Below are 120842 nucleotides of genomic sequence, written 5' to 3' on the forward strand. Positions count from 1 at the left end.
AAGCCATTCAAACCATTACTCATTTATATACATACACCAAAATTGAGATATTGAGAATCAAGATATTCTTAAATGACTTTTAAGGTTAGTTTCTAGTGCCCCCATAAAATAAATTAAGAATAAAAAATATTCAGGAAAGTTCAAATAATCTCTTTCGACGGAGCATTTAAAAGGTAGGAGTAGGACCTTCACTATTCACTACACTGGATAGCAATTCTGATATTTTGTTGAATCCAATTATATTGATGATCGAAGAAACGTGTTAGGAATGTCATAACGCTGGTTCATTTATTTTTATCCATTCCTATCTTACTTATACTACTATTATGTATCCTAGAGAATGTATAGAATACCAGTGTGAGTTAAGTGTTGCGGATTAGAATGAAAAAGTTGCAAAAATCCAGATTGTGTCCTAAGTTGAAGCATGATCAAGAATATCACGGCTAATATTAAAATAGACAGGCGGATATGATTCTATCAATAATATTGAAAGGAGGTAAGAGAAACATAACCTGTATTGTTAACAAATTTAAAGCTCTTCTGATGCGTGGAAGTTATATAAGCAAGAAAAGCAATTCCTGGTTATCCCCAAAAAATCATATTATAACACTCTATTTCATCATTTGCTTTGAATGTACTCTATGACTCTTGTGTCTTTCATATTATTTTTTTAAGGGGACATTGTTTATAGAGACCCTTGAAAATGGCAATTATATGATGTTCTCGTGGTGACACCTTTAATTTCATTTTCATATGTGATGTATTCAAAACTTTCAAATGAACCTGAATTTGATGAAATTTTAAAGACATTCGACATTTCCCCCATACTAAACTCAACAAATCGAAAGTTTCCAACGGAAATGACTGCAAATTAAAAATGTCTGCAGATCAGATTTGATTGAAATGAACAGGTTTTCAAGATTTTCAATCGATGACAATCTCGATATCGGGAGACCATATTTAGAAAATTTCGCCGAATAATAACCACTCGAATTTATAAATACAGAAGACTCGATGATCCTTCGCTCACGTCCATCAATTCCTATTCGGTTTATATCAAAATCATATCCCATTTGCGTTGGTCTACGTAGAAAATGTGGTCACACACTGGAGATTAATTCAGCGATGATGTAATCCTTAATGATTATTGTTCATTCCGAAGGTACCTTGAACGAACATATACTTCAATCTGAATTTATATAGAATACTGCTTTTCAAATCTCAGACCCTTTATATTTATTGGATCTTTTCGACAAAAACTATCACATCTGCCCTGAAATATTTCTAATTATTTAACGACCTTGTACTGGATGATAGCTATGAGTTATGAGCATTAGTATAAGCCATTACACATAAAAAAGTATCCTGCTTTTTTCTGTTAATATACCGACTTATATTATATTTTTCTTAATTATAAAAAATATTTCTCCTTGTTCGCAGTTCAAAATATTCATATTGCAAATTTAATATTGTTGATCCATTTTCTAGTGATATTTAGTTGCATTATGCAACTGCAACTCTCGACAACCTGTGAATTAGTAATTTTCACTTCTTCAATCCAATTCAGGCTATCAAGTGTGGAAATTGTCCATAATGACATTTCGTGGCACTCCAAACAAAATTTGTTGTCGATATTTGTTGTCGAACTTAAAGTCGAGATATTGAATTCGAGAACAAAATATCGGCAACCTTCACCATATTGAATGAAATACGAGAATCACTTTATCAATGTAAACACGTAAAGGATTGAACATATTACCTTGAGTTCTAATGAATTTTAACAATTTCACCACATCTTTTTACACCTACTTGAATGAGAAAGAACTTCAAAGTAAAGAATAACTGACGAAATGTATATGTTTTAAAAAAAAAATAAGACAGAATTTCAAAAATATTATAAATAAAAAACGTATATTCCACCTGAATGCGAGTCATTTTCTGTTTTTTGTTCTTGTATTGTTAAATTTTAAATAAAATATAAATATATCAGAATATATTGCTTTATACATTGTTCATTCGTCCAAAATTTAAAATGAATCCTTTTATAGTCCTGAAACCCCAAAAATCCCAAAAAATATCGACAATTCAAAAAGAGTGTATAATTCATCACTTTGGTTCTGAAGCCAATAAAGCTTTCCCCAATATTATTGATTAATCGCAAGAATACATTCAAGAATTCATTTATCATTTCATCATATTCGTCTAGATGATCAGAAAAATTTGAGCATAGTTCACAATCATGACATATCGAACAACTTAATTCGTTTTCGAATAACACTGAATAACAGGAATGATTTTTGCTTCAACAATTTGTTATATTTAAATGAGATGACCTCTCGGTAACGTTGAATCTCTTCAGTTAATCTAATTTCAAATATTACAAATATTATTTTTTATACGAAATCAATTCAGATAGGTGAATAACAACGCCATATATAAAAGATTGTAAGAAAGCACATTGAAAACGGGAAAACGAACTATATGTAAAATTGAAATTCGATGTTCAATATATTACATATAAGGTGAATCTGGTGAATACTTTTCTAGGATTTAATTATATTATATATATGCATCAATACAGTATAATTTTTCTCGATTGATCATTAGGATAGATAGAATTTGACTCCATTCATTTGTCTTTGTTTTTTGACATTGAAATTATAATGAATGTCTATCCGTTTTTCCAAATCATATTCAGCTCATTTTCACATTAAGACAATTGATATTTTCATAATAACGATCGCTTCCAATGTTTTTTTCGATAATTTCTGACTGCATTGTATTAGTGTTCCTTCATTTATGTGTTTTTTGTAGTTAATTGAAAATTAATCGTTGCTGAGTATGGATAGGATGAATAATAGCAGATAATCGTGAGAAAAACTTGTCTGGTTTTGTTTTCTACTGATATACAGCGTTAGTATATGGTACGAAGTGAAGATAACAGTGCTTCCTAACAATGAAGAAATCGTGAAATTTTTATATTACCATAAATGAGCTTCAAAGTATGTTCTTGTATCGAGATCATTATATCTTTCACGGTATGATTCAATATATTTCATCCTTCACAATATTGAGATCCAAAGGTAGTTTATTTTAATTTTCTGCAGAAGTGAGAAAATATCTTCAACGGGCAGAATTTATTGCCTAAAAAATGATACGACAAATGACATTCTCACATCCAGATGGAGCAAAACCAAATTTTTTAATTTAACATGTTCAGCTCCAAGTACAGGGTTGGATTTTCGAAATTTTCGAAATTTTTTTCCTTCGTAGGTACTACATCGTTCATCAAATGGAATTTAAAAAGTGAGTGTTTGATTTCACGATTTTCTAATATAGTAGCTCATTTCAAAGATTGAAATGGTATATGTATTTAATACTTGAAAAAACTTCAGTGTTGCATTACTCATTATGAAAACTATATCAAATTAGAAAAAATAATAAAGGAAAAACGTGTTCAATTTGACCTCAAGTATGTATCGGTTTAACCTATTTAAAAGGATATATAAATTTCATATTAATCTGAATTATCCGTTTGATTTTTATTCTACTTCATCTATTTACCTAAAATATTTTCCACTTTAAGAACCACTTTGATTCATTCCGATTTCAAAAAGTTTGATAATATTTCGGTTCTCTTCTCTAAATATTCCTATTTCGCTTATCATCAAAATTCGCAGATAAATATGATTCATGAAAAAAATGTGTTGAACTTTCTCAACAAAAGAACTGTATGACTTTCCTGTTTATGTTTCTGTCCTTTGAACCTGCCTTAAATTTCTGGGTGCAAAAGGAATTAGTTCTTTAGTCCTAACAATGAACTTTAAAAATCAGCACCGAAAGAAGTTATAATAGTTCTGAAGTTCATGCAGTTGCATCCCCTCCATATCCTACCAAATGTATAAGAAAATTATTTATAGTTATTTAAACTCCCGTTTAGGTATGTTATTCAAGAACCCAAAACTGAGTGATAATATTTACTTTTTATTACAGTTGAGACCTAATTCATGGACCACTGACTTGCATCGTTGTAAGCAGGTTAGCAGGTGAGTTGAACAAGTAGATTTTAATATGATGAAGGTAAACTCCCATATGCTCGTTACGGTTCTTATAATGATATTTCATTTTAAAGATGAAATTCAGAAGGAAGATATATTATTATATTTTATTCAATGAGCACTTATGCGAACTACCTCCAAGACCGGTAAATAAATCCCGCTTTCTCCAGAGAATTAAATTCTTCAGGTTCTGATGAGGTGAGAGCTATACATTATCTACTCTAAAAATAATAGCTTGAACGTTTCTCAACCTATAATTCAAATACAGTGCTTTCGAAAAGTAAAGAATGTGCCTACATTTATTATTGCTGAAACTTATTTTGTTTTAAAAAAACGCACCATTATTTAGCTCATAGTAATCAACACTTTTTATTCGAAACTTTTTTTCAAACTTATGAAATCTTTCCACTCAGTACTATATCTTTCAAACTCAAAACCTTCATTATCTCCCCTCGTTAAAAATTAAGTTCAACAGCCTGTATCTCCGAAGGAATTCGAGGGAGGAAAAATTTCACTTGAAAAAACTTCTTATTTTAACTAGAACTATTACCTACTTCCCAAAGTAATGACCTGGACTTTTGAATTAACCTGTATATATGACTAAATGAAACTTAGATCCTACTTTTTTCTACAGATCATCGAAATCGAAGTTGTGCAAGGAAGGGAAGAACGCCGAATCCATAACAAAGTCCAGTGACTGGATTGAAGCTACCCTCGAAGTGCCAGAAAAAGACTTTTCAATGAGTTTCGAGAACGCGAAGCTTCAACCAATCTTCAACGAGAGTGAAGCTGGAACTCCCGTTCCCCCTCCCAGAAAGCAGAAGAAAGGAATAAAAGAAAAAATCGAAGCTGCTGCCAAGAGTGGCCTACTTGCCCTGCAACCCAAGAAATCTATAGAAGAACCCTTATGTATCAAGAAAAAAATCGACTACAGTTGCCCGTGCCACGATCCAAGACATAAACATAATATAGAAAATCAAAATAAAGTTGAAGAAAAAAATATGACGAACAGAAAAGAACAGAAGTTAGGAAACACTAAAAGAAGTGATCGGGAGAAAGAATCTAAACGGCGGAAAAATCTGTCTGTAGTATCCCTTCCAAATTATAGCGATCTCAAATTTACTGTAGCTAATTTCACCGATATTGATGGAAATGCTGCTGATGATAAGCAGATAAAATCGTCCAATGTTTCTCTTCCACAAGAAACCAAAGTTGGCGGAACAAAGAGCTACATGGTTCGGTGTAGAAGTTTTGGTTCTCTTCTACCTCAGCAGCTCCTGGAAAAGCTGAAACCAACACCAAATATTGTACCAAGTGCAGAGAGTGACGATAGTTTTGGTGCCTTAGAGGACTGGGACTTGGATTTGATCGAACATTATAATCCTCGTGACGCTAGTTTGCCCAGACCTAGAAGGCCTGTTTCTAAACCGGAGAAACATATTTTGTCTGACATCGAAAAACAAATTATGAAAGAAGATATGGAAATTCTTCCAGATCTCACTACAAAAGTCACTAATTCAACCGAAACATTATTATTGAGTGATGATTCACCAACTTTTAGAGTGCTGAATACTGTAACTTCTAGTGCAGAACCGCATAGTTTGAATTCTATAGATATATATGATAGTATAGAGAATTACGAAAATGTCAACTTGAAAACATTCGAGAAAGAATCTTCTGAAATCTTAACGAATGTTGAGAGCTCCTCATCACAACCAATTTTATCACGAGAATCTGAAATGGGAAAAACCACCATTCAAAATGTTATCGAAGAATTCATTGAATCAGAGAAAAAGAATGTAAATACAGGCTAATTCTTATACGCTCGTATGAATTTTTTTAATATTGTTTAATTTAAATTAACTTAAGGAACGTTTGTACATTTCGTTAACAGTTTCGGTTTTGATTTTGTCTTCCAGAATGACAGAGTTGAAATCGTAGTTTGTCCAATTTTTTTTTATATCTTATCCTATATTCGAAAATATATGACTGAGAGATGATTTCTTTTTTTACTGAAGAAAACGATCGATAACATCTAAGTGAAAGTTATTGATGCCAATTGCTTTCCTAACAGCGTTTCAGAGAACGCTGTCGACATTAACATTTCATGTTTTATCTACTATTTTCCATGAACCATCTCCGGAATGAATCTGACTTGCATACGAAGAATAAGTCCTAATTTTTTTCACACTGCTTGCACTGGAAAGTTCTCGCATCCTTGGTTGTCATGACTTCCAGTTCCTTCTATATGTCAGAGTCGTTTCTGTAGATATGACATGTTCTGCGAGTTTTCTTTCGAATGAATGTCTATTAAAATCTGGGCAACAACATCCTTATTTCACTTCATTTATTTTTCTACCTTTATACACAATTTCGTTCATCTGAGAAATGTGGAATAAAATTTCAGTATCATTATTGGTTCACTCCAAGCATCTTTTTGAGATCTAGGATTTTATGACATTTGTGTGATTTTCATAATTTTTCATTTTTGGTGAATGTAGGGTATGATCTGACGAACATGGCTATATTTCATGTGCCAGTAGGCCAGGAGATCCAGTTTTATGGACGATTAGCCTGAAATGACAATATTAAAATGAATTTCATAAATACCGGGAGCAAAAACACCACTTCGCTATCGATGTATTGAATCGGTACTACCCACCCCTTTTCGTAATCCATGCTAACCTCACTTCAGTATTGTTCTATATTTTCTTGGTTCATCTCAAGAGCTCAACTGACGTAGTTTGGATTACTTTTACATTTTGTGAACGTCCAAAATCCCAAATTATTATTCTATTTTCAGGCTTTCCTGATCTTACTCAGAGGTCGCTCTGATTATTCGTCTTTCTTTAAGCATTTTTCGCGGACCCCCAAATGCAGCGGTTCGCTCACATTTGCGAGTTGAAATCGCTATCTTACGATTTCCCAACCCTCTAAATCAGTTGATTTTTTTTCTCTTACCTTTCCCACTCGGTGCTAACTTAATGAGTCTTGCTTGCTTGTACATACATATTATATTTTAAAAATTGATTCTTGAGTTCAAAATAATAACAATAACAAAATAATTATAAATTGACACGTAATTTATACGTTCTTTTATAAACTACTACCCTACTTCGAAATCATCAGTCACTTCTGAAGTGTATGTCATTGACCTCAAAATACATAAAAATTTAAAAATCTAGGATAGCTATTCCATACCTATAATAATAAAAAAGGGGTTGATAAAAACGAAACTGTTGTCTTTTCAACTGTTTGCTCCCCTCAAGAGGAAGTCCTCAATTTCACATGAAAATTTGTGTAATTAAAAATCAAACTCACTTATCTCTCAGTGTTTCTAGCACAAATTTTAAGTCTGAATAAAACATATGATGTTCGGATTTCATTGTGTTATTTTAAAGCCAACAGTGGAATAACTACATGTTTTTTTCTGCATTTAGGTACTCATAAAGCTTGAAGTGGGCGATAAAGCCGATAAATATCCGCAAAAACGTTAGCAAGGAGGTGGGTGATTTCTTTATGTTCCTTTGATGACAAAATCTACTGGATATCATGTTTTCTATGGTGTGCTGAACTGATCAGTCCGACGTAATCGCCCTGCTAATAATAAATAATATGTATAAATTTTTTATCCAACTATCATTCTACCAATGACGTATAGGAGTAGAAAAATCTCCTGTTAGAATGAGTTCTATGAGGTGTATATGACAATTGCAACTTTCTTAAATTCCAAAGAACTAGATTGGAATGTCACAATAGCGAAGACGAAATGTACAAAAAATATTTTTGAACCGTCAGAGGTGAAGTATAATAAAAATGCGGTACCTATACGGTATACCCTTATTTACAATATTGACACGTAATATTTGAAGTTTTGTAATAATAAATTTCAGAGATTGTTTGTGTGCCGAAATGCCCTTTTGGTTGAAAAATATCATCGATAGGCTTTGTAGCCAGAGACACTGCCCTTAAAATATAACCTGTTAGAATGAGTTCTATGAGGATGAAAATTCAACATAATATATCGTTATTGTTTTATTGGAAGTGTATGTCTAATAGTTTTTTACCACAAAAAAACATATTACAGGCAAACTGGTTGAATGCATCAACAAAATTGATTCCACAAGTTCCCGCTTTCTAAAGCGACATATTCATCTACCTATATTGATAAGAGTAAAATCAATTTCAGTCCAGGTAAATCCAATCAAGTCCTATATAATACATAATCATTCGTAACTGCACACAGCTTATCTCGTTTATTCCACACTAAATCGCCCTTCTTTCATTTGAATCGAATGAATCAGACCCTAAAATTGTCAGATGGATAGACATCTACTCTTACAACAAAGAGCTCTATTGTTTTCGACCCACATTCCAATATTCGAAAGTTAGATTTTATTTACACTTGGAATACCTATCACGAAATGAGATTGCGACCTGAATCAGGGAAATTGCGAGAGCCCAGGACATACCAATTTGAATTAATTGAATGAAAGGGAGCCACCAGATCGGCTCCCTTTAAGAACCCGTATTTATAACGTCTCATTCGGATATTTTGTGGATTGGCGAGTTTACTGCGAGGCTTATGGCCGATGAAGCTTCCTGATTTTCGTTCATTCATAATAATGAATTTTCTTAATCTTTCGTTAAACTTTCCAATGTATAGGATGTAATGAAAGGAATTTGTAACACACACCTCGATTTTCCGACTTTAAAACGGAAATGTGGAAAATTGCTCAGACTCGTCAATTTCTGATTCGAAGGGGAACAACTTTTCCGCTTCTTTCATCGACGTAACTTCAACCCCCAAACGGGGGTGAACACAACAATTCGATTTTGATTAGGGCTGTGGGGTGTTGCGATAACTAATTTTCAAAATCGTATCGAGTACTATCTGAAACTAAAATTTCGGTTCAAATATCTATCGATAATGAAATAACAGCGAAAATAATGGAAGAGGCAACGTGGACTTTATCTCGAGAATATTATTCGTATCCGAGACATTTCAAAGGTATTTTGGTAGTTATGTTGTTAATCTTTTGTCCAAAAAAGTAGACGGACCATGTTTTTGATTTAGCTTAGTGTATAACAACTGTGCGCGAACAACATCGGCTTTATTCAACGAACGACATCTTGGAAAAAATGTATCCATGTGCAACTGGTTGCCAAATTGGACGCTACTTGTTCAGTCGAAAACAAAAAGAGGGTGCATGAAAGAGACGAAGCGAGGGACTTGGCTGTCTTAGTTCATGTAGCAATGGATCCGAACTTCAGTACTAGGAAAACTGTCCGATGTATCTGGTGTCTCAGTATTGGAGAAAGCTATTTATCCAGCTCTCGTGAGAGTCTACGTGAACGTTTTCAGCAAAACAGCATGGAATTTAATGGTGCCCATTTCCAGTATTTCACAAAAGTAAGTACCTACTCTTCCACTATTTACCTGTCCTTTCGTTATCGATGGAAATTTTGAAGCGAAATTTCAGGACCAGATATTACTTGATAAGATCTTCAACTTGTTTACCTTCACCCACGTGAAGATGCAGTTCTGACAGCGAAACCCGTGTCATGGTGTAAAAACTCATATTGTGAAAATCGTATAATCTGTTTTAAGTTCTTCAACATGAGGTATCGCAGCACCCCTCATCCTTATTCGAAATCAGAGGGTTGTGCCTCTTAAGGAAAATTATTTACTCGCAGAAAGTACAATATATTAACCTCAGAATGAGCTATGTTTTCGTATATCTGGATCTTTTTTACTTTTTCAACTGGGGAACTACTCTGAAGAAAACTAATCGAATGAAATACATGCAAAACAGACGATTACTTTATTTTGTACCGAAACAAATTACTTCACAAATATATTCCAATTTATTTTCCCCTACAAAAAATGTAATGACGAAACGAAAGAGGAGCGACGGAATTTGTTTCTAGCCACAACTCAGACAAGATCCCTAATGTAGCAGCAATATGCAAATGCTTTCATTCATAATACGACCCTAAACGACAAAGCTTCTCAGGATCTAAAGGAGCATCTTCATTTGCATATGATTTGCAGAATAATGTAAGGATACTCAGATCTTGAAACGCGCCAGAGGTGGAAGCTACGGCAAAGTCTCATCAACGAACACTGAATTGCTGGAAAATATCAGCAAATTGAATTGTTCCTCATTTTTGTGGAAAATATTATTTTCTTGGGTTGTGTCAAGTGAAGCATGAATATTTCAAATGTTACTGTGATCATTGAAAATATTCTCAGTGACGTATAGAAACCCAACACTAAACAAGGAAAGGATATTTTGATCACTATACAGGGTGTCCCACGTTGGGTGGCTAATTAAATGTTTACGGAGAACGGATAATAGGATTGTTCTGAAAATTTGGATACTAGAGTAAACGCTTCTGATCTATCTCACTAAAATATCTTCAATATTGCGACGCTGTCGCTTGTACGAAAAAATACTACAAACTTTGTCATTTCAAATATGACACCCTATTTATTATAAACCTTTTCGCTCCTCTACCCCATATGAGTATTTTTGTCTAGTAGTTCTCTATCCCTATTCCTGATACTTTCGGAGATATCAACGATTATCCACAAGAATTGCCAACAACCTGGATCTAAGGAAATTGGCATAGAAAAGACATTCCTATTTAGGGAAGCTGAAATTTTGGAAATTGATCACTGAGATGAATTTCGTGTGGAGATTAATTGGTTTGTGATCTACAATATGTTACAAAATTCTTCGTCCTGTCACTGGATACAAAAACGGCAAAAAGTTTATTTTCGAATGAAACACCCATTTTTCATCTGATATTTTCAGAACAATCCTATGACCAGTTTCCTGTAAATGTCCTATTGGCCACCCACCGAGGGACAATCTGTATATTTGTCTGCTGAACAGTAGAGGAATTCAATTGTTTTTGTTTCATAAATAGATGTATAATAAGATCGACTTGTAGTGGATAAAATACATAGGTCAGATTGTTGATATCTTAACTTGTAACTTCTAAAATCGTTGACGAAATTTGGCGAATGCCATCAAATTTCTCATGCTGATCACATTGATTTTTCAAGACCAATGAAAAGCAGCGGCGAAGGGTATAAATATAAAAAGTAATAATAATAATAATACCTATGTATTTGATATATATCTTCGTTAGAATATAATTAACATTGAATCAAGACTATACCATACCATATTTTCAAAGAGAATTGATAACATGTGCTGATTGGAAAAAACCTCTGCAATTTTCCAATTCAATTCATAATTCCATTTTTATCAATTCTTGAAATTGACAAAAAAGTTCGAAAGAGTATAGGATCCTTTTAGGTACTGAAAAATTATTCATCAGAAAATTTATTATCCTCGATTTTTTCCCAACTCACATAGGTTAAAAATTGTGCATTGAAGTCGAACAATGGCTCGCCTTTGTAACGGAGAGGAACCTGTATCTGTGCAAGAAGTATCCTATAGTTTCTTTTCATTTCTGGTGACATTTCATACCAAGGTAAGTCCAATACAGTTTTGACAAGAGACTCGTACTGAAAAAATAGGGTTAATTCATTTCCAACATTTGAATATTAGCAAGAATTTCTAGGAATGTATTTGTTCAAATCAAGATAAGAAACAGTTTTTAACTTTATCTAAAGGTTTGTATTACCGTCTGTTCCCACAAAAAAAGTAAGCGGTAATTCTAGCTACAATTCATCGTCATACAATGCATTGTGAAGAGCTGCATCATTTTGTTTATTATGCCTTATGCCTATAATGAGACGACCCCGTTCAAGATCGCCTTATATTAGGCTTGTAGCTCCACAGGAATTATTCACATCCACAATATCAATTGCGATAGTTAACAGAGAATGGCTGGCCTGCAATGCGAACTGCTCATCACAAAATTTTTTGGGCAAATGGCAAAATGAAGTCATTTAGGAAGAACATTGGATAAAAAAGTAAATATAAATAAATACATAGAGAAAACAGGAAGAGAAGCGGGGAGAATCAGAGCATATATCTATCATTTCATAAATCTAAAGAACAAAGCGAAGATAGAACTGATAGTGAGACTTCACAAAGCGATAATTATAGACCGACTGTGATATATGGAAGTGAAATTTCAATAATGAATCAACTCAGAAAATTGAAAACCATTCAAAACATAACTTTTGGAGAATCCCTAGACGCAGAATGGTGCACAAGAAACGAAGTGCTCAGACAGATGACAGAAACCACAACATTCAGAGAACACAAACAGAACTTGCAGAAAGAGCTTACGAAAGAATGGAAAGCCATGAAAAGAGTGTTATAAGAGAAAGTGTAAACTATGAGGAGAACTAAAAAAAAAAAGAATTATTAGACCGATGACTAAACTGATAGAAAACCTGCAGGAAAAACAGAGGGAAAACATTGACTGAGCATAATCTTAAATCGAAGAGAAATAACCACAGGAAAATGAAGTAGAAGACAGCAGCAACAGAACCAAGACCTAGAATGCAGGATGTAGGAGCAAATATTTCAGTTTTCCTTCACCAACATGAAGATGCTATTGTAATAGCAATTCACTGTGTCGTGGTTTGAAAACTCAGTTTTTCTGAGTGCATAAGACATCGTGGAGGTCAACATATCATTAATTTTTCCCCCTTTTTCGTACGGTTGGGTTTTTATTCAATTTCGATTGATTATAATAACATAACCCTAAGACATTCTGTTGTTCTGTTTTTATGTCACTTATTATTACAAGTGCGCAGAAATGAGAGAGGATTCAATTTCATTACTTACCGTATTCTCGAAAGATTGTCCCGATAAACATAGGAAAATATTACTTCCGATCACAGGAATCAGGAATATGAGGTGAAAAATTTGTCCAGTCTGAAAAATGAATAAACTTTTAGCATATTGCCTTCAAAAATACGAATTGAGAATATTCGAGAACTCTGTAATTACTCGTATCCAAGTATACTCCATTATCGCCACTAGCACCGCGCTGAAGGGATACACAATTATTCCACAATATCCAAGAGAATTGTTCAACATTCCCAAACACCTGCAAACGAAATTTTTTTTAGAATTTAATGATATTTTTCAGCATTTGATCTAATCAGTGCGATATCATAGAGGTTTTTCATATAATTATGATTCAGGTGAAAAACTTTTCAGATGCCAGGAAAATTTATAGTTCTGATAAGTAATGGTTGCGGAATGTGAATGGTTTGATAATCATAACGTTCTAAATTCAATAGTATTATTTTTGATAATATGTCAAAATCGATTTCTCTTGAGTACGAATGAAATTTTTGTAGATATTCTCAAATTTGTGAAGCATTTCAAAAAACTCTGAAGATCAAAATGATAATATGCATGTTATGCATATTATACCTATATTTTTATTGAGTGATAAATAAAATTTATATTCGATTAAGTACACTTGGAATTAGTTATTCTCTTTTAAAGTTGTTTTATAACTCCGTATAAAATTTTGAACTCTTAGATACTACATAGGTATGAGGGTTTTTCGTCATCTCTATATCTTTCACTAAAAAGTTTCCAATCTTATCCGGGACACCTTCTTTTCTTTGCTTCTTTTTCTTTCTTGGGGCGATTTTTCACTGGACTTACACAGTTCAGTGAAACAGTGGCGGCTCGTGGTCATGAGAGCTGAGGAGGCTAATAGTTTTCGAGGAGTGTTGGAACAAACTCTTATCAGTCAATAAAGTATACTTCTTCAACATAATGAAAAGTTGTCAGTTCTAAGATTAATTTTGAATGCAAGAGGATGCTATATGCTCCTTTTACTTGTTATGCCTTTCGATAGATCGCGGTAAATTTTTCAAATCTGAACACCCCGTTTTGAACCATGAAGTATATTCTGTTTGATGAGCAAATAGTAAATATGGCCAGCAAAATAATTTTTCCCGTTTGATAGATCCAGTTAACCAATCACATTTATCGTACCAAACAACACTGAAACTTTTATTCTGACGCTTTCGGTAGACTTTAGTGTAATTAAATTTGGTGGAGGTCTTGTAAAGGTTTTAACAACGTGTACAGTTAATTCTCAATATTCAATTCCATTTTATTTTTTGATCCGTATCAGTACTTACCCCTAACGCCCTAACAAAACAAGAATATATCACAAATTTCCAGTTCTCCACGAAGTCGTTACATTCAAATTGAAAACATAACAACTACCGCCGGACAACGCCCCTACCGTCGGAGATCAAGCGAATATAGTCGAAGACGGCACGAAAGAATCAATGGAGAACAGGGGAGCTGAGCCTCCTCTGGTACATTTTACGGGCGAATATGGTACAGTAAGTCAGCTGAATTCTTGTTCGGCTAGTATGCGAGTCCAGAGAACGTATGCGTGAGTTACACTATCAACGGAGGCAGCCGGCCCAACAGCCTCCGTCCGATCCGATTGATCCGAATAGGCAGTACTAGGAAATATTCATATTCGACGCGGCGGACGCGCACGCAGCCGGTGGATTGTATGATTGTTATGCTGGATTTTTATGAGCGGAGGACCGAAAAATGAACTAATTTTTATCTGAATATCTAGTTCAGGTGTTCGGAAAATTTATATAGAAATTACTTTCTGAAAATGAGGACATGTCCGAAGTGAGTGTATTTTAGCTCTAAGCTTTATGAGGAGGCTTAGCCTCCCTTGCCTCCTCTGACGAGCCGCCCTTGCAGTGAAAGAAATACGTTTTATGTGTTGAATCACCATCCAGGTGATTCAAGCATTTTGGTTTCATATTTCGAATTTATTATGCTTTGTATCACTTTATAATATATGAATGCAACTATAAGCGCTCATATACTGACATATTTCAGACTATTGAAGACCATTTGCTGAATTCTCGCAACTACCTTCTACTCAAGTATAATAATGAGTTACGGTGCTTTGCTTCTGAGAATATGTGCCAAAGAATGCTTGGTTATTTGAACAGGAACCCTTATATGTTGAAGGTACTTACTCGGCGATGTCATTGTAATAATCGACAAAGTATTCTAATTTCTCTTTGAAAACATCAGTTCTTTCTTGACAGCCTTCAATCTGAGTCTTCAAATCCAAAATCCGACTTGATATGAATCTTATAACCACAGTGCAGCAGATAGCAGTTGCCATACATTTTGGAATTATTAACACAATAACAAAAGTCATATACAGAGATGCCAATACTTGCACCCCTGGAACATTGTTTCCATAGGGAATCCAAGCAGGCATCCAAAGCCCGCAAACATATCTGGTATCTAACGTTGTTCTTCTGGCCGAGCAATGACTATTAGTTGCAAAGGTATATAAGCCATAGAAAATCAATAAAATGCAATCTAATGTAAAAACTATTATGACCATCACATTGGTTAGAATAACTTCTTTGTGAAGTATTTTTGGAATACCAAATTCAGCAGAATGAAGTCTTTTCATTAAAGCAACAACTTTATCTCCTTTGATCAAAAATATCAATTCTACGGCCATAACAGTCATAAAGCAGTAAACAGTAACGAATTGTTCGAAAAACTCATCTACAATATTGTCTGCAACAAATAAAATCAATATTATTCTCATTATCAAGTTGATGGGGTACATGGGGTACATGGGGGTACATGGGTCGGCAGTGAGTCCGTCTACACGCTATTTGCGATAACTGATTTGTGCAAGAAGACGCAGAAATGAAGTCCTTCAGTCACTCATTCGAACACACCTTGGAGCCGATTTTCTGCCCGCGACAGACATACTATTACATAATAAATTCGGGCTGCCCCCCTCCGAAGACCGCTACTGATTCTAATACCTCGCATCCTCATGATTCGGATCGACACGCCAGGACAGTTCATGAGTGTTGATCTCGAAAATCCAAGTTTTTCGCACGGTCAATTTTGTATGTAGACGAGTACCAAAAAAATTTTCTTAAAAAAAAGAGGCAGTAGGGAAGTCGATGTTTTATTTACCTAAATGAAAAATGTTCCTTATACAGGGTGTGGCGTAATGAATGGATAATATTGAGCCTGGGGGTAGAGGACTCTATGGCGGTTCAGAAAAATATATTTTACGTTTAGTAAAAGTGCCTTGGTTTTCGAGATATTGGAGATTTTCGAAAATTCAAGAGAATTACACTCTTCGCCACTCGTTTTGCAGGCAAGACTCCAAATGAAGTAATTTTTTCAAACTGTTTTTTGGATAGTATTCCTGAATAGATGATTTATCGAATGTAATTCATTATTTTTGAGGCGCATGAATAGTTCTTCATGAAAAGAAGATCTAACTAAACTTTTCCGTTTTGCAATTTTTTTTTTCATAAGTTCAAACTAGCGCGGTGTAAAAAATAATATGGTTACCTGAGAGCCAATGCAAGAAAAAACATACCAGTTTCATTGAGATTCCGAAATGGTATAACTCTCTGTATTCTCACAATTTAATACAAAATAAATTCCTATTGCAATCAGTTGAGGCCTAGTTTAATGTAAACAGTGTTTTTTAAATTTTTATCAGCAAAAATGAGAAATGCAAGCAGAATGAAGCAATCGTCTATAAGAAGGTATAGAGCATTTACTGAAGCTCATGGTGGCCTCTTAGAAAATCTTTTGTGATATTCAATTCAATGAAAAGATACTCATTTTAAAATTGTTGATATCCATGCAATACAGCTATGATTTATTAGAAAGTGTAGACTATAGAGCATGTATCAGAACTCATGGTGAGCAAATTAAGCATCATTTGTGATTTGTGAAACTTTATTCAATGAAAAGATATTTTAAAATTGTTATTTTTTCTCGTTTTCTTTTATCATTGAACCCCAACGTTGTGAAATAAATATTTTCAAGTTAATTTCAAATTATGCATTAAATTTCAGCATTTTTGTAACAAGGGTCTTGACTCAATGTAATAAAAATTACCAAATTTTCAGCTTTTTTTCTTAATTACAAAAGTGCTGGAATTCACTTCGTTACTTGAAATTCGCTTAACAACTATTAACTTTATAACTATAGGGCTTAATAATGAAAGAATACGAGGGAAAAAAACAAATTTCAAAATATTGAATCGAGTTTTACAAAAAGTGTTCAAAGTGTGTATCAGGAGCTGTAATAGATGCTCTACAACTTCTTATGAATAATTGCTTTATTCTGCTTGCAAGTCTCATTTCAGTTGCTAAAAATTAAAGAAAAAGGCTTACGTCAAACTCTGCCTTGACTCATTGTAATAGAAATTTATTTTGTATTAATTGCTGATAATAGAGTGAGTTATACCATTTCAGAATCTCAGTAAAACACGCATGTTTTCCCTTGCTTTGGCACTCAGGTAACCATATTATTTTTCACACCACGCTGGGTTGAACTTAGGAAAAAAAATAAGCAAGACGGAAAATTTGAGTTAATTCTTTTATTTATGAAAAACTATTTATACGCCTCAAAAATAATAATTTACATTCGATAGCGCATCTATCCAGGAATACTATCCAAAAAACAGTTTGAAAAAATTCCTTCATTTGGAGTCTTGCCTGCAAAAATAGTGGCGAAGGGTGTGATTTTCTTGAATTTTCGAAAATCTCAAATATCTCTAAAACCAAGGCACTTTTACTGAACGTAAAATATATTTTTCTGAACCGCCATAGAGTCCTCTAACTGCAGGCTCCATATTATCCATTCATTACGCCACACCCTGTATGTATTTATACATAAATATGTACTTAATTAATTTTTCTGGTGAAAAATTTGAAATGATTTTTTGAAAAGTAGAAACTTTTCCTACTATTCTTACTTAATTTTTCAATCTCTCAATTTACTTCCAATTACTAAATATTTCATCACTAAGCAGGACCGCCTCTGCCAGGTCATCTAGTATGATACGTAAATTGGGTATTCTCATTTGAAGAAGCAGGGTGTTATCGGGTTTCACCACTTACGGAACAGCCTATAGAGCAAAAATAATTTTAACTCATGCACTAAAACGAGTCTGTTTCGCCAAAGTTTGATTGATGATATATGACCTATATTGATTGGTTTGGAAAATTTTCGGGGAAACCTTTGACTTTCTCAGTATTTTGTACATTCATACCTGATAAGCAATGCCACATATGTCCAACAGACGATAAAAGCAATGGAGTCATAGTGACGATGATTCTGAGGAAAATTCTAGTCCGTATCTTTTTAGTGAAGAATTCTTCATTCTTATCAGATAATAAAAGCATTGTCTGGATTTTCCTCAAACTGGCGAATGGTTCAGAGGCCTCCATGTAATTGATGAATGATTTGGGCATGAAGTTTTTCATTTTGATCAAGTGTAGATTCATTCTGCTTTCTGAAGAAATTTTTTCAATTATAACGACTCTGTTCTTCATTAAAATTTATTGGTGATATACTCTTTCGCGATGTCAGTGAATCTAGATTCGTGTTTACTAATTGTGAACACACAATTTTGCATTCGTGCTTACCAGGTTCATGAATATGGATGAAATTAATAAAAACGAATAAATTCATTATATCGATTCATTGATAAAAAATTTTATAGTTTTTCCGGCTAATTCATAAATATGTAATTTATAGTTTTTCCGGCTAATTCATAAATATGTAATTGTTTTACGCTCTAGAAACTTCTGTAATATAGGGCAATTCAAAAAGAACCAACATGCTTTGGAAGTGATTTCGATAATTGCGACAAATAGAGGTAAGAGCGAACGATGAGAACCCACTAGTGTAGTGACTAGAATGTTGGGACAGGCCAGACGTAGCCAAAACAGTAGGTAGGTACTGGGCATCAAATAATTTCTGAAAACTTCATGAACGTCCTTCAAATTCTCATAACAGCTATTCAGAGAGATTGCAGCACATTGAAGAAGGCTTACTAGAACACCTGTAGAGCAGCTTTGTTAGCTTACTTGAATATTGCAGTCTAGAAAATTGGGAGTATCTGAAGGATGGTATTTTCGCCACAAAATTTTCCGTAAGAAATTCAAATAAATAATTGCCATATATATGGAAACAGTGAACATAAGGTTCACTTTTCGAAGCAGCAAACGTATGCTGAAATGTCCGAAGGCGTCTCTTGAAAAGGGCTCAATATTCCTCTCCACCAGGACCAACTGGCACTGTCGAAAACGTGATAAATCAACATTATCCGAAGAGTGCAATAAGAATTCCTCATGTCTCACTTTCATCTCGACTGAAGGGCGAATGTACGCACTATTTCCTTTATATTTTATCAGGACGAACAGCAGAGCGGACACATTATGTGGAGGATACGATAACATATGAAACTATATTCGCCGATGTTGCGGATACTCCGATATGGATAGAACGAAATTTGCATAACACCGGCAAAGGTCAACTACATAGATTTTGTTATGGTATCAGCGTTCTGTGTAGTCTATTCATGCAGAGCGGTCATAACATGGCTATGCTATTTTTCGTTTTGTATGTTGAAAGTGTAATATGTTATGTAGCAGCCGAGTCATGGACACAACTTACTATTTTCTTACGTAACCAAGACCGTTTTTTGATGATAATATTGCCAGATATTGGCTATTGAATGCCAAAACTAAGAACGAATCGCAGTTGTAATGTAAACATAATTTTATATCATAATTCGAATCTCTCAAAATGCATAAAGAACATTTATATATTTTGACGAAGTGTTAAAATGAAATGTCGGAGAAAGGCAAATAGAAAAGTGAACATAAACTTATTTTCTCCGAACTTATCATAAGTATAAAAGAATGGCAGTAAAAATTCAGCACTAATAGGTTGATTAATTTGCCTTCGTGTAATACTTTTGAGCCATAAAGATATTTACTACTACAAGTTTATACAAGAAATTTTAACTAAAACGAATTTATTAGGCAAAATTTCAGCTTAGAAGCTATTTTTTCACTATAATTCCTTTGGAATGTGGAAACAGATTTCCTACTAAAACTTTTCATCCAATAAAAATAATATTAAAACGACTCAATTAGGCGAAAGTTCATCTTAAAGTTATTCTTGCCTAACCCAATTCAGTAAGTTTGCAACGGAATATTTGGTAAACGATTACGCACAGGCTGTATAAAGGAGGATGAATAAAAACAATCATTTCGACACCCTGCACAAATTAGAAACCGTTAGTAACAGGCCAACCAATAGATAATTTTTTCAGTTGTATGCAGATTTAAATAACCTATATCACCTTATAAATTATAGTTCAGATATAAAACTCTCTCTTGAATTTTTCAACAAGAAATATCGTCAAAATGAGTCCATTTTTTCAAAAATATTGTTATTGAACTTGTGAAATATTTGAAAACACTGAGAAAGGTTTTTTGCGGGATCACATCGACCATTTTTTACTGAGAAAATCCGAAAAAACCATTAAAATTTATAATTTGTATTACTGAAACTTACCAAGTAGTCTTGTTCAAAAGTAGATCCTTATAGATTCATCAACGAAAAATCCTTTCGAATTCAGAGGAAGATTATACTAAACGTAAAACAATAGTTGATAACACAAATTTTTCGTAGATAATTCTTCTGCGTTAGAAATTACGCACTGTTTGTCAGAAGCATTTCTTCAACTTGAGACAATTTTGAATTATTTGTTAGGTAAAATTATTTTTAAAATACTGCTCCTGACAAATAACCTTCGTATAGCTTCTTGCGTGAGTATTTTCTACAAACAATTATTTATTACTATAACTCTTGCTTGAGATGTTGGGAGAAAAACCCATAACAAGTTTGGATAAAATGCAAGAACCTCTCAAAATATTTTTCAATATTCCCAAATAGTCACACATACAATGGGAAAACTGTCTTCGGCTATAGGAAATTTGTTCATTTCGACAAATATTCAAAAAATTCCAAAGATGATAAATCCGCATAACGTTTCTAGGTAGATCGCTTCCTTAAAAGCATTTTTTTTTATCTAACCTTATAATAGTTTAAGATTCGAGAAGGAACCGGTATCTTTTATAATACCCCCGGAGAATGGATGGGATCTCAGACGAATTCAGAAAAATAAATAGGTACTATATTTTGCAGTCGTCATACAGAAAATGTAACATTTAAATGCATTGATCGTTCGACACCAAGAGGATATTCCGGGTAAACGCCTGCCTGGGCTCCTCACAAATTAAAATGCCAATCACAAAATATCTTAATCTTCTCCTGTCCGCAACATTCCTCGAGATCTTGACGACTTGAAGGGATTCGTCACTGGCGCGGTAGGAACCTTTCTCCTTGCATTCAAGCTGTTATACGTCCACCTGGTTTTCGAGAAATATTTACGAGGAACGTGGGAAATCTCATCAGTTAAATTAAACGAAGATTGTTTATGTGAAATTGTCGATTGCTTTTGTAAATTCTTTTATTTCGAGGAAATTCAGCTTTTGTGATGTGAACCATTCTTCACCCCTTTGCAAGTCAATTCTGAAACGTTTCAAGAAGAAAAATTCTGAATGTTCGAAGAAAACTAAACTACTCTTAAATAATTATTCAAATATATTGCTCTATAGGTATAGTTAGTCAAACTTTTTCAAGAAGTATGAAGAAATCTGATACGAACAAACAAATTTCATATTCCTATTCCCATTTGGTCTTATATTGAATCAATTTAACCTAATGTGTTCTGTGAAAGGAAGGGGAGGTATTAATTCCATTATTTCTTTGTCATGTACAGGGTATCCCAAATTGCTTGATTTTGGCTGTTTCTGGTACTTCTAGACTAGATAGGTAAAAACTTTGAAAGGAGTCCTGGGCTTGATTTTCGTGAAAAGTCCATAACTGAAAACCGTTTCACGATATCTTGAAGATTTGACAAAATTTTAATATTTTGTTGATTTCGAGAATATCTTAAAAATTGATTTTCGTCTGATGAAGGAGTCTGATATAGACTCCGAAAAGTTTGTAATTATAATTTCAAAGATCTTTTTTCAGTTCATTGCCAGGCAACAATTTTTTCTACTTGATTTGCTCCTGACAAATGAGTGCAAAAATTTACGCAGGAGCAAATCATTTATTTCAATTTTTTTAATTGATTTTGTTCCAGAGATTGAGTTTGAAAAAAGTTCCAGGAAATCACTCTTAGTCCTCAATAGAACGAACAGAGCTGCCACGACACCTTGGAGGTCGGGGAATTGTGGATTTGTCAAACCGAATGAAAATTTAAGGAATATTTTCTAAGCAAGGCAGCTTTATCAGAACTTCTACTAGTAGTTTGTGATGCTGATAATTACACTCCGTTAAAGCTGTAACAGGCGCACTGAGGAATTGTTGAACATTCTGCAGATAGCAAAATGCAGAAACTATTATAATTGGCAAACGTTTACATGGGACTATGGGAGACATCAGAACGAGATCAACCATGATTACGTCGACATATCTGCGTCAAACTACTGGTTAACTTCCGGAAGGTTATTTCCACATGAAACCATCCAGAACACAACCGGGGGATACCAGAACATCGCCGGCAAGGAGTACAAGAATAGACAGGATGCTGTTGTCAAGATTTTACATTACAATTTACATTTACAAGATTCTGTATTGCAAAATAACTATCCCGAGCTCTACTAGTATAATTAATTATAATTCTCTTTCATCAACGGTTGCATATTTCTCAAATTTTGATCGATTACCTACCTATCCTAAAGTCATACATATTATGTATAGAAAATATTGTAATGAATAAATTCATCCATACTCTATTCACTTAGCATATTAAGGCGCTACAGAACAAGATTATTGTGCATTTATGGTATTACATCATTGAAATATTTATCTGGATGATATCAAACTGCTCATTCACAAAACTAATTCATTTCGCCAAGACCTAATTCATGTACAAAACCACAAATGCATCTTGAATGATAACTCTTCGTTACACGACACTGTTACATTTGCGCCGAGCTGGTTTTCATTTCAAACCGAAACCTAATTCATAAATCCTTGTGATATGTAGTAACGTCATACGGAAGTTGAAATTAGATTGAAACTATGCGAATCCCACATACGCGATCTCAACGAATTGTAATTGAGAGAAAATAATCGAAAGAGAATACGATGCGCTAGTGCTAGACTAATCGGGATGCATAGCAATTTACGGCCGGAAGTTAAAGTTCTGGACAGGGAGTCGGCGGGATAGGGATGATATAATAAACACTACTGGGTTCAATTAAAATGAGTCCAGAAGCTGGCGCTCTAAGAGTGAGCGTCGGAATGGTGTTCCATTTGAAAACATCGGCTACAAATCTCGACGAAACCTTCCAGCGGGATTACGTTATTGGTCTTACTGGTGAAACTAGAAGCCAGTGAAATCTGATGGTTCTCAGTCTGACTCCCGGATAAAACCGTTTCCGTTGTACTTTGCTTATCACCGTCGCTTTATAACTGGCGGAGGATGTAACAATCATCGTGTATTTCTTGCTCGGTTCGAAGTTCTGCATGTCTGGTCACTGGAGGCTTCGATATCCAGCTCAGGCTCAGAGTGTTTTATCATTTGCATTGAAATCTTTGAATACAGTAGCAGTCGGGGAGACTTGAATACCTTGAGGACTACGCGGCACAAGAATTCAAATGTGTGTTTTCAACTCATAATCATTTTGAAGTTCACAAATTCAATAGATAATAATGATTAGCCATTATTTCAAGAAAGTGGGCATCAATCCTATAATGGATGCTTTTGACGGCATGCAGACAAGAATTGAATTCTGAAAAAAGTACCTCCCAGAGCAGGAATCGAACATACGACCTCTTGATTCTTGGTCAGGTGCTCTACCACTGCAATGTCTGGAAAACAATCTTCAGAATTCATATGTCAGTATATTATCACTTCCGAACTGTGGCGTGGTTTCCAGACATTGCAGATGAATCCTCATATCTCCATAGGTAGCTCAGTGGTAGAGAACCTGACCGGCAGGTGACGACAGGGGTCGAATGTTCGAGTCCTGCTCTGGGAGGTACTTTTTTCAGAATTCAATTCTTGTCTGTATGCCGCCAAAAACATTCATTATATTTAATTTTCAGACAGTAAACTATCATCGTAATCCTATAATGGTTATACTACGCTTGTTTGGGTTGGGAGTTATTTAGTTGTACGACTGTGTATTTGTTTGAATAGGCCTGTCTATATCCTCAGATGGATTTTCGTACACCTAGTATACCACACAGTTTTATACGACGGTCGTTCAAACTTATTTTTCTCATCTATATCTACGACGTAATCGAAATCTGTTAGTCAGTTGGATCTGCATGTTTCAAGAAAAATAATTTTGAAATTCAATACATTCAATTTAGTAGGATCCAGGGATTCTGAAGTCTGAAGATCGGATCGGAAATTAGAATACGGACAAAGGAGTCATATTCCCCAGACCCAAGAATGCCTAGGTGTCATATCGAGTATCGAAGTATTGTATCAGTAGAGAAGAGATAATTTCTATTTCATTATATCATCGAGCGATACAACGATCCCACACTAAAACTTGGAAAAGAAGTAGGAAAAATAGAATCAGGACTTCGCCAAGAAATTTGAGAAGATTACTTCTTCATTGATTCGTAGAATTAGTACGGGTGATAACCTTGTAATATTGTATATCAGGTTACGTCAATTCGTTTTCTTGTATGCCTCTCTATTATCATCAGATGTAGCTGATAATATAACGAGAGCTCTTCAGACAGAAAATACAAAATGGATGAGGTTTCAAGAAGGTGATTATTAGGATTCTAGTTGAAAATTGTTATTCGGTAATGTTTGGGGTTCTGAATTGATGAATGTTCCATGAAAATACATAAAATCAAAATGGTTATGTGTAGTTTACGAACATGATTTAAAAATGGTCTAAGACTACTACTACAGACTTGATTGAAAATCGTTACGGGGGTGTCCATGAAATAGGCACAGAAAAGGGCATTTCAGAAAAAGTTTTAATAAATAGATTGTCCCATTTTAAACAACGAAGTTATTTCAACCTCGCAGCATTGAAAATCATAAGCGTAAACATTAGCACCCAATTTTTCAGAACAATCCGTTCTCCATGAACGTCTAAGATGCCATACCCAACATGGGGAACCCTGGATAGAACTACGATTAATTGTTTTGCTAACTATAATGAGGGCTATGTTTAAGAAAGCACAAAAAACTTAACCTGGTAGATCAATATTTCATTAGTTCGGCGAATCTCTACCAATAAGAAAATAATGTATTCCGCTGCTATCCTAAATTATTTGAGTAAATTTCTACAGTTCTCTTCGTGAGTTCAGTTGCATCTTTTGGTTATAGATATATTCTCTTTTTATGTCACACGATAACCAAATTGTTCATGAAAAAAGCTGTTCCTTGTTATTACTCCTCTGATGAAGAACCCCATAAAGATAAGCTGATAATGATGAAACATAAGAAACAAAGCACCGTGAAGGATGAGAATGTAATTAGTGAGTCGAATTTGATGTGGTATTCGATATACTTGAGTTATCACGGAACGTCATCTCCTAGCGCAACATTACAGGATAAGATAAAAAAGGGTGGGCAAAAGGCTTTTTGAGTATTTCATTCTTTCTACCATATCATGTGAATCCAAACATTTAATATTTCTTGGGAGATGTAATTTGATGCCATTCAAACTCAGGAGTTTTTCAAAAAAAAATTTAGTAATTAATTAATTCCTTAGTGGGTGTCGGAATATTCTTAGTTTGAAAATTCCAATTATTTTTCATTTTGTGAAACAAAAAGCTCGCGAGATTCCAATAAGAATTGAGTTATACATTATCTATTCTATCGCTATGATATTTGTTTGAGAGCGCCCAGATTTACTCAAACCACACTGCAATGATACAGTCTTCACTATATTTTTGAACTGAAATAACCATCAACATAATTACTTGGATTCACTCGAATAAAATCCATGTAATCAATGTAAAGTGTAAAAAGATCGCGCAATTCGAGGATATTAGAGAAACTATATGTTTTTTGAAAGAAATCTATACTGAAATTCGATATAATATCCTGTCAGTTGTTTGTTAGTAACATCAATCATACACTGAGAAAAATCTTGAGGTTACAATGTGAAATTACCCACATATTAGCTGGACAGGTTACAGTTACACGGTTGGATTATTTTTTTCACAACTAATATCTGGATGTTTCTACAAGGGTGTTGCGAAATTTCATGAAAAATGTAAAACTATCATGTATATTTACAGTGAATATGAAATTTACAGAAAATATGTGTTAATTCCCTGTGATATCACAAGGGTTGTAATATTCACCTGAAATATTACAACTGCAATGCAATATTACAATAAATTTGCGAATTTCAACATGAAACGGTAATTTCACAACATTATTGTGATCTAAATTTTTTTTGAATCACAATAATTTTGTGAATTATCACATGAAAATGTGATTTCACAACGTTATTTCACAAAGTTATTGTGATTTGAGAATTTTTATTGTGAATTTGCGAAGAAAAAAATGTTGTGTTGTAGAATTACAATGCAGAACCCTTTTAATTTTAAAATTCCTTCACAAATGTGTTTATACAATGTGTTATTACGGCGGTTGTGAAATTACCACAAAAAAATATAATTGTACAACATGATATCGCGGCACAATTTCCTTCAAGGATAGAACACTTTTTATTTACATGTCTACAGCAAGAGAAAAATCTTACGCGAAATTGTTGAAATTTATTATGGTCAAAATATTTCTCTCGAATATGGAAACAGAATAAGAAAAAAGATCAATCGGTTTCCATTAGAGCGTTCCAAAGATGCCGCTTGAAATTTAATAAACAACTGATGATCTTACGAAGGCCAAAATTGTGCTGTTCTTTTTCCGATCCACGAAGAGTCTCATCTGAAGCTGACTTTTCAGAAGCTCATCTAATGACAGCTCCAGGAGCTTTCCGGTGTAGATCGGTGAAGGAAAGAATTTTTTTGTTGTTATAACTATTCTGTGCATGTCTAGGAGTGTGTGTACAGGATTTTTTTTTAATGCTTCCTCTCCTCCTCATTTTGGACTGCTGCCTTATATTGATCTTTGTCCACACACCCAAATGCCTGTACCTCTTTCTAATTTTGATCCATCAGTACAACATACAGTCCATACAGATGACTTTTTGTCTAATTTATTCATCGCATTGAGACAGTCCACAATGACGTTTTTTGTAGAAATTTTTTTCTCGACTTGTTCTTTATATGAATACATTTCTGAAGATATAAATAAAATATATCTTATTCTATTCTTTGTATAATTCATATAGGAGAATATAGGTTCCTGCATTCCTCCTCAACCATAATCGAATAACAAATTCTGTCATTTGGTCAGAAAATATTTTGAGTAGGTACCTACTGCTGACAAAACTCGTAAGTCTGGGTATTTTTGTAAAATATTTATTTTAAAAATGTGTTAAACACATTCATAGCTTGAGTAATATTCATAGCTTGAGTAATATTACAAAATGATTGCAAATATCAAGTCATTTTCCACCTATGCGGTACGTGACGTCGCTCGACTGGATCCGAATTCACAGCTTCAATGGAATTTCATAATGCAATTGTAAAATCACAACTTTTATGTGCTTCCAGATTCATTCTGTGGCCAATCAAAACCTTTCCTGCAACTGGCACCTGCTCGTTGCCCAATCCCATATCCTATCGTAGATACTCACTAACTTACCCCATAACCCAATTCATTCTGGAATGATCCACTGTGTCTTCAAGAACTCTGAACTCTGAAGTGCGAAGAGTTATACATGGTTCAGTTTTTTGTTTAATATGATTTAGTTCTTTCAAGTTCCAAGTATTTCTGCCTTCCAAGTTCCTTCAAGGTTTCAAGTGTGTGACAAAAGTAATATATACTGGAATACTGGTAAGTAGATAGTTATAATTTTTTGAAAGCGATGTTTATTTTTTCGATTTGTGGTTTTCCTTTGGCAGATACTAATGAAAAAAATTGAACACCGCATGCATACAACTTATTATTCATTTATTCTGTATCGAAATATTGCCTATTGGATTCCTACTTATTTAATTTTTTTTTTCAGGAATAAACCACCGATACGAATTCTTTAAGGAAAAACGATATGTGTTTACAACCTACGTATACAGGGAGGCCCTCAATTTAATCTATGGAGATGTTCCGAAGGATGCATTTCAACATTCATCCGGATTCTGGAAGTAAGTCAAGCACGACAAAAGCAAGTTTTATAGAAAACAAATTCATAAATTTATCTATTCCAGAAGATTGTGTCTTTTTTTGTTGGAAAAAGACTAGGTATACTTTGTTTTTGAATTTTAAGTTTATACTCTTATGATATGAACCGCTAAATAAGCGCACACTCATATCAATATTTTCAGAAGCTGATATTTCACAGTTGAATGCTTCACAATTATGTTGATTTTTTTTATATTTTGAAAAAAATGTTTAATCATTTTGGATGATATTTGTGGTTGTTGTTTTTGTTTGATGTAATGTTTCATATTGCTTTTTATATTGAAGATTATATTAATTTTATGTTGTGGTTGTTTTTTAACTGATATAATGTTTCATATCTGTTGTTTTCCATATTGATGACTATATTTTATGGTGTAGTTGTTATTTTTAAGTAATTTAATGTTTTTTTTCCATATTGATGTACATTTTAGGCAGTGATTGTGCCAAATTTAGTTCTGTACAACTACTTTGATGAATAACAAAATAAAGACAATTATACAGTAATTTTCATGGTTATTTCACGAAGTAATTTTAAAAGTGTGTGGGGTATTTCTACAATGAAATCTGGAATTTTAACAAATACTTGAAATTTACAATTAAATTCTGTGAATCTGCTCTGTTTATTCACAACATTATAGTATTTTACGGTCTAATTGATGCTAAATTTCACGACGTATTTTCGCGAGAACAAGAGGTGATTCCACAATGAATCCTGTAATTTTCCAAAATTTTTTAATTTTACAATTTATTTCTGTAAAAATCCTTTGCGAATTCACAGAATAAATGTAATTTTACAGTTAATACCATAAAATTCCATTGTGATTTCACAATGAGTATTCACAGGTTTAGTTTCTAGAAAAATCATTAGAAAAAATTTCATGTGAAATCACAACCAACTTGTGATTTATATTTTCTGTGATTTTACAAGGTTTTCGTTTCAAAATATTCCTTGTGAAATTCCAGTGATTATCGTTGGTCACAAATAACCCAAGATTTTCACTGTAATTTCACTATTTCGTTCTCTCAGTGTACGTTATCTACACATTATACATGCATGAGATTCATGATTGAGATGAACTATGAGGTATTCGATAGTTGAACCAAGTGATTCATAGTAATATTATTAATGACAGATCTTGACATGTTCTCGTTTTCTGAATTTTGTATGCAGCACATCACAAAAAAATTTTCTGATGGCCTTCTGCTCCCATGAAAAATGTCTACTCAAATTTATTTCGCAACTGAGTAATCATTTACACCGTGCACAGATTGAATTGGGCGAAAATATCGACATGGGACATGAATTGATAGAAACAAAATGCCTGGTCTTCTCGACAAACATCATGAAAGCAAATTTGTTTCTGAACCACACATGTGTTTCTATACCTACATAATCTAATATAAACATATTACATATTCCTCAGGTGTTGAACTCAGTTTCCTAGATATGTAGTGTTAGAACATGAACTAAACACACCGAAAACAAAGTCTTCTATTATTAGAACAACTTCAGCGGACAGATTGAAAATTCAATGTTGTTGTGTGATTAAATATTCATTTGGGGTGAATTGAATAAACTGCGTTGACATGCAAATGATTTCTATGTCGACAATGAAACTTGCAGTGCTTCAGAGGAGCAAGATTCTTACCCTTTCATCTTATTTCCCCAGTAAACAGGGGTTTCTTGTTATTATAAACGTTTCAAGTAAATCTTAAATTGAACTTTCAGCTTCCATTCTGATATCAAGGAATCCGAGGCAAACGCTCGATGTATTGGTCGTTTTATTTCGCTAAGAGTTCAAGGATCTGATTTTTTTAAAATCGAAGATTAGTGCAATTACTCGGATCAATGATTGAAATTTCCTACTGGGGGTTTTTATTTTGATTCGTAAGAAAAAATCGTTTTTTTGTGAAAAATTATTTGATTTTTGTTCCGTTCAGAAGAAGGTGTTTTGGTATTCAATTAATGAAGAAAAAAATCAGCTATATGTATATGGATTATTTTTTGATGTAATATCCCATTTTTGCACGTTCAGGGATCTATTTCGATTTTGACGACATGACTCGTTTCTTTGAGTTCTTGAATTGACTGAGGAGCTTCAGCTTGAATCTTTTATGTTTCATGGCAATGCCCAGCAATGCTTGGTTGCATGATCAGACCAGCCGATTGTAGTCGCCAAGTCGAGAAATCACTCTGAATGCAACATTTCCACACAAGAACTATGGTTTAACAACTTGTATGGCAGGGAATGCCTTTTCCTCCAGACTGAGCTGCAGAAGCAATATTGGCTGAGACTTGAAGTCTTGCACGACATCAGGCACGAGTTCGATTCTACACATCAATAACTTGTCCCAGCAGATATAACGTTTGCATCACTTCCACAATACCTGGCCGATATAATTTTATAAGCCTTCCCTTAGAAAACTTTCAACGTAACGATCTGTTAACTATTTAAGACTAGTTAAAATATTAATTTGAGAGTCATTTGCAGAAACATATGAAATTTTGTAAGATTTCAGTTGGCTATTTTGATCAAAGAGGTTTCGAATATTTTGATTGTCGTACCGCTTTTTGTTTATTTAGCGTCTTCTAGTTGATTATTCAATTCTTCGTCTAATTTCTTGGTGAAAACCTCAAAATATCGTTAGCAAATTATTGCATGGTTAAGAACTGTGGATAAAATAGAGTGGATTTTCCGAAATTAAGTTTTATTACACAAATGTTTTTACTGTCCGAACTACAGTAAGTTGTCAAAAAAGGCAACTTCACGCATTCAGTGGGTGCGACAGCACGTCAGCATTTTCAGGGTAGAGAGAAATTAAGTACATAAAGGCATTTGAAAAAAGCCCAGACCTCCAGAGCACTCTTTCTATTTTCATGGAACCCAACGCCGCAGGCCGCAGCTGAGAAAGTTGCATTGTCCACTCAGGGTAGCGTTTAGAATCATCGCCCGGTAATTTTACTAATATTTGAGATGTCCTATTGTTTGAAACCATTTCCAGCTTGTTAACAATTTCTAGTAACCAAAACTGAAATTTGCCTAGGCTATAGATATGTAATCTTTTCATGTTTCCTCATTTTACGATCTCCATACTGAAATGTTTCACACACGTGAATCCCATTCATACTTCATGTCGATATCGTCAAAAACGAAATCATACCTCGGGAAGTATCATCATCCCCATAATGTACAATAATTTTTTCGTGGTCACTTTTGGAGGGGAATAACTCTCGGGTGCCATACTATTATCTCATAAAAGCAAAGGCGCATTAGAGTGCTTTAACATCTTTATGAGAATTATGGTCGCAGGACGGCGGAGCGCAAGAGAGTTAATTGCCTCCAGAAAATCTATATAGACGCCATTATGGTTTCAGTATATTGCGTGAAGCTGAAAAATCACCGAATTCTCGTCCTGCAAACTCAACAAATGGAGTGCTCATACAAATAAATTCTAAAAGAACGGAATGAATCGAGAAAATCATTTTCGAGTAAGGTGATAACGAAGTGACATTAAAAAAGTTAGATGGATCTAGTCAAACTGCAGAAATTACGACATAACGGAATTGAAAGAATAGCAAGTCCGCAAGACCTGGCAGAAAATGAATTAGACTTCTATTAGCTCATATAATGGGACATTAATCGATTCAATTTATTATGCGCATTCTATCTCTTGAAATGCTTGAAGAAAGTTCATCCTGATTACTTCGTTAAGTTTTCGTTAAAGCTTGGTAATCGTGTAGTCACTCATATAAAAAAATCTTTTGATATGTATATACATATAATGAATAGAGACTCAATTGCGTTTCTCTGAAACATAGACTTATAAATAACATGGACTCCGCATGTGAGAGAGAAGTCGGTTGGTTGAATAAGATGGAAAGTTTGTGGGCAAGCTGTCAAAAGGTTATAGAACACAAGTTCATGCGAAAATTTTCTTCAATAAATTTTAAACAAGCTTCCGAGAAGACACACAGAAATTCCATAGCATTCCTTCGAAATCAATTATGTCAAAAAATATGTGAGTTTTAGTCAAAAATAGATGTAATGAGAATAATAATCAACTTATCAACACCTTGTGGGCAAAGTCTGCGAAAATTGTAAAAATTTTCCATAATAAATGTTCAACAAGCTTCCGAGAAGGCAAACAGGAATTCCGTAACATTCCTTCGAAATGGAAAATATAAAAATTATGTGAGTTTCATTCAAGAATAAATATAATGTGAATAATACTCAACGTATGAACACCTTGTGGGCAACGTCTGCGTTAATATCCATCATATGATTTTGACATTGCCCACACGGAATCAGTTCATCTCTTTCTTGTTCGATCAAAACGCATAAGCCCTTCTCTCTCTAATGCATACAACCCCTCGATCTACTGAAAAGTCACGTGACAGTGAGTCCATGTATTATAAGTCTATGCTCTGAAACAATAGAGGGAATCTTTATTAACAATATCAAAACTCACAATATAACAAACCTGAAACAATAGAGGGAAACAACATTTAAAGCCTCTAATTCAACCTTCTGAAACTATTTATTATGACGCTTCGAAAAAACTTCAAAATTTATTTTAAAGTGTCAGTTCGGCCATTCCAGGTAACACGAATATAATATTTAAGAAAAGCTTCGCGATTATAACGCTTTTCTTTACATACATTCCATCAGAAAGCACCTATCGACTTACCTTCATCATAAATGGTTTTTCCCAAGGTTTTTCCTATTCTCCCTTAGTTGAACTTTCTTGCATCAATCCAGGATCTGCAATACATACGAGAATCAGCTGTATGTAGTTAGTTGTCCTTATAATTCATAGTGTAATACTAAAAGATGCCTAAGTAAGAGATTAAAATTGGAAAGGAATGCACTACACAAAATTTCAAAGATATCTAATGCTATAAAACGGTACATAGATGGTTCGATAACCATGATAGTAGCTGGCAGACAGGAGTCCTGCTCGAGTGCGTTTCAAGCAAGCAGAAATACTTGTAATGGAAAGATATAAACCTGGAAAGAAATTATCAAGTATGTAAAGTTAGTCATCCATTCAGATAGTCAAGATGCTTTTAAAGCATTCATAGATTCAAAGCTGATATAGGAGTGCCAAAAACAAAAACCAATAGGCAAGAACAATAAGGTCTCGCTAGTCTGGGTTGCTATAACTTATAAGAAAGAGTTTTTGGGGAGGAAAATGAAAGGAAAATTCTCTAACGGAATAACTCCAAACAGTTTCTTCGGAATTTCAAAATTGCAAAATCCAAAGGGTATCTGGATCTCAGTAGAAATAAGTTACACCTCCTCACTGCCTATCTTACAGGGCAATGTCACCCTGGGAATTATCTGATTAGAATGAGTTCATCAGAAATTGGCGAGTTAAGCTTCAGCGGATTTAGCTGGTAACAGAGTATGGACCCCCATTGCCATCTAACGCAAAGAATGCTGCTCATAAGGAAATTGTGGGAGGAGTGGGGACTCAGCCTCCTTGAAGGCCTTCTAGATACTGGAGCTCATTAGAGCTCTACAGCAGGAGGGCAGGCTGTAGATGAGAACCGTTCGGATGGGGGACACAATAAACCTAAAAATCACGATGTACTGATACCAAACATTTTTACTATAAACTACTGATCATAACTGAATAATCCTCAATGTGAGTGATATTAAATGCCGAAAGATATCTAATTCATTGAGAAAAACATCGTCATGTTTCGGCTCAGATCATCTGCAAAACATACAATGGATTGAAATTGAGGTGTACACATTAGCGCAGCTGGCTCAGAGCCTCTCATTAAAAATGTTTGAAAATCTACAGATGGATGGGTTTGCACAGCAGAGCAAACTGTCAGCGACACGTTTCACCAATATTTGCGGTGACCTAAATCAGATACATTGTTATGGATTTATTATCCTTTGTACGGTCGTCTGTTTCATTTCCCACACATTTCTCCTGGAGACAAATTCTACTCAACCAAGAGAATAATTCAAATGGCGCGAGCCTGGCAACCCTAATGACGAATGATTTCCACCGTAGCCACGCGGAATGAAAGAGGACCATGTACATGTGAACCGAACGGAAGAAGAGATGAGCAACATAAAAAAAAACAGATTTTTGGGGGTGTGGATATCGGAAACTCTTGGCGGATGAGGACATGCGCGTCGTCAGGCTTCCGGCCAAATTCCTAGTGAGCCTTTCTTCAGTCTGTTCAGTAGTGCAGTGGGGCTGGAAGCGTTCGCTTTCCACGTTTTCCAACTGTTCTAACGCTCCTATTGCATACTGAACTGGTTCCATTCAACAGTCCCTTTGAAAAACATGACCGTTGGTGCACTGATCCGAAGCTAAAGCTTTGCCAGTTTCGGGAATATTGAAAACTGCTGTCAGTGTCTCATGCGGTAGAACTTCACGACCTTAATGGTGAGTAGACAGTCACATGAACGATTGATGCCACGTAGTGAGTTCATCAAAGCAGCTGTTAATTGAAGGAAAACTTTTAACAACTAACTAAATTAGTATACTATCATAACAAACCGTTTATTTTTAAAAACTCTCATGAGTTTTTCAAAACAAAATTTTATTTCGTATCTTATCAAAAGTGGTAAAATTTTCATTTACCAAAATCTTTGTTTAGATGTAGGTAATCATATGAATATAAAACTTGATGTTTTCACATAATTTTGTAAAATCACGACCTTTTGCATTTGTACGTGACACTATCTAGATGCAAGGGCTTATGTGGGCATATTATATCAATTTGTTTTCATAAAATGACAACACAAGTTTTCTTCATACCAACTTTTGTTAGTACGAAAATTTTTTTCGAAATAGATTGACATGATAGATTCCACGTCTTCCAAAATTGGATATATCATTACCGATATAAAATACATAATGGTTCACTTAAAAATAAAGTTATTACTGGATGATAATAGTTATTTATTGCGAATTGATAGCCGAGACGCATCCGAGGCTAGCAAGTAGACGAGACAATATAGAACGTATTTTGACGAGGTGAATATCACATTTTTTTATCGACGTCACATACCTTTATGAAAATAAGAACTCACTTGTGTGTTCTAGATCCAACCTGGCCGAAGTGCCAATTCCTTAATCACTAGAGGAGTGTTATATAGCAATCACATTCCATTCTTGATTATAATCAAAACTAATATTCGCACCACGTTTTTAATTCATTCGTAAAATCTAGTATTTTTCGAAATTAATTCATTTGACAAGAACAAACAACAGTTATTGTCATAGGCACTTATGTTTTCATCAAATCCTGGCTCTCGAAATTCATTGAATCGCATCCGTGACTAAGCGAGGAACAGAGCAGAGGACAAGTAAAGGACGAAAAGTAATGAGGACGGAAAGAAGTTGCCTTCAAAAATAGTCGATTTTTTCGTTCGGAAATTAGTACTTAAAATGCCATTTTTTGTTCAGGCTGAAGAAAAAATTATTTATAATAGTATACTCGCACAGAACAAAACCATTCAAAATAGAATTCTGTCTATTTTTGACAGTCAGTAAGAAATTAACGCTGATTGAGCATGCTCATGATTTTTTTAATCTTCTCATCAATAATAATGAAAATCTATATTCTGAAAGTCAATTCCAAAGTTGAAAGAATAATTATCCATATGTAAATCATTTATATATTTACCATTGGACTGTTAAAATCTAAGTCTCATCTGATAAGTGGATGAAACATGCTTTTGAGAATATGAGAAATGATAATTTTTTTATCCTAAATTCCAATCATATATAGTTGCCAGATGTAATTGAATTTTCACATTATTGATAATTTCACATTTTTCCATGTCTCTTGTATGAAGTCTTTACAGATGATTATATTCAGGCTTATACTGAATTTGAATATCTGTTTAGGAAGTCAGGTTCATGTAAAGGATCCCACACAAAATCCAATCATCTATGTTACGAGGTCAAGAGTTCACTGAATATAGATGCATGCATGTAGGGCCCATAAATTTGGTAACTGAAAGTTTGACCCTTCTACTATACTGCAAGTAGTTTATTGTATTATAGTTCTTAATTTCAAAAGAAAATAATCGTTTGCAAATTGGCGAATGCGCTGAAAACTATTGGATAATAGTTATTATTGGGGAGGACACAACATTATTTTACCGAGATACCCAGTATTTTTCAAATTTAATATATTAAGTGGTTACCTTTTACCGCCAAAGTATATAAATTATACTCCAGCAAAATATAGGTATTCGCTAAAAAGGTCTTTCAATTACCATTTGCCCTACGCCGCATACCCTTATTTTGCTGAATTATCGATTCTCGGCGGTGAACTTGTCTCTAAATTATACTCTGTTTAACATGGAACTTCAATATGCACTTATCGCTAGCAGCTCAGAGGATATACACATGTTGGACACCTATATAAACATATATACAAAGCTTTAGGCCTTAGACTCAATATCGACAAGACCAAAATCCTGGTAAGTCCGCCAGAAAGCCTTCAAACAGATATCAGCCTGGATGATGAAACTCTAGAACAGATCGAGCAGTTCAAATACTTGGGAAGCTTCATAAATACTAGGGCTAACCTTGACACGGAAATACACAACCGTACCAATTCGGCATCACGGGCATTCTGGAAGCTAAAGGACAGAGTGTTTCAAAATCACGACCTCAATCTGAAGACCAAGACAGCGGTAAAGCAGTGGTCCTCCCAAACCTTCAAAAACCTATCATTGTCCTTAGTTATACACTAGGTACCCCAACACAATAGCATATTTAGATGGGTATAAGCTCACCAAACTTAAGTGGTTAAATAAAAATAAATAACTTCTCCTTGTCAAAGTTATGTGATTTATTTTCTAATGAACATGAATCTTACCTAAGCTTCGAAGATTCCGAACTTTCGATTGTCGATTTCGATGTCAACTGGATCTATTTATTGATATATAGATAGTTTCAAAGAGAATCAGTAAAACGAGAAAAATATTGTCTGTTGTTGCTGGTTTACATTACCATACATAGTGGTCATTTCCTTGTACGAGTCTCATTTCACAAAATATTCAATAGGCAGGACAATGAGTTGGATAAATATCAATAAAAGCTGCCCAGACCAATGGGACATTCTGTTGTGTTCTCGATTCATCAACTGTAAATTAAGTACAATGTATTCCTCCACAATGAATCTTCATCCAATTATTCGTTGGCATAACATAATTGCGAAGTTGAAAATGGGTAAATAGCTATACTTCCCAGTGGGAGGCTAGATTGCACGACAAAAGAATACTGTTATTTCGCAAAAAAGCTTTTTAATGGAGCATTTTCAGAAGGATCTTTCAGTGAGAACACAAAGGCATCATAAAACGAATGAGGATAAATGGAAAACTGCAGAAATATTCCTCTTCATTTGGAGTGGGTTTGTTGATTCAAAAATCTACCAACAATGAATCCGCAGTCTTCCGTGGGAGGTCAACAATGTTACTGGTGTATGTTACCAATATACCGCAGCTCTTTTAGCTTTTCTTGCACATGTTTGCATAACTCTGTTGGATTCATTCAACGTTCATCATATCTCTCTGAATCAATAAAAACAACCTTATTATGATTTTCACTGCACAGAGTTCTACTGAAGCCGCAAACCGCGTGTACCTGACACACGGTTTGCTATCCCAATAGCGATTGAAAAGCTAAGTGAATAAAGTTTTTTTCACTAGGTACTATTGAATTGGTCTAAAAAAACATTGGAATGGACTCATTCGGAGTAAATAATGAATCTTCATCTTCCATCCAGAAACTCTATAAACGGGTGACACCGTGCATGTTGATTCTCTGGCGAACTTTTTAATGCGTTGCGTGCTGCAACGCATTCCCAATATTTCTTTGTTTTCTGATGAACTCAAATGACATCCCGCAGATGCACTATTTATACCGTTTAATTAATAAGTAATAGTAGATCGGAAATTCTCGGGTCCCTTCGGAATCGCCACATGCTACGCATAGGCGAATCTATCATAAAATGCTACAGTGCGATGCAATAAATTTGAATGATTTAATGCTCCTTCACTAAAAAGGCTAACTCGTGAAAGTCTTAAGCACTTTCAGTGACTCATTCATTAGATAAACAACGTTTTTGACAAAAGTTGAAATAATTTTAAATTACATTACCCATTATATCTACGCTACGCCACTGATAACAGACCCAGTAACTTGATTTTGCCCCTTCTACGTCCTCACTCTTTCAATCGGCTACGGACTGAATTGCAACTTTTTTCTATACCTTTTTATTATTATAAAATGATTTATTTTATCATGAATAACATTGAGCCTTCGGTAAACACCACGTCTGCTGAGTCATTTGACTTCAATTCTGGCTCAGAATATTCATCATGCCAAAATGTAGGAGAGGATGAACGTCTCGCAGAAAGAGGTTTTTCTGTTTTAGCTAGACTCAAGAATTCGAGACGATCAACGCTTTCAGGCAGTAAATTGAATTCTCTTATGTTACTTTGCTGTGAAAAAGATCTAACTCTAAGTACAGATTTTTCCGAACTCATTAATAAATTTGTAAAGTTGAAAGCTAGAAGAAACCCTTGGTTTGATCATCTTTTTCTTCTAATTTTAAAATTCAAGTTTTCAAATGTCTTATTCTTGGTTTGTAGTGTGAATAATAAATCTATAGGGCTATAGTATTTTCAATGAACGACTTGTTTTTCTGTTTACTGTGATACGTAATTGTTTGTGAAAAACCCGTATTAAGCAATTGTTATAAAAAAATTACTGGAAAAAGGGCGCCAGTAGACCATTTGCCCAGGGCGCCGATCACCTTAGTCCGGGGCCTGGAAATTACTGCTTGATCTTGTCTTGAAATCAAAACAAGATCTTGAAATTTTCAAGAACTTGGCGACCCCTCTACTTTCAGTACTTTCAGCAAGTTTAATTTCTCTAATCTACACAATTTTTCTTCCTCTCATCAATTTGAACCAAACTAACAATCATTGAAATCCCGTTTCAATCGACTAAAGATTTCTATAGATAGAGAAAAAGTATTTTAGTATATATCTACATAACAGATGAATAAATAATGCCAAGCTTGAAGTGAAATATTCTGTTGCATGGACAACCGAACCCGGGGATAAAAATTAAAATTTGTTCATGTGACATCATAAACCGTCAGTTCTGAGGGTATCGAATGACGAAGTTTAATATGCAGCTCTTTCTTCAAAGGTATCCTGATACAATAAGTCAGTTAGTGTGGTGTATTTTCATATTTCTTTATCCAGAGTTTACTGACAGACTTTTACAGCAGCGTGATATCTTCCGTCATAAACATCGGATAGGTTGTAGAACCCAACGTAACATGCTTTTATTCGTTTCATTTTTGTGTTATTATCTTTCTGAAAATTTACATGGCTTTCGTCAATTACATAGCACCATTATGAAGATTGGAGTACCTTTATTGCTATTCATCTTGTTTTAGTACATGATAAAATTTATTATATTCCTTGATATCCTTTGTACTGTAATAAGGATTCGGGATGGTTTTTTTACTGCGCAGTCTTTTGAATATACTCGACAACGTCCTTTCATTCCAAAATATTCCTATGTGAGATTAATGTGTGGACTTAATCATATAAAACCAGTAGTTATGGGAACTCAATCACAGGATTCATTCGTTGACGAATTCCCTAATATTACCAATTAATGGAAATTTTGGAAGGCAGCATTACATTTTGGATTTGAGTTCGATTTTATTGCTCTATTGGATATGAAAAATCCCTTTCTCATATATCTCAAGCTATAACTGCATTGCTCAAAAATGGGTCAAGTACCTTTTTTGCAAAATTATCTAGACTCGAAAAAAAAAATTGCCAGAAATTATTCACAGATTTGGGACCCCTACGTTGGTAAGAACCATCCTTGATAATTTTAATACCACGATCCAAAACTTGAAAAATGGTACAGCGGAAGCTAAAAAAATCGACCATAAAAGATTCATACCCTACTTGACGATGATTTTTTTTTAACGTACATAATTTCTGTTTCAAATTCTGAATTTCATGGAAACTGAATTACTGATTCATAAAATTTATTGCTAAAGTCACATAGGTACACATATTTGAAGTCGAATTTGTTATTCTGTTATTTTTAAGACTCAAAAAATGGTTCGAAATTGATGATTCAATGCTGGCTGAACCCTTTACAGTCCAAAAAAAAATTGGGTCGAGTTATCCCAATTAGAAATTTTTTCTGTGAAAAATAAATTGATAGGAGGAAAAAATAACATTTCCTCATCCTATAAAAATCTGAATTTGCGGTGACAAACATTCCAAATGCCATGCCAATATTGAACATCCTCTGGGAAAACTGGTTCAATTCTTCAAGTTGGAGCAAATTCCCTAATTAACCATTTGTGGAATGTGCGCCAGAGGGACGTATATTGGAACGTCCTCGACGATCTGTTTTCAGTTCAATCGGCAGGTGGGGAATCAAACACCCCTGCAAACATCAAGGTAGGGGTCTGGACAGGAATCATACACAAGGCTGCGTCGAGCTGGGAATATTGGATGGGATATCGAGCCAACTCAATGAAGAAAAAAAATGCATGTTTTTCATGTTAGAATGGGGGGATTTGAATTCAGAAATGAATTAATTGGATCGTTACAAGATTTCTATATGTATCCTTGATATGCTGCAGGAATTATTTCACATGACAACCAGTCATTTCAAAAATATAAAAAATATTTTTCTGCTTTATTCGGTCGGCACCGTTTATCGAGTTCTCCGATACTGATGAGCTCTCATCTTATCACACTGTGAAATTACTTCGAAAAATATGTGACCAACATAATTGAAGTTCTTACAAACTAATCGAAGAGATTCCTCATCTAGTTATTTGCATGGAAAGTACGAGAGAGTACCTATATTTATTTCGAAAAAATAGTTCTTACGACCTTAATGGAACAGTTTGGGAAGGTTTGCGTATAAACTTCTTCAGGCCAACTTCTTCGTTGTCTTCGTTGTCAAGCAGGACATATTTGAACAATAAAACATCAACACTCAAAATATCAGGGTTGCTATTAGAAATAAATGAGCAGATATCAATTCAGAATAACACATCCTGATACTTTTTTTTTGCTTCTTGAGAAGCACTTTCGGCATTTTTGTAGCGTTCTAGAATAAGATAGGATAAATGTTTATGGCAATGTCGTTTTCAAATTAACGACATTTCAAGGGTACCTTGAACCTTACTCCGTTCTAGTTTCAAAAACTTAAGAAAATTATTCGATGGCCAACCGACTGCTTCAATAAAAGTGAATGGAGTATATATCAAAATTTCGGTCAAACATTAACATAAGCGACGAAATTAATTTCCCACTGGTCTACTTCCGAAACTGAACCTCCATTTGACAGGTTCAACAGGGACACGAATTTAACTTCCTCAGTCACTAGTTTGAATCCGCTAACTTCTGATGAATGAGAGGGGTGACTTTCCTGACTTTGATACATTTTGACAATTAAAAGTTTCTCGTGCAGAATCATTTAAATACCGGCCACTGGAGAGTCACCCTGTTTTCCAACTCTCAATGGAAACTGAATTGCCCAGGAATGTTTTCATCACAGAGCAATTGTGTCTGGCAAAAACTTTTCAGAGAGGAATGATGGGATTATTTTGGTACGAAAAGCCGGAATATCTCTAATAGACATGATACAATATCGCTGTGTTCCTCAAAATTATTTGCGAATTTGGAAAAATATTATAGATATGAATTGTTAAAAACATACTTCATCGTCAAATGCACTTTAGTTGGTGTACATACTTCGAATAATTAGAACAAACAATGACATTTCAAGCGCGTTGACGTTATATTGATAGTATTTCGAAATCAATTTTTGTCTGAAACTTATCTAGGAATTGCTACTTTGAAATATTCATGGAATGATTTGCTCCCTTCATGTGTGTCACTCAACAGAATAAATCATTGAAGGTTTTTTCATAACATGAGTTCAAAAAATTTCGTCGTATGTAGTCTATGAAATTTTGAAGGTTGATATTCTGTGTTAAAACGTAATGCTTAATCATTGTGCATAAAATGTTGTGGTTATCATATCAAACTCGATAAAACAAATTTTGCGAAGATTTTTCTCGAAAAGTTTTCAGATCTGAACTTTCGCAATGATTAATAAAATAACACAACATTATTGAAATACTTCAAATGCGAAATCTCATGGGTATTTTAGGTATGGGATTTTTTGGGTAGAGAACATAATATATGCCTTTGGAATTCTTTAGCGAGCCGGATACAATTCAATTTCCATCCTCACTGTTGCATAAGTTCCTGTCAAGGTACCCGGGATATTCAAAGTATTCATTTTCGCGTTTTTCATAAGCATGAAGCCCATCCTCCCCCAAAACCATTACCATAACAATAAGATTTGCTTCCGACCCCTCGATTTTGGAAACCAACCAACTTCCAATGGAAACATTCAAAACAGGTCTCCTATATTAACTTCAACTTCTCCGGTTCTTATGAAAAAAAAAAAAGGCTTCTCCAAGTATGTGTGCCAATGCGCCTCAGACGAAGCAGAAGAGGAAGCAAGAGCAGCAGGAAGTAATTTCCAACTTTGCCGATTTAATCCATTCGACTTTCGAAACTCAAATAGGCCGTTGGCAGTGAAATTTCAATTATTAAGGGCGTGTTCATAATTTTCCTCCTGCTTCCGAGTCGGTTCTTCTGATCAATTCGATACGTTATTAGTGCGCCGAAGAAATATAAATAAGGGTGAAGGAGTTTCATGTTTCCCGATGTTATGTTGGCGAATTATGTTGAAACTCAGTCGTCTGATCTCGATATTTACTATTCCTGGAACGAAAGTCAGGAGACGAATATTCCGCGCCTCAAGAAGATTTACGGCATCTTTTCATTTTTTTTTCTCTGGAGGATGTTGGGACATAAATGGTGTCTTATTTTATTGACGATTTATAGGTGACACTCAGTTACGGAAGAGTCAATTTGTAATCGATTCGAAAAATATGATATAGGATTATTTTTTTACTTGTCCTTTTTGGAGGATGTTTGCTAAAGATGAGGCAAAAATGCTGGATATTTCTAGCTGGAGCTGACCTCTTTCTGGGATCAGGGCCGATTTTAACCTATTGACCCTGGCACAGTAGGATAATGGGACCCTATGCTATGCTATTCGCAGACAAGGAAATTATCAGTGGTGGCTCGTATGGTAAATTTGAACCGAGGAGAAACATTGAAGGTTTCAGACAATGAGGTTTTCAGCAGCAAATTTGCATCTTACGATGATCAGTCCATTCTCATAATGAACTTCTTTCTCACAGTCCCTTTTTACAACAAAATAACGAAAACTTCATGATTCATAACGAAAGGGACGAGGAAGGTTTCAGATCGTTAAAATAGATTCAGCTATGCGAATCGAGAAATGCTGCATTTTTTGGATCATTTTCAGTAAACACATTGAATTGTACATAGATAACACAAAAAAAATATATAGGATAGAGAAGAGCAAGATTTGAATGAATTGCGTGCATTTTGCGTCTCACAATAACACGTTGGGTGATGTCGGATCGAATGAGAGAATGTTTTCGGACATTTATCATAGGAACTGAAGAGCCGAAATGTTATATAGACAACGCTGCAAATTACACATATTAAATCATAATTTTCCCTTCTTCAAACTTTGCTCTTCGATTTTCAACTCATCTACAGATAATTTGAAAAGTTTTATGATCGGAGTTTCGAACCAGCCACTTGGGATCGTCCGCAGTATATAATCCGACGTTTAAACCAAAAGTCTGGTCTTGTTCTGTTCAAGAATTCATATTAGTAGCGTGATGCAGAATATGAATTTTAGCACTGAAAACTATTATAGTTGGGGCAGAGGCATGCAATCAATACTCTCCCATCAAAAAACTTCTTAGCATTTCATTTTTAAGAATCATGAGTACAACTACATTTTTGTCGTGTTATGTTCCTTGATTTATTAAAAAATTATGTCTACGATTCTACGGATACAAGAGCAACCAACTATGATGATGCTGGTCGAAGAGTACTAGATTTTTGTACCAAATTTCATATAGTTTCAGAGTTTGAATTGTTTATTGTGATCAACACCAAAAGCTCATTTTAGAAAGCTGTAAACCAAAACTTCTGATTAAGTGGGTGGAAATTTCCTCAAAAATCACGTAGGAACTCCTGCCGATTTTCGATTGGTCTTTTACCCCTTCGTTATCAAAAATAACGAATCAAGGGAAAATTTTGAGAATAAACTCACATCTAGAGAAAATTGTTGGAATTGCTCCGGGTATAAAGTGAACCAAATAATCACCCTTTCAAACTCAACCCAATTGCTACATTTGTCATCATTCCTCTTCAAATAAAATGAAGGAATAATTCAGCTCGCGGTTAAATACTGGGGAAACAGTTGAAGCCTTGAATATTCAAGCTAGTGAAACAGGATTCATTAAACTGATATAATTGATGGTTGATTCAGACCGTAATTGACTCTAATTCAGAATAATTATAAGGACGAATTGGATCAAACGTAGGGCTCACGTTCGCGAATGCTGTTTTGAATTCTACGCGCATACTCCGGAATATCAAGATCGAATTCGCATTATTCCAGGATACACAGGCTGATCCATTTCCCAGATACGAAGCACCCGACTCCTCATGGGGGAGAAATAAATTAGTTATCCTGGCAAGATGAAACCTTATTTGCAAAAAATTCATTTTATTGCACGGGGACATTGGAAAATGCGAAGTCGACTAGAGACAATTGATAGGGATACTGATTCCTGCACCAGGCGTAATGATTTGTGCTTCTAGAATCACGGTGTATGTTTTGAGATTTTTGACGAATTCCACCTGGAAAAGAAGCATCTTCTTTTGAGACGATCCAAGTTGTGTTAGGACACAATTTGGGATTTCTGCGAAAGAAGTGAGCCGGTGACCTGGCAATTTGTGTTCAATTCTTTTGTATTTTGATAAGAGTACCTTTTGCATGTAATTTTCTTCGCTCCATCGAATGCTTCTATTTTTTCACCAAAACGAATACCACGAAAGAGGTTGTCCCAAAAAAAAAATGACTCACCCTTTAAAAATACAGTATTTATAACAATATCAGAAAAGAAGAAGTATTATAAGAAATGTATTTTAATAGCATACATTTATGCGCGAAATTTCATCTTCAGCTCTCGAAACATACTTTCATATTCCACTCTTCCACGGATCTGTCTTCCAAGAAGCGTAAAATAATGACTTTAGAAAAAATCATACATATGTGAATTCCGAAACCGTTCCTTTCCACGAATTCAAACATATCTAACAGTCGAAAGAAAGGCAATTATCCTGAAAGCGCAGAGATCCGAAGATTAGCCCTTCCAACCAACCATGCGAAAATATACATTTTACCCGGAACAGGATGCAGTAAACAGATTTTTCCGTTCCAAATCCCCCAAACACAGAAACTCAGTAGCAGCGAGACATTCTGATGCTCGTGCCGAAATTCGCTTAGGCAGTGTCCCAAATTAAAAACAAAATCCTCCGCGATGTGCGAAATACCGTATCATATTGCATATTCTCAATTAAAAGTTCGCTCATTTAATAATTCGATCCAGGCTGGTCAGCTTCGTCGGACCATATGAGATACTCGCATAAAGGCCTCTGGGGTGTCAGATGCTGAAATTTAATCGTTGTGTTTGAAAAAGCCCGATGCCGAGAATGTGTGAATTCGCATCAATTTTATTATGAGAGAATCATGTCCACAGTTCGTTTTAATATGGCACGAGGAGGGGAGAAAATGAGGTACTTTGTCCAGAATGTTCTCTGTTTATTGCGCCTAATTTTGAGCGCGGAATCTTGCGTACATTCAGGCGTTATATTATACATATATGAAGGGCGACGTCGAAGAACCCCAAATACGGCCATTTTACTCAAACTCTGCTTGTTTCAGGAGAAGCTTCACTGAAAGGTTACGTTGGAATAACACCTTAGTATTTTATTGCTGATGGACATACAATAAGCAAATGGGATAGCCTAAAAACAATGTGTACTTTATCGAATTTCGTGCCAGATGAGTAGTTCTTGCTTAAAATATCTCCCCATTTCTTCTACTTGAAAAAAAATTCTTTAAATTACCATCGTAATCAGGCGATTATAATTTTTGATTTAGAAGACGAGAAACCTCCTGGAATTCCTGATTATGTTAGTTAGACTTAGAACATGAAGAATTGAGATTTCAATTAATAAACAATTATTAAGTGAAGAACCTGTTCGAACAATTTCATTAAACACGAATATTTTTTGCATTGAACTCAATAAGGAAATTTCTTCATTATTATTATTCTTGAATTCATTATTCGTTTTCAGTTATCTACCATTTTCAGAACATATTATGAAATGGCATCATTCAAAGGTGAACAAACTATCAAAATTATGAATGCGTTCAACGAAAGAGCAAACTACACATATTATGCTTTAATATTAGGAAGTAATCTGCAGCTCTCTTATCAGGGTGCTAAAATCGATAACAGATTCAACATTGAGTGTTCCATTTTTCATGTAAAAATAAAATTATTTTGGGTTACCTATACAGTCGATTGAGACTAAACGGATGTACATTGAAATGTTTCCAGGCATTTCGTGAATATCGAAATATACCGGATTACAGATCACTTTGATCGCGTAACATGAAAATAAATAAACTGCGTGTGTACACTAGAAAGAACAAACATGAACAGCAGCTCTGGACTAGACACCTGTATTCAACTTGTTCAAATATTTGCCAAACTGGCTAAACATGTATGTATTTCATACACTGTCGAAAAACAAAATATTGATGGCAATTTGATTCCATCCATACCCTACCAATTGGCCTGAAGTAGAGACGGATTTCGGTAATTTTTACATCAATAAAGAAAATGACAATAGATTGTTTTCACAGGATTTAAATTTTTCGGACGCAGTAGTTTATTGATGCCAATCTAACAAAACAAGCCCATATGGGATGAAAAAGCTCAGGAATGTACATGCGTCGTTTTCTGTTAGACCCATTATTAATGTATCGTTATATCGCTTAGATTATCTGGGCAAAGATTGTCATCGCCTGAAGAAGCAGTTGAATCAAAAAGCATATTTTGGGACTATCGTCTTCTTAATGGAAAGTGTTTTGGAGGGCGGTTCAACCGGATTCCAATTGATCATATGATTGATTCTAAACGTAAATCTCAAACAAGCTTCAGCTCTATATGATAAAAAAACATGTTATATAAACATATTCTACACTTACGGCCGTTTTCATTAAACGGCCGTTAGTGAACTTAGTAGGTAACTGGCGCATACCCCATTTTGCAATTTCAAACTCGTAAATAAGACGGGTCAGATCATATGAGATACAGGAAAAAATAAGCACTCTGCTGTTATCAAGTTTTGGAAACTTAGAGGTTCAGAAACTCTACTTTAATAGGCATTCAAAAAGAACGTTACACATTTCTCTTAAAGCATATACTGAAGACCTCATTTGGTATGTCGGGGCAGAACATGATGAATCCTCGGTTGTCTACTGCAGTTTAATCTCTGCCCCAAAAATACCCCTCGCAGAGATATGATGCATGCTGCTTTGCTGAAATAATCGCGAGAGTTTTTCCTACCGACAAATGGGTTCCCTGATGTTATAATCATCATAAATCAAACAACTGAGGCATGCCCATATCAAGAGTCCACCAATATTTTCACTGTCGTATTCGTCCCAAAATTTCTGCCTCATGTGCTGCCCATCCACCGAAGAATTGTAACATCAAAGAGCGTCCTACTCCCTCGACGATACAAGAATGAAAAAATTGTGATGTTTATTTTAGACATACATACTTCCAGCGGATATAATCAGTAATTGTAAGGCATTTTTCTCTACGGCTTCAATAGCCAATTGTTCATGGTTTGACAATAGTTTCTATAAATTTCATTACCATCTAATTAGGGAATCATTACCAACTGGAAGGTCCAATTCAAAATGGGCCAGATCATTTTGGTATGACAAAAATTGTCGAATAAGTTACAATAAGCAGTAAAAAAAATATCTTTTTCACATTGCGATTTTCCAGCTCTAGAATTTTTGTTTGACAGAAAAAGATGAACGAACACTTTTTGACATTTCATTTTTCTTCCTGAATTATTAATTCATTAAGTTGAATCATATTCCTTCATTTTCGAATTAGTTGATTTACAAGGAAGATACTAAAGGTATAGTTTTGAATCGGCATGGAAGATTTCATTTCGCATTATACTATCTTGGATGATCGTTGAGCTTGTGGAAAATGGTTTTTATGATATGTCCGTTCAATGATTAGAGTATTTTCAAATGTACTCGATTGAATTATAAAAATTACAGTAACTATTGAGCAATAGTCGTCAATAAAAATGTCAGTGACGATCGCATTTGGAATCTGGTCTGCAGGTTTAAGTACTGTTTCTTCTCCGCAATTTCTTAGCTGGTCTGCGGTCGGGTAACTCCATGAGCAAACAACTAATCCAACTAATTGAATTTAATTGCAGCATCAAAATGAAGAATCAATAACTTGAAGTCTGTTCCATCACCAGACTCCTGATGTAATAAAGTGCCCGTAAAATATTTTCGATCGTTCATGTTATTCTCTCGAATTTAATGTTGAACATTTCATTTGTTTGATGTCGGGTATTGTTAGAATTTTTTAGATTCATGATGTCTGGGGTGATTCACATTGTGATTTGTACGAAATATTTGATTTCCAGTTGGAATGATCTTACACTAATTGGTGAAAAGTGGGAAATCGTGTTTTTATAGAATTGTTATGCGTCAAAAAATAACTTCATTTGGAAGCACCGGTCTTAAGTCCTCTATTTTCGAAAATATTCACGAGACCACTGTGAGACTCGTCGAGACTCTCATCTTGTCTTGTACAGGGTGGGCAAAATTCGTTGTCTACTGAAGGGATCTCGAGAACTGTAGCAGTTAGAAGAAAACGGATGACACATTCTCGAGCTCTTTTTTTCTTACTATTCCAAATCTGAAAACATATCTAGCCTAATAGTCATAGATTTTGAGTTATGAACGAAAATTGAGAAATTATCATTTTCAATGAAGCTGTATATTTCGCATATTTGAACTCGTATTCGAAATCCGTTGTTACATTCTACAGGCACTTTTTTATGAGGAATTCGAATATGATATTATTAAATTATTTGATCCAGCCATTTTCGAGATACGACAGGGATTTCTGATTTTTTAAATGTAAACTATAGTTGAAAGTTCTTTCATCTTGCTGCAATTTTTTTACTGATTTCAAAAATGTATCATATGTTGCTATTCACATGAATGTTACACAAGAAAAAAATTCAATACTTTTTCCTGCTTCTCTGTTGAATTAGAAATAGGCTGGCTTACCATAGCAACCGTTGAATATGCACTATATTTTGTGAACTCCACATAATCCTATGTGAACTCAACCTTGTGTGATAGGAATCACCGACTGTCGAATAATTATTTCTTTTATATATCGATATCTAGATCGATATCCTTTAAATGAGAGTAAGAGACTTTCGTCTGATTATTAAAGAAGAAAATCTATTCAAATTTCGTTTTTCTATTTATGAAGGAAACTTAAAGAGTCAGTAATATAAATAAAATACGTTAGCTATCTATAATTATAATTTTTAAAATTGTAAGATGATGAAAAATAGGTATTTCTGTCAACGGTAGGGTTCGAATTGTGAACTATCGTAAGATAAGCATGCCAAACATCGCGAGAACAAACGATGACAAAGTAATCATCGAAGTATTTATTCAGCAATCCGTGATTCCAATCATAGAGGCTCAGGTTCACAAAATATAGTGCATATTCAACGGTTGCTATGGTAAGCCAGCCTATTTCTAATTCAACAGAGAATCGAAGAGCAGGAAAAAGTATTGAATTTTTTTCTTGTGTAACATTCATGTGAATAGCAACATATGATACATTTTTGGAATCAGCAAAAAATTGCAGCAAGATGAAAGAACTTTCAACTATAGTTTACATTTGAAAAATCAGAAATCCCTGTCGAATCTCGAAAAAGATCAGAAAATTCAATAATATCATATTCGAATTCCTCATAAAATAGTGCCTCTAGAATGTAACGGATTTCGAATACGAGTTCAAATAAGCGAAATATTCAGCTTCATTGAAAATGACAATTTCTCAATTTTCGTTCATAACTCAAAATCTATGAACGTTAGGCTGGATCTGTTTTCAGTTTTGGAATAGTAAGGAAAAAAGAGCTCGAGAATGTGTCATCCGTTTTCTCCTAACTGCTATAGTTCTCGAGATCCCTTCAGTAGACAACGAATTTTGCCCACCCTGTACATGAAATATCAAGTCTCGTCTCGATTCTTTTCTCGAAAACGAGACGATACTCACGTGGTCATCACTAGTCATAAGATAAATGTTACTTACTTTTTGCTAAAATTCCTTCAACTCCTGTCAGGATATGCCGCTAATTTAGGTATGGGTGATATCGATTCAATTCTCATTCCTTAATTCTATTAGAAAGTTTGTTGTGCAATATGAATTACAAGGTCCGAACCAAAATATCGACTTCATTGTCTTCGTTACAGCTCATTTTCAGGAAAATAAGAATAGGCCGTTTGAAAAAGTGGCAAGTGGCGATAAAGCCACTTTTCGACGGTGTTATAGTTCTTTTGCGATACATCATTATTATCTCTGTCCATGTCTCATCAATCACAATACACCTAACGACTATATGACATAAAATCCCTCACATTACCGGTCCCACCAACTTACTTCCTATATATTTCGACCCATCAAGTTGAGTGTGATAAAATACCATTCATCTCGATCGGTTCAATGGATGCTGGGTCATAAATTCTTGTTGTTTCATAGTTCGAGGATGCTTCGTTTCGAAATGGCAATTTGAATGGTTCATCACGAATAAAATATGATTCTTCGGGAAACAGCGCTCCTGCGAATGGAATCAACTAACCAGGAAAGAATTCTCAACGACTTTAGTAAAATGGAGGATGTTCCATTAGATTCATTCAACATTGCAACTGTGTTGGCGTTTTTTGGGATCATTAACTCATCAATCAATGAAAATCGGTAAACTTATGGAACAAGGCTTATATTGAATTTTTTAACACGTTGTCCAATATTACTAGATTATGGTTCACAAAAATAGTTTGAAATCAGTTTTCCTCCTTATAAGCTGAAACGAACTCAACGTAGGCAATGTGTGGTGTGTCATAAAGTTTTTCAATAAGCGCAAGTTTCATATTTTGTGGAAAGGAGAAACTTTAGAAGTTTCTTTTTGTCTGTTTTGGGATAGGTTGGATGTACCAAGTTATTTGTATCCTTGATAGCACATATTATAGATAACCTATTACCAGAATGAAAGAATTTTATCAAGAAGGTGCGTTTTTTCCAATTAACTAGTAAAACATATCAATGAAATTTAGATTTTTTTTGTTCTGAGTGATTACCTATATTGTTGACATGACAAAAAATAAATGCACGTTTCTTAGAATACAACAACAAGTCTACTAGAAACTAGTTGAAATTTTCTGCATGATGGATATGCGCTCTGTGTGAACTCCAAAATGAAAAATGGAAAAACAGAAAATCGTTTTTTCGTGGAACGGTATCCACTAATAGACTTTCCACGAAAATCGAGCCTAGGACTCTTCTCAACGTTTTCTCCTATATAGTACCAGAAATAGCCAAAATCAAGCAATTTGGGATACCATGTAGAAGAAGAAGACCCAACCACAGCTTTGCCAGGCGAAGTTCAGGAAAATTTGTGACGTTTTTAATAGTGAAATACCCATAAAATTCTATACTCAGTGGAAATCGCGACTTCTTCTAATTCCATAATTAAAATCCAGACACTAACGAGATGCTTAGGATCATATCCCCTCCATGTAATGTAATCAGGAAGGAGAAGTGGCGGAAACGAAATGAGCATTGTTGAAGAAGTGAACATCTCCAGATATCAAACGGACGAAGCTTTCCCCCTATTTCCTTTAACAAGGAGGAGCAATAGCTCCGAACATTTCTTTCGCATTTAACGACACCGATCGGGTGAATTGGCTCATAGATAACGGCGTCTTCCCTTTCGGAAAGGAGGACAGGATACTCTATTGAACGCTCCAACATTCTGGGGTTTATTCGCCGGCTTTCCCCAAATCCGCAATAAAAATTGTTTCCATAAAGTTTATTGCGCCAACCTGGATGATATTTCTCGCCAGCTTTCGGTATCGGCGATGAATTATTTATTGGATATTCAGATGTTGGGCCCTTACACGAAATGAAAAGATCGAGCGAAGGCGCCGAATGGTATGACAAAAATTGTGAAAAACTTTTCATGTGGTGGAATCTCGATAAATATAGCCCATTCTTTCGTACAGGTAGTGTAGAACGCCATCCGGAATAAATGAAATGACATTGTCTGTGTTTGTAGGTTCATGTTTACCGAACAATATGACATCAAGTGTCAACGTCGAAAGACGTATCTACAATATTATCATCTTTTACCATCAAACAAGGCACCAGATTAAAAATGTTTCTTTAGTCCCGTAAATAGCAGGTCTGCAGGAAACAACTCCAGAGTTAATGGAAGTTCAATGGTATTCAGGAATGCCGTGGGATGGCACTGTCAAGTTTTTCAACTCGAGGACCCTGTGTTTACATGGGAAGGCCCAAAAAACATCAAAATTCTCGGTATTTTTTCGGTTTTACTCCTATATCTTCTGAACTGAACGGTTTTCGACTAAAATATATACAACTACAAACTTGTGTTTCTTCAACCTGATATCAATCAAGATACAGCTGGTCAAATTATAGGAGCTTTCTCAAAGAAAATGGGGGAATGACAAATGAATTCAACTGCGTGAAGTGGAAGATATGTTCTCATTAGCGAAAGAAAATTCATCCAGAATCCAAAATGAACCACTTGAAATCCGAAGAATCGAATATATTTTTATGACCATTTTCTCCCATTGGCGTGCGAATCGGTTAAACGAAAAAGGGAGAACAACCCCGAAAAAGTCGATATTCCAATCGATCTCGACATTTTCAACGACAAAACCATGAACGAAAAACGAGAATTATCCTTATCATCGGGAGGCGATCTGATGAAACGTGAATTTTCGCTATCTGAAAATTTTCATTCGACATCTGAACCATAAAAGCCTCGCTCTGAACGCAGATCAACCGTGAAGATATTTGAATTTACGCTCTCATGATAACCGTCTCTTTATTTTATGACCACCATGAAGGAATCAAAAGATTAGCTCCTGTATGGAAATATGAATAATAGATCGGTACGGTGGTTCGATGAAAATTCATGATACCTGCATTGGATTGTATATTCTTTGATGGCTTCGTTTGGAATTGGACGAGTTGATTCCTGGTACTGAAGAATTCAAAAGTAAATTTACATCAGTTTACGAGCCATTCACCTATATATAGAATATGCTTCATTTCGGAACATAACAACAGGAAAAAAATCGAGAGAAACACCAGCGTGATGAAAATTGAAAATGATTTTAACAAAACACCCATTATTTCACACAAGGTTTTCGCACAGTCCGCACAGTATTTTCCGTCGAGAAAATAGCATAAGAATACTATACCAATGATATTAGTACTTTCAATAATTTTTTAACACTTGTCAACAACTTTTCACGATTATTTATTTATATTTCATTGTTCGCTTTATTTTGTGAATGTGGCCATATTCGTTAACAAAAAAAGAGAGATGCTTGTTAGGTGTTCATTATCTAGAAATCACACATAGTGACATAGAAACTCATTTCTGGGGGGATGATTTGCAGCTATGAAGCTACAAATACTAAACTTGCATTTTTTATCCATAATTTGGGTAAAATGCTTCATTTTGCCGAGTCGTACTTTCTTCAAAAAAAGTAAAACATCCTATATGTCTGAAAGGATTACCGCAAATGTTATGTCGTAGATTCTTCAGAATAATTGCCCTAGATATAGTGCCAATGTGAGCCAAACATCCCTCTCGAGTTCAGTATATAAATTATGAATTATTGATGGTCCATTGAATCCCAGCGTAGGTACAGATATCGAAGATCAAACGGATAACCGACAAAGATGGACATCACGTTGCTTCACCCTCGTTCCTGTTCTCCTCTGTCTGATTTTTTTATATTTCAACCCAATTACTGGATTCGGAAGGAAAATACAAATATGTCCATTTATTTATTCAGAGAATAAAGAGAGGATTTGAACGTATTTCACATTACTGGAAATTTTACGAATCGATCTATAGAAAACTGATAAACGAAGTGTGTATTTTCACCTGTCATTTCAAGCTTTTTTGAGTACTCCAGAATTATACATTTGAAAATTTCAATTTGAAAAAATAGGAATGTATGAAGGTATTTATATATAAAGAGACTTTAGTTTAGAGTTCACTTTGGAAACTTTGAATACGTTTTCATGTTTACTACCATACCTGCAGATAGAATGTCTTTGAAAATGTAGTTAAAGCTAGAGGCATGTGTCTAGCTTCTAAGAACTAAGTCCTAAGAAATTCACCAATCTAAACGTCAAATATGTGAACGTGTTTGTCATTTAGGCTCAGTTTTTATTAAATGAAAGCATTTCGTGATTTCTTTTCAGATTAAGAAATCGCTTCGGATTTTCGTGTGAATCTAATAGGAATTTTTCATCAGAATGTCAACCTTAAAAATTCCAATCCACGGATTTTTATTATATTTGAACTCACGTTATTTTGTTTCCTGTTTCCAGTAAAAAAAAAGAAAGAAGGAGAAACATTTTTTAACGAGTGTATTACGTTCAACTATTTTGCATAATGTGGCGTAACGGATGGCTAAACCAAAACTCACCTCAAACTTACGAAAACCAGTTTTCGCTTGCAATGTAATAATAATCTCGATAATTATACGGATCTGAATTTAACATTCAACGATAACTGAAGTCTAGTTGCCTGAAAGTCTGTTTGGTAATAAAAACAAACATTCTTAGTTTATTTCGAAGAACATGTTTTGCGGAATATTCAGCTCCCAACGTGTAAAGATAACATGATGCTAATGTACTAGGTTTGCCCTATATTATCTTTCTGGATGAATTATTAGATGTTTCCCCTTGTTCATCTGAATATTTCACGCCGGGTTGAAGATAATAAACGATTTTTCACGAATACTCTGTTAACGGCGGGTCCCCTACACGTTTGGAATACTTATTACCTAATTTTCAGTTCCTATAATGTTTCCTCTTAGAATACATACGATGATACTGATAGCAGTTTATAAGATAAAGTTTTATAAAATTTCTGTGGATTTTACACACCGACACGTTAGTTCTGAATTAAATTTACTATCTGAGAATGAAAATTAAATACAAATTTTTTCTTGAATACGATACATAAATTCAGGTGCATTATAGTATGCTCCATTCAATTTCTTGAAAAATACTTAGAATTTCGATTTCTATTTTTAACTTTTTTTGGCAACGTAACGGCCGGTTTCATAATCATACCTGAAGTCCCTTTAATTTTAAAGCCTTCTTTAACCCTACTAAAATTGATAGTAAATTCGATTATGAAACTGGACGTTAGTATACATGAAAAAACAAAAAATTATTGTTCCACTTTATTTCTGTGTTTTAATTTCTGTATTGTGTATACAAGTATTCTGAGTTCTGGATAAACAATATTATGCTGACACTGAAATAAAGCTGACTTTGCTATATTACTAGAGTCAAGTCTTTTTTATCCATCTAATGACAATTCATCTGTAAGAGAAAAAAGTTTTACTAATAATATTAGTCGTCTCTTCTGCGACATAACCGACAATTAATAGGAATAGTAGGATTATGCGCAGATAGTTATAAAAACATTATTGAACATTAACGTTTTTTCCATCCTAATATCTCCAATGAGAAAATGATGAATTTCTTTGAGGAATGTTACTTACCTCCTAGAAATTATCGAGTCACAAAGGCATGATCCTGTTTCCATACATGAAGACAGATACTGATTAATCACGTTAAACATTAGTTGGCGGTGAGATCCTCGATCCTGAGCTCTGAACAAACCTAATTTGAATGATAATATGTACACGTAAGTGAACATTACTCAACAAGACCGGAAAATGCTTATTGTTCCTTCTCAAATCGATACTCATCAACATAATTTAATAGAATTTTCAGAGATTGATAGTTTGATGATGTCAATCAGATCGAACAAGACGGATGCTGGGCTTCATTGGGTTTTCCGGCAACAACCATGATTTAAGCCTCCGATAACGTTCGCCGTACAATAAACATGAATGAATTGATATAGACGTCATTTGATTGATGATGTGGATAGTTCATGAACTATTGGGCATTTAAAATTTAATATGTTGAATTATCAGCTGAAAGGGACATACTTACACACTGACTGAGTTATAGAAAAATCGCACATGGGGATATCGTAATACCATAACCCAGAAGCCACTGGGTAGAGGCAATAAGATGTTATAAAATAAGAAATAATGCACCTTGTCCTTATTACAGAGTCTTTACTAATATATCAACAGAAATAACTGTGCTGTGAATATAGGTACTGAATAACACTACAAAGATGGAAAAAATGTACATCAACGAACTTACTCTGGCAACGGTCGAGAGAGAAGAGAGAGAGTATCGTTTAGAATTACTCGAAGTGCACAGAGCATACATATACTACGCATGGCGCACATAGTACACAATGTTTTGTACTGGGTATATATTCCAACATAAGATAACTCTCATATATGGGTAGTACGATAATATGGTACTGAGAGAAAAGAAAAAGCCGACAGGTTGAAACCTGCTGTCCTGACTGCCTCTGAAAGAACACTTCCAAATTCGCACGAGTTAAAAATGGTGCTTTCATCGACCCACATCATTAAGCCCCTGAAACTAACACTTGCTGAGCTACGGGTTTTGGTGGGATTTCTGACGGGACAAAGTCGGTACGAAGGTCTTGGGAAAAACAACAGATGAGACATGAAGGTTCTGTGGATTGAAAAAATAGACTAAACACATAGTATGTAAGGTTCCAGAACTGGCTTGCCTACTAACCATACCATACATATAAGTAAACCAGTCATTTTTTCCCATGAGGTAACAGCTAAGGCTCCTGAAGAATATAAAGAATGCTTCGAAAGTCGAATTTTTTTTTCGTTAGGTTCGTTAGTGTTTCACTGCAAAACACTCATATTCTGCTTCTATGCCGATGCAGTGTTAGGAAAAGTATTTTCAATATAGTAATTATAGGGACGCTGGCTGGTACGAATGCTATTATATTACACGCACTTTTCAGCATTTTCTATCCCGCCAATACGTCGCTTTCCCGATTCCATTGCTCAATTACCAGCTACTGATTTATATTAATGGATATATACGGCTAATCAGAGAGATATGGGCAATATGATTAGTAGAGTCGATATGTAACGCGTGCACGGCTAACAGTCCAAATAGTTATTTGTGGGATATAAATAATTAATCAGCCAGCCATCGTCATTTCTGTAACGTATGAATCTATTTGTCCGACAACTCTCTAATCATATCGTCAATTAGGTCTATTTGTATTCGACATAAATCTAGGCCTTGCTAATAACTCCCTCACTATCTGCGAAATAAACCATTTGTTGGTTGAACAACTTCTGCCAGATAATCTCGCGCTATTATTATCGAATTCATCAGATTTGGAGAGCGTCCCATATTATTAGGTAATTAGAAGATAAGAAACTAACTGCTAACTCACATACGTTAGTCCGCAAGTTTAAACTTTTTCTGGGAGTGTTTTCCGTTTGAAGATTCTGCTTCGTGTCTTCTAGTGGCATCTGGCAACACCATCAGGGTGTAATAAGACGATCCTTATGTAACGTTTTGGAACATCGAAAATATTTCAAAAAACCTTTTGTGACCGACTATTTCGAGTAGGACAATAGAAAGATGGATGTACCCTTCGTATAATATGTCGTTATTACGATTGTTGCCTTCATTTAAAGAGCTTTCAAATGATGTCATTTCATATGGGGGTCTCATTTGAAGTGAAGGGAAAATTATTATTTTCAAAATGAAACACTACTGCTTTTGACCTCGCAGAAATGATCTGTTTATAAAAAGGGCTCAAAGTTAAATTCGATAGCTAGAAACCTACCATTTTTGCTGAAAATTATCAATAAATCCGAAACTAAAAATGTTTTATTATTTCGTCTTCTTGAGCTCTATTCGAATGCCGAATAAAATTTAGGGTGTACCATTAAAAAAAACACCGTATTGCCACTGTGTATACAAATGATGATGAGTAAGTCGTATTGTACATATGAATGAATTATTGAATTTTCAGTAGCTTCTATAGATTCGCTTATAAAGTATAATATCTTTTTCTGGCGGACACCCTGTACAGGTCAACTTGTTCCGCAAACGTTATCTTGAGATCATCACAATTATTTTTTACAAAACATCACAATTTCAGGTAGATAAAATGTGAACACATAGATCCTTTAATTTCCTATTTTCATACTTTGTGCTTGAGATTTAGACGAGAAAGTTATAATGATGCAATTCAATCTTGGACTCTATATTGTATTATATCACCAGGAGCTATTTCAAGACTTCCTCGTACGGAAATATTGATCGGATATAGGTTGCGTACTTGAAAGAAATAGGTATCTTCTAGGATATTCATGATTAGCTCACATCGATACTCTTGTTGCTGGTAGAAATCATGTTGCGTGATTCTCAAGGATTTGGATATTTCCGTCCGCTCTTTCGACTATCGGAGAATAGCTTACCTTTGATGTGATAGCATTATTATATCCAGAAAATTCTGAATTCAAGTGAAAAGAATTTTCTTCTAGTTTCAGAATATCTTCTGATATAATCAATCGAAATTAAATCAGTAAAAGGCGATAATCGAGATTAATATACATAATATAAAGTATAAAGGTTCTTGGCAAAGTGCCTACAGAATGATTCTCGTCCATAATAGCGGTCGAACTATCCTCCGATTTATGTTCTATTTTTTAACCATTAATTTTCGCCCACCACCATCAAGAACCCAATATCTGACTTTTTCCGAGGGTTAGCGGAATGATTTAAGGTCAATTCGTAGGCCGTATAAGGAAATGTGAATATCGATGAAATTCCTTCACAATCCACATCAGAAATGATTTATACTCTGTGCTGGTTAGTTTCGAAGTTCATTATATTCGGAGTAGGTATAGTATATTGAATAAAAAGGGAGGAAAATTCGAAGTATAACAAGAGATAAATATTTTGCCAACCAAAATACAACCAAAACACATATCTACCTATTCACTCTCATCTAAAACATGAAGAAAATGTAATACAATGTGTGTTATTTGAAAAATACCAACTAAAAAAAGTAACTGAACTAAATGAAAGATTTGGAAGTCACAAGGTATTACATCCAGAATATATCCCTAAACGAGAACAGAGCTAATGTGATATTTCATTTACTCAGAGCAAAAAAACCGCAGTATAACTCAAGAACAGCGGGTCCGATTTTTCTGATCTTTGATTTGTCGGATTTTTTTTCACCCCGAATAGTAAAATAACTGTTGAAACATTGACAAATTTACGAAAGGCAGAGGATATTGAGAAAATTTATTCTCTCATACATTTTTTTTTTTAGAAATTGTGAAAGAACCCATAGTACCCATATTCTTGAGTGGAAAGAATTGCTTGCTTGAATGTAATGGAACTCTTAAATTTGTGGGCTGATTTCAATAATTCTACACAAAGGTCTTAGGTATTATCTATTTTTAACAATACTTCGGGAAATAAATGAATTGGAAAAGATGTGATGAACCTAATCAAAATTTATATTTATAAACTGATTGGAGGAATTTATTATTATCCGTTATTTGCATGGAAATAACAAGAATACAACAATAGGCACCCTGCAACTGCAGACGGAATGACCATTCATTCAACTAGTCCTTCATCATTTACCTATTTGTAGTAAACAATGAAAAGTCTTTTTTAGAGTTCGAGTTTATATGACGCAGTAATGGAGTGATGTTTTATCTTAACAAGAAGGTTGTCAGTTTATGGATAATTTTTTTTTGAAAACATGCGACCTGCAAAGTGAACGAGTACATCTAAAAGAAAATAAAGAGAATTCGCCTTGAATTATAATAGAATATTTGTAAAATATAAGGTACAGTTGGAATTATCCAGGATACCATTTCTGCAATTTTCAACACGTGCCTTCGTTCAGAACACCCTTGATATGATCGGAAAAATATAAATATATCGATTTTGGAACGCTTGTCAACTGTTCCAATATGTACTAAAGGAAAAAAGGGAGAAAACTGCCTAATTTATCACGTAGGCAACTGAAGCGATTCGATGAACTGACACTGACTGATGGGGTCGCATCTACATCCCAAACAATCTGCAATTTGAACCGATATGGTGATAGGTATCATGGGAAATGTGTTGATTCTCTGAGGTCGTTAACATTGTGTATCCATGTGGGTATAGGCAAACGTGCTGAGGCTTTGATTTGGACGGTGCTCTTTCCAATTTTTCCTCTATATTTTTTTTGGGTCAGTGTGAATCACAGATTATACAGGTTGTCGCTAAATCGATACTAAAAAATCCGGGGGAGGGGGAATTTTTTCTCACTGAATATCAATATGGACTAACTCAGACGAAGAAAATTTAGTAGGCAGCTAACGACGACTGAAAACCAGTTTCATAATCAAACTTGTCCCTTTAATTTTCAAGCTTCCTTTAGTCCCATTGAATCATTGTCTGACTCCTGACTGGAACGCTCATCCCGGTTTCTGAAATTCAGGTTTTGCTGCTGGACAGTATACAATTTCCTAATTTTAATCTGTAGGTATCATCAATCCTAGATTTTGAAAATCACCCATTATGATCAATCCACTGTAGGAGCAACAGATCTGTCAGAACATTTCAATTATACAGAGACTATTTTATAAAATCTTTACTCGTCCTATCCATAAAATGCAATGTCATTGCTCATGCATTAAAAATAAATGATGATCTAAATTGATATGCAATAAATGACAACGCAATCTCGTATATTGGGCCCTAATTCACAATGGCACACATAAAAGGTTTGATCAAAAACCATTCCATGAAATTTTTAATTGAGAGAGTGCATAGAAATTTTCGATCCGCTATTGTTTCTGCTGTCGGCAAATTGGATTTTGAAAATCGAAGGCTTTGTCTGCCGAGGGCGGTTGGGATTTATAAAGACTGAACTTTTTCAATCGGAATATTGAATTGACCTTGCCCAAATTAGGTTTCCAATCACCTCTGAAACAATCCAAAGTTTTCTTCGGGATAAAGGTATTTTATATTCAATTCTTATGAATTTAATATTAATTTGTCTCTCCAAATTTTGAACTCGGGTGGTATAGTCTGCTTAGTAATAATTCAGAGTAAGAATTCTTCGAGTGATTAGTCTGGAGAACGTTGCGTTTTATAAGGAAAACTCAAGACTCAAGACGTTGAATGAAGTATGAGTATTTTGTTCAACATGCGAGGTAAAAATATTTTATTTGGTTTTGCCAAAGAAGAAGAAGAAATTCTTGACTTCCGAATTTTTTTATGTTCAACTTGTTTCACATCTTGTAATAATTTTGCATAAGATGATTCACTGTTCATTCACCGATGTATTTAATTTATTTGTAATCTGCTACATAGAAACGTGGTATAGTAGAAATCATTATATTGATTGAGAAAAAAATTTCTAAGGGGGGCTTATTTAGCTCTTCTATATGAGAAAATATTTTTGAAAAATACTACACCAATTCTCGACGAAATTCCGATCATGCATACATAAAAATATTGATCTAAGTGATTCGGAATGTTGAATTTCATCATGTTGAATCCCACAATCAAATATATAGTTCCTATGTATAGCTTTACTTGAATTATTCCTCTGACAAATAAATTTTAATTTTGGTGGAGTTCTGACATAATGAGGAATTGAAACTCTTAATTATTACTCCATTCTGTGGAGTATTTTTTTATGGAGTCTAACAATCGGATATTATTTCGAAAATTCTGATGTACCTCTCGTGGCATTTGTCATTTTTCTCAAACAGAGACTGGAATATAAATGATCAACAAATAGTCCCAGCGATTCACAAAAGATTGGGACAGATGTTGAATAGGAGGAAGCTGTGCAATCCATCAGGGTCGTAAGTGCATCGATCCATATCTTGATATCTTTCCACAAAAATTAATCATCTAGTTGGAAGGGCACTCTCAGTGAGACATTCTTTGCCTAAGATTCAAATGTAAAGTGGAATGACATCTTCTGATGCAGTCACTTAAGTAGACCCTTATTCCGTTGGCAGTTACAAATTATTTTCCTGATAAACTCTGTGAGAGTATAAGCAGACGTCTTAGAGAAGAGAATTTCATGTTCGTGAAATGAACGAAATTCTAATCATAGATGGGAATTGCCTGAACAAATAAAAATCAGTCGCGACGTTTCGAATTTAGTTCTTTCAAAGAACATACAGGTTACCTACTTTCGATATCAGATTGTAACTTCATGCAAAATAAGGGAAAATATAATTTTGATTATTTGGTTTCTATGAGGTTCACTTCAGCATCATCGACATGAAATATGTAATTATTTCAAGCACTGTGGCGTGACTTATAAGGAATATATTTAAAACCTGGGTAGCACTTTGATTTTCAAATGGAACACAAAATTTTGAATTCAAGAATGTTAAATTTCAGATTCTATATGCAATGGGAAATAAATATTTCTTAACATTGGGAATATCAAAATTTCCTAGCAATTTGAGGAAAAATAAATTTTCACCTGAAATTGTGACACTAATGGAGAAATGGGCAAAAAATTGGTTATATAAGTAGGTAAACATTCAATCATATTCAAAAGATTGGTGAAACAAGGCACCTTTTGATACATTCTCAAAATTTCTGAACTTCTTTAACTTGTGTGGAGCAGTACATAATAAGATCCGACTACTTGTGGTATAGTTGAGTGGATCACAAGCTAGTAGGAGTCGTATCGTTAATGAAGATCTCGGTTTTGGCGTATTATGTATTGTAATGGAAATTCATGTACAGTTTCGCCTTCCTCGATCGAGTCTGTTCCCGATAAACAGAATCTGGATCGATATTTCAGGAATAGACACTTTCAATTCCTTAATTGAGTATATTTTGCCCCATTTCACTCCCCACGTTATTGTCAATAACTCAAAGTGTTCTAATTAAAATTATTACTTCGCTAGACTTGAAATTAATTAACCGAATTCAATGCTGCACCGACAAGCAGCGGACTCCTCGACACAAACTTTATTGGTATTTCAATTTCGCGTGAAAACATTTATTTTATGATCTCTGGAAATTAATTGAGAGTTTAAGTGGGGAAGATGGCGGAGTCATGGCATGTTTTGTCATGTTCGAAGGCTCGTTCGGATCTGTTGAACTTCCATCAATTAAGACGTTCCCTGAGAATCAATCTTAGTCGAATTCTGAAATGTACTCACTAGATTAGGTACTAGAAGGGCCTGAATTTAGCAAGGATTAATTTACTTTGGCTGCGGAAGCTTGAAGAGTAACAATTCGATGATCCAGAAATTCAGATTAATCCTTTCCATCAAAATTATATTGAATCTTCGCAATAGATTGCTAAAAATTTCTCAATAATTTCCAAGTTACGAAAAACTGTTTTGATATCAATTTCCAACCTATAGGTACCTAAAATCTTGTAATTTCAGGAATGACTTCTGCGGTAGCATATATTTTTCGAGAATTTTCTCAAAGCTGAAAACTGCCTGAAATACAAACAATTGTCCCGAAATTAGATTTAAAAAATTCAGGTAAAATAAAACCGTAGGTAAATGGAATATACAGCATTTTTTGCTAGATAACATCCAATAATATTTTTGATGCTCTGATAACCGCGAAGTGAAGATGACTTCTTCTATTTCCTTTGAAAATAAATGACCCATATGGAAAGAATTCAGCCAACGAATATTCAAGTCTGCTACCATCATCACAAGGTTCATTGAAGCTCGAATATCTTGATTGCTGTTATTTGAATTGATGTGATTTGTTCTAGTCACGAATCTCGTGAGATTTTTCCATTTATCGGTTCTTCCTGGTCGAAAGCATTTTTACGGCAACTTTCACATGCGTACCCTGCTGTATAGGTTCATTTTTTTTGTTGGTTGTCACAATGCATAGTAAAAATATAGCAGGACTGGTCCCCGAAAAATTTCGCATAAAGCTTTTTTGGACCGAAATATTTTTCCTTTTATTTCTGTAATGGGCCTTTTCACTCAGAATTTCCCAAAATCCTTCTTAATAGAAAGCAGATCCTGTTTCTTTGAGGATATAATTTCTTCAAAACTTCAAATTATTTTAACAGAAATATCTGCTGGGATGAGAAGTAAATACAGATGTAGACTAAAATGCAATAACGAATTAGTTGTACTTTTTTCGAGTTGAATTGTGGGATTCGCTGAAACAAACACCACGTTTTAGAGTTTCATATTCCGCAGCTATTTGCGTTTTGATTCGTCCACCTGGCCCTCCTCTTAATCCAATTTTTCGAGTATTCCGCTTACGTGCCTGCAATTGACTATAATTGTCCGAAATACTCTTCCGACCCCCCACGTTTCCAAACCTTCCTCTTTCAGCTGAACTTTCCGCCCGAATTAATTTTATTCATTGCCGTAGAAATTGCACAGACCATTCTACCCCACAACCGCCAAATAAAACCAGCAGAAGTGTTTCAATTTAATCGTTAAATTCACAGTGTTCAATTAGCATAATTTCGCTCCATTTTCCCTTCTGTTCATTTGGCATTCCTTTGAATTCCTGTTCTTATATTTCTCACCCCGACGAATGGTTTATTTTTTGGAAAAAAACAATGCTTAGTGCGGGTTCCTGATCCATGTCTACATCCTTAATTAAAGCGGTATCTCTCGGGTTGTTGAATTGTGGCAATGATCGAGAGGATTTCTATTGTAAAGCCTGTTCGACCGAGGAAACAAGAATTCATTGTAAGAGCATTGAGAGAATATTCGGAATTAAATATGGATCGAGCTACGGGAGTATGCACTAGTCAGAGGTACTGGATCTTTAGTACCTAGAAATGGAGCGATGATATAATTCCTTACATTGAATCAGGTCAATGAGGAATCTGTGGCATAAAGTCAAGCGTCAATTAGCATCCTGTTTCCAAGGTTATCACGAGTGTCTAAAAAAAATCATTGACAAGTTTAATAAAATATAATTTTGATATATTCGGTAATAAAACCTTGGTTTTGAACTTGATCAAAATAAGATATCCTGATCCAAGTGCCATTTGATAGAAATCTTTCGGTTTTCATTCTCAACTATGTGAAAAATTGATATAATAATACTGATTAAACGTTCCTATATTTTCCAGAATTCAACATTTACAAATATGAATTGATTACTGAAAAGACTTCCAATTATCCAATTTCATCATTGATTCACTATTGAAATATGAATAATTTTTTCAGAGCTATAAGTGAACTGCCCCTTTGTTGGTGAATTCAATTGAAAATTACTTTTCTAGAAAAAATGCACTAACTATATTCATATATACAAATTCTCAATACTGTAACTGAATATTGTGTTTTCTTCTATTTAATCATCCAGCTCTAAACTTCTGAAGCTTTCAATCGAGTAGTCTTCCAAACTGTTCTTCTACTTTTTTGTCTTTCTGATAAAAAGTCCGCCTTCCACATCTTCTTGGTACTTGTTTTAGGCCTTTAAAGTGCCAATATTGCAACGATTATGTTCCCGAAATCTTACTCATTGTCAATACCATCTGCAGGATTTGGCAATCCTCAATTCACACAAAACCTTATATTCCTCTAGGTTGATCTCTTTTTCAAAAAGCAAATCCTGCATTATGACATATACAGAGTGTTCTCAAAGGTAAGATTCTTCAACAGAAGGTACTTTTCAAAAAAGTCTCATTTTTTTCAACTATTCAATCAAGCATCAACCAATATGGATTCATTTCAGGGTTCAGGCGTGAATAAAAACTCCCATGAAACATATACGTAGATAACGTTGCAAATTTTGCATACAAACGAAATCAATCATTTGATGCGGGTACCGCATGAATATGAATTTTCTATTCCATTTTATTTCAGTGCCATTCCAAATAACCATTGATACCATATTATTTGAGTGAAATATTATACATACAATCATTTCGAAATCAAACTCGATCTAATTCAATATGTCATTCTGGTTAAAACTCGTGTATTAAAACGATGAAGTCCATAGGCAAAACATGTAGATTTGTCTGATTTTGCCATTACTTCCTGCAAGCTTTTCGTTCCATATCGATAGCCATAATTCGCATGATTTAGAGTGTGAAATTAATTTGAAATAGATCAAAATTGAGTGTTCCTGCTGTATGAAATATTTTTGATACCAGATACCAGAAGAGACTATTATTTTTATGAAAGCTTCTGCGACTACCTTCGTGAAAAAATAAACTGGGTGTAGTATATACACACCGCCACTGTCCAAACAAAATGTCCACATAAGGATATTCAGTTCTATATATAAACAGCAAACAAGAAGAGAGAGAACCTAGATAGATCACAAAGAGTTCAGACCGTGTTTCCAGGAAATTTGTTCTTATTTTCAGTTGTACCTACTATTTACCCTGTGAATTTGTTTTAGAATTCTTCATTTCACTATGTGCAGAGACTATAATTCGTTATTAATATTCAGCGCGAAATGTGATAGGATAGAACCGTTATTGTGAATCTGAGAAGAGCAAAGTGTCGAGAACAGCACATAATCCATTCTCGGAAGATTAAGTCATCATCTTTCATAGCCTCGTGAAATTTTAATCCTCGAAAATCTCACACGAAGAAACATAAATGAAAATTCGATATCACAGAGGTCGACGATGAACTCCACCGTCTATGGTTGTCGAGATAATGAAGAGCGCGATAATAAATGACACAAAGAGCAAAACGGCTTTAGTCGTCGCGAGTGGTTTATTGTTTTCATTTTCCACAAAGAAAAACGTGGATCACTCCGAACCCTTGATCATTACGAATAAGTCACTAACAGGAAAACTGGAGACTCGTCTTATGTAATATTCATCCTATTTATTTTGCAGCTCTTCTTGGCTCTTTGTTTTCTCAAGAATTTTGGGTACAGGAAGTTATCACTTGGGGCAGTTTTCTTTAATGTTTTTTCCTTATGATTTTATCAAAATCAGCTTTCATAATTATAATCCGGAAATTTTAAATTGGGATGAGGAATCTGAAAACCGGAAAATCGAGTTTATGAATGCACCGAAAATATTTGTTGAGTATCTTGCTAAATACTATTTACTGAAAAGGAGAGATACTGTGAAGATCAATTTGTTACGGCAAAAATATTTTTGTTCACTGTGATTCTTTTATTGGAGAAAAGGAGTATGATAAACTAGCGCCCATAATATGCTGAGTGACATAGAAAGCAGAACACCCAGTATGAATGAATTTCTTAGAAATAAGGAATAGAATAAAGAAAATAAGGAATATACAGAGTGGGTCGTTGAAAACTAAACAGCGTCCGTCCTTTTTTTATTCCAGGGGGACAACTTCTAAAATCAAATTTAAAGCCGTATCGCTTCAATCCCTAGTGTTGCCACCCCCACCCCTATATTTTTAAAGATAAAAGAGGGTAAGTGACCTTTCTATTTTGAGTTCAGTATATTTGATTTTTTTCATTCAATCAGGTCGTTTTAGAGATAGAAATTTTGCACATAATTTGTCATTTCGTCGAACGTGTGTATATCAATCAATATTTCACTAATTTATTCTATGGTCTTGTCAATAATGGTTAACTGTCATGTCTGTCATACGCCAAACATTAAAATATCACAGAAAAATTATTTCATCCAAACATAATGAACTATAAAATTTTCCTCCTCGGAAACTACTTGAAAAAAAAAGGAAAATGCGACGATTTGGAAAACCTAAAAAACTGAAAATTTTGAGCTGAATTCAAGTAAAATAATATCTCACGAAACATACAAGTTCTACGAGAGCGAATCCGCGAGCAAAATCTTATGTCATAATATAAAAGAAATATCCAAACCGTAGAAAAAAAATCAACTTATATGAGCTCGACTCAAGTCCTCATCCATGAAAACATTCGCACTTTCGGCATATTCTCAGTTCTTCCGTCGAATAAATTTCTTACCTCTTCACGTCAGTTCCCTGGAGGAAGTTTCAGAGGTAATAAATTTCGTTCGCTGACACGAAACACAATTATTCCGCTGTATGTAAATTGAACTGGAAACTCCCGAGTTGTCAACCATTCATAGCGCTATTTTTTTCCTTACCCCAAGGAGGCATGTTTCACGTCCCTATTATCTTTTCTAATTGAAAATCGTATTGAAATAGTTACATGGAGATCTCTGAGTAGTCTGCAAGTGGCATTTTAATCCGGCGTGATGGATTAAAGTACTCAGTTTAATCAAATCACGTCATTCTTATGTTATCTTCCTTTTTCCATGAGAAATATTATTCATTTTCGGGCAAAAAAGTCACTTCAAACGACTTGTTATATACAATATGGTCCAACAAGAACTCAGCACCTCGATTACGGTGATGGTGTGCATCAAAATATCAAATTGAAGTTCAATAACAATTTATGATATAACCATGAGCAACAAAAATGGATTTGTTTCATCGTATTAATTGAACAGCGGAATAGCGCAGTGAGCCTACTACTCTTAGCAGTATTTGCATATGAACGAAGCCACGTAATAATATTGAGGCCGGATATAATTGTATCAATTATTTAAACAGCATTCTCTGTTATAAATTGTTTTAATTATCAGCTACACTGAGATTTTATGGCCACGTGGAGCAGTCATGAAGACAACCAGATTACTGTATTTTTGAAATACTCTAATTCCAAAAATGTGTAGCATATGGTACACATCATTATAAATAGTGTATACATAAAGTAACGTAACTTGCTAATATTTCGATTACTGTGAGGTTTACAAAGAAATGTTCAATGAAAGTAGTAAACTTGGATACTTTCAAAAAGAAGAAGTAAGACAATTTTTAACATCTAGTTAAATAAGGATTATTATTAGATTGATGTTTATTATTTTGGGAATAGGAATAGTCTTATTATTCCCAACACAAAAAAGGCCATCTGCCTATTATTTTTTTCATTGGATTTTTCAGGGGTTGCCCTGAAAACTACCCTAACTTCTAGATTTTAATTTGCACCTGAAAACTTTGGACTGGAAGGTCTAATACTCTGAACCTCAGCGTTTCCAAGAAAAATGTTTTAAAATAGCGAGAGATATTGAATTCAACATCCCAAATTACAAAATCTCTTCTTTTTATCCCCTATCGAACTCTTTCAAAAGCACTAGGGAAGTTTTTGTTAGATTATTTCAGCCATTATACAATTTCTTAAATCTGCCACAGTTTCCTTTGGTGTAGTGTGAACTAAATACTTTTGATGACATAATGAAATACTTTTGATAAAAAATTTAAAGCATTCTAGTCTGAAGACATCTATAATACGATAGTGCACTAATAGTTTGTAGTTACCTCCCACCGCAACCTCAAGGTCTTTTGCTCCAGCTCTAGAGTTCCAATAAACTCCATTCTCTGAGAAGTCCTCATTTCTCCTATAATTTTCTTGACCGATACATTCCTTGCACAGGCTTGTAATGGCGAGGCATTTTATAAAAAAGTAAACAGGAGTTTCCTCCTCCTGACCTACTGTCAGTTTCTGATATAAGCCCATTCTCATGATATGCCTAAGGGCGACAATGTCCTGTGAGGAAGCCATTAAGGAAGCGTAACTCTTAGTGTGATCCAAATACTCCTGGGATAATTGCATTCAACGTGTTTTATTCCAATTCTATCGTTCCTATAGTATGTCCTTGGGCTTCCAGATCCTCCATTTCTTTTCGATGTGCCACAAAAACGTTGCTGGATATTTTGGAACATTCTTCTGTCAGGAACATTACGGTCAGGAAATCGTTCAATGAACAACCGTCTAGCTTCCAATGCGATGCCATCAGCAAGTCCATAGCTGTAATGCATGTCAGCCATCTCAGCGCTCGTTCAGCAATCCATGACCTCTCAAACAATACCGCAAATTTGAAAAAGCAATGGTGGCTCAGCCACATTTGGATGTGATTTTCGATGACTGTAGGTCAAGATAACAGCAGATAACATGTAACAGTTGAAAATGTTTTTATTAATATAACCGGAAGGAATGAATATCGTACTACACTACAGGACCACTACCAAAATATTACAATTATTTTTAAAAATAAGTTAGTTTTTGCCGCATCCTTAGTTAATACCCTGTATATAACTTCCCAATATAAAACGAAAAGTGCAGTTTCATAAAAAAATTATTTTCTCATTTCATTCTTATTGAGCTTATTGCATTATATGATTTATGATTGCGAAGGAATAACAAATATATAGAAAGAGATAATTGATGTAGCCCGCAATCTCATGATGAGAAAATTTATCGCGTTGAAAATCTCGAATATAACGCCAAAACTCATTAGGAACAGAAATACAGCAATATAAATAGATGTAATGATTGCATTCGGCGACAAAATTTAGATTTATTATCGATCCAGTCGCCTGGGGTGAGGCCACTAGCGAGTCAAGGCAATTTCCTATGCGTTCTGTCGAAGACGATTCCCGCTAAACTGTCTCTGGCTGAATGCAGAAGCTACTCTTCCATTCGTCTAGTAATCCACTTATTTGTTTCGTAGATTATACAGGGCGATTCCGGAGGAGATTTTGCGAGAAGGTTATACTAATCAAGGCCCTCAGAAAGAGTAGTGGAATAGAAAATGAATTATTGAAAGTTAGGATGTCTCACTTCCCCCCCAATAGCGTCGAGTAGATCTGAGCTATACAGTGTGATTCCGGAGGAAACCGTCAGATTTTAGAAGAAGTTCACACTAGTAAAGACAGTTTATGGCTTGAGGCCTCTGTTGAGACTCTACAGGGTGATTTGTCTGAGTCGACTGATTTTACTTTTACCAATAACTTTGGTATGGCTCATGGCTCATTCAATTTTGTTGAAATTTTCAGGGTAGTACAATAAGAATGAGTAGGTACATTCAGTAATACTAACAAGTTTTTCAAATACCGAGTTGTTATTGCAATAATTTCAATTGTACACCGAACAGTCTGATCGTTCATATTTGTGCTATTAATAGGAAAAAGTTTGAATTGTTGGTAACTTTCGGAGGCAGCTCCAAATCCTCCCCCAGCTGCGCCAGTGTTGCGACATGAATCCAAAATTGAATACCAAAAAAAAATTCCTCATCATCTACCGAATAAAGGACCTTTTAGAAAAGTGTTTCATTATTCTAAAGAACATGAGCAGAATCCTAGTAAGGCGGGGACCACATTGATAGGCCAAATACTGAAAACCCTCGGATTTTATTTCAGTCGAAATGTATATTTCTCATCCTGTCTGAAACAATTTCTCTCCCATAACTTCCGAAAAGGGTGACGGAGATTCTCTTGATTAACAGTTTGAGTGATGATGATCGTTGAATGAAGAAACCTTGTCTCATTTCGCCGTTTTTCACTTCGGAATTCCACTCTGATAAAAGTCAATACACTCCGAGGATGATGGAAGATGGGAAACTCAAACATGGCTAAAGTTGTGGTCATTTAATACGGGTCTTAATGGACCATACTCCGTGCCAAAATGGCAGAAGGCGGAGATGTGGATAGGGAGAATCCTGCTCTCTGTTAAGACTTTTGATATGAAATACGATAGGTGCAGATTCTTTTAGAAATATTAGAGGCCGATATTACTTACATAGCTGGAAATCTTTGCAGTCCGTATCGCCGAACTATAGAATAGTTTTCTCAATATGCAACGACAGCAACATTTCCACCAATCAAATGGAATTCTGAGTAAATTTCAAACTTTTCATTATATTATTCTGGACTCCTCATATCACCATATATTTTTTTTACATGGGGAATAACAATTTTCAACATAAAGCACTCCATTCTTTCTCATTGTTATATCTACATAGAATTTTGAGCAACATGGTTAGCAATTTTATAGTCTTTATGGCGTTGATAAAATACACGCAGAATTTCATATCTTCCACTGACAGTATAACAGCATGATCCTCACTTTGAGAGTGTAAAAAGTACTTTGGAATAGTGAATAGAGTGAATCCTCGTTCTTTTTTTTCGAAATTGATGAATATAAAAGGATGTAGTACTCACTTAAAATTTGCGTCGGGAAATGACGGTTTTGTGTGAAATAATACACCTACGTTTGCAATAATTATTGACAGAAATTCAAATGCAACGATTACAAAATGTAAAGCAGCCTAATGTACTGCGACACTCTAATTTTCAACGAAACAATGATGCTCCCAACTGGACAATAACATGACCGTGCATCCATGGTGTTCACGCTTCCCTGACTTGTCGCCAATTGAGCATTTTATGTGTTATATAATCGGAAATCGGTAAGGCAATTAACGCCAACTACCAAATATTCTGATGAACCTTGACTACCGAATTAACTTCGATGTTTCTGAACGCTCAAGTTTGAAATTGTCATTTCGAATTTAATGATTCTGCACTTCCCGGAAAATTGAGTTAATGGATTTCAGGAATTTCATCCAGTATCGGATATATATGTATATCTAACAAGTTTTCAAATACATACTATGAAAATGATGTCCCTATTCTCAGAATCGATATTGTATGTATTATATTCTGGGAAATATAGGATATAGTGATTGCCATATAATGTAGGGGAAGCGTCTGCAATTCTGTGTATACCATGGTATAAATAATTGTACTGTCATAAATATAACAGCGGAATAATAACAAAAAATCCAGAATGCAGCCACCCAGATCGGAAGCATAGAACGTCTATCATTTTTTGCTGAAATATAGCTTTCACAAAATATTCTGCATTTAAAATCTCACACTGTGTGTCGATAAAATGAGGGTGATTGATCAAACTTGTCGACCTATAAATAATCCCCATAAAATTCGATAGGATCGGGCGGGCGGCATGAGAAATACTGCTCTCGAAAATGTTTTTGAAATTCAAATTAATTCAACCCGTAAAATGAAGACCAGAAATTTAAATCTCCATAATACATCTTTCCCCTGCATGTGGTGTCCCCAGAAGTCGTTAGGTACCGTTTATTAACGATCTGCGCGCCCCAATATGTACGATATCGGCGGTATGCATCAATCTTCAGTCACCGAATATGACAGTAGCTCGTTTCTTGTCACCGTCTCTTTCCTTTACAACGACGCCTGCCAGGTTGGTCCAAATCCCTGGACACCTTGTCGAATCTCGAACGTGCAGGACATTATTCGGCTGCTGCTGAATTGAAATGAGCTCTTTTGATCCCGAACGCGTATTTTGAAAATAAACTGTGTCGGAAGGAGGTTGCCATATCAATCAATCTTGAGGAGACTTTCGCTCTCCGGAAGCTTCCTCACACGATGACTCTGTGCCTCCCGTTTCCTGGAGAACCTTGCCCACACGGTAGTACTTTTTCGACGCTCAGAACTGTACCTACTTGTCTGTCATGACACGAAGAAAATAATACTCAATTTACATGGTTTTTCAAAATTGAAGGATAAACGAAAGGCTAATAATCTTAGGAAAAAAGAGCTCAAAGCATGTGCCAGCAAACTACGTTCTCAAGATACAGGGAGTTAATCTTTTTTTCTAAAAATATTCATCTGAAAATTGACCTAAAAGGGTGTTAATGAATAGTGGCGAAAGAATTCAAGATACAGCCCGCTAAAGAAGGCATCTGAAAGGCAATTTTAATTTACTTATAATAAAATGTCTCATGTGAAACTAAAATTTCGACCTTTATAACCTGTATCCCGAAATAGGATTAGTTTTCACTCGACCATGTCTGAAGCACTTTCTTGTTTAAACTTGGCTGTTGCATGTTAACTTGTTAGTCATCAATCAACTTCAGAAGTAAATTGGCACAAATTGTTAAAACTCCAAATACTTAAGTTTTACCGAAACTAATTGAGCAAAGTGAATGAAAGTTTGATAATTTGGGATGATTTTCGAAAATAAAGAAGTTATGGCACATTTTCGAAATCGACAAAATATCAAAATTTGGTTTTATCTTCAAGATTAATGAAGATATTGTGAAACGGTTTCCTCTTATGGACTTTTCACCAAATCAAGTGTTGCTAAAAAACGCCAAAAAATGACTCTCAACGTCTACCCGTTTCTGTTGGGAAACACCGAGGGACACGCTTTACATTTCAGGGTGGGTCTTTTGTGCTTCATCTCGAATTTTCCAGATACGTCCAATAAAGACAAATCAACGTACCAGTCTTTATTTGCTGGTCGATATTCCGCCTACGGAATGGCCATAATCATCTGTTGAATAACGCCTCGCATTTATTCATCAATTTCGTTATTATTGGACGATAAAACATATTCGAAGCATTGGCGTATCTGCAGATTGAACTGCAATATAGGAACGGCAGCGGAATTTCAATCAGGAGAAGCCGAGTTCGGCACTCGGAAGGCATTTTCCTGTTGTTGAAAAGGCCGCATGACGGAATTTTCTCGTCATCTCGAATTTCGAGAATAACTCAATTTTCCACTCTTCATCGGCCCCAGAAGATGTCCAATTGCGCGAAAAAATTCCGCGAACGAGACGCATTGATTGCCACTTCGATTTTTTTCACAACCCGGTAATGCTCTACGCCGTTGCGAATTTTAATCATCATTGAGCTCCTAGTTTGCAATCGAATGACTTGATATTTTGTCCTCAATGGAAACTGCGAACTCACTCACGACTATACAATTCGTTTATCGAATATTAATGCCTAGCAGAGATGCATCCAAAAATTCCAGTGATAATAAATGGAGAATAATATGAATTTCATTGAATACAACGTGTAAATTAAATCATTGTATATATAGAGTGTTTTCAAAAAATATCGCAACTATTAAAAATCTTAAGCAATTTAGTTAAGATAGTAGGCTTCTTCCACTTTTCGCAGTAAGAATTTTCACCAACTTGTTTTCCATTCGATCGATTCATAGTAGAATGAACAGTAAAGTTTCTGATTTTACTGTTACTAAATATTAAGGGTGGTGTCTTTTCAAATTGACACACTGTATGTAAATTTCGAATGTACACATAGTTCAAGATATTCGGTACTCAAGCTGCAGATCTACAGCACTTCACAAAATATAAAAAATATCTTTATGAGTAGCCGATATCTGAATTTGCATTTCTTTTCAGAAAACCAAGATTTCCTGTTTGTAACAAATATGGACTCGATGATAAAAGTAAGTAACGTTTATTTTCGACATTTATTTGGTTCCTTTTCGTTGTTACTTTGCACCAATTTCACAACTTCGTTTAAGAGTTTTTGTGCTGAAGACAAGAAGAAATATAATGTGCAAAAGGCAGTTTTTCGCTGCTCAAAGTAGTGAAGTGATGATAGAAATCTGAGAAAATCTGAGGAAAGTCTGAGGGTATATTATAAAAAAACACAAAATTAAAAACTTAGCACAAACTGTCAATCTTCTAAATTGCATAGTGTATAGAGCATTTCGGATTGACGTCACGCTGAGGGGTACACAAGCCATCTATAAGATTTATGTTCATGCAAAAAACTTGAAATTGTACATAATTTTCTCACAAATCACATAAACATGAAATGAAGCAACACTTTGCAAAGTGAAATTACAGTTGATGTGGCCCCTCAGGCAAAATTTTACATTTAGTAGTGGTCCCACCCATAGATTAATTAAACAGTTCATCTATGATCCCACCTGATTATTTTTATGCGTCCTAGTAACCAGGAAATTTATAATTTTTGTTGTGGCTACTCTTGTCATACATCGTCGCCTTAAGTCATGCTGACAATGTACGACTGTCTTCCAATAATTATAACCGCATTGAAGAAAGTGAAAATTTCTAGTCTCCATAACGGAAAATGAAAGTGAATAAAATTTCATCCTGTTTCATAGTCACGTTCATCCAGCTGTGTAAATACCTAAGCAACGCTACGATAGACATCAACATACCGGAGCTACACTATTTAGCAGATCATTTGACTTCAGAGGAATGCAGAAAATTGGTAGCGGCGGCGCATTTCAAGAACTACGAACTTCCCAACGCCCTATCTGAAGCGGAATTGAAAGTAACCAAGGATTTATCCTGCTTCCAATTGCTCCTGCATTGGAACTCCTCTCCCGGCGAAGGAAAAGGGCAAACTCATGAAATTTTAGAGCACAGGTTGCGGCAACTTGGGAAGTATCAATTAGCCGATACACTCGGAAAAACCGTGTTTGATGAAATCGGCAAAGATCTGGAAATGGCCCTCGAGAGTGGATTGAAGAATTCGGATAACGAGAGTACTAGCGAAGATTCGTTTGAAGATGCCACTGTTAAATATGAAGATCCTACTGAATGGACACCAATCGATAGCATTTTGTTCAGTCTTCTGTCTGTTCTATTAATTGCTTGCGCCTTTGTATGTGGCATTGTTCTATTTCGCTACGTTCGTCGCAAGGTGCGTCAGTGTAGGAACAAACCACCAAGAACGTACAGAAAGATCGAGTTGAGTGAAACATCTGATAGTGAATCCGAAGAAAAATTCGATATCCGTAATACAAACGTTTATATGTTCACAGATTGAGAGCAAAATTTCGAATCTTTACAAGCTTTGTATCTTGATGGCATTTATTGATCCACCTAATAGTCCTAATATAAAATCGTGGGAATTAAAGGACAATTATGGATGTTTGGACCGTTTCAATAAAGAGTGATTAAATTCTTATAGAATTAAATCATTGCTTATTGAAACGGCCATTAGAGTAAGACTAATCGTTAGCATAGATAACTGAGGTAATATGTAAGTATTATACTTGAAATATATCTTAAATCCGCCAAATTTCTTCATTCAATATAATGCACCCTGAAGAAGTAATCCTTGACTGCTGATATAGTAAAAGAAAAAATTAATCAGCATAAGAAAAAAAAAAGACCTGGAGGAAGGGTTTCCATGAAATCACCAATCATCATTACAGATTTTTAGTCCATATAAACAACAACTGGAAAAAAAAGTTTCTCTGATTGTGAAAGATTCTACAATTGTATATAAGTAAGTTAATTTCCTTGAAAAGAGGAGAACAATTTCGTTCGATCCGATAATCGATGCAGGAAATGACTGATTCCCAGATTAGAGGAGGCAGGTCTCACAAATTATGAGACAGCCAAGTGATAATAGCTATATGCAATGAAATATGGCTCCACGGTCCCCAAATAAGATTTGGAAGGTTATGCGATCCTTTATTCCGTAAATTCTACATGACGTCATTAGTACGAAGCTTCGGTGGAGCAATTCATCATCCATCTTCTGCCGTCGCTCTTTTTACACCAACCGGGTTTGAGCCTTATCTCATATTCATCAAATTGATTCAAGAAAATCTTGATATATTAGTTTCATTTACATATCTCGAATTCCTTAGCAATATCCCTATCCCTAGGGATTTGCGCCTATTATTCACAATTATAATACATTAGCGCCCTTCTGGAATTCCTCCTTCATGGACACCTTTCATGGTTTTGACACGTGATATTCTCGATGGCGAAAGTGGAATTTGTTCCAAATTTTGAAGGTATAAAGCAGTACGGTTTAGATAAGGGTGAAGTGTATTGAAAACAGTGATGATTGATTACTAAGATAAGAAAACCGACCGATTTTTTATTGAATGGACTGTTTAAAAAGCAAATTCATTCTCATACGTCAGGGATTATGGTGACCTAAAAAAATATATAAAATATACCTACATGTTTTCCATGGGGTCTGTACAACCATGGAGTATTAACCCCAATACTCTAATACTCAAAGGTACAACTAATTTCTACTATTTTTCGAAATATTTGCAAGATACAAATCCAAGACGCCTTGTATAATTTTCAACCTCAGAAAGTCCACCAAAATGTTGGTCATATTTCAGTGAGAAATCTCCAGAAGGAAATGTTTTGAACCAATTTTGACACTATCACTTTTTCTGAGAGTAATGAAGATTACGAAAGAATATATCTTCCTTCCATACCTACTCAGTCTATACATAAAACAAACAAATCGCCTCCAAAAAAAAATCTGTTCAATCCCGACTCATATTATCCAGATAAATTCAATTTTATTTGACTCCTCTCATCCGATTCCCTCATATTATATGCGCCGGTGGAATATCAAGCAGAAATCGCAAAGTTTACCATCGTGCCCCGTTCCATATAGTAACATATCACAGAAAGGAGAAAATGGTATTCTCGAATATCCATCATATCTCTCCTCCTGCAGAGAACATCTTGGGTTCGGGAAAAGAAGAACAATGATTATCTCCGCGACCCGACAATATGAAACGGTGCCCGTTCCTTTGAACAGTTTTGTGGAGCTTGCAAATGGCCGCTGGCTAGGCGAAATTGGACGCCCGCCGCGACGCCGTTTGCCATCCGCCACATCCCTGATAAATCCTGGAAAGCTACCGCCCGATAAAGGGCATATCAAGCGGATGAGAAGTATTACGAATCAAGACAAACCGATGTCAACTCGGACACTTTTTCTCGAATATTCGCAGACAATGTGATTACCAGAATAAATGTTCTTCTTCTTCTTCTTATGTGTCCCCTTCTCTCGTCTTTCGCATTTCTAACGATATTAAACTTTCCGCTGTACGTTTTAGAGTTGTCGCGTAATTTCTACCGAGAATGTCGACATAAAAACTTCATCAAGTGAATTAGGACATAGGGGTTTATGTAAATGTCACTTCGTGTTCGGAATGAATGAAGAATTTTCAATTTTTGACTTCGGCGAATTATGCTTGGCGGTTTCAATCTATCTGGAGATTTTTTTTCTGACCGATTTCCAAGTTTAAATAAAGGGTGGTTGGAAAATAATGGGTCAATTTATGATTCGAGGGAGATAAAATCAGAATCATCCGCTTCAACCCTTAGTGTTACCATATCAACTCATAAATTTTTGCTAGGCAAAATGTAATAGCTCATTTGAAAGGACTCCAACCCTCTAAGTTCACCATATTCAATTTTCTTTCATTCTAAACCAATTCGTTCTAAAAATATTCACAAACACTGGTATTCCTTTCGAGCATGCTGTGTCTATTGAAGTTTCACAAATTTATTCTGTTTTGACGTTTGGTGTATGACAATTATAATAGAAACCACAGAATGAATCGATGAAAATTTGATTGATTCACAAAGCATGCTTAACGGAACGATCAGGGTGTCAATATTTGGAATCACTCGTGCACGAACGTAAAAAAGTCAACTGTCGAGCATATCTCTAACTATTTGTTCCAACAAAAGTATACTGTCATTTCGAAAGTAGAAAAAACTTGGCAAAATTCAACAAAAATTTTCTGTTTTGATCATAGACCTATTTGAAACAATGGGACCAGACAATCATCATTAAAATTCAACAATTACCATTTATCAAGCAGTTTCAAAAGAATTATGATGAGGTATTGTGTTCTATGTTGACTCTACAAGTGGGATAAAACATTCAACTACAAAAAACACCACGGACAATAATAGCACTGGTCACTCATGTTTTACAAGTGAGAGAATACATTCAGTCTACGAGAAAAAATACATTACGAACTATAATAACACCCAGAGCTGGTTAAAACAAAATTTCTACAGTTTCAGCTATGCATATCCAAAAGAGCCTTCTTGTTTTCCAGAAGAAACATCAAAATACTGCAGTACTATACACAATTTGAATGTGAATATTTCGAAAACGAATAGAATAAATGAAGAAAAATTGAATATACTGCACTTACTATATGAAGGCTTTTCATATGAGCTGTCAGTTACCCCATCCCCTGTATACCATCATTAGATGGTTGTGTTGTAACACTAAGGGTTGAAGCGAGGTGGTTGTGAAGATTATCTTAAGAGTCCTTCATTCTATCCGTCTCGTTTCCAAAAGCCCACCCTGACCCTATCTATCATTTGAAGAACAGGAGATGTGGCAAATTCTCTCGCTAGCAATATGTGTGGGAGAATCATGGAACTGACCCTACAGTTTCATTCTGTGCAAACCTCAAGGTTTGCAGAATCCACCAGACGTAAATATGAACATTACAAAAGCAAAAGAGAATAATTAATTGATTTTGTAATTCAAGAATCAACAAACCTTCGAGATCTGCTATAGAATTACTGTAGACTGATGAATATTTTAGTGACACTTATCGTCTGTTTCTCTCCCCTTTAGTTCTTGAATCGAATAAATTTTGCAAATAATTTCGTTTGCCTCCACAATTTCAATCTGACTAGTACCTTTACTTCGAAAACTCATTAAGTGTCTCTTTATATCGCGAAAATCTAATTCCTCATATTTCACCAATAGAAATTCCTTGTGTAATATTCGTAACATTGCTGGTGAAAAGAAAAATGAGATAACGCCTTACCGTGAAGCAATTATGTTGGTAGAAACTGAGATAAAATCCATTCTATGATTTTCCATTTCAAAACCAGTTATTCCATTTATATCTATCGTTATATTACGAGTAGAAATAAGTTTTTACCGTTTTGAGAGAAAATTGGCAAATTAGGTTGCTCATTCAAGCACATCATAATCCTATCCTATTTTTATTCTTCGTATTACCATCATATATTTTTTCATTAAAAAATTTCTAAATTTGAGCCAAATAATCGTCATTTGCGTGAACTTTTCATTTACTCCTTTAAGTCAAGAAAATCTGTAGCTGAGTTGCATCGATTGCTCGAAGAACCATATAATTAGGCTGCATTGAGTGAGAGAACATGTCGTGAGATTTAAATTTTGTGCCTTAATTTTTATTCACTCTGTATAATAAAACAAATTTTCTTGGTGTTATTTATTTTCGAAAGGGCCATGTTGGTAGTGAGTGAAGAAAACGTACTTAAGTTAACTCATAAGAGATACCTACGAAAGTTCAATAAGAAAACGGTTAATTCTGTTGATGAGAGTGTTTGATTAACAATGTGTGAAGGACTAGGACTAAATGAATCTCTTCCTTCAACTCCCCTAAGATGCGTTCAGCCAAACGAACCCTATCCATGAATTTTTTATGTCAGAGGGTGAAAGAACGTTGTCTTTCCAACCTGCGTGGAGATGAAGAGATCTTCTGTATCAACCAGGATCATTACTGCTTAGCATTAGTGGAAAACTTCCGAGATAATTGAATATGTCCAGCGGTGATGGATCGTGATTAGATTCGGTCGAAACTTTCCTAGGCACGTAACTTTCTGGAATAGAGGATGAAGAGAGCCCTCCACAAGGAGCTTTCTAGTTATTCGTCTCGCGGATGTTGTAGAAACCGCATAGTAATTTAGCTTCAATCACGTGTTACAGGGAATTCTTAAATATGCCGTCGATGCCTCGCCTAACTGAAAAATTTCCCGTTCTGGAGTGTGCTTCCTTCATTGGAAATTCAGAACTCGTAAGTTATGGCTGCAACACTTGCAATCTGCAACGGAACGATGTTATTGAAAAAGGCTTCCTCTGGATTGTGGCAATCGCAATATTCAATAAGTTTACTGCTCTGTCCAAAAATGTAGGGCGTTCTCGAAAATGAGGACTCTTCTTGAGATTATGTAAGTGTAACAATTTCTTCTGAGGTCAGATATTTCACAAAAGTGATGACTAATATACAGAGTGTCCGAACTATAACAAGCCAAGTCTTCTTGAAACGTTTTCCCCCACTGTGAAAGTATTAAACTTAAAACTAATATGATTTATTTAACCACGCTATCACAATAGCATCTTCAGGTGAATAAAGGTAAACTGAAATATTGCAATATTTGGTACGAGTTTCGGTCTTTTGCCATAAAAATAATATTATTATAAAAGAAGGAGAAACAATTTGAAAGTGTTAATTTCATGGAGAATATACATACATGATTGAATCGAAACTAAATCTGCGACTAAGAAACTGCGTTGTGTCAAAAAACACGTACTCTCCTCTGTATTTTTGGAACCGTGATTATTTCTATAATCCACATGAAACATAAAAGTTACTGAAAAAAATTTTTGGTATTTTTCGAATAACTCGAACATAGGCGAGGATATAGCGAAATATTTGAAACAGTCCTTTTTCAGAAAAGCTCTGTAACTCGAGAACGAAACAAGATATCTATGATTCAAGATTCATGTAACCTTCATTGGTTTTTTCGTCGTTTCGGATCCGATAAACGTTGAAAGTGTTACCTATTTATTAACTCATTTATAGCGGCATTTCGAATCATAAATTCTCGTTAGTTTTTCGACAGGATATGTGCTCCGCCTAACTGAAAATTTACCCCTGCTCCAGAGCTGTGCTTTCTTCATTGGAAATTCAGAACTCGTAAATCACGGCTGCAACACATGCAATCTGCAACGAAACGATGTTATTGAAAAAGTCCTCCGGATTTCAGCTCTCACAGGATTCAATATATATATATATTCCTTTCGTTGAGTGATTCGGAAAATGAACAATTCCGGAAATTGTTTCCGAGTCTGTTGAACTTTCTGGCTCGTATTGTTATGATTTTCGTCTTCGCGAGAGTTGAGAATTATTTCTGTCTCTTCATGGTGAATTGATATATTTCTTGGGCATCCCGGAAATCTATATCAAGTCTCAAAAACGATACTGGGCATCTTTAACAATTATAAAAAGACTTGATAGGTCTAAAATACATATCACCTAAATATTTCGACCAGCGATTCGCGCTAATGAACTCAAAATTTTGAGTGTAGCAAACAGCATCAGTATTTCATGTGGATGAACGGCTTAAAACGCAGTTCAGGCGGAAAATTAAAATTCAATTACAGATCCGTGTGTGCCGAATTGTAAAAATTCTTTGCACTGGTTCCCATTTGAAATATCAAAATTGATTCCCTTCCCACAATGGGGTGAAAATTTCTATTTCTAGGGATGATAAAACATCAAAGAATAAGTGGCTTTCATATAATGAACTTATACTTATGTTTAGATATAAGGAATCAAATAATAACTACATATATGTAGCTCATCCGTGGGACGCTTGGAGGTTGGTTGCCTCAATCGTCCTTTTGTTCTATCATTCTTCTCAACACTTTCGTCTGCTTCTTTCTTTGCCGAATGAGATTTTATTACATCTCTCAATGCCAAATCGAAATTAGCTCTTGCATTTCTCGCCAACCAATTCCTATTGAAATCAGTTTTATACCTATTAGGAATCCCCGGCTATCAAACTGCTATCACTCGATATCCAATATACGACACTTGTGAAACAACTTCGAGAGCACCAGAAAAGTTTTGCAATTTCAACTCCTTATTACTCCAACTGCCTGATAACAGTCTGAAATTGTTCGGTTCGACTCAAACGGGGTAAGAAACACAGCGATATTTATTTATTTCTATCGGTTTTCACAAGAGATATAGATAGATGATTACTTACTCGTAAATATAGAAAAATGAAGTCACGAACGGCACTGATAGAGACTTTAGTCCGTGTAGGTTTTTTGTCCACCAAAAGATAGAAAAGTGTGAATGAGAATCTTGTTTATTTTCTGAAAAATTAAATTGTTCATCCCATTGAAATACGAATTTCTGTAGAGAGATAAATTAGAACCTTCTTCTTCAAGACGCATAACGCAGCTTGTAGAGGTTTTTCCACTTGAAGAGGGGACTATGGAATACCTTCTCTGTCATTATCCAATGTTCGAAAAGTTATGAAATGAGTATTAGCGCAGTTCAAAAAAAAAGCTGTTGCTGAGCCTGGATCAGATTCATGAGGGAGACTTCGTGGCAAGGTACACAATGAATGGCCAATTTGAGACTCAGTGGAGAGAGGAATTTTATCGTCACCTTTCCACAGATTCAGATCCTTCTCCATTAACTTTACGCTTCAACTACCATCCAATTGGTGACAATTTGCGCCCAGTTTGAGTAGTGACATTTTGAACCGAATACCTACCTGAAAAAGTATTCATTCCCAGAATCTTTCGACCTTCCAAGAAACATATTTCCGTGGAAAACGGATGATCCATCAACGGAATCATCGGTACTCAAGTTGACTACAAACTTATTTGGAACAGTCGAATGCCTGATGCCGCCACATTCAACGTTCGACCCCTCCTTTGGCTAATCGCGCTTCCTTTGTCGCAAATAGATACCTATATCTCAACCGAGACTTTATCGCGGCAAAAAATTGCGTTCGGTTCAATTCCTACAGCGGTTTTTCCCCTCTGCTCAGGAAGGGAACATTACGGCCCTCCATTGTTCAGACTGAATGCTTAGATTTTTTACCGCCTCAAGAATTTATTATCTTCGAATTTCATCTCAGCTGAGACATTCAAAAATTTTTTTATAAACAATGTGGAAGCACCATCAAGGGAAAGGCAACATTGATCTTATCAGTTTTATGATTCCGAATGAGGGTTCTTTCGTAAATTCAGCTCTTTTTATTGATAACATACAGTTTTTTTTTCAGAATTATCATGTTCAATATGGTACTGAAGTAACAAAAATTGTATGAAAAAATATCTTCACATCGGTAGGTATATACATATAAAATCCCTTGTGAGGATTGTTCCAAAAAACATATTGGTCAAACCTAAAGAATTCTTAATAGTCGTTTAACTTCCCATAGAAGTTACCGTAAAAGGAGCATCAATTCCTGTGCACTTTCAGAATAATCAGAACATGTTTATCGAGAAGACCATCGAATGGACTATAAATGCATCAAAAATTTTAGATTTCTGGAATAATAAGACTAAAAGAATTTTCTTGTAAATGGTACATATAAATTCAAATAATGAATCCATGAATAAAAAGACAGATTTAAATGTTCTCAGTAAAATATATGAACTAAAACAAAAAGTTGAATTTTTTGTGTGGAAACAGTTGTTTAAAGTGTTTTAGAAAGAATCGCCATTTTTTCCCGTTTCAGAAATATATCATACATCGCCCTCAGTCTTTCTAAGATATTTTAAACTACTGTTTTCATATGAAAAAACACATCTTTAGGTTATAGCTCAGCAAATAATCATAGTACAACACTGTATTTCTATCAAAAAAGGGTCTGTATAATATTTTCATTTCAACATCCTAACGCAAACAGAATCGGAGATAATGACCAAAGTTTAAATTTCAATTTGTGTCTATAACGCGAAAACTTAAAAGAAGATAAAAGAATGCAGTTGATGGCATTATTAGTTTGTCGAAAAAAAAAAACGACCGCAATGTGTCGTGCATTTTCTCTATCTCGTTGGGTTGAAAAAGTTGTAGTTCAGGTATCACCAATTTTGCCCACCCTGTATGATGATGAAGTGCTTAAGATTTTTCAGAAGTTTCAACAATATTATGCATTTCCTCTTTGTGTTGCAGGGCAATTCTGTGATATAATAATAAAGAATTCATACATTTTCACATATTATACACGTATGTATGAAAACTCTGGCGGTTTATTATACTTAAGTTCCCATGATGTTCCTGGCGAGTATATCGCAGCTGAAATGAAGAAATTCATTTCACCATCCATAATTTCCTGTGTGAAACTAACAATTTACGGTTTCACGAAGACCATAAAATAGTTCCCCACTTTGGTCATATAACTATCGTTAACTTCGTGGGCGAAAATATATCGGCGGTTTAAAATGGTCCCCTTCTCAAATCCGGTAGTAATCGTCTCTTTGTTGACGATCGTAAATGCGTCCATCAACTTAACCAGAGATTCGATCCACGGCCCAAACGACACTTTGTTCAGCGACAATGTTGTAGTATCTCGTAGAGGCATTAGATTTTTTCCTAATATTTAAGGACCAGTAATGTGAGCCTGCGGGATCTTTGCCATACTGGGGGTTTATATAGCCGTTATAAAGCAGAAATTGTTCGAAAAGCATTTCGCAAAATGGGGTGTGTTGGATTTTTATATTCGTAGGTATTGGCGTTTTATGATATTCCAGGTCGTGATTTCTCCCCAGAGTTCGAAATCCTGAATTGCTGGTGTTTCAGCGTTGATCCTAGGGGCGCACTGTATATAGCGACAAGGATATCTTCGATGACGACTTGAAAAGGGTCGTGTAAATTTTAACTCCGCCGCCAGTTCTAAGTATGAACCATTTGATATTTCCATTGGAGCGAAATGATACAAAATCCACATTTGCTCCCCATCGTGTGGAGGCGATAAAAAGAAAGGTTTAACACTGTACCGCGAGCACAGGGTATCTATCCCAAATTGCTTGATTTTGGCTGTTTTTGTTACTTCTAGGTTAGATAGGAAAAAACGTTGATCCTGGAATCGATTTTCGTGAAAAGTTCATGAATTTAAACCTTTCAAGATATCTTAATTTGTCTTGAAGATATAAGCAAATTTTGATATTTTGAAATGCCTTTATAGCCGTGTGAAAATAAAGGCCGATGAAGAAACTCCCACTCAATCTAACGCTTTCATTATAACGTCTGTCACTACAAGCGCACTCAATTTATTTGAAAATCGCTGAACGGTAACGTTTGATACTTATCACCAAACGTTAGCATCTAAAATACGTTCGAGGTGAAGGAACATTCGTTTTCACTGCTCAAACGAGAAAACTCTTTTCAAAGCGACTTAACAGCATACATAATACACTCAGCTGCCCCACATAATGATATCGGAAATCTCTCCATTCCAAATTGAAGGAGACAGCTCAAGGCACTTCGGGTAGCTGGAACTGAAAGCTGAAAATAAATAAACCGCCTTTAATGAGAATGATGTTATAAAACTCTCGAGAATCTTGTTAATTCCGGGAAGCGGCGAGACGGGGGAGGGAAAATGTTTGCGGTGAGAACATTGACAATTTCATCTGAAAACAGGTGACGATGTTTTCGGGCAGAAAGCCCGCTTCGATGCCAAACAAGAAGATTGCCTTTTTCGATGCTATGAGATGGAAAAACGGCTGAAACGTTGAACGAGGCAAGGAGGAGGAAATGCGGAAACCCAATAGCGGATCCGAGGCGTATTCTGAAATTCAGTTATCGCGGCTAGGGCGAAGAAGATTCGATTAAGACTTGGATAAATATGTGTCGCCATAGATTCATGCCTTCCAGTCGGAATGATTCGATGACGAAAATAAAGTGGGACACAAAGGATCGTCCTTCTTGACAGGTTTCTTTCAGTTCCATATCAACCCGAATGCACTCTTTCTGAAACCTGTTAGCTGATCAATCTTCATTCGGAGGAGAACTTCTTCTGATGAGGATTTTACACGTTCATATCTAACCTCTTAAGATTTTAAGTCGGAAAAGTGTATCGAAAAGTTTATGAATTTAATTAATGCATAAAAATCGTTTCACTTACCTTTGTAATTTTTTAGATTCTGTTTCATGGTTGCTAATTAGCTGAAATTGGGCCATTCTATATTCTTCTGACAGGGACACAGTGTTTAAGAGGGATGTGGAAGTATATTGCCGAATTCCCTGTTATAAAGCTACTATATCTTCTTCTGAATGTGAGGCTCTATAGTCTATAGTCTCTATTTCTTTGTGTTGTTGTAATCATTTTTTCCACGAGTTATGGACAAAATAGCTCTTATAATGGGTGTTTTAACACCTTTTTCTCGAATAATCACGTGCTTAAAGGAAATTAAATATAAAATTCCAAAGTGACATTTCTAAAGTTCGAAAATAAATTCGCTTTTAGTTTCCTTAAGTTGCAAACTGGTGGAGGCTCCGGTCTTTTTTCCTGCTAACTTTTTTTCCTCTGAACATCTTGGATAAGTTATTCGATCGAACATTCGACAAAATTGTATTATCATCGGATCCATGTTCAAATTTTCCAGTTAATCAGACTTTTTAAAATTGGTGAAAATTATAGGTAGGTACATACAGGTCAAGTAAAATCATGTTGATAAAAAATGTGATTTTATTTTCTTCGAATGAGCATGAACGATTTTTTGATGGAAACATCCTAACACCAACAGGTAATTGAAGTTGAGTAATTCTTTCCTCAGATTTATTTTCATCGACTAATAGGTATGAAATTAAAATGTATTGACCTTCTGTTCGAATTTTCAGCTTTTTGAAGTAATATCGAAAACATCCTTTTTCTGATGAACTTTAAATTCCGTGAAATTTCTTCCTTTTGTCTTTTTCTATATCAAATTCGAATATAGGATCCATTTTCGTTTTTTTTTCGACGAGGAATCATTTGCTCAAATGAAAATAATGATGATTAGAACTATGATTTTTCCAATATTCACAGTTATCCTAGAGGATATAATATTTTCAATGGGATATTTTTAATTGTCTTTAGATACGGTCCACTCTTTACTTCTAAAAGTTTTTCGAAATGCACAACTCCGTTGTGGACAATCAATTGAAGTCTGAGAGAATATTGATATAAATCATCTTCCTTTTTTTCAACACAGAAACAGAAGTAATTCAATAAAATGAAGTACCAAGAATATGAATTAGGAAGATGAAGTTCAAGTTCCCAAGAAAATCACTTTAACCAACCTGCCGAAAGTTCTTCATCTCGACAATAAGAAACTCCAAACTCGTCGTTCCCTTGTGGGCGTTAATAGTTTCTTCTCAACTTTGTATTCTATCTAGAAGTTACCCTCAGCTATAGGATGTTTTCATTTATTCCTTTAAGGGAATATATTTTAATATTATGTAGTCAAATGAGACTCAACTGAAACGATTCACCAAAATTATTATTTCGATAGGTATTCAAAAATGAAAAATATCAGTAAAATCGGAAAAATTCGGTACTTTGGCTGAATTCAACTCTGTTCAAAAGATCCACTGATATGTAGTGTCACAGATTTAGCGGATTGTGTTTTTACAGAGTGGCAAAGCTCATTTTGAAAACTTAATTTAGCGATATCTTTTCATCCTGGCTGAATCCGAGAAAATGGTAAAAGTATTTTTTTCGACCTTAAGAATCCGTTCTTAAAATATATGTAGGAAACAAAGACTGATCCTGTATAGTTTTAGAAAAACTGGGAAAAACCTCCTAACTTCGCGTCAGTGCAGTTTTCATAAGCGCACCCTATATAAAATCTCTATCAGTATAACGAACTTGGCGCGCAATTTGAACCTTCCGCTATTATCGGAACACCCTTTATATATCCCCTTTCGCTTCGACTAATCAAAGAACCATCCGCCAATTTGCACCCAGCCGGAGGGACAGCAGCACAGCTTTCAGCATAGGCCGCGACGCCGCAATCGAGCGCAGGCGGCGGAGAACTAAGGGAGCCGAAAAATAAAGTGGGACCACCGCATGGGGCTCGGGACAGATACCGACCCATCGGGTCGAATAGAGAGATATCCGGAATACCCCCCGTTTGTTGGCTGCCGCCATCAACCACGGCCGGCGTTCCTCGCGGGAGCGGAACGGACCCGCTGATGCCGGCCGGATCGGAATTAGCTTAGCGAACGTTAATGGGGAGTTGTTTTGGGCAGATCGCGGCGTTCTCTGACTCGGATGATTCGTGCGTTTTTATAATTACGTTCGGTCCTTTCGTTCACCGGATTTCGGCGGCTGGATCTGACGAAAGGGACCTTTTATCTCGGATCTGGTTCGGCTTATGTACAGGGTGAGTTTCATTCCTGCAGATCTCTTTTCGGTTCATCATTTCTACGTTGATTAATTAGTGATTAACTTTGTGTAGCGTATACTGTCCAATTTTTTTGGTTCATTATTGAAAATAGAACCTTTGGGACTTGTTTTCAGACGTAGATGTCATTAGTATCGACTAAATTTATGACAATCGAAAAAGTTTTTTCAGTAATCAATTCTGAATTGCAGGTCTATAACTCGGAATCAATCAACTGTTTCTTAGAAGACTCAAAGTGTCCTCTAGAAAGCGTTAATATGATGCTAATGCATTTTGTCATATAAGTATGTGATATATTTCAATAAGAGACCTTAAAATTGTTTTGAATGCATGGAGACTTTAAAAAGCCTACAAAGTTCATTTCAATTGCCTTGTTTTGAATTTGCACATACCCTGGGCTTCAAATGTCGCTAACAGTAGTTAGCGATTAAATAAATTTAAAAATATGATGAGGAACTAAATTTGGTACTGAGTGAGAAAAAGAACACAAACATGAAAAAAAAGTAATAAGTTTTACTTTTGATTATTTTCTTAGCTATTTTTCAAGTAATTTTATAGTAAAAATTGTTCAAATCTTTCAGTAAATATGTGTGTTTCCATTTCGATAAATGAATATTTGAACTGAGGATTATCTGGAATATTTACCATACCAACTACTCTTGAATACAAGAGCAAACTTTTCTTTTCAGTTAACACACAATAAAAAGTGCAAATCGTGCAATATACACATAACATTGGCGAATTTATTGCTTTCAAGCTGAAAATATACATTTTATTAAAATGAATAAATGCCCAAGGTTTTAAACAAGATTCTCATTGGTGATGTGATTTCCAAAGGTCAAAAAAAAATATCCTAATCAAGTTTCCTTTGATGGTTATCAACTCTGTATTATTCTAATTCTGTTTCAATCATTGACGTATTAACAAATAGGTATGTTTTTTTTCAGGTTTGAATGGAAAGCAAACATAAAGAATATGCTGGTGAGTGAAAATTTCTATTCTATTTTTGTAAAAGATTGACCAGTAGGCCAGAAGTTCCCACCAATGCTTTCCGAGGTTTATCATCAAAGGGAGTTGGTGTATAAAAACCTAAAAAACCGACCAAATAATTCAAATTTCCCAAGAGTCAGCTGTTTCTGGCAGGCTTAAAATATGTTTTGAGAAGGGCTTTCGTCCTTAACTGAATGCCTTTTGTCAACAACTTGATGTATTACTACTAAATATTATTGATGAAGTGAAGACGTTTTGCTTTCAAACAATAGTTAATCAATTCTTGAAGTTATTTCGACAGAGAAAAAAATCGTACATTTACTTCGACGGTGATTAGATTCTTCGTGTAACGTTACACAACTTCACAATCCAGAAGTTTTCCCAGAATAAACTAACCTTATACAAGTTGATTGTTGAATTATTCATCAGGCAAAAAAGATAATAACTGAATTGGGGGGTATCTTCACATCAGCGAACATATATTTTCGGCGGCTGAATAAATTCGCATCCTTACCTCAATGGGACATGAATTTGGAAAGTTCTGTTATAACTTGCTAACTCCGCTGTTGAATTTCCTTTGTGAGTTTGACCGTCATTTACGTGGTCCAAGAAGTTGCAGATATCCCAGGAACATGTTCCAGCAGGACAGTTGCACCCCGATATTGGATCCGATGAAGTCCTATACATATTTATGAGTTTAAACTTGAGTTGATTTTGATGCGGGAACAGAATCAGCAGGTCGTTTCAGGACCATATTGAGAGGGATGACCAGTTGCTGAATGCAGAATTGAAGGGACAGATCCTATTTATTATGCAAAAGAAGGCGGCTAAAACTTTTTTCGATTCTGGCAGCTTCCGTTGAATTACAATGAATTTATCCGAAAGTTTTGTTCAGGTACGAAGAAAACTAGGACTTTGAAAACGATCAGAGAAAACTAGAACGTGAAGCAGTGAGAATGCGTGAATAAAATTCGTTCGTAAGGCGAATAAAATGAAGTTATCCACTACAAGAGCGTTTCCAGTGGGGGGGGGGACATGGCCCCCTTTTTGAAAACTTGAGAAAAACAAAAACATTAATTACATTATATTTCAGACATGAAACTATCATCACAAAAATATTATTCTCGAATAACGAGAAATGATTTTATTTCCCTCTTCCAATAAGAATAAGTCACAGCATACTATTCAAGTGTGAAACACTTTTAGGAGTATGTGAAAATCATGTAATTTTATTCTTTTTTTAATTTCATTTGATTAGTTTTTGAATTATGTTCCGAAATATTTTCATTGCAAGATTAAAAATTTTTTTTCTCAAATAATAACCTATTTCACACATCCCTGCATTTGTATGCATCTAATTCTTGTTCGCGACGTGAAATGAGACTGAAAAACCATGAATTCCTATCCGTTGATGCCTGAAATGTCCCACTGTAATTCCCCACTCCAGCACCTCACGTTTTCTAGTAGTTGCTACAGCTTTTAATTTTCTGCAATTTCTCGGAATGCTGCTCGTGACCTGAATATTTAACTCATTCATAAATTCACTCACCGTTTATTCAAGCGAAGTGAAACTTCTCTTAGATTTTTCATGAATGACGTGAAATAAATTCTTGGGAAAAGAAAAAACGACTAAGTGGAGTCCCGCCTATAAAAGTACCTACAGATAGATGAACAATGTGCGGAATGAGAGCCCTTTTTATATTATGTATTATTTTTTGATAACCGGTGATCAGTATCTTTCCAGTACTGATTTTTTTCATGAATGAAAATTTTTATTATTTTTAAATAAGGGTCATGAGTCATATAGTCATATATGACATGCCCCCTCACTGGAACCCTCCTTGAGATGGTAACATTTCACTTCGACTAATATCCAAACTAAAAAACAAACCACTGACTTTCATGGAACTGTTTATGAACCACATTCCCGCTATTAATGTACCGAAAAACACTCTTGGAAACTTTCCAGCGGTGGAGAATCGGTTGTTGGCGTAAATTTTCAGTATAGGAAAATGGAGCTTTTAATGATTCTCGGGCACTTTCAAGAGTTCATTATAAACTTTTCCCCAAGGAAGGACCGAATGAATTGATGCATTGTTTCGAAAGTTATCGAATGCCCTAGTGCTCATAAGGAAAAAAATCGGAATGCCTGATTATCAATTCAATCTGATGAATAATGAAAGGGAAATTCATAACTGGTCCATTCATTTTATGCCCCATCCATTCAATCCAGCCTCCCGATTCAGTTGGTTCCTTCAGTTCGGAAGTGGAACACGAGGAACTTTCGGGATTGAAATAGGTGGGATTATTTCGTCGAAAGAATTGAAACACAAAAATATAAAGTAAATAAAGAAGTAATGAGTTATGTGCGTCACTTTTTACTCAAGCTGTAGGAATAGCTTCTCATCATATTGAAAAGTAATTGGCAGAATCACGTGGATCTGAAGAGGCATTCTTCATCCCTTGACATGAAGAGTTGAACATTTTGATGAATTTGGTTATGATTATCGTTTCTCAAAAATTTTTAACTTTCTGCATTCTTAATTTTTCAGTTCACTTAAATTTTACGAATCAGTTATTTTAGACGTGGAATTTCCGAATTTCCGAACCCAATTCTACATCCGAAAGCATCAACAATGCTTATTATCAATCCGAAAGTTTCAACCGAACCGAAAAAATAAAAAAGGGGATATAACTGATTGAAAATTGTGAGGAAAAATCCGTAAAATATTCATTCATCCTCTCATCTCCTTCGCGAAGATTCTATAAATGATTCTACTTATCAGTTTCTCCTTGTGCTGTTTTCAGGTTGAAAGAAAGCTTCTCACATAAAGTGTATAAAAACAGCACCTTCTCCTATACGATCGTTACCTCAGTAGAAAACTTCAAAAACCGGGAAGCTTTCCGGTTGTGTATTTTATTCACGAACAATTTTGTTCACTGCGTTTATCCGTATGCATGGGTCATTCGACATCAAGTATGAGCTGGCGGTCTCGAATTCGAGAAACCACTCTGCCTGATGGGGCTCCAGAAAAGGTTCCGGAAAGAATTTGCCCAACGACTCGTTGCTTGTTTTGTATCCTCGCAGAAAGGAAGTGGATCGAAAGATTTCTGTCTGTTGCGTCGTTTTTTCTCTTCATCGTCAATAATAACTTCTTATTGGTGGATAGCAGGCCGAGCTATTTGCAGCGGACACGCAACCAGAGAAATATCTAACTTGGATATTGAGATTCTGAGCTGCCATTCTCGGGATAAAGGAATAATAAATTGCACGATAACACGAAGGGAGGAACTGGGAGCTTTCAATTTACCCCCGCATCCCCGTTCCTCTTAAAAGTTTTGAGTATTGAAACACAAATTCGTCGAGAAGTTAATGGAACTTTCTTGATAGCCGAATTGGGTCTGTGAGGTGTAAGAGCACGAATTCATTGAATTCGAGCTGTACCTACGCAATGTTTCATGTTGGAGAGTTCCTTTGGATTCATCATTTCCAATACTAATAAGTCTTTGGATTCGAGCACAAAAAAAATTATGACCTGAAATCTACATAGTTTCGGGAACATTCTGTGAATAGCTGAATATTCTACATAAAAGTCCTGTCAGATGCTACTCGAGTATTATCAAAAGATCATCGAGATACCTATAATAAATTTGCTCCTGATGACCGTGATGCAGCATGCCTATTTCGAACTGTTACCTATTAATTATTCACTAGAGGGCCCATATTGCACGCACTATAATCCATATGTAGATATGTAGATTATCTTAATTTTCACACAAATCCCACTTAAATTTAATTATTTTGATAATGCCTTCCTTACATACCATAGGTAAACCTCTGTGCTTGCAGTGTATCATTTATTGAATATTTATTCGTAAGATCCCAAGATTCAGTGAAAAAAACAAAAGGGGGGCTCATATTGGGACCACTTCCTCTATCTCACTACTACATTTTTGGAACATCAATATGGAGCAGTAATCCGATGGCCACAGAAGTAATTCAAAATTATTAAAATAAATCAAACAAAGAAACATCAAACAAAGCTTGACAAAAATTAATCATAAAATTAACAGAAAGATGTGGTACCATTATCACCTTATATTGCAAGATCGTGGCATTTTGTGTTCTGATTTTTTTGACTGAAGCCAAAATCTAACCAGTTTTAAACTTTATCAATTAGACAAAGGTCGTTTTGTCTAGGAAGAACTAGTTTTAACTAATATTCAGTTTTAAGCAGCAGTAAATTCTAGTTTCAACAAAAACATTTAGTGAAAACTAGTTTCAACTAAAGAAAGAGCGTACTAAGAACAGGTTACAACAGTATACAAATAAAATTGGGTCAGGTTAGTCACAAGCTTGATAAGAAAATTCAAATTTTCATAAATTTTGTTTGGAGAGGCTTGATATAGACTGTGTATTGAAATCTACATTTATGTTCTGAAGAGGAAAGAATTACTGAGATTTAGATTCCTAAGAAATGTCCTCGTTATATCAAGAAGCTGGGGAGTTTCTATAATTGAAAGCTCTAATCAGGATTCCGATTGAATTGTAATAATAACCACGTACTTTTGCTAGATATTCCTCTCATCTTCCTAATAAGGAAATACAACCCTGACCACAACCAGTCGTTTTGTTACAGCCAACAAATCTGCATTTCATCTTCAGGTCCCTGGGAAACGCAATTAATTTTTCGTCATTTATAACAACCTTCCCCAGGATCAGGACCAGCATTGCAGGCTGTGGTTCTGACACTGTGTTGTGTAGGATAGAATCCGCTTTTCTCGTTGACGGCTAATTGACATATCTCGAATCGTAGGCCAGTTAATTATTTTTTTACCGCATGACTTCACAATAATGAACACATTTTCAATAGGCAACGTTTCCGGCATGTCACACTGCCTGAAAAACAACAGCCGAATGCGTTATTGCCGAAATCCTGCGCTAAACGGATTCCGCTGGAATTTTTATTGCATTCATGAGATACCATTACGATCTGCTGTTCAATTTGGAAAAGGGCTGTTTGTGATTTGTTTCTGGGTATCGGTAGTTCGGAACGATGGTCAGGATGTAGGATTTCTTTTCCCTGTTTTCAATCGTGTCTGAACCACAATCGGTTAGTTTTTTTTTTTAATGAAAATATTTTTGCTGATGAAAATTTTTCTACTCAATGAATGAGCAACTGCGTAAGTCTTTGACTTCTATATATATTTCAACCGATGATTCCTTTTTTTCCCCTGTCATCTGTTTTCAATTCGGCCTAGATGAAAACATCCATTTTAAGGCGAAATAGGAGATCAGAAGTTTGTTAAGTTTCTAGAAAAGCAATTCATGTTCACCAAATTTAATAATTTGGCTGCCAGTAGGCGAAGATAATGATTCTGCATTTCTTCCATACCCCTAACATCGTTACATGGATATCTAGACAATATTGAAAAAATATTTGGCATTGAAGCTTCTTCGATAAGTCTCCTCTACCCATCTGGGAAAAAACACAAAATATTACCATGTTCGCATCGTGATGGGGTCGTGAACGATGCACAGCAAACCCATAGCTAACACCCGGTCATAAAAAAAGACACAACCAATCTCTAGCACTCACAGGAAAAAAATAAGCAATATTTTCTGAAGAAAACCGTTGTTTGGGTCCCTACCATTAACCGAAAGGGAAAGGAATGGAGTGGAAATTCATAAAGTGGGAATAACGAGAAGTTCTTCCGGGTCGGACAAGCAATCATCCCCAAGGAAATATTTTATTACGTTTCATATGTGTATCTTTCTTCAGGCCTTCCGGACGTAATTTATTTAAAAAGTTGATAGTTGGGAGAATATATCGGTATTATTTTCCGTGCTGACCGTGAGGAATAGTAGATGAATGGGAAGGATAATCCTATCAGTGCCAGGGGATAGGGGCAAAGCCCGGGCACTGTTTCACTGAAGTTGATCTATCTGCCGGAATCTAGGTAGGCCTTCGGAATACCGATCAGTATCTTTGCGCTCGAAGAATATTTTGGTCCGAAGAAAAAGCAGATATCAACCCTTTGTTTTCGTTTCCTTAATCTTATCTTCCGCTTAACAAGTACCTAGCTGTCCAAATTTTATATTGATCCATCCAAAGAGGTTTCGTATTATCTAGCTAAATTAATATGGGATCCTGGTTTCTAGTCCTACACGGAGAAGTACTTTTTCAGAATTCAAAAATTTGAAATGTAAACTAGTGACGAAAAATTCAAGCAAATATTTTCAAGAATGGGTTTTGTTGAGAAGAATACTCAGCAGCCAGAGAAAACATCTCGCACTACCAATATGTGATGTGAAAAAATACTTTAGTAAGGTGTATATTTTTTTCTAGGTCCAGCAACAATTTTCTTTATATGGAACTATTGAAGTTATATCCTTAGGAATTAAAGATATGGCATATGTATGAAAAACTGAGAAATTATATGAATGAGTGACGTATAATTTGCAGTTTTCTGAATGAAAGAAATGAATGAATAAACACCAGTACATAATCGCAATTACAACAAAATCTTTTTCCATAAAACAATAACGAGATTATATATTATTTCTGGAAATTTTTGCCACAATATTGTTGTTTTTACTACTTGTCAGCCATTGTTAGCCAGCATAAATGTCCGCTCTGTGTGCCAGTATTTCCAAATTTGTTTATATAATAGTAGGCAATGTTGATAAACAAATTCAATAAATAGGTTGTCATCATCTTTTCTTGCCAAATTACAGTTTTGGCGGAAACATGAAGTTGACAGGTAGTCCGAATAAATTCCTCAAGAAAATTAAATCACTTTCACGCTGATGACAACCTCGAATTGAATAATTCAATTTGTTTTATAATTTCCTTGAATGAACCCCTACAATATAATATAATTACTCAGAAAGTTAATCAATCTGTACATGAAATGAAATGATGAACTAGCATGGCACCAGCAGAACCAGACAACGTGCAAAAAGAAGTCTGAGCCACGTGACATAATACCGAAAATCCCAGTGGCAAGATTCCTTATCTAACTGGTATGAATCGCCAGAAATGGACCATGTTGGCAAACTTAAAAGTTTATATATTTATGTTTATATTCTATAGATGAAGTAGCATCGATAAACTAAGTTTAAATTGTACAACCTCATTAACGAAATCGAGTGCCAAGATAAATATATATATTATAAACAATTTTTCCAACACAGTTGAAATATACCAGGGAAAATCATCATCTAAATAATCCATATTATTCTGAACGAATAGATATTCGAATTAAATTCAAGTTATCCCCAATCATTAACCAGAGGATCAAAGTGGAAGATGGGAATAAATTGGTGTATGTTGCTGAAACCATAAACCCGTAAATCCCATCAAAATCTGCAGAGCGAGGGGTACTTTCAAATTGTAAATCAGTCATCAACTTGCAGTTGGCTAATTCACCCAATTAGGATGTTATTAATAATGTCATAGAATATTCGGAATTTGGGGTAGAGGGTCATAGAAATTGTGTCAATGCGTTTGCTGCTTCCATAATAGCATCCGAGAGCAATGAAACGTTGATGGCATTAGTTGGTTGTGCAATTTCTGCGACTGTGGTGAACGTTTAATTTCGATCTCAGCCAAGCTTTAAGCTGTTTGTCAGAATGATTTTACGATTAAATAGTGGTCATAGAGGAGATGCAGATATTTGTACTACAATCCGGTAGTTTCGTCATCATCCTAGGAGTTTTCCATAAAACATATAGGTATATATATTCCTAGAATCAATAAATTCCAAGACAGAAACTAGCTGGTGGTTGGGGTGCTAATGTAAACTATCCTTCGAACGGCAGCCATTTGAATATAACCTACTAGATTTGGGGAATGTGAAATTTTCACTCACTTTCCTCCATCAGTTTCGGCTGAAATTGAAAATAATTATTTCCAACGAATTCTTATATTATAGAGATTGTGTCTCATGTTTTTGATTTTATTTGCCACCAACTGGAATCAGTATCAATTTCTGATAGCCCATGTTGTTTTTACGTTATTATTGATAATTTTCCTATCTGGAAAACCCCAGAACTCTTGTTAACGTACCAAAATACGAATCTTACTGAAACTACTGAAACTCGTATTTTCAGCAACCGTTATACCAACACCGACTGTAATTATACGAATTGAGCCAGCTATTTCGTAATTTAATCAGACACTTCACTGGGTTCCAATGTAACCTGAACTGCAGGAGTTCATAGAACTGTTAGTTGACGTGAGTGTGAAAACATATGTGATAATGCACAATAGCATTTAAACATGCGATACGTAAATCCACGTTGAAGTGAAAGACCATATTGAATAATTAAATTGAGAGGAAAATTATTTCAGTGCAAATTCTACCAACTAGAACTCAACAAACAGACTGGGGAAACTTATGTAAAATATATAGGGTATACAGAATCTACAAAAACACGTGGAGAGATTAGTTTAGACTAATTACCGACAACTAACTCTAACCTGATGCAAAGCTGAACCATTCAACTATTTTTTTTCATGAATAATCCAAAAGTTGCATCTTTATAAACAGCATCAACAACAAACAACCCAAAATGCATATTTTTACCAACAACTGTATCTATAAAAAGAATAATTTTATTTATTTCATCCCGAGTTGAAAGAAATTCCTTCATGACCTTCTCAAACCCAAGTGAACGTTTTCTTTCCTTTCCATTTTCATCCTAGACAACTGAGAAAAACAGAAAAGTTCAATAGAAAGGATAATGGCAATAAAAAGCATACATTTGTTATCGGGAGGATTCAAGAATTTCCTTCGTGATTTTGATACTGAAACTTCGAAAACCTTATGTTAGAAAGTACCTGCTATAATTTTCCACTAAAACCCTTCTGCAGAAAATGCGGATTTTTAACGAGGAAAGAGAACTACCTACTCACATAATACCTTGCTACTGGAATCCAAAGCGGAAAATGTTCGAAGCATCAAATCATACCGAATATATCCTACTTGAAGCCATCTGAGCCACAGTAATTCATTTGAACGAAATCTTGGAGTGCATGTATGGATAGTTCTAACTCGGGAGTTGAGATAAACCTCAATAAGCTCAAGAAATTGGGCACCAAAGTACATCGTTGCGCACTGGATTCTCCAGTAATCCGACCATACAAACTGATGCGTCATGAAACAATCTTTCTCATCTTTACAATTCGTGAGAAAAAGAGTTACGATTCGATAAAAAGTCGCATTTTTTAAAAATTCATTTACACCTGCATTGATTCTGTATCTATGCTTTTCAAGTAAAAAATAAACCTTCAATCAACTGAAAACGCATTTGCGATATGGAAGTAAGTAAGTAAGTAGAGGTAGAAGAGAACTTGATATAGAGAAAATCATATATCGGGCACCTCTCTTCAATAAAAATGAAATTGGGATTAGATCTGTAAATGTATTGAGAAATCCATATGGATCACCTCCCTTTTAATATCAAACTTTCTCAACAACATTTCTCTCCGATGCTTTTGGCAGACGTTTACGAATATTAATTCTCTATCAATTTTTTTTCCACTCAGCCTACTATCTTATTTATTGACTTACTCTAATGCCCTTTCGAGTTCGTCGTGTGGGAAATGATTGCCATAAATAATTTTCAATTCAATTTTGGAGCTTTAAAAATACCTCCAATTGCAAATGAACACGTTGAATAGCAATCGTTGCAAATTGGTGAATGTGCTGGTTCTAACCAGCAACTAAAGAAAATAGGTAGTACTTGTGCCATCGTTTTCATTCAGAATTTTTTTCCTTTTGACAATCAGTATGCTGGTCCTCCATCAGAGTAACATGCTCAATGCAAGGTAAATTCAAATAAGTAATTGTCTCATTCGCTGATTAGTTGAATTTGGGATTTGGGAGTTACTTGAAAATCCGTCTTCCAATGAAGAATCACATTATTTACATGGACGTATTTTGGTTATCAATTTAACAAAAATGAAAAAGCATATCATCCAATGCGTTGAGATAAAAATAATATGCAGTTGGAAAAACCACCAGCCTGTATATTCTATCGGATAGAGGTCAATTTTTGCATTGAAGCGATACTGCGTGTTGGCTAATTCTCTCTGCGTATACTCCCTGGCGCGTTACTCGCTGGTCCAACCTAATTCGGAGATTTCCACGCACTCCGATTAACAGAGATCTCGATGCGTGCTGGTTACACTCCCGATGGAGTGAAGCCATATCATCCATTATTCACGCTCCGTAAATCCAAAGTCAATAACAACATTAACCGGCTTAAACTTCCAAGTGGTGTAAGATGGCAAACTTTCGCAGAGGCATCTCTGGAAAGTTGTTAATGAATATGACAGTTTTATGCGAGCATACTTTTATTTTACTTTCCAACTCGGCGGAAGACTCCTTGTCGAAAATTTCGTAAACTGGGAGACCGGCTCCGTTTCATTTGTCGGATACATTATCACACAGCCGCCGTGCTTGAAACTGACTTGCTGCTTATCATGCCGATTCAAACTTGGCGAAGTTCGGATTTAATACAGTTCAAATTTGTGTTGATTAAGGCTATGAATATTCTAGAGACTCAGAATGGGATATGAATAATACATAGCTTGTTTCATGTATGACAATTTTTTAATTGGATTATTTTACTCTACGAACAATTATGTTTTTTGTTGGTTTCTCGTTCACTACTGCAATATATCCATATTTTCTGAAAGTTACCTACATCATTAAATCGAGCCTTCAAAAACCTTTAGTATTCCAGTAGGCTACAGAAATTTTGAGGTTACCTAATCTGTGGAAGTAATGCTCAACTTTCTAACGAATCATTCTGTGGTTTTGTTCTAGATCGCACTCAAACCCTGAGAAGAATATCAGTCCATTCAAGAATTAATGACCTCACATAATAGGCATCTTAATATCTGAACACAAAAGTTCACTTATGATTTCTGTATTTCCAATCCTATGATTGTAAGTAAATTATATGAATAACCATGAAAAATATTGAAGAAACTACAGGATCTCATGATATAAATAAAATTGGAAAAATGTAAAGATTTGTAAAACAGGAACTCGAAAATATCGCAGGGTGGGCATTTTTTCGAATAAAAAAATGTATTTTCTCGCCAGATTCCACGAAAATAACGAAACGAATGAACAATGACGAACTGTTCTTGGTATATTCATTCGTATCGATGCCACCTCATCCACTCTGGTGACAAAATGAATTACCTAATCCACTGACGAGATGTGGCTTGTCACAGTGTCATCAACAGATTGAAAGTGGATTAAATCAGTCTATTCGTAGCATTACCTCGCCTCTACATTCATTTTAATCATGTGTAATCGATAATCCCATTCACAGTTTACTGTGAAAACGAATTTTTTGTACATTTTATAATTTAATTGATTGTTACGAATATTCCCAATTCATGAGCTAAATATGCCACTTACGAATAAATAAGAAGTGAAAGTTTCTTCATCTTGCAATGAACATTGTATGAAGGCACAATTCATAGGCGTTTGTTTTAACAAGCCTGAAACTTCTCTTTCAAAAAACGATCAACATCACCTTTATGCTTGATCAAATTGGAAAGTTATTCCGAAGATTTTGCAGATCAAACTGGTAATCCCATGTTTCTCACCATCTACAATGAATATTATGGTTGGATATATTTTTTACCCATTCATCCCATTCCAGTTGTAACAAAGAATATAAAAATAAAAAAGGAGAAGGGATAATATACTAAGGAAAGCTCTGCAACTGTTGATGGTATCATCTCCATTAGATCCATCGAAACAATAATTTTTGGTTGCATAAAGTGAAATCATGATCTATGTATGATAACCTTCGTCTACAGATTCCAAATATTGTCGAATTTATTCCGTTTGGACTGTAGATGACATATTTTTCGAGATTTCAACTCTGGGTTTTCTTATCACCTACCCACTTAGGTAGGAAGGTAGTGAGATTAGCGACTTCGCACGAACAAAACAGGTTTTTTGAAGCTATTCTCCGAACTATTGATCAGAATAGGAAAAACTGAACGGAGCAGATAACCCAAATAAGTTATCGCACGTCATTCTGGAAAAGTAAACGAACAGAACCTATTTCCACAGTAAACCTGACGGACATCGCAGTCCAGAAACGTGGAAAAGCATGAAAAGCGGGAATCTGAGCGATATCTATACCGATCACGTTTTTAAATCTCCTGCTTAATGAGTTCGTGCGATACTTGTCATCGGGGTTGGAAATTGTGACGAGTGTTGGATATGATCTGTGCATAAGCGCTTGGCAAAATACGTTCAGCTTTTCCTATAAAATATATCGAAGTATGTGACAGTTGGTCAGTTCGTATTATCTCCAAAAGAATATGCTAGGATCAGTTGAAAATGGCTTCTTTTCATTTCTCAGTCCGAAACAATATTTGTTTCATTTCATTCTACAGGTTGTCCGCTAATGTAGCTCGCTGAAAATTCATCCTCGTGTTCATTGAGGTTGACTGTCGATAAGTACAGTACTCTGATTATTTTCAATTTTTACCACTTCAACGTTATAGAACCTTATTTCTTAGTGTATGAGAAATGCTATCTATTTTATAGAAGAGAAATATGGAATCTTAGAGTCAAAAGTAGGCTCTAAGTCTTTGCTTCAGCTCCTAGAATATTCTATGGTTATTTCGATTAATCACTGGATTTATAATGGAGAATTCAATCGAGTGATTTTTTTATGGTTAACTGAAGCTCCTTCTTCGAATGATTATATTTTTTTTTTCAGGAACTGGGAGAGCGCAGAGATGGAATGGATCCCATTTCTTGTTACGAGGAGTAAGTTCCAGGCTCTGATTGTCCAAACGCAATTCTTGTCTCATTTAATCAAGAGTTGTGCATGGACATCATGGCTTGAAACAGAACACAACAGTTACATCGTCTGAAATCGTCGATTATTTGATGTGGAAATCTATTATATCTACGTGTAGGTATCTACCTACGTATTTTTACAGGTCTACTTATTATACAATTAATGAAAGCGACAAGAAAGTGGGCTTTTTATCCGTATTTCTTATTTTATTTCAGAGTTGCTCTTTCAGAGTATATACCGCATCCACTACAATTTTCCTGGGAGATACGCGTGTCGAAAACCGATATTCGAAAATTTCGAAAAATATGGAGTTAATTTTTATAAGTCAAAGATATGAATCTTGAATAAATCGAGGTTTTATGTTTTGTACTTTCAATAATGTAGAATGTGGACCTAAGTCTGTAATAGAAATAAATCTCTGTAAGTATGTTATTTCATCTCTATAAATATTGAATTGATAGTTAATGAAGATCCATAAATAAACTCAAAGACACTGAACTACATGATTTTTATTTCAATGAATTTCAGGTGTGAGAGTTCTTTATAATTAAAGTGGGTACTGGAAATGTTCCAAACAGTTCTCACGTCTTTTTTGACAGCTCAAAAACGTTATTGAATAAAATGAAAGGATCATCGTTAATGAGCAGATCCTGCCAAACATTCCTTAGGGTAGCTGTGAGAGCTCTGGCTTCGTCTTGTGGAAAATAACTATGGACTATTTATGAAAATTCAATTCATCCTTAAAAGGCATGATAATTTCTTCTCTATAACGTTGTGTTGATAAAATTCCATCAAATGAAATTTCAGGTGCCACAATTTGCCTCTAAATTCTCAAAATTTTTGAGAATAAAATTGTATAAATTTTCTGGCTTTCGGCTGCTCCACATCCTATTTTCTTGTGAGTTGATATATGCAGAAAGATGAAACCAGGCAATTCCAGAGCATACTTGACGAATTATTGGAAGGCACGTTATTTCCACTTTTGCTTCGTGCTCTGCTCGATAATACCCTCAAGGTGAATGAGGTGCATGCATCTCCAACCTCTCCAACTGTCGAACAAAGCAAGAAAATTAACAAATAGAGTCCGTAGAGAAAGCCGATCAAGTACTTAGACGTGTTGTGCATCAGTCCGAATCATAAGCTCACCGCATCTGACTTGCGGGCGGACAAAACGTTAAACCAACACCGCATTTTCCCACCCGTTCAAATCCATCGGACATCTGAGAACCCGTCGTGAACGAATTTCAGTTAAATTGAGTTTACTCTATCAAGTTTCCTGAGGAATTTCGTCCGAGTCATTCCCATGGCAACTAGGTAAACTATTCTCTTTGTTTTCCACCTCGGCTTGGAAAGCGATGTTACGAAAATTCAACGATATGTTGTACGTTGTTCGCAATCGTGTTCGGAGTCCTTTGGATCGGAAGGAAACTTGAATAGTTCTTCAGTTATAGTGCTTCTTCAGCAAATAATGTTCGGAGGGGAAGAAACTCCATCAAGAACTTCGGACTGATGAAATCCAAGCTCGAACGAAAAGAAATTTCTTATGTACGGTACGAATAAATCTCTCGTGTCGCATCAGGCGAAAAGCTTACGATGTTGTTTCTAATGGATTTAAAATGATGTTATTTATCAAAAACCTTCCACTGTGAATTCAAGAATCCTTTCACGCACTGTAAGCAGTGTTTTAAATATGTACTTGTAATAAAAATACGTAATTATCTGTAATTCAATTAGGTACAGTAATGTGATTTGTACTTGGTATTTCAAATAACTCACTCGTATTATTTCAAATACGGACGGCTTCAAAATACATTTTTACATAAATATTTCAAGCTATCCCATAGAGAGTGAGTCACAAAAAAGCGATCGATAGATTTCGTGAGATAAATGGTTTCTTTGTATACACTGCTCAAAAATTTAAGTGGATATTCTAACTTACTTTTTGCACTTGAATTAAATTTTAATGTGGAAAGGCGTATGTTTGCGAATTACACTAACGAAAAAAATATGGTCCTCATGACACTCAATGGCTTAATTGAAAAGAAACTATTTTCTTGAAGGTGTAAGATATTTTTGTGTGGTTCGTATATGCTATAATGTTCTATTACATTTCATCTGGTGTTGTGCAATATCAGTTATGGTATAGTATAGTTCAATATCTATAGTCAACAACTGATATCCAGATAATGTTCAGACTACTTCAATTGTACCTACATTAAATTTTTATCGTGAAATTATTGGTTCGATACAATTTTTTCGTTAGGGAATATGGAACCGAATCAAATATGGTATAACACTTTCGTGCATGTGAAAACTTCAATGAAAGAAGATGAGAATCTCATTCTCTGGAAATAAATTGAAGAACCAACAGCAAAACGTGGGAAGCGAGTTACTTTCACACTCTCCTGCAACTTGATTTGATTGATGAATTTTCATTAGATCGTCCTTTGGTTAGTTTGGAAGTTCAATAAATTGTTTTGTCCAACAGTGTGGACAAGACAATAACTTATTCCGTGACAGCAATATCGGTTAAAGTGACATGCGGGAACGCAAAATGGTTTTTTCATTGCTTGAGAGATTTATATTCCCCATCGCTTGGATAACAATAATTAAATCCAGAAAGATATAAGGGATGGAATCTTATTGTATCCTTCGGAAATTTATGGAAAATTACTAGGTGCATGACATTTGACCAGTTTCTTTTTATTTCATGATTGATGCAGAAATCAGTAAAGAATTTTCACACACAAGGTACATCTATTTTCGATGTAGAAGAAAATGAGAAACCAATCGGCACCAAATAATTTGATACATCAGGTCTAATGACTTAAGTTATTATCAGAGAAAAACTAACAATGCAGCATATAAAACTTTCAAGTCTTTGACGGAGCTGGTTTCTTTTTAGCTGAGGAAGCTAGAGGTCGTTGATTGCTGTTGGAGCTTTGGAAGTACTAGCTGATACTCCACAATCATGGGCTTAAAGTTTTCGGTTTTGGTGGTGATTCTTGAAGGGATAGGAGATTACTTCAGTATCATTCATGTCATCTACAGTACATATATAGTCTTTATAAATGGTTGTAACATCGCAAAGGATGTCAATTTTAAATTCTATTGATGATATTTAGTCTCAAGCAGCTAAGAGTAATTCGAAGTCAACAATTGCTATGTTACATTCATGAAGACCCTGTTCTAGTGCTAAATTCTCGTTATGAATTTTCATCAATTTTTTTCATATGGCCCTAATCACAAAATCTTTTGAAGAAGTTTTCGTAAACCTTCTGTGATTTTCCTGACAATAAATCAACCACGTTTTCCGAAGTAGCTACCCTAACAGTTTTACGCCATATTTTGGCGAAATTCATTTCAGAAACTTAGGTAAACAACTATGGCAAGATAATCTCATGATTCAAAATAAATACCTAGGCGCCAACATATATTCTTTTCTGCAGAAAAGACAGCATACTCTCTAAATGGACCCCCTAATATGTTAGCGATTGTGACCCACCTTGATCTCAATATTGATCACATTTATTCAAAATAGCCAAGCGGTGATTTCAATTGCCAAATCCTATTTGAATTCCCCCAAGGGACAGTAGGTATTGTAAATAGATCGTGATCGTACTGTGGAAATTCTCTCATCTTCTACAGCCTTAGGTGGTGTAAAACCCATGACAGGCTATTTTGAAGGGGTGTTCGAGGAATATTGAATCAAAGACTAATTTGAGATTGTTTCGTGATATCGCTCAGCTAGATCGAATGAAGTGTCAAATTGTCGGCCTTTATGATCCAGAGACCGTGATGATTTCCTCATTCGAGGATTCGTTGAAGGATGTTGGTCTGATTGCAGGCAGTGTTGAATCTACCGTCTCAGTTTCTGGGAGAATGATGAATTCGAATTGTATTATGAGGATTTCCCAATATAACGTTAATATATTTCAGGGTGTGATCCGAGGGATGATGATATAGAAAAATATTCATATAAATCCACCTACGTTTTACAAGTAGAATGTTACTACATCCATTACATGAATCATTCATATTAAGCAACATTTTGTTTCAAAATTGCTCCTCTAAAATAGTGTATAACTTCTAATGCAGGGGCAATTTCTCATAAACAACAATTTTTTTTTGTTTTTATTGTGGTTCAAATATTGGGAAAGAAAATCGATACAGAATTCCGAGAAAAATTTCTTCAATAACTATCTGCAAAGGTCATTTTATAGCACTGCTTGAGCTTAACCTGCGATTAAGTAGGTAATACAACAACTTTTCAGCTAACTCATAGTGGATAGTACATTTAGTGTTAATTTTCTAAATACATACTGAAACTATGACATTTCGATCGATAAAGCAAATTCCTACTCGGGGCACAAATTGAACTATTAAAATAGTCCTGTTCTCAACTCAATATCTTCACTTCAATTAGCTGCTATAAGCAAGAGAATAATAATCTAATTACCAATAACTGCTCTGTTTTACCACAGGGAATATATCAACATAATTTATATCCCGATGTAATAGGGGGAAGTAGTTTCGTCGAAAGCTTATTAGTTTATTCTCAATATTACCCTTCACGCAGACATATATAGGGAGATGGAGATGTGCATAAATAGGAAACATTTGAAAACTCAGAACAAAACAGTTGGAAATTCGTAGGTTCTCTTCGTTTGGATATACATATCAATAACATTAAATTAGTGGTATACCCAATGGTCAGGTTGAACGGGTTCAGCCAGATTCAGATTCTGAATATTCTCAGCCATCGAAAAAAATTGTTTGCTACACCACTTTTCATTGGAATTTTTACACTTGCTATGAATGTGGGCATTAAACTAAATGAAATTAAATTGCATATACACAAATGACAGAAATGAAATTGAGAATGAACTATTTACCAAACTTGAACGTATGGCATTTTTTGTGTTGTTGTTTTTTATGTATGAACATATGTGATTCTTTATATATAAATACATGCAGACGTTCGGACATTGCTGAAAGCCGACAGAAACTCTGATAATTTACTCTTCGAGTCCCCCCAATTCTGGATTCACGAAGATCGATAGCTCTTAATTCGTGCAATTAGAATCAGGTGGATTGTTCCGATTTCATTACGCTAAACATATTCACTTCGTTGACTTAATCGACGCACAGAGGGGTAAATGACAAGCGTCTAGTCGACCAAAAATATATAACCATTGTTTTGGCGAATGTTAAATGGACTGTAGAATAATATAAGAAAAAAAATGAAATGAAATTTTTACTCACCAAACTAATCCTTTGACTTTGTTAAATCGGCGGTTGGGCTATTGGGTAAAAAAGGAGCGAAGGGCTTCACCAAGCACCCTTTCCTCTATTTTGGTTCTTGTCTTCCACACAAAAACAGAAGACACTAGCGGCACTAACTACTATTGCGGAATACTCTATATTTGGTAGCGGGTGAACTAAAGTTTTGATAAGTATAGCGGGTTTTTCTATTCTAATAAGCGGAGATTTCTATAAAAATTGAGCGGAACTTCAAAACGGGTGAAAACTATAATAATCAAAAATGAAAGGCAGCGATATATCCTCAAATGACAACTATCGATTCAATACTGAATCCATACGCGGACTTGTGAAGACGATTTCAACAGATGTTCTGTTCATGTGAAAAACGCAAAACGCAAAAAAACCCGTAAACAACCATTTTCTGTTGGTTCAATACTGTTGTTCCCATTAACGTTTTGTTGTGGGAAATCAGTGCTGTAACATACGCAAATTGCAAAACGTATAGGTTTCCATTGAAATGTATATTATTACATTATACAGGGTGGCCATTTGAAAACGAAACAGGCGAGATTACAGACGAAATAAATTTTTTCGATAGAAATGCTCGGACAGGTCGATTTCTGTTTCGAGGGGGACAACTTAAGATGTAGGTTACGGACGCATAGCGCTTCAACCCTTGCTACTACAAACCTCACTCTGAATAGGGAAGATGGGGTGAGTGATACCTCATTTGAAAGGTATTTTTATACTGATTTCAGCACAGTAATTGCTTTTTCATTTTATGCATTAGTTCTCGAAATATTCTTAACTAAGTATTTGAAAATGAAGTGGTGTTTTCATGGCACTTGTAGTATTTTTTTGTGAAAAATCGACATTTTGAGCTTCAAAACAACCATGACTGTGGCTTCCTTCCTCCAATCCACTGACATGACCTTAAGAGTCATAGTTACTTTCTGGGCGTATATCTACGTCAGAATGTTATAGTTGAAAGAATTAAAAGTAACTAGTTAATGTAGTAATCATTACTACCTTAACTACCTTAAGAGTCATAGTTACTTTCTGGGCGTATATCTACGTCAGAATGTTATAGTTGAAAGAATTAAAAGTACCTATGACTCTTAAGGTAGTTAAGGTAGTAATGATTACTACCTTATTAGTTACTTTTTGAACTAAAAGTAACTATGACTCTTAAGGTAGTCATGGGCATCGGACTACCTTAAGAGAGTCATAGTGACTTTTTATAACTATGACTCTCTTAAAGTAGTCCGATGCCCATGACTACCTTGAGAGTCATAGTTACTTTTAGTTCAAAAAGTCATGGGCATCGGACTACCTTAAGAGAGTCATAGTGACTTTTTATAACTATGACTCTCTTAAGGTAGTCCGATGCCCATGACTACCTTAAGAGTCATAGTTACTTTTAGTTCAAAAAGTAACTATGACTCTCAAGGTAGTTAAGGTAGTAATGGGCATCGGACTACCTTAAGAGAGTCATAGTGACTTTCTATAACTATGACTCTCTTAAGGTAGTCCGATGCCCATGACTACCTTGAGAGTCATAGTTACTTTTAGTTCAAAAAGTAACTATGACTCTCAAGGTAGTTAAGGTAGTAATAGGCATCGGACTACCTTAAGAGAGTCATAGTGACTTTTTATAACTATGACTCTCTTAAGGTAGTCCGATGCCCATGACTACCTTGAGAGTCATAGTTACTTTTAGTTAAAAAACCTTAAGAGAGTCATAGTTATAAAAAGTCACTATGACTCTCTTAAGGTAGTCCGATGCCCATTACTACCTTAACTACCTTGAGAGTCATAGTTACTTTTTGAACTAAAAGTAACTATGACTCTTAAGGTAGTCATGGGCATCGGACTGCCTTAAGAGAGTCATAGTGACTTTTTATAACTATGACTCTCTTAAGGTAGTCCGATGCCCATGACTACCTTAAGAGTCATAGTTACTTTTAGTTCAAAAAGTAACTATGACTCTCAAGGTAGTTAAGGTAGTAATGGGCATCGGACTACCTTAAGAGAGTCATAGTGACTTTTTATAACTATGACTCTCTTAAGGTAGTCCGATGCCCATGACTACCTTGAGAGTCATAGTTACTTTTAGTTCAAAAAGTAACTATGACTCTCAAGGTAGTTAAGGTAGTAATGGGCATCGGACTACCTAAAGAGAGTCATAGTGACTTTTTATAACTATGACTCTCTTAAGGTAGTCCGATGCCCATGACTACCTTGAGAGTCATAGTTACTTTTAGTTCAAAAAGTAACTATGACTCTCAAGGTAGTTAAGGTAGTAATGGGCATCGGACTACCTTAAGAGAGTCATAGTGACTTTTTATAACTATGACTCTCTTAAGGTAGTCCGATGCCCATTACTACCTTAACTACCTTGAGAGTCATAGTTACTTTCTGGGCGTATATCTACGTCAGAATGTTATAGTTGAAAGAATTAAAAGTAACTATGACTCTTAAGGTAGTTAAGGTAGTAATGGGCATTACTACCTTAATTAAGGTAGTTAACTATAACATTTTGACGTAGATATTCGCCCAAAAAGTAACTATGACTCTTAAGGTAGTTAAGGTAGTCCTATGCCCATTACTACCTTAACTACCTTAAGAGTCATAGTTACTTTTAATTCTTTCAACTATAACATTCTGACGTAGATATACGCCCAGAAAGTACCTATGACTCTTAAGGTAGTTAAGGTAGTAATGCCCATTACTACCTTAATTAAGGTAGTAATGCCCAGTAAATTGCAGTAAATTCTGTTCGTAAGTTCGAAAGTAGGTAGGTACACGTATACAGAAAACGAATAAATTGAAAGAGAATTAAAAACCAGCATGGAATGTAGTGAACATATAAGTATTTTTACAATATAAAGGTTTCCCACTATAGTGTCGTCTTGGACTATAACTGTGAGAAGGATTAATATTAACAAAAGTTTTCAACGCCCGAAAATATCCCTTGAATGACAGTTTACAACCCAAAAATTTATCCACATACACAGTGTTCGACAAAAGCAAAATTGACGGTACTTTACTCTCTTCAAATGAGACACCCTATATATCAGTCATGCTTTTTAATTCTCAGGAACATTCTGCATGTTTCTATGAATTTCTTGCGATTTTTCGTCAACAGTTTTTGAAAGGCTATTTTTTCAAATCATATCATATATTTTTGTAGAGGTAAATAATTTATGTCGACTGAACGAACAAACATTACCCTGGCCTATTGAACTCACACCTATCCATACGCTCATGACGCGTCAATTTTTATTTTAAGGAGATCTTTTGATCGTAAATTCATGGATGAAGGTATCTTCATTTTTTTATGCCAGAATAACCCCATTTTGAGATGGAATAAATATTCAACCCTTTCCAGAAATGAACGTTGAATGAAATCTAAAGAGCAGATTTTCAAACGAGAAAGGTTTGACGTTTAAATATCTTGACTTGAAAGCAATTTATTGGACTCGGCTTGCCCATAAAATTTCTGGGAAAATCTGAATTTACAAACACTAACATTGTTGTAAATAACAGTATATGGCAGATTTCCATCTTTTTGGAAAAATAAAAACAGAAAACTTGAGAGGAAATAATAGTAAAAATAATTATTTTATTATATTATAAAAAAAAATCCTCAACATCTATAATAAAATTAACAGAATAAAAGTCATTCCATTCAATTCCGTTTCCTGATATACATTGTATCACTTTTTTTCACTTAATTAAGTACTTTTATCGATTGCCTAGGCTTCATCATTAAACTAGAGATATTTCACATAATTTAAATACCCACATATTTAAGATAACATTTTTTCATGTACATACAAAACAAATCAAATACATCAAAAATCATATTATCAAAAGGAAATTCACAAACATAATAATATGACTAATAAAATACAAATCACTCCATTGCTCATAAATACTCAAATCACCTAAAGCTGGATCCATAAGTATTCCTAAATATGCAAGATGTAAAATACTATCAAATGCGAATAAAAGAAGCGAAGTTCTCACTCCAAAATTATCACGACCGTATTTATGTGTACACTGTTTACAAGGTTTCACATTCAAACAAGCATCCATTGCATCTGATATTAAAATCCTCGACTTCACTTGAAGAAAAGAAAAGACACCCAGGGAAAGGAGAACGACTGAAACTCTCACCTCGAAGCCATGTAAAAATGATGATACTAAAAAAGTTGCCATGATTGCTGAAAACTGTCCGTATTTCCGCATAGGCAGATAAATAGCTGAAACAGAGGCTTGATTCAAAGAATGAAACCGAAAAAATTTTTTACTTTAAAAAATGCTCTCTTTCATGTCCTACAAATTTCATTTGAAAAAAAAATTAGTGAAGTGATCAGCCTCATCCACCTGCAATTTAATATATACTCACTATTTTTTAAGAACAAATGAATTGGTTGGTTCCATTTCGTCACCACTGTGGCTAATGATGTAGGAAACTCAATATCCAATGGACTGACAACAGTGTAAGACCACAGTTTTCCACCCGAGTTGAAATTTTTGAATCCAGCACTTATCATGCTCATTTCAGCCAGGTAACTAACAAAATAATGGCTGAATCGAAAAGATAAGGCATCCCTGTACGCTAGAAGCCACCTTAAATCGAGAAATTGTAAAAACTGATGAAATTTCTGAACAAAGTTTTACCTGTTGAATGAACCAGATATGAGATATGCCGCCCAACAGTTAGAGATAGTGAGACATGTTAGTGATAGTGTAAATGATTTGAAAATTCCTAATATCCAATATGCATTCTGAAAATATGAATGAAAAATTCAACACTGATATATTGAATCGAATAATAAAGGAATGCAACTATAAGAGTGAATAGGAACATATATAACTTTTTTAAATAAATGAACATATAATTGACCAATTACATATCAGAATATATCTGGTGCTATGGCCACAAAACTTAATTTTAAATTTTTTAACAATATATAATGAAAAAAGTTACCTATGAATAACAAAAAAATGAACCCAACAAAAACAAAACTAGCAAAAAAAAGATCACAAAGCACCAAATAAATGAAAAATTACCTTTTTTTTTGGTTGGGAATGAAGTTCCTTGTACTCCTGATATGTCGTCCAAGGTCCAAATAAAATATTAGCACTGCATAAAGTATACCCAAAATATTGTAATACGCTGGGAAACTCTCCTTTCTCAAAGGTTTCATCAATAAGATGAAGTATTTTCATAACAATAATCATCAAAATACCTCTAATACGAAGGAACACCTCTTTTTTTATGAATAAATGTTGGCTGAAATTGTTTGGCAATATAAAATTCTATCAAAGTGAATTAAATATTTTTTTATGAAAACAACTACTTTTGTTTGTATATTGAATAAAAAACTTTTTATGTTATCATAATTTCATTTATACAAAATTTTTTATTTTTATTCTACAAAATTTTCTGTTTAAACAATTACTTTATCGTTCTGAATTAATCTAATGATTTCAGATTTTTATGTGAATTACAATCTCCCTTCATTGAATTTTGAAGAATTCATACAAATGATGAGATGGGATAAATAAACTCACTATTCTAATTATCTTCAAATCTTCTCAAAATTCCCCTTTGCCATGTAAATTTATTATTCAAGACATTTACTGCTTATCCTTTCAGGCAAAATACAAAATATTTATTTATATAAGCCATAGAAACTGAAAAAAATTATTCATATAATTTAATATGAAATAATGCTAGCAGCAACTAATATTGAACTCCTGAATCTCTCTTCAAAATGAATGATGGTGCTACCTTCTACCTTCTTCTATTTCAGTATACTTTTTTAATGAATATATCTATGAAGTCTTTTAAATAATATTTATGCAATGGTGATAAAATAAACTATTTTTTGGCATATATCCTATGTAAATAAAAGTGTCATTGTACAAAATGCATGTCTCAGAATTAGGATTAATCAGACTTTTATTAATATAAAGCCTTCCTGAAATAATTCCCAACCTTCTCTACCCTAGAGTAGAGCAATGATTGAAGCATGTAAGGAATTTTCAAAAGTGTCGGTAGTATTTCTTGAGTTGACAGTCACCGATTGAGTGAGACATATATTGAAAGATCTTCAATATGAGGAATCAAGATCACACTACAAACCAAATTCTCACCTGAAAATTAAGCTCGCAATGAAAAAAACTTTCACAATAGGTCCCAAGTCCTTAGAGCATTTCTTGTGTATAAAATGAGTTCCAATGATTATTAAATAGGAAACTATCAGATAAATAATGAGAATACTTTTTCCTTCTGTACTTTCCACTTCTGAAGCTAGATATATTCCTGTCAGACCAGATAGTAGATGAAAGATAGGTTCAGAAATTTTAACTAGAAATTGACAATAAGATTACTCCATACTAATAATGAATGCCCAAAAAAAAGTAATATACCTGATGAAACAAGAAGCCCAAAAGAAATGTTTGAAAACATTAGTCTCCACATAAGTGGTAGGATGCTTTGGCTAGATAACAAAACGCAATTATTCCAGACATCTGTAAAGTTCTCATCTTGGAAATCATCGTCATCATACTCCTCGAAATCCTGGGTATCATCGTAATAACTAAACAAAAATAAATATTCTCAATGCGATAATGTGCTGTATTAATAAATAACATACTCATTCTCTGAATCAAAATAGTTGAAGTCCATTAAATCGTACATAACTGCATGATTACGAAGTAAATCAGAAGAATAGCGTAATAAAAAAAAAATTTGTTTGAAAAAATTATGCAGAAATATGGAAAAAATAAAGCTAGAAAATGTTTATTTTGTTTCGAGGTTAAGGAATTCAAAAACAAGAATTGACAATGTCATAGAATATCTATTACTTTGTCATAGATATTCTAAAGTTTTCTTAGGAAACTGTCATTTATGTTAACAGTCTGTAGTGAAATGAAAGAGTAACTCAAATCAATCAAAGAGTTACTCTTTGGTGAAATGATGAAGACAGAAATTCCAGAGGCGAATTAAATGACTATCGGGGGTACCTAGATATATAGAAGAGATATCCTCTATAATGTCGACACTTGACAGCACTTGATTGGCTCTTTGCTAACCACATATGAATGCATATATGAATTTTTACTAGTACTATTGAAAGTACCTTTAGTTGCCGTTTCTGTATATATTGTATGATAGGTAGTACAAAAAAAGATTTGGGAATTCTTCACTCCAACTTTTAGTATATTCATAGCCTACTAGAAGGTACTAGAAGGTACTTCTAGTAGGCTATGGTATATTTCAACTACAGCTGCTATTGCATCATTTATATTTTATGGGTCTGGTATGATGCTCAATGTAGTTTATGTTTGCTTTGCTTGCTAGAAAATTTTGTCGATTTCTGTATATTAAGACAGGGGGCACAGTGTCCACCCTGGCCCCTACCAGTGAACTGTAAAACACCTTTTAATTATCTCTAAAATACCTTCTAGAGTTCACTGTCCCTGTCCCTATTTACGGCCATGCCTGCACTGAATCTATCTAGAAATATGGAATCAATAAACTTTCTAGAATGCTTTAGCCATATAAACATTGTATAAAGTTGTTATCCTTATACAATGATATAACATTATATTTTGGTCAATCACAATTATTGACAATTTTATTCAAAAAACGAAATTGTCATAATAAAATGTCATTTCATACAGAGAAGTCCTCAGAAAAAAATTTTTTCCGAACAAAATCGGAATCAGATGAAGTGATATTTAGTATAAGAGACGAATACGAACTTAATCCACTTATGAGTGTGATAAGTGTTGTGATTCTTGAAAGTTGTAGAGATGAAGTGGATGTTTTGAATTCTTCTTGTCGAAAGTCAGTGAGTGAAAAGCAGCCAGTTGTTCATGTACCAATTGAAAAAAGGTGAATAAACAAAATTTGCACTTTATATGTATGAGAGATGGAAACACAATAAGTTTCAACAATCAACATTCAAGTTCAAATGTTCTATAATATACAAATTATAAAGTACCAATTCAAATATCCCCCCATAGTACCGACATTGTATAAGAGACATATTAGTGGGTATATAAGGACATATAGTTTTTGTGTAAGAATATAATATTGTTGTCCTCATACGATGATACCAGTAATTCTGGTAGAAGTTACTGGTTTGAATTTAAAAAAAAAAAACAGTATGCAATTCTTATTAAAATCGGAGATTTTCAAAATCAAATGAAATATCAAAAATATACTTATATATTGTATATATATATGTATATATATAATAGACGCCGATTTTAAAGGTGTTATTTTTTTCCAAACAAATCGATTCGAATAAACGTTTTCACCATAAAACTTTAACAATGACGATGTAGGAAAACACATCTATAATATAACAAATCATAAGGCTACCATATACCGGATGAGTCTTGTAGACTTGTAGGTACATATATTTCAACTGCAGATTCTTGAGCTGAAAAGAAACCCTTTTTTTTACCATTTTTTCCGATTTGGCCTAAATAGTAAGATAAGTACCTATAATCATTTTAAGTTTTCATAATGCTATGCCACGTCTATTCTCCGCCACAAATAGTTTATACTGCCGTTTAGTAATTAAGTTCGCGTCCTGCAATTCAGTAGCTATACAGTTTGATTTTTTTTCATTTGCAGATACGGATTTTCTGATGAGGTTGTTCTAGAACGAAATATGCAGATTAGACTAGGAAGTATTCAGTCCGATTATTCGAGATTGGATCGTATAATGACTTTACTTAAGGACGTTCTGGAATATGGCATTACAGATTTATCAGAAAAGAGATCTTATCAGATGTTATCTCGAGCAGTGGGGGACATACAGGAAATGAAAAGTGACGAATCGAAACTTTTCTCTACTTTCAATTTCAACTATAGTTTGAACAGCAAACTAACAGAGGAGGCCCTGACAGATAGATTAGAGGCCATGGAACATATAAAAGCGGTTGATGATCAAATTCACAAAACAAAAAGACGTTCTGAATCATTCCTACGTAAGTATAATGGATCTAAGCACAACAATTATCGATAAAAGATTCAGATCTCAGATCTTCCAATCCTCCTTCTCATCGATTTTCAGAAGAAGCTGGTATAAAATACACCACTTTACTGAATTGGGAGAAAAGTAGATACGAACAGAATCTTCTTCTACAAAGGAATAAAGAAGAAAGAATAAAAGAGTCGATAGAGCACAAAAAAAAATTGATGAGAGAGGAAACAAAGGCCAATGCTGAAATGATGAAATTTTATGTCGAGCATATGAAGGTACTTAATTGCATACAGAGTGAGTAAAAAGTAACGCACAACATTCAACATGCATATTTTTCGATGCTCACTATTTTGTAGAAAAATGCTAGAAACAATTCATTTTATATCTCAAATTACGCAACTCTTCATGAATCTATTTTGTGCGTTACTTCTTAACTTAATCACTCTATACTTTTGATATATCTAGGGTGAGACAAAGTATTTCTGACCAAATTGCAAAGAGTGATTCTAGTGGCAAAATATAACTTTCCAACAGATGAAAAAAAATTGGAACTATTTTTGTTGCGAATTGCCTATTGAATCACTCTGTGGAACGCCGGCCAGAAATAAACTTGTACAGCCTGGAAAAGGACAAATAACTCAAGTCAATCAAAGATTTTGTGATAGTCCATCATTACAGGATATCAAAGCAGATATAGAGAAATGGATGACAAAATATGACGAAGATATGGATGCTAAAGATATTGCCATACTCAAACAAAAAATGGAGCTTGAAGATATGCAGGAGAAATTGCAAGATCTAGAAAAAAAAATTATTAGAAGAAATGATGAAATGAATAACTGGATTGATTTGAGGAACAACCGAAGAGAGGAAAAAATCAGAAATGCTATACAGAAGCGGGCTGCAACCAAGATACAGGTAGGGGTAATATTCTCAGATGCGAGAAATATTGTATACATAAAACCTTAAAAATAGGTACAAGAGTACCTACAAGGTAAGATATATAGTGAACATCAGATTACACATTTCACAGAGAAAGGACACAATTCACATTTGACCAGAAACTGTAGAGTTCAAATATTCACTTATACCCACTATAAAGAACAAACAGTTTGGTGGGATCCATTATCCGTGAGCTTTCATTTTGGAGTTAGTTATTGATTGAAGAAATATTGCGATAGGCACACATGCTCTGCATATTACTTAATACCTACAATTGTAATTTTTTTTCATTTCCTTTTCATTATCGTAAAAATTTTTCAGGTAACTCAATTTATCGCCCTATATGTGGTCACAAAATTTGAGCAGAATGTGACGCGAGTAGTTTGAAAATCAAATTTTTATTCTTTTCTTTAAGCTGCATTCACAATCAATTCGCGGGCCGAAGTGCACTTCGGCACGAAATTTACCATTCGCAATAATCTTGGAACCAAATACTCAAATGAATCAAAAATGTAACTGATCAAAACATAAGCATCAGCATCATCTATAGCCAGCACGAAATTCCTTGCCAAATTGATAGTTTGCAATTGGCAAGAAATTTTGTCTTGAATTTCATTGTGAATGGTAAACGGAAAACGCCATCTGCTGAGCTTCCGTGCCGAAGTGCACTTCGGCCCGTGAATTGATTGTGAATGTAGCTTTACGCAAATTCTGCGAAAGTTTCACTTCAAAATTGAGAGTTATTACTCCATTGCATCAATATTCTCTCAAATATGGAAACAAATTTCAAAATATTCATTTATATGATTGCTACAGATATAGGAAAATTTTATTTTATTAATTCATTACAGCGGTGGTGGAGAAATATTTTACAGGAGAGGAAAGACGCCCTGAAGAAGAAAACAAAAAAGAAGAAGAAAGGAAAGAAATAATGTGAAGATATGAGGAATTTTTAGTTGTTTATTGGAATCTAATTCATGAGGAGAGTTATAATTTGTATTTTTCAATTTATCGAGAATATACTGCTAAATATTAATCGCCAATACAGCGAGGAATAAGACTTTCTTGTACATTTATATTTCGTATTTACCCACCTCACTATGGATTTTCATCGAGTAATGAAAAATTGTTGCCAAATATACCCATTGAATCAGAATATTGGAGTGTGTAGAACCGTTATTAATATTATTATTATTATTAATATTCGGTGGCTCGAAAATCACTTAATACGGTCCCATATTCTGCCTAAATTTCCAATTTAATAGCGAAGAGTTCAGCTGCCGCACCAATGCCAAAATTCATCAAAAGTCAAATAATTCTGGAATTAGCAAATTAACCAATCAATTCCCATTACGCAGGAGCAGAATTAATAATTTGTTTTCGGATGTGACAAAGAAGAAAAAAAATGAGGGGTCCCATAACCTGCCTCAAACTAATCGCTTAATTGTGAAAAGCGGGCCTACCGGATGAAAAAATTCGGAAGTAGGGCAAAAATATCTTAGAAAAACAACAATAATTTTGGTAATGCAAGCATTGAAACTAACTGCCTTCATTTTATTTTAGGTTTTATGTGCCACCGTAGTTTTTCTGATGATTTTTCAAATTCGTTTCTTCAAATCTATTATAAGTATTAATTTTCTGATTTATATGTAATAAATTACCACATTGAAATTCAAAAGAAATCTACGGATCAAAAAAATGATACCTACGTATGTTTATAATTGTTTATTGAAAACAGGATATACAAAGATTATATCTTTCTTTTGTTTCGAATAAGTACTCAGCTTAGAGCCGTTATAAAAAATG

At 34.8% G+C, this 120842-nt stretch overlaps 5 protein-coding genes across 6 annotated transcripts in view; 3 read left to right on the top strand and 2 right to left on the bottom strand.

Annotated features, from left to right (window-relative positions):
- LOC123321131 overlaps nucleotides 1–6058 on the top strand; it is a 7919-nt gene extending 1861 nt beyond the window's left edge. Inside the window, exons 1-3 of one of the 2 annotated variants that reach the window (XM_044908646.1) lie at nucleotides 2925–3002; nucleotides 3994–4046; nucleotides 4693–6058. In XM_044908646.1, coding sequence (XP_044764581.1) covers nucleotides 2991–3002; nucleotides 3994–4046; nucleotides 4693–5872 — 1245 coding nt within the window. In that variant the 5' untranslated portion in view covers nucleotides 2925–2990 and the 3' untranslated portion in view covers nucleotides 5873–6058. Of the gene's footprint in view, nucleotides 1–2924; nucleotides 3003–3993; nucleotides 4047–4692 lie in introns of those variants that run through there. The other variant, XM_044908638.1, reaches the window with a different exon arrangement.
- Nucleotides 6059–11220: 5162 nt separating this feature from the next.
- LOC123322806 lies at nucleotides 11221–109100 on the bottom strand. Its single transcript, XM_044910826.1, has 5 exons — nucleotides 109075–109100; nucleotides 13004–13103; nucleotides 12839–12928; nucleotides 11446–11601; nucleotides 11221–11392 (listed from the first exon to the last, which is right to left on the bottom strand). Exons 2-5 carry the CDS (start codon nucleotides 13091–13093, stop codon nucleotides 11339–11341), a joined length of 390 nt encoding a protein of 129 aa, XP_044766761.1. The 5' UTR covers nucleotides 13094–13103; nucleotides 109075–109100; the 3' UTR covers nucleotides 11221–11338.
- LOC123322805 lies at nucleotides 76242–77087 on the top strand. The gene has a single exon (XM_044910824.1). It carries the CDS (start codon nucleotides 76326–76328, stop codon nucleotides 77028–77030), a length of 705 nt encoding a protein of 234 aa, XP_044766759.1. The 5' UTR covers nucleotides 76242–76325; the 3' UTR covers nucleotides 77031–77087.
- A 3568-nt stretch (nucleotides 109101–112668) lies between the features above and the next one.
- LOC123321148 (protein-serine O-palmitoleoyltransferase porcupine) lies at nucleotides 112669–115912 on the bottom strand. The gene is made up of 8 exons (XM_044908656.1): nucleotides 115749–115912; nucleotides 115522–115691; nucleotides 115246–115459; nucleotides 114157–114379; nucleotides 113764–113870; nucleotides 113489–113712; nucleotides 112918–113342; nucleotides 112669–112882 (listed from the first exon to the last, which is right to left on the bottom strand). The coding sequence occupies exons 1-7, from the start codon at nucleotides 115790–115792 to the stop codon at nucleotides 112939–112941; spliced, it is 1386 nt and encodes a 461-aa protein (XP_044764591.1). The 5' UTR covers nucleotides 115793–115912; the 3' UTR covers nucleotides 112669–112882; nucleotides 112918–112938.
- Nucleotides 115913–116744: 832 nt separating this feature from the next.
- LOC123321159 (dynein regulatory complex protein 9-like) lies at nucleotides 116745–120108 on the top strand. The gene is made up of 5 exons (XM_044908665.1): nucleotides 116745–116992; nucleotides 117743–118098; nucleotides 118185–118369; nucleotides 118773–119012; nucleotides 119888–120108. The coding sequence occupies exons 1-5, from the start codon at nucleotides 116763–116765 to the stop codon at nucleotides 119966–119968; spliced, it is 1092 nt and encodes a 363-aa protein (XP_044764600.1). The 5' UTR covers nucleotides 116745–116762; the 3' UTR covers nucleotides 119969–120108.
- Nucleotides 120109–120842: the final 734 nt, after the last annotated feature.

This window comes from Coccinella septempunctata, chromosome 1 (genome assembly GCF_907165205.1).
Source record: "Coccinella septempunctata chromosome 1, icCocSept1.1, whole genome shotgun sequence".
Taxonomy (NCBI): Eukaryota; Metazoa; Arthropoda; class Insecta; order Coleoptera; family Coccinellidae; genus Coccinella; species Coccinella septempunctata.

Coding starts and splice junctions, on each gene's coding strand:
- LOC123322806 (XM_044910826.1), bottom strand. CDS start 13,093: ATGTTGAACAATTCTCTTGGATATTGTGGAATAATTGTGTATCCCTTC. Junction 11,602..12,838: donor GACAATCTTTCGAGAATACG/GTAAGTAATGAA, acceptor CTATTTTTTCAG/TACGAGTCTCTTGTCAAAAC. Junction 11,393..11,445: donor ATGCACAATTTTTAACCTAT/GTGAGTTGGGAA, acceptor ATAATTTTTCAG/TACCTAAAAGGATCCTATAC.
- LOC123322805 (XM_044910824.1), top strand. CDS start 76,326: ATGAAAGTGAATAAAATTTCATCCTGTTTCATAGTCACGTTCATCCAG.
- LOC123321159 (XM_044908665.1), top strand. CDS start 116,763: ATGTCATTTCATACAGAGAAGTCCTCAGAAAAAAATTTTTTCCGAACA. Junction 116,993..117,742: donor CATGTACCAATTGAAAAAAG/GTGAATAAACAA, acceptor TTTCATTTGCAG/ATACGGATTTTCTGATGAGG. Junction 118,099..118,184: donor ACGTTCTGAATCATTCCTAC/GTAAGTATAATG, acceptor ATCGATTTTCAG/AAGAAGCTGGTATAAAATAC.
- LOC123321148 (XM_044908656.1), bottom strand. CDS start 115,792: ATGTACGATTTAATGGACTTCAACTATTTTGATTCAGAGAATGA. Junction 115,692..115,748: donor TATTTTGATTCAGAGAATGA/GTATGTTATTTA, acceptor ATTTTTGTTTAG/TTATTACGATGATACCCAGG. Junction 113,871..114,156: donor ATTCCCAACCAAAAAAAAAG/GTAATTTTTCAT, acceptor TCATATTTTCAG/AATGCATATTGGATATTAGG.